Source organism: Phasianus colchicus, chromosome 24, assembly GCF_987193195.1.
Source record: "Phasianus colchicus chromosome 24, bPhaCol1.hap1.1, whole genome shotgun sequence".
NCBI classification, from domain to species: Eukaryota; Metazoa; Chordata; class Aves; order Galliformes; family Phasianidae; genus Phasianus; species Phasianus colchicus.
In genome coordinates, this window is record NC_143459.1 from 1,099,880 (window position 1) to 1,237,425 (window position 137,546).

The following is a 137,546-nucleotide window of genomic DNA, read 5'->3' on the forward strand; positions in this document are numbered from 1 at the left end:
AGCTGTTCCAGCACCTCACCGCTCTCATAGTAAAGAACTTCCCCCTGACATCCAACCTCAATCTGCCCTCCCTCAACTTCAAACCATTTCCCCTTGTCCTGCTGTCACTCACCCTTTCAAAGAGTTGATTCCCCTCCTGTTTCTAGGCTCCCTTTAGGTACTGAAATGTGGTCACCCTGCAGCCTTCTTTTCTCCAGGAAAGCCCAGCTCTCTCAGCCTGTCTTCATAGGGGAGGTGCTCCAGCCCTCTGATCATATGGGAGCTGCAGGCCTGCAGCAGGTGGAAGAATCTGTGGTTTAGAGCTGGGTGGGGATCTGTGGACCACCGTTATGTCTGCTGTTAGCACTGCTTTGGGGGTGAGCTGCTCAACCCATTGTCCACGGGTAAAAGAAAAGAGCCAGCACACAGAACGTCACCAGCAGCCATTGCCCATGGTTTTTGTTTATTTATTTTTTCCAGAAAAGAAAAAAAAAACAACACAACCCCACATTTTACATAGTTGGTACGAAAAAAAAAATCACAAATGAGGAAAGGAGGGGATAATCTGCAGCAACAGGAACTGCAGCCCTGGCTGCGGGGATTCCAGCAGGAAACGTCATTGGGAAGCGCAGCCGAGCAGAGCCACACACACCCCTACATCCCCCCCACTTCATACAATTGAGTTTGTCACAAACAAGCTTTGGTTGCTAGCAGTAAACATGGAGTTACATTCTTCTGTCTCCTTGTAGACGATCGTGTGACTCAAGGCATTCACACCAGTGGAGACACCATCTGGGAAGGGCCATTTCTCCTCATACATTCAAATGCCTGGTTACAGCAGGACCCTGAGTGCAGCCTCGTCCGCCTGCGGTTTGCTGTCCCGCAATGCATAGTGCCCAGCATGAGCCGAGTGTGGGCATGGGTGATGCAGCAAGTTAATTATTGTCAAGACACAGGAAGAACCACAGCAGCAAACACGAGAAGATTCAAATCAATTCCATCTTCTCCAGCGTGGCTTCCCTCTACAGATAAAATCCCTGTTTTCTTGGATCTCGTTGCCACATTGGCCTTGGGGAAAACCTGAGTGATTCTCTAAGTTGCTTGCTCTTTGCTTTAGGGACAGAGATGGCCACAGAACTCATATCCCCACACAGAGTTCCAAGGCAGAGTACACAGAGAAGATCCTGTCTCCCTGGTTCAAAACCTATTAGATGCTTTGGCTATTTTTTTTTTTTCTTTTTTTTTTTTTTTCCCTCTTACTTTTGTAAACAATAATCAAAGAGAATACTGAGAGAAAGAGCAAAGATTTACAGAGATATTTACAGATACTAGGCAGCTAGCAGAAAATCACCAAACTATTCAATGGGGCGGGGGGGAAAGGTCCTACACGACTCTTCAAACAGATACAAGAACCAGGGACTGGCAACCGAGGTGGGCCAGCAGTCCCCACATTGAGACCGAAGCCCAAGGTTAGACACGCAGCCTGGTGTGTTCTATTGCATTTACCCCGTTCAGACAAAAGCAGTTTTCCTGAAGTGGGTTAGTCTAAATCTCATCACTAGTCGAGAACTTGAGGTCCTTCCCCTACCCTCCCAAGAAGAGACCACCACCTCACCATAGGAACTAATGGAGCAGGGCAGATTCAGCTGGAAGCTGCTCTCCAACCCCACAAGCCTCAGGGCAGGGGTAGATCTGGGGCAGAAACAAACCCCGGAGGGGTCACTGGGTGCAGTGGTTGCTGCCGGTGAGGTTGGAGTAGATGCTCTCCATCTGGTCCAGCCTGCTCCACATCTAAAGCTATATTCTAGTAAAGAACATCAGAAACCGTGCACATGTCCTGAGACACCAGCACAGTCAAACCCCCTCATTGGGAAGGCTCCAGGCAGCCCTGGGGTGTGGAGTGTTGATGGCCCAAAAGAAGGGATGCAGAGCATCCCCCAGCCATCCTGAGCCCATGTCTGGGACAAGCCAGGAAGGGAGCAGAGAGGTAGAGCAGTTGCCCTCCTTGACTATGAGTTGGGTCCACCTTGGCACCAGGCCCTTTGTACCAGCAGGTCCCAGCCTGGGGATGAGTGAGGGCTCAGGACAATGCTCAGTCTCTCAGCACCCTCCTTGGCTGCTGTCAGCTCACACTGCATGCCCTGGGATCTCCATTCTGGCTTTTAGGTCACCATCCCCATGGCCTGCTGGGAGTCTGTGTGGCATCCCAGCCCGCAGGTGATGGAGAATCCAGCACAGGGTGGACAAAAGCGTTCCCATGGGGCAGCAGGGAGGGGGCATGTAAACAGGAGAGAGAAAGGGAGGAGAGTCCTCAAAAACCACTGGGCTGAGAGAAAATCTGGAGTTGAGGAGCCAACATGGGCTCTAGCAGCTGTTCCCTGCCCTGCAGCACTGCCTGGCTTCTCCATCCCTGTGCATGGACCCACAGACCCAAATTCCTCCTTAGTCCAGTAGAGAAGGGAAAGAGATTCTATTAATACAGTTAAAAACCCAAACATACCAAAAAACACAACCAAAAAGCTCAACAACATGTCAGTCCACCTAGCAAACATCCAGTGAGGTAGATCTACACTTCCAATACAAACTTTGTCACATCTTTGTGCTGTTAGAAAAAACCCTCCTCTCTGTCCAGCACTGGGCTACAGAGGTATTTTATCCCTGAGATTGCTCGAATACCTGAGAATAAGTTGCAGGAATTAGGTCCTTTCTCTTTCTCTCTTTTTTTTTTCTTCTTTTCTTAAAGATTAAAATATACAAAAATACAAAAACTGAATATTTATATAAAAAAGTAAAAAAAAAAAAAAAAGCAAAAAAAAAAAAAAAAAGCAAAAACAAAAATAAAAACCAAACCAAAGACAACAAACAAACCCAAAGATACGTCATTCACGCACATCCTAGTGCAGCTTTCACTTGGTATTGGCTTTGGCATGGTTAGGGCGTCCCGCCCCAGGAGAAGGGCTGTCACTGGGGCCAATAAATAAAGGCAAGGCTGGGGAGGGATGAGGGCAGCTGCTGCCATCCCGGGTCCCCATTTTCATCTACCTGTGGGAGGTTCAGCCCAGGGTGCTGGTGCAGCATGGGCAGGAGGAGCAGCAGAGTTTGTCCCACGTGCGTTTGATCCACGCAGAAGGTTGAGCTCTAATGAGCCATGTGCTGCTCTGTGGGGGTAAATATCAGCATTTCCAGCCCAATTTCAGAGGTGAGGAGCTGTGGGGGCCATGAGGCCGGCCTGCGGGCATCCCCCCCAGCCCTGCCACTCTGTCCCTCCCTGCTCCAGCCATGGGGTGAGGAGCAAGGAGCCACCAGAGCCTCCCTGAGCTGTGCCTCCCTGCTCCTCCTCCTAGCTTCCTGGAGAATGAAGATCAACCTATTTATTTATTTACTTGTTTTATCTGAGAGAGGTGCTTTGGATGCTCCCCCTCCTATTTTTGGAGCCATCCCAATTAAAGCCGGGCTTTAAGGAGAATAAGGTTCTGCCCTCATCCTTCCCCGTTTGCCTTGCCAAAGCCTCTCCGTCCTGGCGTTAGCCCTCCCCGCCGCCCGCCATCATTCCCGGGTTTCGGGGAGCAGGGCCGAGCTGTGCATGTCCTCCTCCTCGTGGAAGGAGGCAGGCTTTCCCTGAGAGCTGGGGGACTGCTGAGCTTTGGCGGGGCAGTTGGCGACCATGTGGCTGATGCTCTGGCAGAAGTGGCATTTCTTGGGCTGCGGAGGCAGCTTGCACTCTTTGGCATGGTGGTCCAGCCCGCCGCAGTTGTAGCATCTGCGGGGGGAGGAGAGAGATTCGAGGAGGGGAAACAAAAGGAGAGGACTCACTGGGGCCCTGGGTTTGCTCCCCGGTGGTTTTAGATCTGTCCCAGTGGTGCTGCTGGTACCCAGAAGATGGCAGCAAACCCACGTGCTGGAAACAAGCACAAAGGGGTGAAACGGGGGGCTCACAACCCTCTGGCACCACTGTGGTAACAGACCCTGGGTCTGTGGATCCCGCATCACAGGTTACACCATGGTACGAGCAGCCCGTGCGTGGTGCAACAGGAGCAGGCAGAATCCAGTTTATCTCGCTGGGAAACCCAAAGTTGTGAACATCCTCTTTCCTGTCCTTCCCCAGTTCCTTTCCAACAGATTGGAAACCCCAAACTCAGGGTGCAGCCGCAGCCTTGCTGGGGTGCACAGTCTCGCTGGGGACACTGAGATCCATTACCCTGGGCAGCAGGGCTGAGGGGTGGCTGAGAATTGGCTCCAGGGCCCAGAGCCTCCCTGTGGGAGCCGCTGCCAGGACGTCCGGTCATTTCCTCCCCACAAGCAAGGGTTTCTCTCAGAGAAAATTACCCCTGCCCAGTTCAGCCCAGTGTGGCTCCCACACACAAGGGGAGCATCAGCCCGGGGTGTCCCCGACCTCTGCCCTCTTGCTTCTGCCTCTCTGCCCTTTCCCCACCAAGCTGCATCTGCCACTCATTAAGTGCTGGAGGAAGCGGCTTTCTCAGAGGAAGGGTCGCTGCCCACACCGTGCCCTGCAGCCCTTGGCCAAAAGTGGGCAGGACAGGGCAACACGAGGGGTCCCTGACCACGTAGCCCCCACAAAGCCCAGCCCCAGGCAGTTCCTGGCACCCGCAGGGCTCAGAGCCGGCCCTAGATCAGGCCCCATTTGCCCCTTACCGGTCTCCTTTTGATCTGCGTTTCTGCAGGCTCTTGCCCTTGGGTCTCCTTTCGCTGCCAATGCAGAAGACGCCCCCTGGGCCAGTCACCCGGATGGACTCCAAACCTTTGGAGGATTTCTTGAAGGTGAATTCAACAGCTTCGCCCTCCTTCAGGCTGCGGAAGCCCTCCATGTGCAGCTTGCTCTGAGGAGGAGAGGGTGACAGTCAGTGCTCGCACACCACGAGTCCCATCTCATGGTGCCAGGGTGCTGATGTTCCTCCCCCATACCCAGGGGAGTGGGCATCAGGACTGAGCCTGACTGCAGTTTTCATCTGTTTGATAACGCAGAGATGAGATGGGCTCACTAACCCAACAAACAAGGAGCTCTGACCCTAATATCTGCAGGGTTTGCTGCAAAATGCTGGCTCTCCACACTGCAAACCAGCAGCCCCCTTCTCCCCTTCCAAACCTGCACTACTCCCTGCAAGCTCCTGAAGCTGCAGGCTGAGAATGCACAGGGAAATTCAAAACTTCATTTTGAAGAGACAAAGGGTCTCGAGGCTTTGCACATGCACGTGCAGCCCTCCTCTCCTCCCCATTGAAAGGCAGAACAGGAGGGACATGGATGCACGACCAGAAGATTTCGCTCCAAACCACAGCTGAGCTGCAGAGGATGCAGCATGCTGGGGTAGGAATTGGGGCCCTGGGGGCAGCGTCCTCAGATCCCTCCCCATGCATTTGGCAGAACAATGAGGAGCTTTTCTCTGAGGCACAAAGGTTGCTATTGCCTGTTGTGACATAACATGGCTGTTCCCAAAAACGAGTCTCCTCTGTCCTTAGCTCACCCCAACTCTGTGCTGCTTTTGCTTGAGCATCCTTAAAAAGCTGCTGAGCCGGATGCTGGAGCAGGGTAACCCTAGAGCTCCAGCCCTTTAAGTGCCCCAGCAATGAAGCTGCCATTTGGCTGTGGCTACTGGGAGCATCCCCTGTCCCACTGGAATCTCTGCACAGAGCAACACTGAAAGCAAATCTGGGAGTTCAGAAGAACCCAGGGTGGGAGGGGGTGGGAAAATCCACTCTGCTTTTATGACACCCATCAATTTCAGCAGAACAACATCACAGGGAGTGGAGATGCATCCGACATCTCCTGCCAGCCACACCATGAGCATCGCTGCTGGACCAGCACCGCCACACTACAAGCATACATTTGAGCAGAGGTTTTGCTCTGCTTTGTTAGTGAAAGTCTGACGAGCGTAAGCAAAGAGTTAAGAGGGATTTGCTGTTAGAGGGAGGAGCAGCTCTGTGTCGCTGGGCTGGGATTCCTGGCAGAGCTCGGCACTGACGCGCAACCGTAGGACCCTGCTTTTATGAATGGAGCATCTCCCATTCATGGGCTGCAAGTTCTGTCACGTGGCCACCCATGCTTCCCGCAGGGATGCAACACGGGCATGCTGCCCAGCAAGGGCAGCCACACCACTTCCCTCTTCCTTTTCTGCTTCACTCCCAAATCTGCCCAGGACCCAGATGGGACACCCCACAGGAAAGCAGAGAGGGAGGAAATTGAGTTGTTGGTGTTTAGGAGTGATTTTTCTCAGTGCAATCTTGCAGGATGTGCATGTATCTGTGAGCGCACGGAGGAAGTGGAAATGCAACGGAGTTTGAGGAACTGCCCCTTTTCCTGCTGCTTTTTCCCTGCTTCCTCTCCCAAACCTCCCGAGGGGCTTTCTCCACACCAGTCCCTACCACCACATCCTGGAGTCTGGTTCAGGGTGGGACAAACCCCACAGGCAGTGCCACATTACCCACATCTGCTCACCCATGGGGGTTGGGGGACCCTCCAGACGGAACCACCTTTTCTGTCTGAGGGCCTCTGCTGCCAAAAACAGTGCCAAAACCTGCACCACAGGGCCTGCCACCAGTCAGCCCCCTGGTAAGCTCAGTGTAACCATAAACATCGCTACCCAGTCCCAGCTCAGCTTCCCCCAGGCTGTGCATCATGGTGAGGATGCTGAGCATCACCAGGAGGGTGACATGGTTTAGCAGGCATGGTGGTGATGAGCTGATGGTTGGGCTAGATGATCTTAGTGGTCTTTGCCAACCTAATGATTCTATGATTCTGGGGTGCTGGGCATCATCACCCAGAAGTTGCTGAGCACCACCTAAGCAGGAGCCTTGTTCAGGGCATGGAGGCGCTGAGCTCTGCTTGGTGGCACTGCTGGAAGCTGGGGGACATGAGGCAGCTGCCTGTGCAGACCTCCATCTCCCGCAGAGATCTCCATTGGGGTGTTTACAGCCCAGCTGTGTTTACACTGCCAGCAACCAAATCTCACAAAGCACTCTGCTCCATGCAATGGGTCAAAGCTGCACCGTGGCAGGGGGACCCTGGCACCATTCTCTGGGTCCCACTCCTCACCCGTGATCATGATCTCCTTATTCCCCCATCTCTTTCCCCAGCGTTGCTGCATTTTGTCTGACGAGGAAGAGGAGGACTGGAGCCAAAGCTGCCGCAACATGATGGGGAAGCTATTTATTTTCCAGCAGCGGGTGAGGATGACAACAGCCTCCTCAGCCCCCGGCCCCCTCTGCCAAAAGGCCAAAGGAAACGCCCTCTCCCCGGGGAAGGAGGGGGGCAGCGGCCAGGGCACCCCAGCTCTCCCCCCGCTGCGGCCTTTTGAAGTGAGCTGCGAGTGGCTGGTGGTCCCTGCGCATCCCCCTGCCCCCTTCCCAAAACACACACATTGCTGGCATTCCTCTGTTATCAGATAGGTAATCAAACTGCAGCCCATTGAATTAGCTGCATACCTCCTGCATCTGAAAGGAAGGGGCCCAGAGCCCCTGTCCCACACCACACACAAAGCGGGAGCCTTCCCAGGCCTCCACACCCCCCCCCTCCCCAAAAAATAAAGAGAGGAAGGGGGGCCCAGAGTGAGCTGGGGATGCTGGCGAGGAGGAGCGTAGGGGAGGGCCTGGGCTGGGAGCCACCGGGGCTGGCCAGCAAGAACAAAGGGCTGGCCGCGCTCACGCCGGCCAAATTCCAGGAGTTCCAGGCCACGGCGGGGGGAGGAAGGGTGGCCGGCACGGACACAGCCCCACTGACCCTCTTCGCTGGCTATGGGGGCTGGCAGCCCCTCTGCTGTACTGTGGTTGCCTTCCTGAGCTCCACTGTGCCCCATGCACTGGCATGGTACTGAGAGGCCAGGGTTTGGGGTCTGGGGTTGGTCTTGGGGAGATGGTTTTGGTGGGGAGGGTGTGGAGTGACCCCTGCTTCTCGAACAAAAGCGTTTGTAATAAAACTGTGTTTTGAAGTATAAGTACCAGAGGGGCTCTGCTTGTCGTCAGTAGGGTTCAGAGTTAACCAGTAGGACAAGGAGCAGCAGCACCACCACCAATACTGCCTGTCCCCACTCCCTGAAGTGCCAGGCAGCCCCACTGCAGGCCCTCCACCCATCCCAAACCCCACCACCGTTATTTAACACAAAGCCACCACACACGAGCAGCTGAGCACTGCCCACTGCCCCAGTGCACCCCACACCCCAATTCTGCCCATTTCCCCTTCCCCACCCGCACCTCCCACCTCCTCTTCTCATCCCACAAACACCCTGTTGTGTCCCTTTGCGGTAGGAGCATCCCAAACCCAACACTGCTCCCCAGGCAGTGGCAGAGGCTCTGTGGCAGCCCCAGTTTTGCCCCCACTCTGCTGGGCGCTGGAGGGGCTCAGCCGGCCCCAGGGTCACCATTGTCCCCGCGGCCTCCCCAGCGTGACACAAGGGGACGTTTATTCCAGCCAGCCCCGGCCACTCAATCAAACCATCTTTGTGTCCAGAGGGGCCTCGGGCGGAGCAGCCGCTGCACCTCGCCCTTATCTGTGCGGGAATTGCTTTGCTTTAAACTGAAATCTCTGGGCAAACAAGCCTGGTGGGATGCTGCGTTAGGAGCAGCTCTGGTGCTGAGCTGGCCTGGGCAATTGGGGCAGCCTGTTTCCCCGCTTTGGATTTGGCAGAGAGCAGATCCTTCCTCATTCCTGTGCCAGGGGAAGCAGAGGGCTTGCACTCACCCCCTTTGGGCTAGTGCTTGCCCAGTCCGGGCTGGCACACCAGTGAGTCCTGCCTGGAACCCCCTCTTCTCAAATTCCACAGCAAATCTTTTCCTGGTGTTGCAGCTTTGGGGCAGAGCAGGGAGCGCCTGCCGGCAGCCCAGCACTGGTGCCAACACTGGGTAGATGCCGAGCCTGGAAAGAAAGGGTGCTAGAGGGATGGGAGAACCCAGCACAGTGAGCACCAAAACATCACTGAGCTTTCCAGGCTCTGTATTCCTGCCCAACTTCCTCAAAGTAAATCCAAAATAAATCCATTTTCTTGCCAAAGTAATCAGGTGTTCTTTTCATTTTCCACCATAAGCAAGTGAAATTAAACACTAGGTTAATTTGGGGTAAAATAACGCATTCACTAAGGTTCTTTAACAGTCACCTGCCCTAAATCCACGTTTCCACTCACTTTTACCAGCCCCAGGTTGCCAAACCTATGCTCTTCCCATGTGCAGGGAGGGGGCAGCAGCAGTGGCCACTCAGAGGCTAATTAGGATCAGCTGCTGCATATGAATTTCATACTCCCATATTGGAGCACATCCGGGAGCGCGGTACCTTCCCTCGGTTCCATCCAGGTTATTTTTAGGAGTAAATAAATTTGGGGGGGGTTCAGAAATGGTGGAGCTGGGGGGTGGCCAGGGATGGAGCTCAGAGAAAGGGAGAAATCCCATTCATTTGGACCATTTTCTCTCGCAGACCATGTAAGGGTTTTTTTTCTCTCCCAGCCGTCACCCTGGGGGCTCGAGAGCAGCGGATGGGGGAAGGGAGGTGCCTGCAGCCATCAGTTAATCTTTAGACAGAGACAGGAGGCTTTTTTTTGTGTGTGCATCTTGAGGGAGGTTTCAGGGCTGGGATAAAGCCACTCTCTTTCACGATTTGCCGTCAGACAGACACAGCATTCCCAACAATTCCCATTCCCAGGACACGGCAGTGCGTTTTGCGATGTAATTTTATCCCTGCACTTATTTAAAAATAAAAATAAAAATAAAAAAATAATAAAAACAAAAACAAAGGGATTGCTCACTCCTCCCCTCGAAAGCAGAGAGGCCAAAGTGCATCTCTGCCCCATGGAGCCCTTCTGAGGGGACGCGCCCCATCCCACAGCTCCATCCTGCACCCGCAGAAGCATCGCACACCAGACTGGAAAAGATTTTTATGCCCCCCTGCCCTCATAGGCATCGCTGCTCCGATGTGCTGCCTCTTCCCTTTCCCATGGGGCTGCATCCTGCCCCGTAGCTCAGCCCTGCAAAGGCAGAAAACCCCTCACTCCAGGAAGAAGCCTCCTGTGTGTGCCTTTGAGTAACTCTGGGATGGGGCTGCCCTCCAACACGTGCTTTTCTTAAAACCTCCCATCATGCTTGCTTCCCGTCAGCATCAGTCCTGGCTGTGCTCAAAGGCACGGCACCAATCCGGGGTGCCCTCATGGAACCTACAGCAGAGGGGTGGCCAATGTGCCCTCTGTCCTGTTCCCCACACCCCTTGGTGAGGATGGAGCCCTATGCCCACTGCGGGGCCCCCAGGGTTGATGACAGCTGGGGAACCACAGCCCCCTGCCTGGGCAGGACACGATGGCCACGTCCTGGCCACATCTCTGGTATGGCCACTTGGAACCACATCACCAAGATGTCAAAAAATGAACCCTTGCAGCACCCTTGAGTCCCAACTGTGCCCAGCAGCTCTCCATGCCAAAAATCATGAAAAGGAGCAAAACTACCAAATGATCTCACTTTTATCTAGGATTTCAGCTTACTAGGTTGGATAAATACTCTGAGACACAGAGATGAGACGTAGAAAGGCTGGGAGCAGCCCCATCCCCTTTGCTCTCAGCCAGGTCTGTGGGGCAGTGCTTGCTCTACTGCAGGCATTGAGCTCTGGGGATGCTGGAATGGGGCACACAGAGTTCCCCTCTCTCATGCCAGCACCATTGCGAGCCCAGGACCACAGCCCCCAAATGAATCCATCTCCAGTGTTCAGGGGAGGCATTTTAACCCAAATGCCTCATTTTGAGCTCACAATGAGAGGGAAAGGCAGCCCTGGAGGAGCCCTGTTAGTCTCCTGTCCTGCCGAGATTTTAATCTCTTTGTGATCAGATAAAGGGGGAGAGAGATGGAGACGCGCTCCCTGCAGAGCGGGGCCATTCAGACCTGGTTCCTGTAATAAAGTGATTTAATAGATCTAAAGAGGCCAATTCCCTTCTTTCTCCCACAATTACTTCCTGTGGGTCATCATTCACATATGTAAATGAAGAGGGGAGGGCTCTGGGGGGGCTCTGGTTGTTGCACCCTAATGGTTGGGTGGGTGCCGGGTGCAGCACCCTGACCCCATACTGCCTTTTGCCCTTTAGGGTCTGACCTGCTCTCCCTGGGTGCTCAGCAGGGTCGAGGCGATGCTGGCAATGCCCTGCAGTGGGACAGTCCCAGTTGGCTTCACCACGGGAAAGCAGTGACTTTACACCAAAAGCAAATGGAGTGGTGGTGGAAACACTGCATCAACCCCAAATGGCCTTACTGCTGGTGGGGCGCCAGGAGCATCCAGGCTCTGCTGCCTACATCTGGGCAGTGGGAATCACGCACCCACTCTGGGCTCCCCAGTGCCACCCGTACCCTAAATTGCCAAGTTCTTGCTGCCTTCTAAGCACAACAAACCCTGATCTGGTCTCTGTGGCCCCAACAAATGGGGAGTGCCAGGAGGACACCCCACTCATCCTCCTTTCCTGCAGGAATGTGAGCAAGAGCAATCAGGAAACCAGACTGTCTGGGTGCAATAAAGCCTGGGGAGAGGGGCAGGAGGAAGGCTCCCCCCCACTGACACAGAGCTGAAATGCAAAGACCCATTTGCTGCCCCTGGGAAGAACCTGGAGCTCAGCTTTCTCTGGCAGGTTTGGAGACCTCAGCCCGAAATCCAACAGCACTTCTGCACAGGGGCTCCTACAAAGAAGGGGTTCAGTTCTCCCCTTTCCCTTTTATTGCCAAGGCAGGGCTGGGAGCTCCTCAGGACCCATCACCAGCACCATCACTCCGTCCCGATCCTGCACCCAATCAAATGCACAAAACCACCCAAGTTTGCTCCAAAGACATCCTTATCCCCTGCACTCCCATACTGCTGCCCATCCCTGACAGCTGCTGCTCTCTTTGGAGGAGCAGGAGCCCAGGTTCAGTGCACAGCCCCGTTGCCAAGCACCCAGCACTGAACCCATATCTCCGTTCCAGCACTGCCCACGTGGCCCAAGTTCAGGCTCCATCCCCAGTCCCATTTCCCCAACTCCTGCACATGGTCCCCACTGGGGCTGGATCCATTCCCCGCCACTGAAGTGCCTTTAAGCAGCCACAGCCCCAAAGCTGCAGATTCTCTGTGCGCAGGACACCAGCGTGATGCACGCGGGTCAAACCCGGACACGAAACCACAGTTATGGTATGGAATCCATAGGGGCACATGTATGACCCTGTGTGCTTTGTGCCATGCAGGATGAAGCGCAGCCCTGGCTCACTGACAGGGAGCGGGGCACATTGCAGCAGGACTTTGCCCCCCAAAACGCAGCAGAGGGACAGAGTGCATGTCATCATGTTATGGGTGGTTTTGTTTCCCCAATTCCCAGGGTTGAGCATCCCTGGGCTCACGTGGACTGAACCCCCACCGACTGAGGATGAGTTGGGGAAAGCCCCATCCTGCATCCCTGCCGGGGCACTGAGCACCCTGTACCTGGCAGTGGGGGAAACGCAGCTCTTTCCCCTTTCCTTCCACGGGATGAGCAGCATCCCTGCTCCACTGTGCCCTATGTAACCCTTTTTTCCACTGAACAGACACCTGCTTCCCTGCATCCAGCCCTCCAAAGAGCTCCCCAGTGAACCGCGATGAGAAAATTAAACGATCCTAAGGATCAGTTTACGGGGTCGCTCCCTGGAGAGCAATCCAAGGGCTGCACTGCCCTTCTCTGCCCTCCTCTCCCGAACATGGGGGGTCCCATCACCCCCAGGACACCAACTTGGGATGGCAGTAGTAATGGTCCCACTGTGCCGGCGGCACGGAGATCCGCAGGGCAGCATGCTGGGGCTGCACCCCACCACCTCCAGCCCCAAACCCGCCGCAGCATACCTGGTGCACGAAGACATCGACGGGTGAGTCCAGCGTCGCGCCGCCCTTGGCGGTCATGGAGAGGAAGCCGAAGCCCATGCGGACGTTGAACCACTTACAGATGCCGGAGCCATGCAGGGGTTGGGACTCATTCTCGGCTTTGGGTGAATCTCCGGCCGGCTCCTCGCCCGGCTTCTCGCCCGGCTTTGCACCTGGGGAGAGAGCCAGCGAGCACCTGAGTGGGGCTGGGGGGGTCCCATACCCCGCCGCCCCCCAGGGAAGGAACAGAAAGAGCCCGAGGTTGGATCCTGCTGGACGGGAAAGGCAAAATAATGACCGCCGTGACCCAAACGCGGCGATCCGCTGAGCTCGCACGTGTGTGCGTGTGGGATCGCTGTGCGACCGGGAGTGGGAGCGCTGGGGCCGTTCTCCAGCCTGAAGTGTTTAAGCAAAAAAATAATTAAAAAAAAAAAAAAAAGAATAAAAAACAATCAAAATAAAGCAGCCCAAAATGCATCGCTAAAAACAAGCAAACAAAACAAAACAAAAAAAGACGGAGGATTAAAAAAAAAAAAAAAAAAAAAAAAAAAAGGAAAAACGAAAAGACATTGGGGGAAAAAAAAATCCAAAAAGAACAAAAACGGAAAAATTCCCCTAAAACACCGACTCGACCCTCCTACCCCAGCACACCGCGCTGCGATGAGGATTCCCTGCAGCACCGGGAGCTCTGCTCCCACTGACCCCAACCCGACAGCCCTGAGCTCCTGCGCTCAGCCCGGGGCTGGGCTGGAAAAAAATCCCCCCACGCCGGGCCCGGGGCACAGCGGGGCACAGCGGGGCTGAGGGGGTCCCGGACCCCCGTCGGACTCTGCCGCCGTTATTAATAATCGCGGAGCCGAGGAGGGCTGCGACAATAATATAACTTAACCTGCAAACTGCTGGTTGGAAACAGACCCCATCCTGACACTCGCTTGCAAATTCCGAGTTGTGGCTGTTACCGCCTCCTCCTCCCTCCTCCTCCTCGGTCAGCTTTGAGGGTATCAGCCCAAAAAAAAAAAAAAAAAAAAAAAAAGCCAAAAAAAAAAAAAGCAACAAAAAAGCCCGGCTTAGACCCCGACAGGAGGGAGCCGGGAGAGGTTTGACTCCATCTTCACTCCAACAATAGGGGTGGGAGGGAGCGGGAGGGTTTTTTCAAAGGCTCCCAAATTCTCGCAGACAATAGCGGCCCCCGCTGCCCCCCCCCCTCACCCCCAACCCAGGCCGGGACCCACCCGCGGGGCTGGGGGGCGCCGGGCCCCGCTCCGCCATCCCGCCCCCACGTGATCCTAATTAACCCCCCCTTCCCCCCCCCGCTAATAGCGACACATTCCGGGAGGGATTTGGGTGGGGGGCGGTGTGACCCCCCCACTTAGGGGCGAGGCCACCTGTCAAGGGGAAGGCACGGGGAGGAGGTGGGACCCCCCCACACCCATACCCGGACTCGGGGGTTCCCCACGCCGTTTCGCCACCTGCGAGCCGCTCGGGTCGCGCGTGGGGCCGGACTTTGGGGGGGTGGCACTGAGGGAAAACGAGGGCTTTCTGGGGACACCGCGACCTTCGCGCAGCCTCATCCCAATTGCTGCACGCGGGATCACCCCGAGACCCCGACTTCATCCCAGCTCCCCCCCATCCACGCGTGGCTGTGGAGAGAGCGGGCCCGGGGCCGGGCGGGACAAAGAGCCGAGTGACCGCAGCTCCATTTCCGGCGGGAGGACACTGCCCGCGGCCTCCCCGCCCCGCGGGGGCACAGCGCCTCCCGCAGCCTCCGCGGCCCCGCGCGGTCCGGGCAGTGCGTGGGCTGCCCCAGCTGTCCGTGGCCATCCTCTCCCACGCCTCCCACACCCGGACGCTTCCACGGGAGGTCGATGTGGCATCGTCCACGCTGAGAGCCGCCTCCCCACGCGGGACTCCGTCCTGCGTGGCCCCACTGCGTGGGGAAGGAGCCACGTGCGGGGGTCGGGCACACGGAAGGTCGCGAGGGCGACCTCCATTGAGGGAAGGAAAGGCGTTGGGGTCCCCAGGGAGAATCCCGCGTGGGATCCCGCGTGGGGGGCACCGCCGGGCCGGGCGCTATGGAGCTGTCCGTGGTGCTGAAGCGCGCACTGTCCAGGGTTCTGCGCGGCGGTTGCCTTCTTCCTCCTCCTCCTCTTCCCGCTCCTCCTCCCCGTCTCTTTCTCCTTCTCTTCCTCTTACTCTTTTCTCGCCCCGCTCACCTCCGGACCCCTCCATTCCCGGGAGTTCCACGTAGCCCCATCCCTGCTGAGCCACGTAGCTCTTTTGGGTTTAGGAGATGGTGGAAAAGGAGGAGGAGATTGGTTTTCCTCTTTGCAAACGAGGGCAGGGAGGTGGGTGAATTGGGCCTTGGTGGTTGTGAGGACATGGCCCTGGTGCCCGCAGCCATTTGAGTCTCAATGACCTCATGCAGTGGGGATGGGCAGAAAAGGAGGTACTGCTACCAGCACGCAGCGGTGTTAATAATGCAGTGGTGCTCCTAGGTTGTCCATCTTTACAGCAATGACAAGGGGGACAGACGTGGTGGGGGGAATCCACACTAACAAGTCTCTTATCCCAACATCACTCTTGAGTCAAGCCCTCAGAGACAACGAGCAATCTACGTACTAGGAGATAAGAGTCTGGCTGGACACTCTCCCTCCCTCCAACGGAGAGGACAGACGGAGAGTCCTTCTACTCCTTCGCCAAGTGCCATCATAAGAGACCAAGGTCCCTGCCCCCCCCCGCTCTTTGGGGACCTCTCTGTGCCACTTCCATCCCCACTCCCCACCAACACGCAGCGGCCCGGGTGTTTGCTCTGCTCCCCATTCCCTGCTCCTGGGATCGCCGCTCCGGGACCGTCCAATGGAGCGGTAGCGTTTGGCACCCTCTCCTGGCCAACCTGAGGCAGCTCGCTTTGATTCTCGTTTTCGTTTGCAGAATATTTTGGATAGGGATGTGGAGTGAGAAAATAAAAATAAAAAATTGGGATGCTCTTTCTTGTCACTCCTTTCCTCCCCTGATTTCTGGCGGCACCATTTCTTAACAGTCCCCAGTTTCTGCCCATCTTCGGTGACTGCCCAATTACACGACCCCGAGCACAGCACCTCCAGGCAGTGTCCCACTGGGATCTGTTCCATCCACCCCCTGTCCTGGCGTCCTCTTTCTGTGTGTGGTGTATTTGTTTTTGGGGCCTGTTGAATGGCACATGTGAACGGGAAGGGGACTCCTTCCTGTTCTTTCAGAGCCAGTCGCTGCGCCCGGCTCCGCTTCAAGGGAATAGCCAGCAAAGCGTCCGCTTTCACAAATAATGGCTTCATTAGATTGAAAGAAGTGGACAGTGACCTCTCTGAAATGGACTTTCTGACCCCTGCTGACCTCTGGCCCCGGCTCTGACAGACGGTAAATCTTCCCCTATGCACAACGGCTGGGGTGAGGGACAGCAGTGCCCGACCCAGTGCCAGGCACCACTGTGCCACGCAGCCCACTGGATCCCAGCCCCACAGGATGAGGCCCGGGGGCTGTGTGAAACCAGTTGTATGGGGTACAGATGTGGCAAACATGGTATCCTTTTGGTGCTGTGGGTCAGGTTGATGGCTGGCCCAGTGGCTGTCTCTGTGGTATCACCTCCCAGCATTGGCAGCACCGATGTGTGATGATCAGAAAGGTACAGAGCCCGCTTTGGGGTGAATCAAGCTGTCCCCTTGCCCATCCCATTGGGCCTACCCCTACTGGCTGCACATATAGAGCATACTATCACCTCTCTCCCCATCAGCACAGCCCCAGTTGGGTGCTGACAACCATTGTGTGGCCAACTCACCTCAATTCTTCCAGCTTTCTGCTGGGGAAAGCTGGGACAGCAGGGATCCCAAAGCTGGTGCTTGCCACCATGGCATGGTCCCCAGCCACCCTGGTGCCACCCACCTCCCTCCTCCCGGCATTGTGCACATGCCGCTGACCTTTGGCTATGAAGCAATCAATAACAGAGGTTGTGGTGCTGCTCCTCCCCCTTGGCCGGTGCCCCTAATGAGCTCCGCTGTGATTGAGGGACTGTCAGGTACCTCCCATTGGTGGGGACATGGGGATGTATCAACCAGCTCAGTGCACAGGTGGGCTCCCAGGGATGCCCTACATGGGAATCCCAACACTCCAAAAGCACTCCCTTGGCATCAGTATAGTTTGATGGAAGGGTGAGCAGTGCTTGCTCAGGGCGTGCCATGGTGCTACACTTCCCTACTTTTTGTGTAGGGTGAGAGGGGCACAGAGTTATACTACTGGAGTGAGGGGTCCTGGCCAGGTCCATGGGCACCCCAGCTCCCTTTGATAAAAGCCCCAGGGCAGCTCTGATCGATTGGCTGCAGAGCAGGGATTGATCAGGATTTCAGCCCCATACATATTCCTGCTCTCTGATAAAGGGAAATCAATAGTTGAAAGAGATCGTCCTCTGATGTGGCCCCTCCAGAGGCAGCAGCCTCCAACAGGCCAGAGCAAGCCCTGTCCTTGCCTCCTAAATAGCAAAGGGGGTTCTCCTTCTTCTTTTTCTTCTCTTCCTCGTCATCCTCCTCCAGGTGCTACCCCACAGCCCATTCACAGCCCATCAACTCTAAGCCCCATGGCTGCTGCAGACACAGCCCTATGCTCAGCCCCTTCATTAGTGCTGAGAGCTGGAAACTCGCTGCAGACGTGGCTGGGCTTTAGGTCAGCCCAGATGGCCGCTCTTTCTTCCCCTTCTCGTATCCCTTCTCCAGCTGTGCCTCAGCTTCCTTGCCTGTTAAATGTGACTCATGCCCGGGCTTTTCTCCTGGGTGCTTTCATTTCTCACACCCTGAGCTCATGCTGTGCCACCACCATGGTGCCATGGGGACACGGCTCCTCCCGACCCCGCCTGCTGCAGATCTGGAGAAGGCAGCTGGCATTATTCCTGTGGTTTTATTCAATAAAAATTCCTTCCTTTGTAACAATGCTGCCCCTATCCCAGGGCCCTATTTGCTCTCCAAATACTGGAGCTGATCTCTTCCAGAAGCTCCAGCGCAGCACCAACCTTTGCTCCCAGAATCTCCTGTGCTGGGGACCCCAGACCCCATGGTGTGGCTTTCCCAGGGGTTTCACAATCCTGCAATGGGGACAAGTGGGGCAGAGTCCAACTCGAACCAGTAAGGTGTCAGCAGGTGGAGGACAGCAGAACTGTGAGCTCCTCAGATCCCATCCTGAAACTACTGGCCAAGGTGCAGGGTGCCCCAACGTCCCCAGGATGGTGGCTGTGTGCACTGAGCCAGCGGTGACTCGTGGGGCGTCGGCCCGGGACGAGGCTGGGAGCCGAGGGCAGGGCAAGGAGCCAGGGCGGGTGCCGTTGCCCCGAGCTTTTCTAGGACAGTGCAGCCCACACCCCGGGCCATGTCTCCTGTGGTGGCCCAGGGCCACCGCGATCACTGCTCTGTCCCCCTGGGGGGCAGCGGAGTGTTTATGGCACAGGGATAATGGATGACCATCGTGATCATCCTGTCCCTTTGTGTGCCATGTGCTTTGAGTCCTGGCAATGAATTCAGCTGTGACCATAGCCCCGGGACACCCGGTATCAGTGGGGACGGACCCAGCGGTGGGAGGAGGCGGTGGATGGGACAAAGGTCCCACCAAGGTGTTCCGGCAGGGCTCTGGGGGCCTCATCAATCCAGGCGGGCCGGTCCCCCAACCGGCGCTGCTGAGTCTCAGGAAATGGAGGAGCTGGGTTGCTGGGGAACCAGCCCGACCGGCTCCCCGGCTGTCAGCACCTGAGGAATGCCAAACCTCCGCTCGCCAGGGCTGGGTGCTCACCGAGGGCTGGGTGTTCGCCGGGTGACTCTGCCGGTCCGCCCAGCCGCGGCGTGCCGGTGCAGGGAGCAGCACCCCGAGCCCTGCGCAGTGCCTTCGGTGCGGTCGGTCAGCGCGGTGCCCACCCGGCGCGGCGGGACCCTCGGGCGGCAGGTACGTGGGGTGTGGGTTGGGGCTCGTGGATGCTGCGGGGGCCAGGAGCTGTAGGGCACCTGCTGCCACTCGGGGCCGTGCTCAGATTCGTATCTGCCGGTACTGCCGTTTGGTCCCCACTGAGCTGATGTCGGCACGGGTTGGGTTGCAGAGCCCGTTTCTGCCACTCGGCTTCAACTCCTTCAGGCTTTTAACCCTATTCTCAATCCAAAGCACATCCGCACTGAGGATAAAGAAGTGCTCACCCACCCCCAGTGGCCTTGTGGCTAGCAGATAGTGGGGTCCCTGCCCACCCACATCCCCTCCTCACTGCAGGGCACGTGGCTGCAGGAGCACCGGGTAACAAAAGGGGAAATGGAAATTGCCCTGCCCTAATTATTAGTCCTGATCTGTGCAGCAGCCGCTCAAACCAAATTCTTGATTTTCCTGGAGGCAGCAGGTCTGCTCTCACCCACAGACACTGGGAACATCCCAGTGTGTCTGCAGGGCCAGATTTCCCCATGGCCATCAGCTCAAAGCTGGCCACAGGTTGCTACCACTCAGCCCTTGGTCTCTTCATTACATTGCAGGCATCTTAATCGGGTTCTAGGAGCCCTGATCAGGCTACTTAGAGACCCTTATGAATAGCAGGAGCCAACAATTAGCTGAGTGGGTTTGCTTGGGTGGGACAGGTGATTAATTGCTGTGCCAGGTGCCCATTGCAACAATACAGCTGGGTTTCATTGCAGCGTGTCCTGGCGTGTAGGGAAAGCCACATCCTCACCTGCCTCCATCTGGGGTGCCAGTGCCAGGCTGAGCATGGGGGTGATGTGCCCTCTGTACCCCCAGCACCCACTGGGTGCCCAGAGCCAGCTGTGGCCCTATGGATCCAGCTGTGGCTCTGTGGATCCAGATGTAGCTTTGCTGATTGCAGGTGTATGGCCCTGCCTGAGCTCTTCCTACATCCAGCCCTGCTCGCTATCCCAGACATGGTCTCATAGCCTACTGCAAAATGACACCAACCCTTCCTATATAGACCAGAAAGACCTGCCGGGCTGGGGTGCGTGGCGGGCGGGCAGGACCCAATGTTCCCATGCCTTCACTGAAACATTCTGGTGGAGGGCAGAGCAGATGTGATGGGGTTTGGAGGGGTCCAGCCTTCCACAATGGGAAGCATCCAGTGCTGATCCCAGGGATGGGGGAAGTGGCCACATGGGAGAAATCCATTTCTCATCCACAAGGAATCAGCCCATGGAGGGCCTTCCCCATCCCCAGCCAAGAAAGTGCTAAATTTTACCACTCTTTGGGCCATACCCAAGTCCCAACCCCTCCCGCTGCCCCTGCAGCCCATATGCAGCTGGTGTTTGTGTTGGTGGCACCAAACAGCCCCTAACTGGGAGATGCTGAGATGCTGCCACGCTTCCGGCTCATTCACCCCCAGCTGCTTTGTCAGCTGCTTTCCATATCCCAAACACAGCAATAAAACCATTCTGGGGCAGTCACGCAGCCCTGCATGGCGTCACTCTGCCAGCCGCGGCCTCGGGGTGCCCATGTCCTCCCCAGCAGCATCCGGCACCGCCCAGCATGGGGACACGGGCACAGGGTGCTGGGTCCCAGATCTGATCAGGGTGCAAGCAGCGGGTAATTAATGCAGCTCATTCTCTTGTGCCAATGGGGCCTCAGAAGTGGATGGAGCAATCCCATCTTTGCTGAGCAATAATTGTCATGATCAAGGGAAGATGCTGCTGGCCCCAACCTCCTGCAGAACCCCTGGGTGTTGTGGCACGGCCCCACTGAGGCCCTTTCACCTCATGGAGTTGCTTCCCTGTTATTTTTTGGGCTTGTTTGTTTGCTGTCTTTGCTGACTCGGTGCAGTCCTGCGCCCTCCTGACTCATCCTGCAGCTCGGGGCAGAGCGCAGCACAGCCAGATCCTGCCCAGGTGGTGTGGCAGAGCGCTGGGACGTGCAGACATGGCATTGCATTGCATTTTGTTGCGTTGCATTTTGTTGCACTGCATTTCCTTTCAATGCATTGCATTACATCTCATTGCATTTTTTACATTTCATGTAGTTGTATTGCATTTCGTTGCATTTCGTTGCATTGTGCTGCATGTTGTGTCATGTCATTGCATTGCATTTCATGTTGTGTTGTTGCATTGCACTGAATCTCATTGCATTGAATTTTATTTCATTGCAATGAAGGGATGGTGGTACCCTGGGTCATGCATGGGTGAGCATCCCAAAAGGTGCTCTAAGGAGACACAAAGTTACCATCTGTGTGCTTGAGACTCCCGAGAATGTTGTAAGGGACCGTGGAGGGGAGGACCAAAGTCCAAAGGGATGGGCCTAAGGTTTGGGGTCTCAGCTCAGCTGGATTCCCGGTGCCTCTCCCTGCAGCTCCACCAGCCCTGCTGCGTGGTGGCAGGGCCCGCATGGATCTGCCGTTCCAGCACAGTGAGGCGAAGGGCTTCATCTCCAGTGCCGAGCTGAGCATGAAGCAAACAGCAGCACCCGGACCCGAGAACCGGTCCCGATTCCAGAAAGTCTCACTGGTGTCACGACGGCTGGAGCACACGGCAGGAGGGGGGGGCCGGGATGGCAGCCCCTCCCGCGTCTCCCTGCTGCTGCAGGCCTGGGAGAGGGAGATCGTGGAGAAGACGGCGTCGGGGCCGAGCGCGGTGACGCAGCGCAGCTGTTCGTCCTCTGTCAGCATCCTGAAGGACTTTGCAGCGCACGGCCCCATTTTCTCACAGGTCTTCTCGCCACGGCGGCGGGAGGAGAAGCGGGAGGATGACACAGTACCTGCGCCCAGAGATGTCCCGGTGCACCGCGAGAGCTACATGCATGGCGTGCTGCTCCCCACCGTGCCCCGCTGCCAGCGCTCCACCCGCGACCCCAAGCCCAAGGCCAGGCACGTCACTGTGCTGCGGGAGGGCAGGGAGGCAGAGGAGGGCAGGAAAACCCAAAATGGAATATGCAAAGCCACCACTGTGCCCTCATTGCATCAGAGAGGCTGTAAGCCGGATGGTGGTGGCATCACCAAGATCACAGCACGTGGCAAAAGCTCACTGAGTGCTGTGGATACCAGGGAATCCTCCAGGGAGAAATGTTCAAAGCCAGATGAATCCATGCCCAATGCAACACCAAGAGGCAGAGACAAGCTCCAGGACCTGCAAACCAGTACAACCAGTGCCCAGTGTCCTCTGACAGATTGGTCTGGAGCGGGAGAAGGAGGTGCAGTGCATAGGGAGGGCTCTATTTCAGCCATACAGCCCAGGACAGAGAGCTATGATGAAGCTGGCAGCACCTCCAAAAACATCTCCAAGAAAGCAAGCAATGGACCTGAGCTGTTATGTGGAGCACGAGCGTCTCCAAAAGACTCAGAAGTTGAGATGAAGGAGGGTGAGATGATGAAGAATCACAAGGGTGTGGCCCAGGATACCCAGAGCATCCCTGAGCCTCCTATGGAGAGCACTGCAAAGCCCCAGCCTGAGAGCATCTCAAAACCCCAACCTGAGGGTGTCTCAAAACCCCAACCTGAGGGTGTCTCAAAACCCCAACCTGAGAGTGTCCCAAAACTTCAATCTGAGGGTGTCCCAAAACCCCAACCTGAGAGTGCCCCAAAACTTCAATCTGAGGGTGTCCCAAAACTTAAATCTGAGGGTGTCCCAAAACCCCAAGATGAGAGCACCCCAAAACCCCAACCTGAGAGCATCCCAAAACCCCAAGCTGATAGTGTCCTCAAATGCCAACTTGATAGTGTCCGAAAATCTCAACCTGAGGGTGTCCCAAAACCCCAACCTGAGAGTGCCCCAAAACCCCAACCTGAGAGTGCCCCAAAACCTCAATCTGAGGGTGTCCCAAAACTTAAATCTGAGGGTGTCCCAAAACCCCAAGATGAGAGCATCCCAAAACTCCAACCTGAGGGTGTCCCCAAGCCCCTACCTGAGAGCACCCCAAAACCTCAACCTGAGAGTGTCCCAAAACCTCAATCTGAGAGTATCTCAAAACCCCAAATTGAGAGCATCCCAGAGCCCCCCCATGAGTCCCCAGCTCCACCCCAGAGTCTCCCAGATGCATCCGAGGAGGATCCTGAGCTGGTGGTGGACATGGAGATCTTCGTGGACACGCTGCGCAACATGGAGCCCTCAGAGATACGGAAGGCACCCAAGGTTCCGCGCCAGCCCCGGCCTTCAGCACTGGGTCGCTGCCCAGCACTGCCACCCATCCACGAGGACCACGTGGCCCCACGCACCCACATCTCACTGCCTGTTGCCCTGCAGGAGCTGCTGGCATGGGGAGGGGGGGGACAACGAGCTGAGACCCCTCCAGAGGACACTGAGAACCACGATGAGGAGGAGGAGATCGAGAACCCCTACCTGAGCCCTGGGGAGAAGGCGCTGAGGAGGGCTCAGAATGGCAATGGGGAGCTGGGTTCACTCCTGGGGGGGCCAACACAGGGCAGGGCCACGGGTGAGCGCAGTATTCTGTTTCGAGGGAACGTCCTCAAAGGCATGGCACTTCTCTCTGACTTCCTGGAGCACCGTGCAGCTTCAGCAGATGAAGTCAAGCCCTACTCACGCCTGGATAACAGCATGCTTTACAGCCGCTTTGTGTCCTCTGCCAACACCCACAATGGGGTCTCCAATGGTACGGGTGCTGGTGACCACCCCAGCACTGAGCTGGAAGCACTGAATCCTGACCACAACCCTCCTGTTCCTGAAGAGCCAGAGAGTGCCAGAGTCCCGTACCCCACTGACATCCCGGTGAGTGCAGCCCTGGAGCAGTGCCTGAAGGTGCTGGGGCACATAGGGGTGTCAGATCTGAACCCCCTGAGCATCTTCCCCTGCTTCCAGCCTACAGATGGTGCGTTGTATTGGGGGAAGCTGTGCTGTGTAACCCCCAGTGCGATGGGAGGGTGCTGGGATGGGTGATGGGAGGGTACCAGCATAGGCAGTGAGAGAGGGTACTGGGGTGGGAAGGTGTTGAGCTGGAGATGGGAGGGTTCTGGGATGGGTGATGGGAAGGTATCAGAATGAGCACTACGAGGTACCAGTGTAGGTAATGAGAGGGTACTGGGATGGGCAGGTGTAGGGCTGGGGATCGGAGGGTGTGGGGATGGGTGACAGAGGGCAGGGGCTGGGCAGAGGCTGTTCCAGGAATGCTTGAGGTGTGGCTGCTCGGGGCAGTGGGAGGGATTTGCTGGCTGTAGATGCGAGGCTTTGGCTGCTGCTCTGTTGGGCTGAGGCAATGGCTGGTGCGGCTGATGTCTTTCTGCGCTCTTCATGTGCCCTCGGGTGCGCAAAGCAGGATGACAAGGAGGGCTCTGTGAAGATAAACGCCAGACCTGGAAAGGTATGGGGTATGGGGCCGGGGCTGGGCAGGGCTGGCCCTGCGGCCATGGTGCTGAGCACTCTGCTGTCACCCCAACCAGATCATCCTCTTCTCTGAGGCCGGCTTCGCAGGGCAAAGACGGGAGATTTGGGGTGATGTCCCCGATGCTACATCTTGGGAGCTGTCACACAAAATCTCCATCAGGGTCATCCGTGGCGGGTAGGGACCATGCAGGGACAAGGCTGGGGGCAGTTGGGGAGGAGGCTGTGTCACAACCCATGTTCAGTGGGCACCATTCTGCTATGGGCAATGGCTATGGCCATGAGCCAATACTGTGGTGACAGGATGTCCCCACCCAACCCATGCTGCTGGAGGCTCTGTATGGCCATGTCCTGCACCCTGCCATTAGGCAGAGACTGGTAAGCACAGCAATGGGAATTTCCCTGATGGCAGGTGGGTGATGTATGAGAAACCACGGTTCCATGGGCGCAAGTGTGTGCTGGCAGAGGGGGATGTGGAGATTGACAACCCCTGGATAGTGTACGGGCAGAGCGATGAGCCACGTGGCAGTCGGCCCTTCCGCATCGGCTCTTTCAAGAGGGTGGTGAAGGTGAGCAGCTGGAAAATGGGGTGCAGAGCCCTCCCAGATTCAGCCACTATTCATTCTGTGCTCTCCCCACACCAGGATTACCGCACACCTGAGATCAGTCTGTTTGCTGAGGAAAATGGAGAAGGTGCCAGGCTGCAGTTCAGTGACTCGGCTGAGGATACCCGCGTGCAGGGGCAGTCACTCACTGCTTCCTCCATCATTGTGCACTCGGGACTGTGAGCAGGACAGGGTGTGGGTTGCTGCTGGCACAGGACGCTCCCAGTCACCAATGAGCCTTTGGGTATTTCCTCCATAGGTGGCTGGTTTACTCCAAGCCCTTCTTCGATGATGACCCCTATGTCCTGGAGCCAGGCGGGTACCCCAGCCTGAAGGCCTGGGGAGCAAAGGATCCATCCATCTGCTCCATGCATCCCATCAGGCTGGTAAGCACTGGCTGTTGGAGCACTGGGGCTGTATTCTGTGTGAGCACATCACTCTGCCTCTCCTTCCATTTTCCAGGGCTGCCCGGTGGTGGAGCGTCCTGGCGAGCCGCAGGTGCTGATCTATGAGGACACGGGCTTCCAAGGACACAGCTTCATTGTCAGCCGGGATATCTATGACCTGAAGCGCCTGCCCGAACTGCCGCTGCCCACCGTGGGCTCAATGCGTGTCCTGGGTGGCTGGTGAGCATTGGAGTCACCCCCAGAAGAGGGCTTGGGGGCTGCAGGATGGCAGTGAGGTGGCACATCTCAGAGATGCTCAGCTGTGGGGATCTCAGTTCTCGTCTGATGTCAGTGTCTTGCACACAGCTGGGTCGGCTATGAGAAGGAGGGCTTCCGTGGCCACCAGTACCTGTTGGAAGAAGGGGAATACCAGGACTGGCGGCAGTGGGGTGGCTACAGCAAGGAACTGATGTCCTTACGGCTCATACGGACGGTGAGGGTGCTACCATCCCATGTGCCAGAAGGTCATGTAGCATAGAGAGCAGCCATTCTCCAATCCCTTCCTCATAACAAACTGAGGGCTCGGGGTTTGTCCCTGCAGGATTTCTCTGACCCGGCACTGGTGCTCTTCGAGGCCATGGACTTTGAGGAGGGTCCCAGCGTGGAGCTGAGTGAGGCACTGCCCGACACGCAGCTGGCTGGCTATGGCACCGTCACACAGTCCATCCATGTGCTGAGTGGTGTGTGAGTATGGAACATGGGACACGGGGGCAGAAGAGACATAGGGATGGCCAAGCTTGAGCCTGAGCTTGCATCCCCCTGGCAGCTGGGTGGCCTATGAGGGCCCCAACTTTTCGGGTGAGCAATACATTCTGGAGAAGGGAGTGTATCGCAACTTTGAGGACTGGGGGGCCACCAACTGCCGCATTGCCTCGGCACAGCCCATCCTGCAGGTGGGTGCACATGGACCCTCAGAGCCTGGATCCCCCCTGCACACCCATGGGTGCCCCATGGTTGGGTGAGCTGGGAACCAGTCCCACTCTGTTTGCTTGCAGGTTAGGGAACACAACCTGCACTTCGTCTCCAAGGTATGGAGTGGTGTGTGGGGAGGGGGACACACTGATCTTGGTGTCACCACTGTTTGTGGGATGGTGACAGTGCTGCTTTGCCCGCCTCACTGAGCCCCTGCATGCCCCTTCCCCAGATCCTGCTCTTCTCGGAGCCTGACTTCCTGGGGGAACACCTTGCCTTTGAGGACGAGCAGAGTGCCCTGCCCGACAGCTTTGTGCCCCGCTCCTGCAGGGTTCATGGGGGCAGGTAGGGCACTGGGGTCTCAATGGTGGGGGACAGGACGGGGAGTCCTGGGAGACACTCATCCCCCACGATGGCTGCACCAGCTCAAACATGCTCCTCTGCTCCCTGCCAGCTGGATCCTGTTTGACAGCCAGGCCTTCACTGGGGAGCAGCATGTGCTGTCCGAGGGTGAGTACCCCACGCTGGGTGCCATGGGCTGCCTCTCCTCCACCACCATCCGCTCCTTGAAGAAGGTCCCAGTGGTGAGTGTCCATCCAACATTGCTGGGGCAGAAGCCCTCAGGAGCCTCCTTGCTTCCTGCAGCATTTGTTCTCCAGCCCCAGAGCCCATCCATACACATGGATGCTGGCTTCCCCCAGCTTTCCCCCTTTACACCTTCATCTTTGCCCCCTCCTGCAGTTCTTCTCAGAGCCCTCCATCTTCCTGCATGGCCTGGAGTGTTTCGAGGGGAAGGAGATCGAGCTGAACAATGAAGTGCGGAGTCTCCAGGCAGAGGGTTTCAACAACCATGTGCTGTCAGTGCGTGTCAAAGGCGGCATGTAAGTGAGCCCAGCCCTTCTGTCCCCATCCCAGCTGGGGTCTGTCTGCCCACTACCGCACTCTGCCCGTCTCTGCAGCTGGGTGCTGTGTGAGCACGGTGACTTCCGAGGCCGCCAGTGGCTGCTGGAGTGCACTGAGATCACCAACTGGCTGACCTACAGCGGGCTGCAGCACGTGGGGTCCCTCTACCCCATCCGTCAGGTGAGCACCCAGGGAGCCCCAGAACCAGCCCTGGTGCAATGGGACTGGGGAAAGTGGCACGCTGCTGACAGTGCTCACCCATGAAAAGTGCCACCAACCTACTTCAGCTCCCTGCTCCTCCCTGCAATTTGTCGTGGCGAAATGCACCCCACGGGCAAGCACCTTGCACAATGTCTTGGCAGCACGACATGGCGAGCCATGCTGTGCCAGCTGTGAGATGAACCAGGGCCACAGCCATCACCCTGGCGCTGTGGAGACACGCACAACGTGATTCTTGGGTGCTGCAGAGATCCTGAGCAAAAAGAGTTTCTCTCCTTCCAGAGACGGATCTATTTCCGCATCAGGAGCAAGGAGCTGCAGCTCTACCTGTCTGTCCCTGACGATGTGGAGGACATGAAAGCAGGGCGCGTGGTAGTCTCCAGCCTGAGCGAGCAGAGCAGCTCTGTCTGGTACTACGAGGATGGGCTGCTCAAAAACCAGGTCAGAGCTGCAGACTAGGGATGGAGGGGACCTGGGAATGCCCCAGACAGACCTTTTAGGGCTTCCACCTGTTTTTTTCCCAGGATAACTTCAACCTCGTCACCAAAGCCCATTGATTTTCCCTTCTTCCAGTCTCTCCTGGAGCCATGAATGCATTTCTGCCACACCGGAGGATTTTATCACCTTGACCATGCCCGCCCCTCATTGTTTTCATCCCTTCCCCGTGTCTTACCCCAGAACCAGATGCTTATGACATGAAACCTTCAAGCCCAAAGCCCCTGAGCCTCACCAGGTGGAGGCAATTGAGGGGATGGTGCTGACGTGTCCACCACCTCCCACTGCAGGTTGCCCCCGCCATGAGCCTGCAGGTCATCGGGCCAGCTGGGAAGGGAGCAAAGGCCGTGCTGTGGTCTGAAACCCGGATGCCACGTCAGACCTGGAGCATCAATTCTCAGGGACAGATCCACAGCCAGATGTTTGAGGATATGATTCTCGATGTAAAAGGTAAAGCTGTGGGGCCAGCACAGGGGCTGCTGTCCCAGGGACCCCATGGAAATGGGGTGTCAGATAGGGCCACTCTCCTCTTTGCAGGTGGCCGATCATATGACCGGGACCATGCCATCATTTGGGAGGTGGCTGAGGAACGCCCCACACAGATCTGGGAGATACAGGTGCTATGAGCAGGGAACATGTGGCCCTGGTGCCAGCAAGTGTCACGGGGAAAGACAGGAACACCCTGCAGTGGTGGGAGCTGCCTCCTGCCCTGCTGCCTGGCAGCTGCTGCCATGAAGGATGCCATGACCACCTCCATTACCCACCTCCCTCCTGGATCACCATGGGCACATGTGCTGCTGACTGCTGTGGGATGCTCTGAGTGCAACGTGGCAGAGCCTCTTCCCCACCCCATTCCCCTCTCTGAACTGTATTTATGTACGTGTGTAAGATACGGCCCCACTCGAGGGGGCCAGCCCTGCCTGGGTTTGCTCTCCTTGTCCTTCTCACTGAGTTGTGCGGTGCTCCTCGCAGCACAGGACCGAATCCTGCTCCCCAGGCGGGAGCTCCGTGCCTTCTAGTGTCTAAGTGCTGTGAGCAACATCCGAGCCCTTGGTTCTGAAAAGCAAGGCGCACAGGATGCACTTCTGAGATGGCAGTGTGTCTGGCTCTGGATGCTGCTGTAAGGGCAGGGAGCTCTGGGTCCCTTGTTCCTGAGTGCAGCAGGATGAGATGCTGTGGGGATGTATCCTGGCACTGCCAGACTGGGCTGGGCTGTACCAAAGGGATGGAGAACAACACAGCAGAGCACTCAGACCCTTCAGATGGAGGGTGTTTAACCAGGGAAGGCCCTGCCGTGGAGAAACATGAAAGCACATGGGAATCAGAGAGCACTTAGGTGCCACAGGACGTAATGGTTTCAGTCCCACATAGGGATAGCGATGGTCCTGGGCTGACATCAGCACCCCGCTCTGCTGCAGGCTTGGGATTGCCAAAATCCGTCATCGCCAACGTGAGCCCAGCTGCACGTCCCCACCGCAGCTCAGCTCCTTCTCCAGTCTCCAGGACAGAGCTGTCCTCCATCCAAGCAGGGCTCAGAGCAGGGCAGGAGCTGCCTAGAAACGCGGTGCAGAGCTGGAGGAGATGCGGTGGGGGATGTCTGCACACCCAGACACTTCTGTCCTCTCGGCTGGGCAGAGCAGCACTCCTGGTTTGCTCAGCAGGTTGGGCTCAGCTTGGGGACATCGCGTCATGCAGGAAGCAATCAGTTACCAACCCTGCAGCAAAACCGGGCTGTTCTGGTGGCGACAGGCAGCACAACGCCTTCCCTGCAGGTCTCTCCTACAGACAGGGTACACTTAAGTCCTGACATCAGGCAGCTCCAGCCTGCCAGTGATTGCTCTGGCTGTCGGCAGCAGCCGTGCCCAAACAGCCGTGGTTATGGCGAAACATCCCGAGCTGCTGGGAGACTCACTGGGGCAGGAGGTCAGAGAACCACACAGATCGCAGCACAGGGGCTGGAGCCCAACAGGCAGCAGCAGCGGGCGGGGCGGGGGGGCGCACACAGCGCTGCGCCGGGCAGAGCAGAGCTGCGGCCTGGAGGCGATCACCCGGGAGAGGGGCCCGGCCGAGGCCCGAGGCCGCCCGGCCGCTGTGCGGCCGCCACGCGGGGTCCGTGTCTCTGGCAGGGACGCTGCCGGTGCGGCTCAGCCCCCTCGTGTGAGGCGAACGGCAGCGGACGCACACCAGAACCGCACCGCACAGACGGCAGCCCGCCGCAGCGCAACACCACCACCCTCATCCCGCCCTTATATAGACCCCGCCGGGCCGGGATAGGCCAGGACCGGCGATTGGCAGCTCCGGATTGGCGAAGAGCTGGGGGATTTGAACTCGGTGATTGGTTCGCTCGGCGAAGACCGCCTGTGATTGGTTAGCTCTGGGTCGAGGGCCGCGCCTCGGGTCCGCCCGTCCTGCTGGGGGCGCTGTGCCCCTGTGCTGCTCCAGCCCGGCAATTAGGGCGCGGCCGCCCCGGAGGCGTGTGCGGGCCTCGTGTTCCCCTCAGCGGGCCCGTCCGACTGGCGGCCCGCAACAGCACGAGAAATAAACGTGTCGGAGCCTCCGTACTTTATTTCTCAGAGCTTCGCAGCACGACCGTGCTCGGAGCGGATCCTCCCGGAGGCTGCGGCCATAGGGAAGCGCTGTGGGGACACGGGGACGGGAGCTGGCCGGGCTGGGCGGCGGAACGACGGACTGCGGGGATCTTCGGGCCCAGCTCAGCACAGCCGCAGGAGGAAGGCCGCAGCCAGCCCCAGGGCCAGGGACAGGAGGGCCGGGCTGCCGCAGGGCGGGCTCTGGGCGTGTATCCCCTCCGTCATGGTGCTGTTGTCCTCTGCCCGGCCTAAGGGCTGGAAAAGCAAAGAGGGCAGTTGGCGATGGCTGCAAAGTCAGGCAGAGGTGGGATCTCCCTGGCTCGTAGCGTCTCGGTGCCACGCACTCTCCTCAGGCCCCACACACTGAGGACTTGTGGGTTTTCCCACTGCAGGAAGCGAAGCAGGCGCTCCCGCACGCTGCCGCTCTTTCTCAAGGCAGGGCCTTTCAGAAACAGCGAGTGGGAAAGCAGAAGGGAGGGGCTGGCCTCTGAGGAAGTGGCTGGGGATGTGGGGCCTGCCAGCCCAGTGCTGGAGGATGTGGGGTGCAGAGACGGAGCTGGGAAGGTCCCTAGTGGAACCAAGGGGGAGGGTAGCCAACAGCTTCCTGTTGCAAGGGGCACTGCAATCATTACATGAACTGGCAATGCAGCTGGGGTGGAAATTTCAGGGCAGCTTCCTTCCCTCTCTAAAGAGCCCCTTCTGAACTAAGGCACTTGTTGAACACCTCCCGCCATGGCTGTGCAGAACCACTTTCTTTATGTTTCACTGCTCCTTGATCCCACAGGTCCCCTCTGGAGCTGTAGTGGATGATTAGGATGGGCCTTGTTTTGCAGGCACTCTTTCTAGCTGTGAAGGCTTGTTGTCACAGGGTGAAATGCTGAAACATAAATGCATCCCATGGAGCCTGCAATGTGTCACATCTGTGTGGCATTTGAGAGTGACGCCAGCTAATCTGGCCTCATTACCAACATAGAGCAGAAAAGAATAAAATCAACCCAAGAGCTGCTCTGAGGAACATCACCCTCCCCAGAGGTCTTTACCCACTTCTGAGCAGAGGTCCCCACCCAAGAGATAGCTGTTATCTGCCCACATGGTGCTGGGACCCTTGAAGGGGCCTCAAAGCAGTAAAAAGGGAAAAGGGAAGGAGGGACCCTGTTGCTGTGCCCAGTGTCCCTACAGCCATGCTCAGCCTGAACCAGGCAGCAGCTGGGGATAGGGAAGGGGCCAGCATGCAAAGGAAAAGCTGCACAACGGGGGGGAGAGCTAAGAGATGACAAGGTTATGGATATGCGTAAAGCTCTTCAGCAAAAAATAAACCTTCAAACAAAAAGCAACATACAGAAGTGTTTAAACTTTGCAGCCTGCAGTGCAAAGCTCCTTTTACAACAAGCAGGGTTAAAGTAAAATAAATTGCTCTGGCTCCTGGCTGAAGGCAGAAATTCTCCCATCAGTTGGATCCCAGACCCCTAAGCACCGTTGCACCCCAGGGATGGGTCTGGCTGCTCCCCAACTTTTGGGGTGCCCGAGCAGTGGGTTTTCTCTTACCAAGCAGAGGGCGAGCAGGGCAAGCAGGAGGAGCAGGTGGGCACACTGGAGAGGCTGCATGGTCCAAGCTCAGTGCGCAGCTTGCTGCAATGCTTCCTCATCTGCTCACGGTGATTGCTATCAGAGCCTTTAAAGTGCAGCCGTGGCCCCATCTCACCAATCACACTTTCCTTCCTCATGCTGCTTCTGCAGAGCACAACCCATCACCCAGAAGGGACACCATAATTGGATCCATGGAAAGGCATTACTGGCGCTGCTGATGATGCAGGTGGGGGTGATGCTCTGAACAGGACATCCCAGCCACCATCTCCAGCAAAGGCAGTGAGCCCCTTGCCCTCCAGTTTCCAACACCATATAGCACTCCCTACATTGTGCCCCACACCTGTGTAGGGCCAGCACCAGTTACAGGCTCAAACCCTTTGCCTCAGCAGGAGGGTCTGCAAACACTGCACCATGTAATGAACGTCCTGCCCTGCAGTGAAGGATGGGAGCTGGGCCCAAGACACAAGCATGGCAGGTGGTCTGATCCTCATCACTGATGGTGGCAGGGCTCCCTTCAGCCCAGCAGTGTTTGCAGCACATTGCTGAGCTGCACCGCAAAACTGCCAGCAAACAACAGAAAACAGAACGGGCTATTTTAGGGCAGGTTGAAACGAGCAAAGCTACACCTGTTGCTGCGGCTTTCATTTCTGTGAGTGCATCACTGTGAGCCGTGCGCAGGGGCTGGCAGCTCAGAGTGCAGCACACTGAATGCTCTTGGCATTGCACCTCCTATTTCACTCCCAAAAAATCTGGAATGCAGAAAGTCCAATAGCCTTTTTGCCTGAGTACACAACTGAAAGACTGCTGATTTCTCAACCAGCCAGGTTCTGTTCTTGCAGCTTTCTCTGGCAGTCAGTGAATGCATAATAGATAAATTCCAACTTTCCTTCTTGTTTTCTTCATGTTTCCTTATGGAATACATAAGATAAGAAAATATTTGTTCCCATTTGTGATATTTCTGTCCTGGGCACCGCCGGAATTATTTGTTAAGGTAGCACGGTGGCCCGTGGTTATTTCTCCTCCACTCTCTCTTATTTCCCATTTTGTGGAGGTCCCTGAGCTCATTCCCACTTCATTGCGGTCAACTTTCAATAGGTACGAAGTGATGCGCGCTCTTTGCCGCGGTGCACGCCGGGACTTGTAGTCCTCGTCTGTCCGCCTCGCTCCACGTGACCGCGGCTCAGCCAATCACAGCGTCCAGACGTCGCCGTGACAACCCAGGTAAACAAGATGGCGGTGAGGGCGCTGAGAGCGGGGTGAGTGCTGCCTCGGGCCTCCCCGCGGAGCCAACGCCGAGAGGCTGGGGTCGGTTCTGGCCTTTATTTCACGTCCCATTGTGGTGGGAGGCCCTCAGGACGCCGTCATTGGCCTGCGGGAGCATTCGTGGCCATTTCTGCACTGTGCTGACTGAGGGGTGCAGGAACGCCCTGCCCAAAGGCACGCAGTGTGGGCTGGTGAGGAAGAATGCAGAGTTTGGGCCCCTCGGGACAGCCTTTTCCTTTATATTTTAGGAAACTTGCTCATCAAGCAATCCCTCTCCCCACAAAGCTAAGAAACCTATCCTCTTTTTTTATATATTCCCTGCTCACCATTTGTCATAGCAGGGCCCAGCTGAGCTGTTTGCTGGTAAGGCACTGCTCACCATCTGACACCTCTTGTGGTGAGCGCAGCTCTTCTTCCTACACGTCCACGATCAGATAAGTGGTGGAGGGTTTCGACGTCCTTGGCAACCCCCAGAACACATTAGAGCTTCATTTCATTTCACAGTTCTACTTTAGGTCATGTTTAGTCCTCTGCAGGCCTGTTAGATTAACAGCACAAAAGCCGTTCCTCTGCTGTCGGTGAAGTTTCCTGTTTCTGCTACTCCCAGATGTTGTACTTTTCGTTAAGGCAGCTCTGTGGTACTTTCTGTCTCTCTGTGTGGCACAGGATGTTCTGTACCAGCCTCACAGTCTCTTTCTGCCAGCCCCATTTTGTGTTCGTTCCGAGCGAACTGAGATTTTACATTCCTTTGGTTCTGTGCAGTAACAAATGCCCTCACCCACTCATTATTTTGAGAGTGTTTCTGGGAGAGAATAGCTTGGGGCCACTCTGCTTTCTCCTTCCCTCAGTGTAACACCTATATTTCTTTACCTGTTTTTGAAGAAGTCATATGCAAAATACTGACCTGTTTTCTTTCATACACTTTGTGCCTCTTCACAGGTGACACAGCCTGTCCCCTAGGGCAAAGAACCCAGTGCAAGGCAGCCTTCCCTTGCAAGGACAACACTAAAAAAGAATACATGACATCACCAAATGGCTTGGGTTGAAAGAGACCTTAAAGATCATCTAGTTCACCACTTTACAGGGTGAAGTCCCTCAAAGATAAGGGGGTTCTTGCCCATCATAGTCTCTCAGTGACAATCTGGTGTACTCAGTACCCCAGGCCAGGACTATTTTGTGTTGTCTCCCCCTCACGTACACAGCATGCTGCCAGTGACGTAGCCACCTCCCTACCAAGAGCTCTCAAAGATAAGAGCTGAGGGATTTCCACCCCACACCCACCAAAACTACCCTTTTCTTACCTGCTTTGGTAGAACAAGAGCTCATGTGTGGGTTTCCTTATGGTGCAGATAAGCCTTCAGCATGAATTACCTTTCTAGAGGTAACGTTGTATTTGTGCTTTCAGGTACAGTTCCCACTGACATGGAGCTCATGTCATCCATGATGCAAAAAATCAGTTTGTTGGAACAAAAAATAGATAAACAAGCACAAGAAATCCAATTGAAGGTAAAAGTTCTGGCCTTACCAGGCCTGTTCTGTGTCTTGCTTTAACTTTTCAAGCCAGGATAATGATACACTATTTAGACACAGTTTGGGCTAGAACAAGTTAATCCATAGCCTGCTCTGTTAATTAGACAGGTTAGCCTTTGTAAAACAACAGAGCAGTCATATCTGTCCTTGACATGGAAGACTGAACAGCCCTTACTGCTCTGATCCTACTGTGACTTTATAAAGTAATGACTCTCAGCATCCTTTCACTAAAATCTGTTTGGTTTCAGACTCTTTTCTTTCTTTTGCATTCTGAAAACAAAACAAAGCAACCAGTGGTTTAGACAAGAAAAGTATTCTTAGAACATGTCTTTTTGTAATACTTTTGAGAATAAATACTGTTTAGTTTAGAATAAATAGCAATGGGTTGGGGTTTTTTTGTGTGGTTTTGTCTTGTTTTCTAACAGATGGTGACAGAGATCTTGGTCTGCTTTCTAGATCAGCCACTAACAGGCCTAAGTATGAGCTGCATTCTTGTGCAGATGGAAGCGGGAGATAGGTTAGCAATGTCCCCAGTCTAATATTGGAGCAGTGTATTATATCCCACCCCTCTGCTGAGTCACAAATTAAGACATTTGTGAGGCCATTCTGACCCTTATTTTGGCTATCAGAGAGAGAGCATGTGCAGCACTGCCTCACCCAGCAGGACTAATTATGCAAACTGCATCAAGGTCCTGAAAGCAGAGGATCTTAACAACATCATTATTCATTCTGATCTTGAAGGACAGGAAGATTGCGGAGCTTGAGGAGAAGATGAAGACTCTTCAGAAAGGAGAAGGTAAAAATTGTTTGACCCTTGGCACCTTGCTCTTACCCATGGGAGAGTTACAGGTCTCCTGGCACTGCTGCAGATCAGGCTTGGAGACCTTCCCTCTCAGCCATCCCTGCCTCAAAAGCTTATGAGCCTCTTCCATGGGTGGTGTCAGTTACACACACGGTGCTGTTTGCCAAGGTAGATCCTCACTTCATCAGTTGTTCTGCTTTTCTGGTGCAGCACTAGACATTATTTCCTGACCTATTTTCTGTGCCTTAATAAGTTTCCATGAGCACAGAACAACCACAAACCTGAGGATGGTTTGTTGGGAAAAACAAAAACAAACAAACAAAAAAAAAAAACAACAAACAGAGCAACTCAAAGCTAAACAAAACCAAAAATTGACTTGCAGTCTCAAACAGCACTTACAGCTCCAGGCTCACTCGTTTGCAAGGCAACTCAATGCTAAAATAAGCTCAGCTTTAAGTGAGTCACTGAAGCTCTTCTGCTCCTCAATTCCTTGGAATCCAGTAACTCTCCTGCTGATCCCACACATGTTTCCTGTCATGGCTGAACTACCTTCTTAGTGTAAAGCTGTGATGCATCTCTATTTCCTGAGCAGAGAACACAAAGAAGCCTGTCGAACCACAACTGTGTTTTGTACCTCGTCATACACTGTGCCAGCTACGAAGCCTAGGGTTCTGGATCCAGCTTTGGTGGACATCTGCTGATTTTTGAATAGGTCTCTTAGGACCAAGCCAAGCAGCTCTCAGTGTACAACAGTGAACAGCACCACTCACCATCAGCTTCCCATAGCATAAAATTTCAATAGTGTTTTACAGTTTACCGATGGTGCAGGAAGACTGCTGGGGCTTCCACATTCTGTAACATGGGTTACTGGTTAGGTCTTCTTTAAGGCTATGCATAATAAAAGCAGACCTTCCCTCTCAGATGCTCCTGACTCATCCACAGCAGAGGATCTGGAAAGGAGGTGCCTTCAGCTGCAGACTCAGGTCTGGGAGATGGAGGTGAGATGCCTGCTTTACTTGCTCCAAGCCATTTGCACCTTCGGTTTGAGATTGTTGCAGTCCCAGACTGCCTGGTTCTTTTCAAGCTGCCACTGTGATAACCACAAATTCTCTCTTCACTTCTCTGAAAGAAAATAACAAGCTGAGTGTGAACTACAGGGTAGTATATTATTATTATATTATACTCAGATTTTATACACTTGCCTGCTGCAAGTCTCATCATTTTGATTTCCAGGGCTGTGGAAACAACCTACACAGCTACTAGACTCTTGGGAGACTACTGTATCACTCCAGATAGTTTAATCCTTCCTCCCTTTTGCCTGCTTCTAGTAGAGCTGCTACTTCTGCTGCCAGTGAGTTGGCAGCTTGCCAACCCTGATATAAACCTTCTTGTTCACCTCCACTTCTGCTTCTCACTATTGCAGCCAAGCACTGTGAGGCTACTTTGTCTAGTTTCTAGCTCTGGTCTACAACACTGACTTATCCTTTCCTCTTACAGAGGTTTCTAAATGACTATGGTCTGATCTGGGTTGGAGACAGACACAAAGAGCTGGAAGATGTGGAGTCACTCAAAGATGACGAACTGCTGGCAAAGAAGTTCTGGAAGCCAGGTAAGGCATCAGTGCTCTTTGCTAAAGCAGCCTTCCTAGCTCCTGCTGCATGCTTAGGGAAGGTATGATACTCCTTAGAGTAGATAAGCAGGTCATAAGAATCTGTGATCTTGTTCTGAGGTCTTCACTGACGTCCATCTCAGGGTTAGAGACATGGAACAATTTAACAGGAGCTGGGACAGGCAGAGCACTGTATTCTATATACATCTATATTTTATAAACTTCATCTGGGGAGAAAGGAAAGATCTTGATGGCTCAGCCATTTAGAAGAATACCTTCATAGCAGCTGCTTCCTGAACAGTTCACATACCCTGAATGTTTGAAGCTTGATTGCTCTAAAAACACTGACGTAAAATGGGTGGAAAACAGAACCAGATGCTTTGTGTATTTAGTAGCCATAGCAACTTACCCGTATTGTCTGGCTCCATCAGAGTATTGTTTGCCTTTCCTCCCAGCCACCATGTGAGTGGTTTAACTGGGACCTGATTGTGCTGTATGGGGTCCAAGCATATTTGGCAAAGTGGTAACAGAGGAAAAAAAAGAACACTACTTGGGCTATATAACTGTTGCTACTAACTAACAACTGTGCAAATACTAGTTTGTTAATCTAATCCCTTAGATGAAGGAAGGAAGAAGACGTGAAAAGCAGTAGAAATATTTTCATACTTTTCAAACTGCTTACCCTTTTTAAGGGAGATTTCCCCCCCTCTTATTTAAAGCTTTTTTTCCCCGCTCTTAATCAAATCTCAGAAAATCAGAACAGAAATACCAAAGGTCTTACCCTCTGTTTCATTTTCTCTTTTCATTTCATTCTTCTGTCCCACTGTAATGCTTTCACTGCTTCGCCCTATCACCCTCCTCAAACACCCTTTGCAGCGTCCCAGCAAGAGAGAAATAAATCTGCTGTAGTGAGAAGTGCTGGTGGTTCAGAGCATGCAGCCACACTGACATTTCTTCAGCAAATCTGCCCTGGTCCATTTAGCCAATTTAGATTACTCATTCCTCTCTGTGCATTTTGCAGCACCACATTAAGGGTAAACACTTAAGAAATTACAACTGAAACCAAGTTGCTGAACAGTTGGCTGCACCTTAGCTAGTGGCTGCTATGCTCACTTGTAGGTGAAGGCTGTTTTTCTGCTAACATGCCCCTGCAGTTTTGCACACACCCACGTAGATCTGGCAGCCCTGAACCACGGCAAGATTGTTGCACCACGCTTTTCAAAGGAAAGGTGACACATGAAAGGCAGCAATGACAGCTCCAAAATGTTGGGATGAGAGGCTCCTCAGACACATCCACACAGAGGTGAAAGCTGCTCCTTCCCCATAACTGGGGAAAAAAATCTCCTTCCCCCCATAACTCTGCTCTTTCTGCCACAGGTGAGGCAGTTGTTTCCAAACACCAGGTTGATTTTGATTTAATCTTGGAAAACGTGAAGGGTTTGAACAGGCTGGCTGGAGATGGTGTCTCTCACATTGAGCACACACCAGGAGGAGCTCGGCTGAGGCAGCCAGAACCCCTCCCTCTGACACTGTATCAGAATGGGATCGTCATGTTGGATGGACCCTTTCGCTCCTATGAGGAACAGTCTGCTCAGGTACGAAAAACTTTGTGCAGGAGTCAGACATGGAGCCACCCTGCTGTGATTAACTGTGCATCAGCAAAGGGAACTTGGAAGAACAAGGCTGGTGTTCTTGGGGACTGAGATGAGTGAGATCATCTCAGTCCCCAAAACGAGCAGCTAACGAGACCTCCAGTCTTCACATCCCACTGCCCTGCTGGGATGCCTGTGCTGTTCTGCAGCACAGTTGGAGAAATCACAGTGCAAACTGCTGCCATTCACAATAAGTCTCCTCCAACCCTGATGGAGTAGATGGAGTAGCAGCATTAAACACTGGCAGAAAAATCTTGTGGCTTTTTTGTTGTTGTTGTTGTTTTTCCCAATTGGCTGGAAACAGAAATGCTGAGGTGCTAACAGAATGAATCCTGTTCTTAGCCCTGCCATCAGAATGGTCCCAAAGAATGGTTATCAATCAGGTAATAGGTGCTTTATACATAAAAGTATAAATATATATATATATATATATATATATATATATATAAACAAACCTTAAACCTGTTCCCAGCACACCTTTAAAAATCAACTGAGCAGCATTTTTTATTTATTTATTTATTTTTTTAATGAGAGGGAGAGTCTGGGTGCAGACTTCTTCTTTTTGCACAGCAGAAATATTACAAACAGGAGCAGCCCAGGATGTAAATATTAGTCATCAGATAAATAGAAAATCAGAGGTATGACCATGAATGAGCTGTCATTTTTTGTTTCAGCAATGCCTGCAGGATATTATGGATGGTTATTTCCCTTCAGAGTTGCAGGCACGCTACCCAGATGGTGTCCCTCTGCAGGTAAGCAGTGCAAAGCTCTGCTCTCATGGGGTTTTTGGAAGAAATGGCTCTTTTTTTCCCAATAAAGTTGTCCAGATTTCTTTCACCAAACTACATGTTCCCTGTAGCAATCTCTGGTTGAGGTTTCTGAATGCAGCATGCAAGAAGCTAAGTTCTCTGCATGTGTGTATGGAAGTGGTGAGGAACACACCTGCCTGAGCCGTTACAGGATGTAGGTGAGCAGTTGTGCATCAGGGCTGAACAGTTTCTCTGCCTGGCTGCATCTTGGCTTGGATCAAGACTCGTGAGAGCACAGATTGGCTTTGTAGAAGAGGAGTGGTATATGCAGCACCTGAAGAGCTGTGCAACAGCAACATCTCAACTAGTTCTCCTGGAAGAGATTCTAAAAACAGATTGTATAAGTATATCTAGCAGAGTTTGCAGAGTTTAATTTGCAGTAGTTTAAATGGGTTTGGCCACCTGCAGTCCTTTTGGGCCCAATTTCTTTCTAATTTTCCAAGAATGGCAAAAAGCCAAGGCCACATTTTCAGACTGAGGGCCTCAGAGGACTCTGATTTAGGTCTCTAAGTGACTCTGAAATGTAAGCAGGCATAGGCAGAGGGGTGCACCTGCCACCACCAAGAAGAAAGCAGGGCACATCTGTACAAATAGGTCAGCTTGTGGGGGTGGTGGTTGGAAAACCAGATGGAAGGGGAGGGACTGTGCAGGGCTCTTGCATGTGTGGTTGCCTGTAGCCAGCTTATTGCCAACAGGCAACAGCACAGTACTAAAGCCCAGGCAGAAAGAGTGGCCCTCTTTATACAGTTTTTCCCACTGCTGGGGGCCTCAGTCTGGCACTGTCCCTTTGTTGGAGCCATCCATCAGATTCCACTGCAACTTCTGCAGTGCAGTATGAGTGATAGTAAATCCCCCTCCACTTCCAAATAGCTGCTTTCACATCATAGAGAGCATTTTCAAGCATGGAAACAGACAGAAGAAAGGTCAGGCCTGCACACATTTTTTACAACCTAGGGAAAGGGGATGGCTGTCCAGTTCTTGTTGAGACATTGAACTACACTGAGGCCCGGATAGTCCAGGATCTAGCAGGATTTGCTTTGTTATAAAGCCTAGAGGAACTGGAGATGTGTTTCATTGGGTTTGGACAGCTGGAGCAGCTCCCAAGGAAATATCTCAGTTCCATTTGGGATTTACTGCTCGAGGTTGCTTTAGTTTATAATTTTCTGATACAGAGAGCCTTGCTTATAGCAATCGGCCTTAATCCAACAGGTCACTGACAAAAGAGATGTGGTATTTCAGGAGGGAGACCTTCCTGGGAGTTTTCCTGGCCATGGCCAAGTTGTTGGCCATTCAAAACTAAGCAAGGTGGAGGAACCCACCGAGATCCCAGGTAAGTTCCTACACCTATCTTAAAAATGCATCTCCCAGAGAGAAGAACTGAAACCTCACTGGGGCAGTCCAGCTAGCAAGAAGTGAATGGGTGGGGTCTCAAAGAGGAAGGCAACACTTCTGAGTCAAAGCTTCACCTTTTCTTAGCATCAGAGGATGCCAAGGGAATCATGCATTCTTTGAATGAGGTCAGGCCTCATATTTCCTCATTTTGCTTCTGGGTTCTAGCAGTCTGCATAAGCAAAGCTGAGATACTGTGCTTGGCTGGAGAGCCAAACGTGGTCAGCCAGGTAGGCAGAAAACAGTAGAGCTATGGATGCATAACTAAACAACCTGTATACATGCACTGCCCTCAGCAGCATCTTCATATTTATATACATTAATACTCTTGCTTATCTCAGAGACATTCACAAGCAGAGAAGTTCCCTTTATTAGTGGGAAAAAAATAGCTGCCCACTGACACCACACCAAAAGGAACCGACACAACTGCAAGATGAGCAATTTTCCAAGCATGTAAGAACTGCCACAGTATCAGACCTTCCTGTTTGCAGCAGAGATAACAGGGTTTCTGCCTGTTACACATTGCAGGTGTGAGCTGCGCAGTTGCTCACTGGTTACACTGGCAATCACAACATTAGCAGGCCAGAAAGTGGGACAACCTGCAGCTGGGGACCAGGAGCCAGCATCCACATGGCCAGGAGAGGGTAGAGCTCTCTCTGTCAGATGTGTTCTGCTCCCTTTTCACTAAATCAGTTTATTCTGAGGGAGAATTCTGTAGGTGTATGATCTTTTTGACATATTCCCTCTTCTCTGGCAGGTCCCAAACCCTCTCTGAAGCAGTTTTGGAACAAATATTCTAAGTCATCAATGCAAAGCGAAGCAATGGCCACCCAAGACACAGTCAGAGCAACGCAGCAGGTATGAATGTGCCCAAACAACACCCCAAGGAGCAGGCTGGCACGGTTCCTCAGGCTCAGTGCCATGCATGCAACCACACCTCCTCCTCCTAAACTCCTCTTCCCCAAATGCTCCATCAGAGCACACATGCAGCACTTTGGCACCTGCTCCTAGTCTGTTCTGGCTCTGGTTTATCTCTGCATAGAACAGGTGGTGATACTCACCTGGGTTTGGTTGCAGAACTCTGATGGGGTGCGGAGCAGCAAAGAGATCATGGTGGGGACACCCAGGCTGCCTGCCCTGCAGAGGTACAGGTACACACATCGCTGCCCATCAGCAATCCCTCCTATTTCAGGTTGTTTTTGTTTTTTTTTTTTTTTCCAGGGGTTTCTGCCCATTGATTTTAAACCTTGGGAATAATTAGGAAAAAAAAAAAAGCCATATTTGGTTTTTTGGAAAAAAACTGCCAACTTTTACATCTCTAACAAAATTTCTGTTGTTCAGTGTAATTTATGGCAGTGAAATACTTTTTCTGACAGCAAGACAGGGTTTAAGAATTTAAAGCCAACTGAAGCTGTTAACTAAAAGGGAGAATCCCTCCAGGAAACTGATGTGCAAGTGGGAGGTGACATAAACAGTGCATTTTCACTCAGTCTTCTGGGCAAGATAAGACCCAAATAGCTAATGAAAAAATCCCAAGCAGATTATTTTTAATCAAAAAAGTAGGGCAGAGATCTTGCCAGACAACTCTGATCTAAAATAATAAAGCAAAAAAAGGTCAGCAATCCTCTTCTCAAGGCGGCTTTTAAGCAGTGAAAGCAAAGTGGCAGCTGGGTCTGTGGGCCAAGTGAAGCCTTGCTCATCTCAAGCACATTCCCAGATGGAAAGCTCTTCTCCCCGTTCAGATGACCCCAGCACACCAGAGCCCTCACTCCTTAACTGAGACAGCTTTCTGACCTCCAGTTTAGAGAGAGCTGAAGAGACTGGAGCTTCTGCCCCTCAAGTCTGCACTCTCCGCATCAAATCTGAGAGTGGGGAGCAGATGTATGTCATAAAGATGCTGTTCTCAGAGACAATAGGGGACCTGCGCCAACACCTTGCCCATGCCAGGTAGGACTCTTGCCCTCCTTGCTCCCCACCCTGCTCCATCCATCTCCAGGGGAGGTTCTGCTGCTGCTCAGGGCCCTGGAGCCATGTTTGGAGCAGAGCAGCCTGCACTGAGCAGGGCTGGGTCCTGGGCACTCTCTGCTGCTTTGGCTCCTCTTGACACCAGAGCTGCTCTCTAGCTGGCAGGGATTTGCTCAGAGCACCTGATACACATCTTTGACAAAAAGCTGATGCATCACAAGAGATGTCTTTTATCCTCTCAAAACTAACAGTTCCGGATGGCTGGGGGGACCTTTCTGGTCTTCACTCATCATTGGTTGTAGCTCTTGCCTCTATCCAAGCCCATGCTGAGCTCACTTCTGCTGGGATGGAACAGCTTCCTTCCCACTGCAGCTGTGAAGCTTGGAATGGCTGCTCCGTGCCTGGCTACGTGCAGTTTGGGCAGGAAGCCTTTTTTTCTGCTTGGCCTGCACTTGCAAAGCAGCCTCTCCCTCTGCTCTTAAGTAACTGCAATTGGATGAGCCACAGCATCTCTTCAAAATCTTAGGGGATGCTGTGCATAGGAAAAGATTGTGCTGTTCTTTCCTAGGGGTGGAGATTCCGACTCATACGAGATCATCAGTACCTTTCCCCAGAGGGTGTATGCGGACAACTCCAGGAGCCTGCAGGAATGTGGGCTGATCCCCAGTGCCTCCTTGCTGCTGCGGAGAAGAGACCCCTTCCCACCAGAGGGGACGGGGCTGCAAACAGCCTAGCAGCTCCTCTGCAGGAGGAAAGAGCTATCTTGCACTGTTAGCTGAATTACAACATCCCCCTGGCTGGGAAGAGAGCAGAGTTGTCTTTCCAGATCTAGTTTCATTGTGCCGTTACCTGGGATGGAGAGCAAGGTTCCTTCTTCGATCTCTCCCTTTAGCAGAGTGCCGCATGCCAGCCTGTGTTCTGCTGCCCCCCAGGTGGATGGTTGCTCTTCCCCAGATCAGGTGGACTGCTGTCACAGGGATTTCTGTTAGCTCAAGGTAGAGGACTGGTTTCTCACCTCTGCTGGAGGTTATACTAGCTGATCTCTGCTCAGGGAAGGCTGCCAGCTTTGCACTGGTACCAGGGCAGTTGCTTAGCTGGACTCAGGGATTCTCTACAGCAGCAGATATCTGGGCAGGACAGACAAACAGCAAGGGTCAATCTACTTTCCACAGAGTTGCTGCCCAGAGATTTCAACGGCATTTATACCAGAAGTAATACAGGCTCAGTTATATGGTCTTCAGCAATGGCTTTGGGCCGTTCCAATACTGGGACTGAGCCAGCCTCCTTTCAGCCAGGAGATCCTGCTGCTGGGTTTCCTGGACACGAGCAACTCCTTTCCTTGGACAGCCCCCAGCTGCAGAGGGGCTGAGGCTCACAGCCACATGGAGCCAAGCCTGCTGCGGCTTCAAGCTGCTGCCTTCCTCCCTCCCAGCCTGCTGCTCTGCTGCAACAGGACACCGTGTCACTGGAGAAGAGCATAATCCCTTTGCTTCTTCTCTGCTGAACCCTGAGAGTGAAGCATCTTCCTCTCCTGTAGGCTGGGGCCACGCTCTGCAGGCCCCTTTCTGTGCACATTCTTCCCATTTCAGTTCTGACAAGTTCCCACTTGACTCCCAGCTGATAACACTCCCACACGTGCAAGGCAGCACCTTCTGGCAGCTTCCCTTTTAGCAGAAGCCCAACATGTGCCATCACCCAGCCCTCTTTAAAGGCTCCTGATGAAAACATCTCTTTGGTTGCAATTTCCACTTTCATTAAGTTTCAAAGGAGCAGCTAGAAATAGGGCAGGGTGGTCTGATCACTTCCTGGGGCAGTTCTGCTTTCCCAGTCCCCTCTGACCAGGGCTGAGCCACACACATCTCACAGCTGCCTCCACAGCCTCCCTGCAATCAGTGACTCAATGCCTGCAGCTGTCCGCTAATTTCCTCCCTTTTCCACACTCTTGTATTTGCTTTAACAGACCCCTCTTACAGGGCGCTGCCCTTTTGCAGAGAGCTGGTCTATAACCAGCCAGGTAATTCCAGTTCTGTATTTTGCCCCTGGCTCTGGCTGCAGCTGTCCCTTCCTCAGGCTGTTTTTACCACGCATAGCAGTAGGCTGCTTAAGAGAGGAACCTGCCACTGCTGCTCTGTTGGATACTGAGACAAGTCCCAGGAGCCCTTCATTAGCAGCAGCGGTCTGAGGCATTAAGATCTTTGTCAAGCTGCAGTAGCACAATCACCTCAGCTCCTCCAAGATGGAACTGACTTAGAATCATTATGTAGGCTATTTAACCCGTCAAAATAAAAGCAATTTAAAAGGAACCCATGAGTACCAGCACAAAAGATACAGTAACATTTAATAGCATCTCGGAAGACAACGCTGGTTATAAACTCGCTTTTTGGCAGGAAAACAAAATGCACTTGGTCCAGGTTGCAAAAAGCCAACAGAAAACAGGAAGGATAAGATAGCTGGAGCATGAGCTGTTGTGAAGCAGCCCTGAGCCATCAGTGCTCACCAGGGAGCCCTCACACTACAGCAGAGAGCACTGATGGAGCAGTGCAGGTCCCAGCTCCAGGCCCGCCCGCTCCCAGCCTGTCAAAGGACACCTCAGCCCCAGCCTGCTCCCCGGTAGGTGGTCAAACCCAGCTTTGTGCAGTATTTCTGCATTAAATTATTAAAAAACAAAACAAAAAACTTAGTTGCCATGATCTGTGCAGTTGAGATGAAAGTTTTTTTTTTTAAAAAAAAAAGAAAGTGAGGCAGCAAGATTTACAATTTTAACAGCAACTAGGAGGAGTGGGAAGTAACATGCAACCCTAAGCCCTTCCCTCCTAAAGCAGAAGCTCTCCCTGTAGAGGAGAAGGCTGACGGACAGCTGCACTTCACACAGCCCGAGAGGCTTTGCTGTTTACAGAGGCACTGGAAGCTGCAGTGTGAGCCAGGCCCAGCTCTGTTCTAAGGCCATGCGCAGCGAGCGTCGGGCTTTCTTTGGATCCCTCTGAGATGACATCGGGGTTAGGCAGGAAGGAATCGTAGGCAGCTGCAGTGAGTGGTTTTGGTCACGGGTTTCCTGGTGCTGGAATACAAGTCGTGGTGCCAGGACAGCGCTGACAACCTGGAAGTGAAGATGGTCGGAGATGGGGGTGCTCAGGAACGCAGGTAGAGTCCAGGACGGGCGGAGAGCCTGCAGGTCAGGCCAGCTTCAGGAACTCCTGCAGGGTGTTTTGTTCCACCGCTTCCACAAAGAGCTCATAATCCTGCAGGGAAGAAAGAACCCGGTTGCTCACAAGCAAGAGGCACGCAGCCCCAATGCCTGTGTGCTGCACGCTCCCTCCAGGCGGGCAGTGCAGTCCTCCCAGCACCCAACACAAACGTGCGCAGCGCTGCTGCCAGGAGGTCACGTGGAAGATGATGGGGCAAAGCCATGACAGCCCCACACAGCACAGCCCCACTGCCCGTGGGCACACACAGCCACCCCAGCACTGCATTGTGCTCCAAATGCAGATTAACACTGACTGCCTTTTGTCCGTGCACCTCAAGGGGAAACACCTTTCAGAAAGCATCCCGGGGGCATCTGTAGCAAAACCAAGGGGATAACATCATTGCCCTCTAATCCAGCTCTCACAGCACCAACCCCCAGCACAGCCTTACCCCGCAGTACTGGTCTCCATTGACAATCTGGGGTGGGATGGCTTTGGGGTTGCCCGCCTTTGCCCTCATCTCCTCCCGGAGAGCGTTGTCCTGGGAGATGTCCACCAGCTCGTACTTGATGTTCTTCCCATCGAGGATTCTGGTCACTTCGCTCTGCTGGGATTTGATCTGGAAGCCGGGCGGCAAAAGCAACGTTATCGGGATGTGGGGAGGAGCTCCGAAGGGTGAACGCACACTCAGCGCATCAGCCTACACCTGGCCGGGGGGGCCTCTGTCGGGCGGGGGGCACGCAGCACAGAGCTGCGAGCAGAGCAGAGCAGGTGGGGACGGGGACCGGGAGAAACACACGGGAGAGCAGAGGGAACGCCAGGATGGGGCGGGGTGGGGAGGGTCGTATCTCCATCGGAAGGGACGCCCGCCCGCCCGCCCGGGGAAGGGAACCCCGCGGCGCCCAGCCCTGCCCCAGCCGCACCGCGCAGCCCCTCACCTCCCGAGAGCCGGTCACCGACGTGCTGTACACCTTCAGAGCGCTCATGCTGCGGCCGCTCCCTGCGCACAGCCCGGCGGGGGAGGCTCGGAGGGCGGGCGCGCGCCGGCACCGCCCTGCACGTGACTGCAGCGACCAATGGAGCCGGCGGGCGCGGGCATGCGGGGCTGCCGCCAGCAGGGGCCCGGCCCGGAGCGCTCGGAGTCCGGGGGCCCGAAGCGTCACAACCGCCGCACGGTGTCACACGGGACCGCTGTGCACGAGTGGAGCAGAGCAGCTTTATTTTATACTCAAAACATTCGGTACAAACAAGTGGGTAAGACAAACGCTGATATAAATACACCCGTGCTCGACTCGATGAAGGAAAACAACGCGAGGCGGAACGCCAACCGTCGGAATACGAACTGCACAACGAGCAGAGGTGAGGCACGTAGTCCTGCACCCTGCGCAGGGTGCTTTCAAAGAAAGGGCCGACATTCCCCGCCCAGCTGGGATCTGCGTTAAGCCCAGAGGTCGTTTCGCAGGACAAAAGCACAGGGTAACACGCAAAGCAGTGGCACAGAAGCGGGGGCTCACTGTGGGTGCAGGGCTGGGGCAGCCAACCCAGCCTTAGGGCTGCAATGTTCTGCGTGATCCCGTTCGTGCAGCCGGTTTTGGACAGGCAGGAGGCACACGTGTCCCTGCACCCGAGAGTCACATCTCCCACTGCACCCTGAGCAGAACGTGGCTGCTGCTGAACAGTGCATCCCAACCTGCAGCGGCTGTGCGGCTCTGCCTTCCGCGCCAGAGCTCCCGGCAGCCAGCACTGCAATAAGCTTTGGCCCACAGTGAGCTCAGGACGTGGCACCAGCAGCGAGAGGACAGAGCCTGAGATGTAACACAGCAGATGCTGGAAGCTCTACGTGCTGTGCCGGGGCCAGCTGGTATGGCACACTAACCAACTTGTTGCCAGTGGCCCCTGAGGTGGCCAAACTTCAAGAACAAAACAAATTTGGTCTTAAATCTTAACACAGAAAAGTAACAACAGCATTTCTTTCAAAATTAGGGCTCACGGCCCCAGTGCGAACCAAGAGCAATTGAAGGGGCAGAAGTTTCAGCAGTATGTTCCCTGTTTTACCACTGACTTCATAGTTTGTGAGTCAAGATGGAAACCACAAGTTTCACCCTTGGCATCACAACACTGTCACAAGCCAACGCTCAGGACTCTAAAAGTTGCCACTAAGATTAAGGAAGTTGTGACAAAATGAACTGTATCCCACACCAATTTAGATTCCAACTATTTGGCACATGAGTGGGGAGCAACCAGAGAACCAGAGGCAGAACTAGAACAAAACCTGAGTAGTTGCAGCCTTGCTGGCATCAGGAAGAGCTTTCAGATCCAGCTGTACAATCCTGCTGCCATTTCAGGACCAGAACAGCTTTCTCCTCAACAAGGAGCAGGCAGAGCCATGCAGGTGTCTCCTAACAGGCCTGCAGCACGGTTCCCCTGTGCAGAGGGTCCCTACAGCTCAGGCAGGAGTTATGTACATTCAAAGCCCTGCAGGATTGTTTGCAATGGCTCTAAAGGCTGCTACAGTAAATAGTAATTGCTCACCCTGCCAGCAGATGCATTAGGCACAAAGCAGTGTGTGGACAGGAAGCTTCTGTAGCACATTAAGGCACTTCAGCATCAATCCATTTCCTCTGTAGCCTGGATCATACACACACTCAGGGTGCTTTTTCAGGGGGATAAAGATTTAAGGCTTCTAGGATACAGGATCCAGGGACAGCGTTTTGAATCTTCTGTTAGTGTTGTTTTACTTCCCAACTCCTGTTGGCTACCAAAAGACTCTGGTTGCATTTACCTGAGCAAAGCAGGTCCTGGTTCATGAATGGCTACACAAGCATCCAAGCCAGATCTGCACACGTAGCACCTGACAAGCCTGTAGCACGGTGATGTAATTATTGGTAGCATAATCAGCACACCTGCTTGCCTACAAAATCCACAGATATCCCCTGAATGCTCTGATAGTACTCCACTCTTATAAGTTGCACTGGACCTGCGCAGAAAATTTATCAGAAAGACCAGGGCATACATTTTCTTTTAGTGTTGGTTTTAACTGTCACATTTGCACATTCAGTGTCTGACACGCCTGGGAGGCTATTCAGAATTCATCTCCCAGAATGAGAGAGCGCACCAGCTCCAAAGACAACAAAAAACACATTCCGTAAGATTAAAGCTACTGCAAAGCCTGACACTGAAGCGCTTAATGATTCCAGTTAGCCAGTCAGCAGATAAACACTTCTGGCAACAACCCCCAATTTCTCCTGGATAAGCCACACGTTTGTACCCAAGCATTGGGATGGTAAAGTGCTGAATAGGTTTTCAGTTGTAGGAGTTCTAGTCTCCTGAGAGTTTCAAGTCTTCATTTCCTGTCTTACTTTGGGGAGAGAGCTCTCCTCACTGAGTGATGCAGTTGTCTCCCATGTCCTGGGCATATCTGTCAGATATTGCCGTTCTTAAGTCCTCCACTTCTTTGTGAAGCTGTTTTACCTCCACCAGTTTTTTTGCAAGCAAATCAGGGCTCAGCAAATCATCCTTCTCCTTAACTGAGTACTGCACAGCTGTGGAATCAGAGAAAAGAGTTACCTCAGGTATGAACTTCTGACCAACAGTCCCATGCATTTGCAAGTGAGACAGAAAAATCAATGCACATTTGCAATAGACATATTACTAACATGTAGCTGTTACTGTGTCCACTCTTAAAGCTTGCTAACTGCAGTAAGAAGGTTCAGGAAGGTAAGAATCTTCTAAACTATATGTGAGGTATTTAATTCTACTGCAGCACGTGAAACAAAGGGTTTGCTATGCCATCACTCTGCATACTTACAGCGAATGCCCAGAAGCAGGGAGAGATTAGGATCCTTGCCCTGAGCCCTCTGAGTGACAATGCTGTAGACAGACTGCAAATCCTGCAGGCAGCTGGCCAGCTCACAGTGCAACTCCTGAGCAAGGCGGGCAGTCTCAGCAGGCAGGGGCTGAGCTGTCAGCTCTGCCTGACGGAGCCGTTCCTGAAGGGTCAGGTTCTTCTCAATGAGATCCTGGTTCTGCACTGAAAGCTGAACAAGAGGCAGCAGATGAGCGGTCACTTGGTACAGAACAAGAACACTTCAAAGCAGCTTAACACAATTGCTCAATGATGATGGGAGCACCAACGACAGGAGGAGCAGGTCTATATATAAAGCCCTCCATACTCTCTACAAGTGAGTGAGAAAGTGAGCAAGTGTCAGCCCTGCAGGGTATGAGCAGCTTGCTTTCCTGGCTGACAGGAAGCACTCAGTGATGCTGTGCTATCCCTGACAAGGTGTGACAAACAGAAAAGTTTTCAGGAAATATACACCAGCATCTCATCCCCACGCTAGCCATCTCTTCCCTCAAGGACTGTCACTGTGTTTAGGTTCCTTAGGCTTGAGACTGAGGCACCTTAGAATCATCCATACCACAAACGGATGAAAAACTGAGTGAGAGAAGAATGAATCTGTGGTAGGACTGGGATTTGGCTCCCCTTCCCTTTATACCACTCTTCCACTTGAGCCTTTACAATAATTTCCAAAATCCTTTTTTTTCCAAGGACCTAAATACACAATTAGAACTGTTTTTGTTTCTGGGGTAGTTTCTCAGTCCTGCCCTTCAGCCAGGATTGCAGTTGAGTTTGGACTCATGTTCACTGCCTTGCTGCCCCCAACTGGCCAGCTTGGTGTTGTCCAACACAATCCACAGCCTCATTTGAAGTTCCTGAACCAGAAACTGCCTCTCCCCTCCTGTTTTCGAACAGATCTCCTTTCAGAGCACTGAGAGGGCAAGTAACGGGCAGCAAACAGGACAGATTCTGCTGCTGACTGCAAATTAGAAGCCCTGCTGAAAACCACAACCCACCGTTCATTCATTCAACTGTTATGCTCAGGTACTCTATGCTGCTCTGACCTCTTTCACTGCAGTCCGGAGCTGCTGCAGCGCATTTTCTCTTCTCATTGCCTCCTCTTTCAGAGCTTGGCTTGTTCCTTCTTCCTGGGCCACCTGTTCTTCTAGGTTCTGCAGAAGACCATGAGAAAATGGTAAGTCTAGCTTGCTTTATACAAAATTGAATTTCTAGGCACCTCCACAGCCACCTTCTCACCTTCACTTGCAAAGACATCTGCTCCATCTTCTTCTGCTGTTTTTCCACAATCTGGAATCAAAAGCACAGGTGTAACTATGAGCCACAGGGAATTTCAGCAATACTACCAGGACTCCTCCTTCACTAGGACAGCACTCCTTCTCTTCCTTGTTCCTGTCCACTTACTACTTTAATTACTGCCTACATTAGTAGGAGATGAAGATGCCCTGATAAAAGGCACATTAGAAATATCAGCTACGAACAGACCAGCAAAGTTACATTCTTGTGGTTTTCTTCTCTCCTCTACATTCTGGAGCTTTTCTCCAGCAGTACTCTAGGAGTGCATGGTTATCACACCAAGAACAGTTCTTAAAACCTTTTGGTTTAGAATTACAGGAACTGCTGTTTCAGTGCAGTTGTAACTACCTATACATGCAAAAGTCCTTGATTTCATTATGGTTCCCAGTTGGGAGAGTGTTACCTTCCTGAGGCAGTCACATTCTTTCTTCACAGAGTCATTTTCTATTTTCTGTTTCTCCCCATCCTGTACAGGAGGCCCTCTCTCTGCATTCTTTACACACTGCTGCACCTTGTCCTGCAAGCTGAAAATAGCACAACACCATGGGAAAACCAGGTTTATTTGGGGCGTTTCCCTCTAGACAACGTGAGAAGGCAATTGATTTCCATAGCAGATGTCAGTGCTCTCAGTTTGCATCTCAACTTGCAAACTCCAAAGGCTGTGAGAGAAGGAATCCCATTCCCTGGGCACAGCCCTGAGAATACTGGTGGAAGGCCACAAGGATCTATTTTGCAAGGAATTATGGTTAAGGCAAATAATCAGAAGAAACAAAAAACTAAGGGGGACAAGAGAAGCTGTTTTTCTTCCTGCTACTTTGATATTTTTCCACCCTCTACTCTTGGCATACAGAATTTGACCAGTGCTTTGGTGAGTGGTCGCATAGTCTTCACAAGTTCATGGCAACCCAGTTCAGAGGTGGGACAACAGATGTGCTAAATCATCACTGTTCTCATGCAATTATTACTTCAGTCCTAAGGTGAAGATTAGATCTAATCCTTTGTATTTTTACCTGCGCACAGTAGAAAGAAGTTCCAGTTCTTTATGTTTCTGGGTTTCTAGCTGCATCTCTTGCTCTCTGAATGCAGCTCGTACATCTCCAAGCTCTGTTTCCAGTGCCAGCACTGTTTCTTGCAGAGCAGTACTCTTCAGTTCAGATTCCTTTAGCTGTAACAAAGACAGTCACAACACTAGAGATCTCCCAGGAATTTCAATCACACGCACAACATGTTCCAACTAACTACCTTTGCAATGCAGATTTTTATTACCTATGTGTCCCCTTTCAGCTATAGCTCAGAACAGCCCTTTCCAAAAAAGGGAGGGCTGTAACTTTACTTGGGCAGCTGCACAAGGTTTTATTTGCAGCTGCAGAAAAGCCACCTGAGCAACTGTTTGAATCGCTATCATCATTACTCAGAAATTTTACCTTCTGACTCTGCTTCTGGTGGTCCTCAAGAGTTGGAAGATCAGCCAGGTATCGTTCCAGGGTCTCGATTCTCTGCTGCCTCTCTCTGTTTTGTTCAGATTCCTTCTGGCATTTCTTTTTAAGATTATTAATGTGTTTGTCTCTTCCCTTTATCTGCAGGGATAGTTATATAAGAGATTAGTTTATATTATTTCTTGTCCATTCTTCTGTCATCTGTATACCCACTCATTAATCTGTTTGTTCAACACTCAACATGAAAATGCCACCTCAGCTCGGCAGTATTTCTGCTCATTTAGCTAAAGACAGGCTTCTTCTTTGCTTAAAAGTACTCAAATACTTGTAACTGCAGGAGGAAGGATTTTTCCTTATAAAGCCAAAGTACTCTTTAAGGAGATCAGAATATACATATAACGCATAGCTGTGAAAAACTTTCATTCACCTCTCTACACTGACTTTTGACTTTTCAAAGATAAGACATCTTCCCATCTCTAGATCATTGGGATCATACCCTTTCTTCCTGCTTCTTTAAATCCTCTGCATATTTCTGCATATTTTCCTTCAGCGTCTCCTGGATCAGCTTTGCATCCACCTCTGCAGCAGCCAGTTTTCTTTCCAGTTCAACCTTCTCCTTACTGAGAGATTCAGTCTTCTCTGTGAATTGTGCTCGGAGAAACGTGTTCTCCCGTTGCAGCTCCTACAAACACAGACAGCCTGTGAGTTCTGTCCACCAGAGCTAACAGTTATTTACTGGCAGTAAGCAAATGAGTTGTCTCAGAGTTGTGTTCTTTTAATTCCCAACCATTGTTCAGCCCATCTTATACACTGCAGTCTCTGACACTGCACTCGTCAGAGCTGGCAGGCACTTGAATCAAAAGCACAGCTTCTGAGCAAACCCTGCACTTCAGGGCTCTCAAGAGTCAGAAGCTCTCAGAGATGACATAATAAGGACCACACACATGGGATCATTTTACTCTGCACAGCCCCCCTCCTTGGGAAACAACTAATGAGGAGTGGTAGGGCCAGTGGTTTCAATACATATTTCCCACTGGCAGCCTGCAGCACCTGCATTCTCAGCATGTAGACATCTCCATAGGGTGCTGGACAGCCAAGCAGGGCGCTGTGAACCTGCAGTTCACTTTCCCGGACCTTCTGCTCTAACTGGGATATGTGTTGCCTTTGCCTGTAAACAAACAAAAACAAAAACAGGTAAAGCACTGTTCTCCAATATATCCCTTTTTTTAAATGGCAGTGGAGAGCAATACCACAAACAGTGCCACAGCAACTCTAACTAATGCTTGATACAGCAACAAGCACAGTGGAAAGACAACTCTACAACTCAGAACTGGCCTGCACAGAGGTAACGTGAAAGCTGCTCATTTTGACCTTTCCACAATTTGCATAAACTTTTCTTCTCTCTCCTCCCCTCAGAATTTCCCTGCCCCACCCCCACAGCAATGGTTATACAAAGGTTGTGTGTATAAACACACAAGCCTTGCATGTTCTGGAGAATCCAGCTCGACTGCAGAGTTTGAGAGTAAAATAGACATCAGAGGACTCAAGATGAGCAAGCAGAAAGGATATTTACAGCTCAAATGCTGAAGGCGGCTTTCTTTACAACTTCTTCAAAAAGCTTACAGAGCACTAGCATTATCTATTAGAAGTGCTCTTTGTTGGTCTAAACTCACAAAAACAACCAATAAATTTAACAGGAAGACCCCCCAAAGCTTCCAGAAAGTCCTCAAGCACAGAGGGGGTAGTTCTGACATTTTAGATAACTGTGATGTAAACAAAAATATTTTTCCATTACAAAACACAGAAAACTGTAATTGAAGTTGGTTTATTTGAACTCTTTAGGATCATTCTTTCATTTTCACGATGAAGGGGAGGAGAGCATGTTGGAAAAAGCCAACAAAACAAAATGGCTGTTTTCAAAGGTCAGTATGTTCTTCCTTACAGGAACATAAAGAAAGTCCATTCTGGTAAAATGGACTCAGATATGAGCTCTCCTTTGTATTTTCAAAACTGTCCCTTCTCAAAAGGAAATACACTGAAGCCCTTAAAACCAGTGTCAGTACAAAGCCCTTACCTGTCAATGAGGAGCTCTTTCTCCTTGAGTAGGTTTTCATGGGAGTTCAGGATATTGATCCACTGGGCTGGATCGGGTGTAGGTAGTGAAGGAGAATACATAGAGGGATGGTGACAGGCACCTCCATTTTGTAACTGAAAGAGGAGACAAAATAAGGAGGGAGAGGTTTATGCTCCACAGAGATAATTGCAACATTGCTAGAGCTATTTTACACACAGTGTGCTCATCTGCATGCCAGGACACAGCTATTTCAGTCCCTGTTGATGTCCAAGAACAAGCAACTTCACCCAAGAGCAACTGGAGATTAACAAATAATTTTAGATCACAGTGAGTGCTTGCTCACTGGAAACAATCTGTCTCCATCAGGGTAGAGCTAGCAAAAGGCAATAAGCAGTTCCCCTCCTAAAAATGAATTGCAGTTTAACACATCTTCTGAGAAGATCTGTTTTCTAACAGATACAGAATAGAATTGTTGTCTAAACTGCTTAAGTGTCTCATTTAGCCTCTCTCAGGATACTGCTAAGAACTGATACTGCTAAGAACTGACAACTGACATGTTTTGGCCAATTGGACATTTCACCTCTGCATCTGAACTGAACTATTGTGCAGTATTTTAACACAATGCAATGCTGCTCAGAGTAAGCAGCAAATGATACCTGTGACACCACATTGTAAAAACAAGTCATTAAGAAAATTACTTTTTGTGTAAGATAGGGAAAAGCAGAAGATATTCCTTCCCTCACTTCACAAGTCCAAAACAATAATTCGTGAATAAAAAGAAAGGATGGGTTTTAAACTCACACACATAATGCCTTACCTGCATCTGCTCTATTTGCAGTCGCACATTGTCCAGCTGTTGTTTCCAAGCACTGAGCTCACAGACTCTCTCGTGCGGATGCAGCGTGCAGGTCTCTTGCATCCATGCTAGAGATGGGGGTGTTACAGGTTTTGGAAGGAAATTGTTGGTCTGGAGTGCTGCTGGCATCAGCCTGCTGCCACTTGGCCACGTTCCATCCTGGGATTCACAGGCTCCATTAGCCCCTGCAGATTGCTTGATCTCCGGCAGCACCTTATAATGGTCTCCTCCTGCCTCAGCCACCCCAGAGTTTGGATTGAATTTCTGGAACCTTTGGAGAGGGTCAGCACACAAACTATCCAGAAAGAGAGACTGGTTAAGGGTGCGTTCAATGGCAGGGGTGTCAAACTTCCAAGTATCTTCTGTTCTCACGTGATCAGAAACAGGACGCCAGGATTGCTCAAATCCATTTTCCCCTGAAGTCCCATAGAGACGTAACAGATCCCTGTGTGGCAGCTGAGATGACTTCCCAGCATTAAAGTCTCCGTTTCTCAGGAGTCCTGCGTGTTCTGAAGCAGATCCTGGCACAGCGGTTTTGGAAGTACTCTGCAAACAGCTCTGCTCTCCTGCCGAGCACAGCTTGGAGGGTGAGGCACCCAATGTGGATGGCATAACATGGGCTGTTGGGATGGTCACTTGGGTTTTAATGGGCTGGAATGAGGAACCGTTACTGGAACTGCAGAAGTCTGGGGAAAAAATAAGCCGTACTTTAATTACAATCTTGGAAATATTCTGACATGAACAGCCATTCCTCTGCTGAACGTTTTTCCTCAAGAATCTAAAAAAGCAATTATTTGCCCCCACCCCAAACAGCAGCACGATGAAGGCATACCAGTGCTCCCCCTCACTACAAGTTTACCACAGTAAACTACAGGGAGAATCCAAGTTTAGTTCAGTACACATTTTTAACTGACTCTAGCTAGCTAGTATACTAGCTATTCCAGTATAAGCTTAAATAAACAACGTTATCTTCCAATAATTTTTGAAATCAAACCCTTTAAATCAAATAAAAAGGCTGAAACTTACTCAGCTGAACACTGAGACCTTGATCCTGCTCTGCCCATCCCACAGCTAGTGACTTTGAACCATACCCAAACCTAACCGGAGCCTTCACTAAGCCCATCACGAGCTTCACACACAGCAGAGCACTACATCACCAAGCAGTGGATCTTCGAACTCCTCCAGGTCACAGCAGCAAAGGAACTTTTTCCAGAGGCTACAGTAATGGCTGTCGCCTTACTGCTACAGGAAATGATACAGCACAAGCACCCCAACGTGAGCCTGTCCTGTCAGATGGGCACCAAACCTGGCTACATGGAAATACAGGGTTATTCTTAGCAACTCTCAGATTTCAATGCAGCAACAGCATGAGCTGAGAAGGGCAAACACCAAAATGCCTGTTCCCACTCCTCCTCCCAACACATCGCATATCACATTAATGCCAGGTTGCTTACAGATACACAAACTTGTTTTCTTGTTTCTTAGCCAAACTTGTTTGGCTAAAGGCCCATCTCCATAGGATGTTCCTTTAATCCAAGGTCAGAACGGCAAGGTCACATTCTCACATGCTTGTAACCTCAAAGCATTGCAACAAGCAGTTATAAAAGGTAACACTTTGAATATGACTGAAACCAGGTTCTGAAAAGACCATCATAAAAACACTGGAAAACTATCACATGAAAGGACAAGATCGTGTTTGAGGGAAGAAATCTCTTCAGACATTCCTTGGCTGTCAAGGAATCCCGGAAAACAGTGTGCTACCAAGCAGTCACAAGAACACTTTGGCAAACAGAAAAGGGACAGTGCAATTTCCTTTTACAGTTTCTGAATTTATACCCCAGCATCATTGTCAGGAACTTGAGCCCTCTGACCAGCATGCCACGCATGGATGCTGAAATCAGTTCCTTGAATGCACTGAAGATCATCACAACAACATTTCTACGTAATTGATGAGCTGATTTGAAAGTCAGCATGGCACAGCCAGTTGTCAGTGTGGCAATTCAGCCTCAGCTCTCAGAAAGACTACGGCACTACAAACATTCAGAAGGGCAATTTCCTAAAGAAACATCATTGTTATCTCTCCTGCCCTCAGCAAACAATTGGATGTTTTATTATCCTGAGAGAGGCTAAATGAGACACTTAAACATATGCTCTAGTAATATCTCCAGCAATCATAGAATCACCAGGTTGGAAAAGACTTTCAAAATCATCCAGTCCAACCATCCACTTATCACCAATACTTCCCAACTAAACCATGTCCCTTAGTAGCACATCTAAATGTTTCTGGAACACCTCCAGGGATGTTGACTCCTGCTCTCTGGGCAGTCCTTTCCAGCAGCTGACCACTCTTTCAGAAAAGTATTTCCTAATGTCCAACTTGAACCTCCTCTGTACAACTTGAGGCCATTCCCTCTAGTTCTATTGCTAATTATGTGGGAGAAGTTGATCCCCATCTCACCACAACATCCCTTCAGGCAGTTGTAGAGAGCAATGAGGTCTCTGCTGAGCCTCCTCCAGACTGAACAATCCCAGTTTCCTCAACTGCTCCTCAATGTCTTTCTTGTAATGAGGGGCCCAATGCTGAACAAATACTCGAGGTGCAGCCTCAGCAGTGCTGAGTACAGAGGGATGATTGCTTCCCTGCTCCTGCTGGCTGCATTATTGCTGATACAAGCCAGGATGCCATTGGCCTTCTTGACCACCTGGGCACACTGCTGGCTCATGTTCAGCCAAGTGTAAATGAAGATCCCCAGGTCCATTTCTGCCACAAAGTATTCCAGCCACTCTGCCCCAAGCCTGTAGCATTGCCTGGAGTTGTTGTGGCCGAAGTGCAGGACCTGGAACTCTGCTGAACTTCATCCCAGCAGCCTCAGCCCAGTGATAAGCCTGCCAGATCCCCCTGTAGGGTCTTCCTATCCTCAGACAGATCAACACTTCCTACCAACTTCGGTGCCATCCCAAATATTTCTACAGCCATTTAAAAAAGCCTTAATTTCAACTCACACATTAGGATCTATAGCTCGCTCAAAAGGGACAGACATACAAGGCTGGTGAGATGTACAAATGCATGAAATGTAATGTTTTAAAGAACAACACAAACTTCCTCTCTGCTGGAACAGGCATCAGTGAATCAACAATGATTTGTGTCACTTTTGTGAATGAAAACACAAGTAGAAAAGGTCTATGGGACAAGAAATTTCACCTTCAGGGCTTCAGCTGAGTGCAAGCCACTGTCGTTGTCCAGTGAGAAGCACACAGCTTTCACACTGATAAGACTTATACACAAAGGTACACTGATTTTAAATCTCTAGAATCATAGAATGGCCTGGGTTGAAAAGAACCACAATGATCATCTCGTTTCAGCCCCCCTGCTATGTGTGCAGGGTCACCAACCACCAGACCAGACTGTCCAGAGCCGCATCCAGCCTGGCCTTGAATGCCTCCAGGGATGGGGCATCCACAACCTCCCTGGGCAACAAAGCACACAAGACTTGCTGGTAGATCACTTGTATATATAGACATCAAACATCAAATCACCAAGATAGTTCTTTCAATCTGCTAAAACGCTTATTAGTCAAAAGTCAACAATTTATTAGAGAAACAGCAATTTCCCTAATTACTAGTTTATGTTTTAGGCAGTATATCTGTGTAATGAGGCACTGCTTTTGAAATAGTTACTAGATTTCATTATAGATTCTCCTTTCCCCAACATGCACATTCTAGGGTTCAATTATATTGGGCTATTTAATGCTTGTGGGTCTTTTAAGAACACCTTAGACAGTTATTGTGTGATCCCATGCTGACAATCACCTTCTGTGCTGTCGGAGCAGGAGGTCCCTATGCCCACGTCACCGCTGTCGGCCACACTGGAGCAGCGACTGGTGCGGCTCTGGAACTTCACAGACAGCATTGGTGTTTTCCAGTCAGTCTCTGAGAAATGACTCTTCTGAGCAGCACTGGGATCTGGAGAGAGAAAGCCAGTGATGTTTGTATTTAGGCAGCAGACTGAAAAGCCTTTTATATATCTCACTAGTGACAGGACAAGGGGAAATGGCCTCAAGTTGCACCAGAGTAAGTTTAGGTTGGATATCAGGAAACTCTTCTTTACAGAAAGCGTTGTTAGGCACTGGAATAGGCTGCCCAGGGAGGTGGTTGAGTCAGCATCCCTGGACGTGTTTAAAAACCGTTTGGATGTGGTGCTCAGGGACATGATTTAGTGGAGGGCTGGAGTTAGGGCAGTAGGTTGTGGTTGGACTTGATGATCTTTAACGTCTTTTCCAACCTGAGCAATTCTATGACTCTGATTCTATATGTATCTTATTGAGCCATACCTACTTGTCCTTTGTAGCAGAAAACAAACTGGTGCTTGCTCAACTTCTCACATTGCTTCTAAAGAAATTCCTTTTGTAATTACAAGGAATTGAAATACATTTACGTGATTTAAAATCAATCCTTTATAGAAGTCAGAATGCAGAAGCAACAAACACTTCCAGCAATACAGCTGGCGGTGCTGCAATACTTATTAAAAAGGAGCAGCAGCAATGCCACAGCAATATGTTTTTATATATTAACCGTTAAGAAGCGATTATCCAAGAGGTGGGCCCGCCATCAAGCCATGGCTGAGCCACAGATCCGCGCCATAGGAAGCAGCGCGGTGTTTCAGTAAGGCTCGGCGCCAGAACTCCTCTCAGGGTCGCGTTTCCCCCAGAGAAACGAAACGGGATCCCGCCGCAGCGGGGCAGCCCTTACCCGACGGATCGCCGCGCTGCAGCCTCAGGTCCGGCTGTCTGTGGAGAGCAGCCATCTTACCGCCGCACGGCTGCGGGGCGACGGCAGAGACGGCGCTTCAATCAGCGCGAAGCAAACCGCGGTCCCACCGGCCGGGCCCTGAGGCGAGGAGGAGGGACAACAGCCCAGGATGGAGGAAGAGAAGGCGGAGGGAACCGTAAGGAAGGGAGCAGTAAGGCAAGGAGCCGAGCGCACCGCGCGGAGCGATGCAGAGCACAGCGCTGCGCCAACCGCCCGCCCCGCTCACCTGCCCGCCGCGCCGACCGCGCGCCCCGACCGTTACGGCCCCTGGCGGGGGGCGGAGCCAGCACGGGCGCACCTCCCCGCCGCTCTCTCGCAGCCTATCGGAAGAGGGGACTTCACCTCCGACTCGCGCCGATTGGCTGAGCGAAAAGCTGGCCCCGCCCCGCGGCGTTTGGTGGAGGAAAAGTGCCGGCAGCCGGCAGCGCGGGGCGGGGTTTGCTGCTTTCTTGCGCGTGCGCAGTGCGCTCAGGTGTGCCGAGGTGGGGGAGCTCCGGCCCGAAGCGTGGGGCTCTGCGCCGCTCCCTCGGCCGTGCGGCCGTCAGCAGAGAGCAGAGCCCCGCGCTGCCCCTCCGCTCCGGGCCCAGCAGCCGGATCCTGCCGTGCTGGCTGTGTGGGTGCTCCGCGCTGCTGGAGGGCTCTGTCAGCTCCTCCCCTCCCCGGGAGCACGGCAGCACGTGGTGTGGGGGCCGCATGTCACCGCAGGGACACTTCAGCACGTGGCACAGCTGTCAGCGATTTATTAGCGGCAGAAGAGAGCCCGGCTGGAGGCAATGCATTGGGGACGCGTTCCTCCAGGAGAAAATCCCCGTTCTCAATGTGAAGTGTCCTCAGAAAAAAAGCAGGACTGGTCCTGCGGTGTCCCACCCTTGTGGGCGATGCAGCAAAAGCCACTGAGGGGGGCTGAACCTTCTGAAATGTCACCAAACCCCCACGCACCGATCCAGGACGGGCAGAGCACCTGCAGTGCTGCGAGTTCAATGGAGAATGATTCCTGCTGGGCTCCGGGGGGTGTCAGGGTTCAGCTGCCCCTGCTGGAGGTCTCTGCTCAGCCTCGTGACCCCCGCCGCTGTCCTGGCCCTGCTGCTGTGCCCACCACTCCTGCAGCTCCTGGTACAGGTCCTGGTGCTCTTCTTTCCAGTGCTGGAACTTCTCGGAGGTCAGCGCGGCATCGTCCAGCAGCTGTTCAAGGGCCTGCAGCTCCGCCAGCTTCGCCTGCAGAGGGGCAGGACACATTTTGGGGGTGTTTTGGGGCAGGGGCTGGGGAAGGGCTGTGGGATCCTACCTTGAGCGTGCTCTGCAGGGCCCGCACCGCGTGCACCTTCTCGTTGATGCGGGGGTTCTTGTTGCGCCGGATGAAGGACTTGCGGCACTGCTCCTGTGTCAGGAAGCGCTGCCGCCCGATGAGGGACACCCCGCCCTGCCTCAGGCACCACATCAGGCTCTCGAGGTCCTCCTCGCAGGGCTCTGAGCATGGAGATGGACGCCATGACATAGGGCAACCCCAGAACCCCACTGGGCCTCCCACATTCTAAGGGGAGTTTGGGTGAAAGATCAGCGTGGGCAAAGACACTAAAACACAACCCCTTAGAACTGCAAAGACAAAGATTAGCCTCTGCACTTCAAAACAGGGCAGCTGTGAATTTGGTTAAAGGATGCACCCAGTATGACAGGGGATGTGCCCCTTTTAGCACAGGGCACAGAGTCCCTCGTGCTGACCAGCACCTACCTACAGGCGAATGGGGCTGAGGGCTGTTCTGTGGGCTGCTGGATTCACCGCTGGTCTGGAAGAGCTGGGCTTTCTCTGGGGTGTTCTGCAGCCTTTTCTTTGGCTGGAGAAGAGATGGGATGGGGATGAGATAAGGAATTGCTGTCCCACCCTGGGATCTCCCTTAGGACCGCTCACCGAGTCAAAGCCAGGTCGGGGAGATTCATCATCAGGGTCCTCAGCTTCTGTCTCGCTGTAGCAGTCTGGAGGCCATGGGGGAGGATGGAAGCAGAGATCCTGGGCCAGTCCCAGCAGCAGCACCGAGCATCACCCCCACGCACCTCCTCTCCATTTCTCACACTTTCCCCAAATCATGGGCAAAATTCCCAACATGCCCACCCGCTCCCCATCTCTTTCCTTCATGTTACCTTCCTCCCTGTGCGGGACGGGCTGGTGGGCCAGTGCATGCTTTGTCTTAGCTGTGATCAGGTGGCTGACCCACCTAGGGAAAAAAGGGCAGACGAACAGAGGGTCACAGACAGCCCACTGCAGCAGGACCACTGCAAGCTGCCACGTCACTCACATGCTCAAATCTGCCAGCGTTTCCGCAGCGAAGACAAAGGGCTTGTACTTCTCGTGGGAGAGCTGGAAGACACTGTGAGGAACACAAGCTGCCCTGAGCCCACGTCCTGCCTTTCCCATGTCACAGCACCCGCTGCACTCCAGGGACCCCACCGGCACCGCAGTGCCCACTCACTATTTCTTCTTCTGCTCCCTCGTGCTCTCCAGGTTGTAAGTGGCTACATTGATGAGACCTGCAGCCTTGTCATCCTGTGGGGGACACACAGCCGTGTCCACTGCCTGCCTTGGCACAGAGCCTGGTGGCAGGGTGTGAGGGCATCCCCACTCACGTTGGGATGGTTATACCAGTAGAGCGTGTGGCCCTTCAGCACAAACCAGCAGCGCTTCCACTTCTGGGCCATGAAGCCCACGTGGTCCTTCTTCTTCAGGAGCCAGCCATCGCAGTCCACCCGGCCCAGGTCCCGGCATGAGACCCGCCGGCGGCTCAGCCTGGTCGCCACTCCTGCAGCATTTCGGGGTGCTTCAGGTTTGGGGCGGCAGGACGAGCCCCCAGCCCACCTCACCACAGCCTGGTGTCACTGGTGTCCCACTCACCTTTAGGTCTGCGTCCCGTCTCAGGGCTGCCCTGGAAGGAGACAAATTAAGGGTGAAGCAGCACAGCACCCACAGCCCCGTGGGACCCCCACCTCACCCACCCTTCAGCAGCAAGCTCAGCAGGCAGCCCCCCAACACAATCCTCATGCCCCCCATGGGTGCCCCCCAAAGCTCCATGCTCTCACCTCCCTGGGGGTCTGGCTGGGCTCTGCACTTTGTGCCCTGGGGGCTGCTGTGAGACTGAACTCTGCAGTGCAGGCTTGGAGGGCACACGGTGAGCTTGGGGTGCCTGGTGGGGTGCCGGCCTCCCACACCACGTCCTTCCCAGCACCTGTAAACAGTGAGCGAGGCTGCACCTCTGTCCCAAGGGGAGGAATGAATCCTTCCCCTCGGCTTCCTCCATACCGAGACTGAGTGCTGCCGGCCGGAGCTCACCCGTGTCCTCCCTGCGCAGGCTTGTGCTGTGTTCGTCCTCGTCAGTGGTGGGGTCCAGCCCTGAGTCCACGTCGGCAGTGGTGCTGGGGGGAGAAGGGCCCCCTGAGCCACACAGGGCCCCCTGCCCGGCTGTGGGGCTCCCAGTATTGCTCCCACCCGGAAAAGCTCCCAGCGGCAGTGAGCTCAGCCCGTGGAGCCAACGGCTCGGCGCGCTTCTTTCCATTCCGGGAGAGGAGAAGGGTCATTTCTAAATATAGTTTCCTCCCCATTAAAACGTTACCAAGTGAATTAATTACAAACAGAGGCACTTCTCTTTGTGTATACGTGTTGCTTAAGACTCCTGGCAGCCGCCCGGGCTGCTCGCATGAAGGCTCTGCTCTGCGGGGATGGGACGGAGGTTGGGGCTCACCTGGATGCCGGGGACGAGGGGCTGCTGGGGCACTCGCTGCTTTTGGGGAGATCCACAGCATCCAGAAGGGCACCTGGCACCTGTAGATGGAGCCTCAGTGCTTCACCTTGCATCGCCACATTTTGGGATGACCTCCCATGGGGCTGTAGACCCATGGGCATGTAGACCTGGCTGTCTCCCAGCACAGCCCTGTCTGACACTGGGAGCACTGGGAATGCTCACCTGCTGCCTGATGCTCAGGGGAGAACCAGGCAGGCTGAGGGGCACCTTCTTCAGCACAAGTGACACTCTGCTCGCCTTCTCCAGCAGCTTCTTCACGAGGTTGATGCGTGTCCAACCCACCTGCCATGAGCACCTGGTGAGTAGGAGCAAAGCCCGGTCCCCTGCGCCCTCCTGGTCTGAGTTCCTGCATTCCCCAAATCCTTCCCAGCCAGACACAAGCACCCCTCAGCTCCACCTGTACTGGGGTCCCTCCCAGCCAAACCAATATCCCTGCGTGTCCCCGTCCCCAACTCACCACCACTTGCTCATTGACCTGCACGATCTCGTCCCCGGGCAGGATGCGACCCCCGTGCACAGCCAGGGCCTGGAGCAAATACAGGCAGCAGGGAGCTTTATGGAGCTTTCCTGGCTGGAGGACTTGGGGGCGGGGTGGCTCAGAGAGAGTGGGGTTAACCATTAATCCAGGGACTGATCCCAGTGTCGGGCAGCTGCAAGGGTCCAGGTGGGGGGGATGGTGGGATGAGCCGCAGCCACTCATGGCATGAGTTACCCAGACTCAGCCGCATGCAGCCATCCTACAGTCTGGGGACGGGAGAGTGGCACAAGGCCCTAAGAAGCTCCCAGGACCCAGCCTGACAGGCTGCAGTGTCCCAGATGGCCAAGGGTAAAAGGGGGGACAAGGTGGCACCAGGGCACAGTGACAGACAAGAAGGGGACAGGCCTCAGCTCACCTCCGAGTTGGTCATGGACACAAAGTGCAGGCAGGAGCTGGTGGAGGTGATCTCCAGACCCTGCAGGGCAGTGGGGGAGGTGTGAGTGAGGGGGGATGAGGGAGGGTGAGGGGCACTGGGGCAGTGGATATCTCACCAGTGGGTTGTAGGGCAGCATCAGGGTTCTGGGGGATGCTGGAGGGCTCCCTGTTGGCTCAGGAGGCAGCATTGAGGTGCTGGGGGATGCTGGGGGGCTGGCCCACAGTACAGGGGGCAGCGTGGGGGTGCTGGGGGAATCTGGAGGGCCATCACATGATGTGAGGGGCAGTGCCAGCTCCATGTGCTGCAGCATGGCCCTGCGGTCCAGCAGTGCTGGGGGACTGCAGTCCACGATGCTCTTGCAGATGCCTGTGATGTGCTGGCACTGTAGGTAAAAACAGGGAGATGGAGTGTGTCCAGCACTGCTGGGACCCCAATGCTGACATCCCCCTCCTTGTCTAGCACTCACTATAAACAGAATCTGGCTGTTCTTCTCTGCAGTAGAGCAGTCCTGGGAGGAAAAATAGCAGGGACAAGTGACACAGATCAGCATCCTTCTTCCAGCCCTCCCCACCACCTCCTCCCTCACCCCATCTTTCCCCCCTCTCCAGCACAGAAGGGGCTTTGGGGGTGGGAGATCGCCTGGCTGCCTTCCCCACACCGTGCCCATCACCATGGCCATGTGGCTGTGTGTCCACCCACCGTCTGCAGCACCTCCACCAGGCGGGCACAGAGCAGGACGATGTCCCGAGTGGATGAAAAGTCATTTAGGGTGGAGAAGAGGTACCTGGAGGGGAGGTTTGAGAGCTCAGCACCAGGGCAATGTGTGCACAGCACCTATGGGTGCCTCTTGCCTGCCCCAGACCTGTTGAGCCAGGAGAAGAGCTTCTTGGCAGCTCCAATCAGATCAACGACGCAGGCCAGCAGGGCGATGGGGGGTGGCTGTGGGGTGGCCCCCCCGGGTGACCCCTCAAGTACCACGGTCTCAGTGCACTGTGCCAGCTCCCGCAGCCTCTCTGTCAGTGTCCGCAGGCTGGTGCTCGCCAGCTCTGTGTCCTGCAGTGAGGACAGTGGCCAGGGGTGGCCAGGATTCCTCCACAACCTTTTCTGTTCAGCTCAGGGCAATCTCAGTGTTCCTCCCCTCTATCCAACCCAGAGTGTCTCCTTGCTCCTTACTCCATCCAGCCCTAGGTAACCCCCCATGTCCTGTCCAGTCCAGGTATCGCTGTATCCCTCCTCCAACCAGTCCACTGTGTCCCCATGTCACCTCCTCGACATCCATGCAGTGCAGGGTGTCCCAGTATCCCCCTCTTCATGCAGCCAGCGTACCCCAATATCCTATTTCATCCAGCCCATGCTATCTCCATGTCCCCCTTCAACCTCCGTCCATCCCAGAGTGTACCCACGTCGTCTCAACTCTATTGAGATCCAGGTGTCCCCTTTTCCCCTCCTCAAACTCCAACAAGCCCAGGATGTCCCCATGTCCCCCTGCTCTATCCAGCCCTGGATAACCCTCCATGTACCACCCAGTCCAGTTGTCTCCATGTCCCCCTTCCATCCATCAATCCCAGGGTGTCCCCATGTCCCCTCTCCCTGCAGCCCACAGTAACCTGATGTCCCAATTCCATCCAGCCCACGCTGTCTCTGTGTGCCCCTCCATCCATCCCAGACCCCACCACCCATTGCACCGTTGCTCACCAGGGCTCGGAGCTGCTCCACCGCCTCCAGCAGCAGCTCCTGGTGTCCCACACGCCATACTCCCAGCGCCTCCAGAGCTCCCTCTGACAGCCTCAGCAGCTCACTGCCTGCCAGACCCCACTCCTCAAAGGGATACCCCTGCACGGCTGCATCCAGCCCTGCTGAGAGCCAGGCACATGGTGAGGGGGAGACCCTGCCACCCACCCCCTGTCCCTGGCTCGGACGGCCCCACGGTGGAGGGTGACACCTGGTTCCATCCATGCACTGAGCACACCAGACCTCAGCCAGCACCGTGCTCAAAGCCCCCACCTCTTTCCCTTTGAAATCCCTCAGGGTTTTGGGAAAAGGAAGAGTAAAGGTTGGGGAACGGGCTCCCACCACCACCACAGCGTTACTCCCAAAGCAGGGACACAACCCTCCCACCTGAGGGCTGAAGTCCTCCCTCGGTGGGGGTCTCGGGGCGGGGGGCTCTCACCTCGCAGCCAGGCCGCAGTCTGCGCAGGGCCCCAAGCGCCCACAGGCTCCATGGCGGCGGGGCTGGAACCGCCCTCGTCGCTGCTCACCTGCGCCAGGTGAGGGCAGCCCCATTGGCGCACCTGAGTGCTGCTCAGCACAGCTTCCTGCCTGCTCTCCTCCCTCCCTCCCGGTGCGGCTCTGTGGGGTGAGGCACTGCGACGCACCCCAGTGACTCACACTGCAGACAGTGACATGCAGCCATCAAAACTCCTCACGGGGACAGCGCTCACTGCGGGGAAGTCCATCCTCCGCTCCCCTCTGCTGAGCTGTGACTCCCCCTGCACCAGAGCTGAGGCCTGGCACAACTCACAACACCGATGCAGCCACACTGATGGGGATTTTGGAGTCCCCCTTTGAACTCAGTTCCATTGCAATGGGGAAATTGAGGTCAGACGCTGGCCTCACCTCCAGCCATGTCTTTTCCAAGCCACAAACCCGCCCCGGTTCCCCCCCGAAACGCCTCCGTGCCGCCCCGCCGCGCTGTGTGCGCTTGGGGGAGCAGCGGGCGCTGATCGCTGCTGACAGCCGCGCCGCGCCGCGCCGGCCGTGTGCGGAGGGGCCGTGGGTCCGACCCTGCCGCCTCCCTCCGCACCATGATCATCCGCCCCCGCCGCCTGACCCCGGGCTACTTCCGCCTGCTCCAGGTAAGGGGCTCGCGGGGCTGGGAGGGGGCTCAAGGGGACCCCAAGGTCCTGCCCACACGGCTCGAAGGCCACACAGCTGTGCTCGGCCCTATCCTGGCTCACGGGAGCACAGAGCCCTGCCTGCGAGGCCTGCAGGCTGTGGAGCTCAGGAGGACCCCGCAATCCCGTCCACGCGGCCGGCAGGCCTTGGGGCTGCACTCGGCCCTATCAAGTAGGCCGTGAGGGCGCTGGGGGGCACCCCAATAGCACATCGGGTGCCAGCTGGGTGCAATGGCGGTGCTCAGGCCACACAACCCCACTGCTGGGGTTTTGGGGCTGGGGTCTGCCATTGCCGCCTTCTTTATCTCCTCCAGATGCAGCTGGCGGCAGGGCGGGGGTCTGAGCCCAGGGAGCGGGCGCTGCCCCCCACGGCCCTGCTGCTGGCGGCCGCTGGGCTCTGCCTCTCCCTCTACAGCGCCCGGAGGATGGCTGGGACCCCCAAGGTCCCCCCACAGCCCTGATGGGCCATGGGGATGGTCCCCAGGTCCCCATCTAGGCCTTGGGATGGTGCCATGGCTCCCCCCTGCCAACCTACGCCACTGCCCCATCCTGCCCGTCCATGCCTTGGAGCTGGGGAACATACACCTATCCCTGTCTTGGGAGCCAGGATGCCACAGGATAAGTTACAAAGTTGACTCAAGCCCCCAACAACATGAAGGGATGCAGTGAACAGGGCCCAGGGCTACCAGCACAGCCCCAGGCCTCACCAAAGCCCCAGGATTGGGCACAAGACCAGAAGATGGAAGAGCGGATGGAGGAGCCGAGTGCCACGTCCACCCCCCCCTTAGAGGCAGAAAGGAGGTCAGCTCTGAGCGGCATTAGGTAATAAAGCACTGGGACCAGGAACAGCCTCTGAAATGTGTGGACATGGGGCTGCCTCCTTCCCAAGGGTAAAGAGCACAGCCAGTGCTTCTCCCTGTGCAACCACAGCCTTCCCCTTCCCCATGCTCACTGACCCTGAGCGGAAAGTGGGGCTGCTCCCCCCCAGCAGAGGGCTGGATGCTGACAGCTGGATTTGGTTGCTTTGATCTCTGAAGGCAGGGGGGAACAAATCCAGGCAGTGTGCATGGAAATAAATCCCTTCCTTCTGAACAAAGCTGTGTTGTTGTCATGCTGCTAAGCAGCAGGGAGGAAAAACCCCTGATGAGTGGCTCAGTGCAGTATTGGTACTGCCACCAGCAGCAGCACAGAGACACAATGCCATGTGATCAGCAGAACCAGGTGGGGGGGATGCAATGAGGTGACCACATCACACCCCATGCACGGCCTCAGCCCCTCACTTGCAGAGTTCCAGCAGACCAAAATGCAATGACAGCAGTGACAGCCTAGAAGTGTACCTGCTGAGGGAGGGGGGGAGGAGGGAACACTAGCATGTCTTCTTCAAGGCCCAAAAGAGCAAGGCCAGCCCCACAGTGAGCTGCTTACAAGAAACCCAAGTGCTTGATGAAGACTTCATTCAGGAGCGTAACCCCCCAGCAGGTGGGGATCCTTCCCCCCTAGAAGGGCTGAACAAAGGGGCTTTGCCATCCTGCCCCCAGAGAGCTCCAACATCAGCATTTGATTGACATATTTTAATGGTAACTCAACCTCTGACTCCAGCAGAGGCACCTAATACCTCTCTGAAAGCAAAGAGCACAACACTGCACAGCATGGAGCTACCCACTCTTGCCCCCAGGAATGGGGACGTGGCCAGGGCACCCAGGAGCATGCTGGCTGCTTCTCATCATTAGCGCCTGGCAAAGAGCTGAACAAAGAGTCCTTTCAGCAGCACGGTAGCAAAGGGGCCCTCAGCTGGATGCTTCCATCTCAACGACTTCATCCACGGGCTGGGTTTGCACATGGACCTTCTTTGGAGGGATGTAGGAGCCCATCCCAGCAGCACGCTCAGCCTCCTCTTGTGTATAGGGCTCCTCGCTCAACTGCTTCAGCCTGTGGGGAAAGAGATGTGTTGGAAGGGAATGGAAGTGCATCACCACTGCCCTTCTTATAATGGTTAGGGGCTGGGCACAGCTTTTCTCAGCAGCCCCCTATTACCTCTTCTTGTGCACCTTGGATCTGAAGTGCTCCTTCATGCTTGTCAGGTCCACAAAGTAGCGCCTGGGGGAGAGAAGGGCAAGAGTCCACGGTCAGGGGAAGTATGGATTTGGAGCCTGTGTGGATTTGGGAATCTCTCACCTGCAGAACCAGCACCCCCAGGGTTGGTGTCCCACTACAGCCAAGGATCGCTGCTCAGAATGCAGAGCTTCCCCAGACCCAGACCCCTCTCCAGCCATAACCCACACCAGGAATCCCTCCTTCCCCATCAGGTCTCCGACAAGACCCCTCCCCCGCAGGCCAGGACCCTCCCCCAAAGAACTCCTCCCCAGGACCCCCAGCCACCAGGGCGCGCCTTCCAAAAACCACTCCCAAGACAAGCGTTTCCCCTCCCCCCCAGGGACCCCAGCCCCTCCGCTGACCACCACTCTCTTCCCAAAAGAACCTTACAGACCAGGACCCCCCCCAACAGGACCCCCCGCCCACGCACGCGCAGTGCAGGCAGTAGAACTGGGCACAGCCCGGCAGGTCGGGGTCGGGTTCCTGGCGCAGCAGCCGGGCAGCCCGCCCGGGCTCCAGATCCGCGTGGATCTCATCCAAGTCCCGGCGCCGCCGCTTTGTTTTCGCCTGCCGGGCCAGCGAGTGCGCCCGGTGCGCGCCCGTGCGGCGACTGCCGCGCGGCGCCATGGCGGCTGACTGAAAGAAGCACTGCGCAGGCGCGGGAGGAAAGAGCTCCGCCCCGCGCCTCTAGGCCACGCCTCCAGTGCCCTCGTGTACAGCTGATTGGTGCTACGCCGAAGTAGATTTGCATGTCCCCGCCCCATCGCCGCGCCCTCTCTTCCTGGTCGCGCGGAAGTCGCCTTTCTCCTGCCTTGGCCGCCGTGTGCTGCTAGACTCTATGGTCAGAGGTCCTCCGCGCCGTACTACGCATGCGCAAGGCAAGCGGAAATCGGAAGGAGCTGAAAGCTGCAGTAGCGCGTTATGCTCAGCGAGGTGGCGCATCTTAGCGCTCCTGGCTGTACCGGATTCTTACCAGTGTGCCTTAGAGGACTTCAGTAATCACCCATTGTAACCTATGGGCCACCATGTGGTGCTCGCACAGCCCCTCTTCGTGCTCCAGGGTTCGCAGTGTGCCCTAGTGGGCTCCCAAGGCCCCCAGTGTGCTCTAGGCTGTGCTGGAGTCCTCTCAGTACTCCTCACTGTCATCTGGGGAGCTTCAGTGTCTGCCCAGTACGCCCTTGAGCCTTCCAGGTGCCACCCGCGTGTTCTGGAGGCACCCTAGAATCCTCCCAGAGCTGCTTAGTTTGCTCTAGGATGTATGAGAGTCTTCGCAGTGTATCTCAGCAGGTTCCCTAGACCCCCTGGTGTGCTGCAGTGTACCCCGTGTATTCCCAGAGCTCCTCGGAGTGCTCTGCAGTGCCCTCAGTGCAGGGTCCCAGTGACCCTTAGAGGACTCCCAGAACACCCCACTTTAACTTAGGGCACCCAGTGTGCTCCCAGAGCTCCTCAGCTCAAGGGTGTATTCCATATACACTCATGAATAATTTATGTTGCACTCATACTTTGTGTTCTTTGAGGAAGGTTTTACTGTGTGAGGTGGGTCTGCTGTTACCAAAAGGTTAGCTTGGATTGAGTTTTTCCGTGAATGAGAACTGTAGGAGAAAGAAATATGAAGACTACTTGGTTGGTTGTCTACTTGGATGCATGGATGGACAGTAAAATTTTGGAAAGGTATACAGTGATACACTTTTCACAATACTGAAAACAAGAACTGCCATGCCTGCATATAGGAGCAGTCCTTTGCAGCATCCAGGACTGCTGCTCTGAAACAAGGAACTTGGTGACTTTGGAAGACATTATGTCTCCTGAGGCCTTCCACAGTGTGGCTTGCAGAGGCTGGAAGGAGCAATGCTTGGTATCTTTGCCCTTCATGTTCCACTCTGAGGTGGTCGTTCCTGGGCATGGTCCTACCTAGAAAGAACTTTGGGTTCAACCTCCAAATACATGTGCAGTACTGAGTTTTACGATGCAAGTTGTTGGGTTAAACTGGCAGTGAGAAATGTAGACTGACTGGACGCAGTTTCTGTGAAGATGAGGATCCATCCTTCACATTATATACCTTTATCACATTACCAAGTCAGCCAAATGGATTAAAAAGTAGCAGAATGACAACAGTAGTACTTTTTTTTTCACACAGACATTTCCGTGGGTGCCAAGACAGGGGCTAAAATCAAATCCATCTTTTAGTTCCTGGTTTACCCACCTCTTATCCCAGGACATACAGTGCTGGGATTTTTGAGCCCATGCAATTTCCCATTGAAGCCAGTAGGGGTCATGGTAAGAACTGTTAAATCTTGTTCTTATTTTCTGGTCTATATTCGACCCCTAGTTTCAAACAGAAGAGAAAGTAAATAAGCAGTGGAGTTGCTAGAAGTTATTCTGGGATCTAGGCTATACGAGATTGGATTGAGACTGCTAGGTTTTGCTGTCAAATCCCGACTGTGGTCCTTGGTATAATGCTTGGAAATGTGTGGACTTTTATTCTTTCAAGTTGTTAAAGAAGATTTTTGTTTAGAGAGAAAGGTCTCAGTATCTCTACAGACCTGTTTCTTCTCTAGTGCTGAAATAAAAGGTTGTGACTTGAAATTGAGGCTTTCCTGTCTGCTGCTGAGATTACGGAGAGGTGTTGGTGTCAGGAATGGAATCAAACTTTATGCAAATAAATAAATTTAAAATCATTTTAAAAGTTTTTAGCAAACTTTTAATATTTACCCAGAAAACATCTGCAATGGCATAATTTCTGAACAGGCCAGGTCATCCTGAAAAGCTTTTCACATAGTCTCAAGTATAAATATTTTGATACAACCCCAATGCCCCCCCCCAAAAAAAACCCAAACAAAAACAAACCCCTCCAAACTCAACCCCTTGTGCTCACATTCAGTGGCGCAGCATCGTGTCGTGTAATCATCCTCTCTCTGCTCCCAGCCATGCTACATCTCTAGCAGACAGGCAGCAGGATGCTTCTGGCCCACACTGTGCTTTTATTTTTTATTTTTTTTCTTGCCAGCGCTGGGAATCCACATCCAGGAAAGGATGTCTGAAGGATGCTGAAATAGGCTGACTGGCTGTTGAGGTGTGAAGAGGGCTGAGGAAGGAGCTGGCGGTCACCGCAGTGATGAAGGCACCGCTTCCATCGGCAGCAACTTCAGCAGCAGTTCCCTGGGTTCTCCATAGGAGCTCGAGTTGTGGGTGTGGAGGGCAGAGAGCTGAGGAGCACATCGGGCTGGTGCTAACAGTGCTGCCTTGTCCTGCAGAGCCACGACTGCAGGCTCATTGTACGTCATCTCAGGACGTCACCAGAACGGGTCTTGCTCAGACAGGAGCTGCTTCACTCAAACATCATGAGAACAGCTGCTAGCTAGGAAGGCTGAGCTTTTTGTCTTTCTGTATTTTACAGTAGCTATGAATAAACCCAATGAGCAGCAGCATCCTAATCTATCTTATCTATGATGCTGATCATTACTATATTTCACCTACTAACTGACAAATGGTTCATGTTTACAATAATAAGCCCATCAGCCGTTCCGGTTCACTTTTTACACAGCATCTGAATTGATTTTAAGTCACTTTGACTTTTAAATTAAATTACCTCATGCGTACAAACAGAAGATGCAGAAGAACTCAGCAAGGATTCACAGTAATCAAGTACTTTTTAACACACACATATATATTAAGCTTTAAATCAAAAACAAATCTTCCCAATTTTTTTGTATATGCACTCTATACGATGCAGTGAACATGAGCATGGTCTAGCTCTCAGCCACGCGGTGCTCTGCCTGTTATACAATGTCTGCTCTACTGCTCTACTTTTTCCTTTTTAAACAAATGCAGGTAGACTAGACTCTTTAAAAGAAATACAAGCTGGCCATAGCGCTGTGGCTGAGCTGCCCTCCGTACAAAGGAAGGAATTCTAGTTTTGTTACATCAGTAAAGAAGGAAATAGAACTTTTTTGTGGTCTTAGATGATCTTATTCTCCAGGGCTTCAATCCTTTTAGCCACAGCTTCCAGTGAGTGAGAGTTAAGGGGAAAAATGACAGTGCGCATCAGTGATTCATTGCTCAAATCTTCCCTGCACAGACAGTGAATGGAGCTGCCTTGCTGGGAGCAGGTAGCAGAGGAGTGCTGCCATCATCTACCCTGGCAATTCTATAGATGTTCAGGTTGATGAACTTTTATTGAAGGTAGAAAATGTTTATACATGCACACACACTCACACGTACCTATAAATTTACTTTAAATATAAGAATGGTTGGTGTGTGTTTTGACCGGTTGAGAGAATTCCTGACCTTGAGCAGTATGGGTTGCATGAAGAGCAGAGCACATTGCTTTTCTTAGAGTTACACTGTCTTGCAATTTTCTGCTCTTTTCACTAATTGCTTTTCATGATGTGCCTGCGAGCGGCAACCCACTGGGTGAGAACTACTGATTTACTCTGACCTTTTGCTTAATATAAGTCATGGATTTCACTCAATTTGATGTAAAGAGGAGAAAACATACTGTGGAACTGAAAGAGCAAGCCACAGAAATGCGTGTATAAATTAAAACGTTCCTAAAATGATATTCTCTCCTAATTTTCAGTAATGAAGTCTCTCCCTAACCATTTTGTGAGCTGCTCCAATGTTTCACTAATTCCTCTCTGCATGAGACATTTGAAGCTTATTCACATTTCTTTTTCTTATTTCTCTTCCAAGAATTCCCAGTCTTTGTGCAATATCATAGACTCACTAAGGTTGGAAACAACCTCTAAGATCATTTAGTTCAACTGTCCACCAGTAGTGCCTGCTAAAGCACATCCCTAAGTGCTGCACCTACCCTTTCCTTCAGCACCTTCACCACTTTGCTGGGCAGCATGTTCCAATACCTCACCACACTTTCTGAGGAGAAATTCTTCCTATACCTCATGTCCTATTGCTGTTACCTGGGAGAAGAGTAACCCCTCCCTCGCCACAGCAATGAGGTTTCCCCTGAGCCTCCTCTTCCCCAGATGGAACCACCCCATATCCCTCAGCCACTTCCCATGGCACCAGAGCCCTCACAGCTCCGTTCCTTTCTCTGGATGCACTCCAGGGCCTCAATGTCTTTCTTGTAGTGAACGGCCCAGCACTGAGCACAGCACTGAGGTGCAGCCAGTGCCATACAGAGGGATGGGCACCTCCTGTTCCTGCTGGCTGTGCTGCTGCTGACACAGCCAGGATGTCGTTGGGCTCCTCATCCCCCTGGGCACCCTGCTGGCTCATGTTCAGCAGTGTTACCAGGATCCTGCTTCTCCACACAGCTCTCAGCTGCTCTGCCCCACACCTGCAGCACTGTGTGGGGCTGTTGTGGCCAAAGTGCAGGACCTGACACTTGGTCTCACTGAACCTCATCCCACTGGCCTCAGCCTAGCAACTGGCCTGTCCAGGTCCTTCTGTAGGGCCTTCCTACTCTCAGGCAGATCAACACTTCCCCCCAACTTGGTGTCATCTGCAAACTGACTGAAATGCACTCAATTCCTTCATTCAAGTCATCAATAAAGATATCAAACAGGGCCAGCCCCAGCACAGACCCCTGTGGAACACCACCTGTGACCAGTTGCCAGTCGGACGTAATACCATTCTCTGGGCCTGGAACCCAGCAAAGAATGTACCTGCCCAAGCCAAGGGCTGCCAGCTTCCCCAGGTTCTGGCTGGACCTGATCCCTTGGTTGTCCCTCATATGGCATGTGATCACACTCAAAGATGATCTGATCCATAACCTTCCCTGGCACTGAGGTCTGGCTGACAGGCCTGCAGTTCCCTGGATTCTCCTTGCAACCCTTCTTACAGATGGGTGTCACACTGGCAAGTCTACAATCATCTGAGACCTCTCCAGTTGACCAGGAATGCTGATAGATGGTGGAAATCACCTCTGCCAGCTCCCTCACAGCTCAGGTGAATGCAACACCTGAATGCAACACCTGAATATGACAGAATCCAGAAGGAAACAGGTGGTCCTAGCCCAGCAAATTCCCTATAGACACATCCTTTATGGTTTAGTGAGCATGATGGTGGTGGGTTAATGATTGCACTTGATGATCTTAGAGGTCTTTTCCGACCTTATTGATTCTATGATTCTGTGACAAAAAACAATCCCACAGACACATGGGATCAAACTCAGCTCACTGAAGATATTTGCAGTGAGGAGTTACATGAGACAGTGAGCAATTTCTCAGTACTGGAATTTGACCACTGGAGAGAAATTGGACCTCAGTAGTGCAATTCCCCTGACTTTACCAAGATCACCAACTATATGGCCAGAAGTGCTGTGCTGTAGAAGACCCTCTTTTTCGACAGTTCTGTGGGGAGTTTAGGCAGCCAGATCAGGTATTTGTATTGTAGATATCTACTGTTGTATAAAAAGCATTTCATCCACAGATCTTTAATGACTTATCAGTTGCACGCAGGCACCAGTATTTTTGTTTCTTTCTGCTCACAGGTCAGTGATAGCCACTGCTGCTCTCAGCCCTTACATTCTGGCTGCATCACAGGACCTGCAGCACACAGAGGCAGCAGCAATATCCCGTACAGGAACCTTGCGTCCACACTTCTGGCATTGGCATCGTTTAAGCATCTTCCTAAAAGCTGACTTAGGATCTGATGTCTTCATCTTGCTACTGCCTCCAATGATTTAGCATATTCTACCTTGGCTCTATTGCTTTCAGTCTTTTTCTTATTTTGTGCCAGGCCAGTATCTTGAGCTCTAGTACAGGAATTCTTCCTCTTGGACACATTCAGAATCTAACTGCCTAGTTTCCCAGCTTTCTGACTGTTATCTAAACTGTTTTCTCCATGGATAGACTTTCTCAGGTAGTCCCTCCCGAAACCCCAAGCCAGCCCACTGGGTGCTGAACACAGAGCTTCCAAAGGATATATTTCCGTTGCAATGTATTGATGAGTTCTTCTACTTTTGTCTGGAACTTCACAATAGATTTACATTCACATGGATCTTCCTCTGTGGAACAGAGTATCAAGAAGATGTGTTAAGTGACACAAAAAAGAATTAAAATCACTGAGATGTGAAGTAAAGCAAGTCATATTCTTTGTCATAAACAGGAAGGAAATAAAAGTACCATTCATCCTAATTACTGACTGATCACTTCTGCCTTTAACCTCAAATGACTAGGGACTCTTACACTTCATTGCATTCAGGACAGGCTCAAGTCTTTCCTGGGCTTCCAGTTCCCTGAATACCTACTGAGATCTATTACTAATGCTTACAGCCCTAAAAATTTGAATCTGATCAAATACAGTGCTCAAAACAATCTTTGTTTGTCAGTTCATTTCCCAATAACATCACCATGGTAGGTCATACTCTTTGCTGCTCATAAGTTTATGCAAAATAAAAATTTGGAGGTACTCTTTGCAATCTGAGAGTCAAGAAGTGTTGGAGCTTTGCTTCGGGGCTCCATTTCTTGAATAGACAGGGCAATGTGCATTCATCAGTTCTGCAAATGCTGTGAGTAAACCTTCCCCTCCACCCAGTCCCCCACTCTCACCAACGCAGATTTTCATTTGCAGCTTCTTCCCAATGTTGCTGATGGTTCTGAAGTCGGCTGTGTAGAAGTAGTGCTCAGCTACTGGTTCGGAAGCAATTTCCCTCAGCTCATCCTCCACCGCGTTACCAACTCCCACAGCAAACATCCTAAAGCCTGTAAGCAATAAGAACCTGTCAGTTGGCACCAATCCCCCATCAACTTCTAAATTCCTGTCTGCCTTCTGCACCTCCATGCAGTTCTACAGTTGTTAAGCTGAAAACTCCCCTACTCTCTACTATTATTGACTTATTTCAGGCCATCTGGGGTTCCAACATATTTTGCAGGCGAAGTTTTACTAGACTTATCTAGGTAATGACCACTGTCACCACAAGAACGATGATTTGGAGATACAAGAAACAAAAGATCATTACAACACCTTGACAGGATAATGCATCCAACTAATAGGAAAGCAATGATACAGCAAAAGGAAACAGTGGAATTTTTCAAAATAGCCTGCAGCCACCATTCATCAGCCTCTCTCGTAGCAAAGTCCCCTCTGCAATGGAGACCTACATGTTCAGTAAAACTGTGCTTGGATTGCTTTCCAATATTGCGACTCACATTGTCTATCAAGACTAATCCATTCTATGAGTTAAGAGCATGGGCCCAGTTACTATGCTTCACTACCAGAGATTGATTGCTGCTTTTGTCTTAAATCCTGCTTCTCTTGAACCCAACTGCAGTTTTTCCCTTGACTTGAATGATGATATTAGGTCAAGACTTCAGTAATGCTTTTCCTCCCTCCCCTTTTTGCTTTGTCTTTCTTCTTCTGGATCTTTTCAGCTTTTTTTTTCTTTCTTTCTTTTTTTTTTTTCTTTTTTCCCACCGTTCAACTCAAGGAACCTGTTTGGAATCTAGTTATAAGTATTTTGTTATTTATCTCTGTGAAATCACTCACCAACTGATGTTGGGGATATCTGTGTAGGGAGAAGAGAGGAGGAGAAAATAAAGCCTGAAGTCTTGTTTCTATGCATACAATTTGTAAGGACCTTTTGTCTTCTAAGGGCTGAACATCCACACATCCTGTCAACTTGTTTAGTAAGCATCAGCATTTCATGACCTTGTACTTGACCTGCTATTATGTGCTAGCCCTTAGTCCCATCTAGTTGTTGAGACTGAATCTAAAAGGAAATGAAGGATTTAGCAATTCATGAACTTATTCACATGGGCTGCATCCATTTAACGCAGCGATGGCAGAAGACTGGGAAATGACCCTCAGCAGGAGGTCAGCAAAGGGGCAGATCTCAATATATTTGCACTTTGTACAAGTGATAGTAGATGCAGTGCCTGGTCCAAAGGAGAAACGGGCCACTGAAAATTCAGTAGACTTACCTAAATCTTTGGCTTTCTTAGCAGCATCAGTGATGTAATCTTGTGACCGTCCATCTGTGAAGACTATGCCCACCTTGGGAACCCCAGGCCTGGCTCCGTTAGCGATGGAAAAGGAACTGTCCACGAGGTACTTCAGAGCCTGGCCTGTCATGGTGCCTTTCTCCATGTAGGCCATTTTCTTGACTGCTGCTTTGATGTCCTTCTTGTTCTTGAACTGTCCCAGAGGAAACTCCTGCCTGACAGAGCTGGAGTACTGAACCAGGCCAACCTGGGCCTGTTTCTCTGACACCTCCAAGGATTCCACAATTTGGTTGATGAATTTCTTCACCAGCTCGAAGTTCTCTGGCCGAACGCTCTTGGAGCCATCGATCAGGAAAACGAGATCCAGGGCAGATCCTGACCCACCACTGCAAGCTGAAGCAAAATAAGAGAAGGAAGAGACTAAGCAAAATAAGAGAAGGGGAAGACAGCAACTAAGATTCTGCTTAATTGTGTGAGGAGATGTAATCCTAATGCCATTTCATTGCTAATGAAATATGCTAAACCAATCAAAAATCAACAACACCTCACACTCATGTTTTCAAAATAACCCTTCGTTATACGTTCATGGTTTCTTTTTCTTCCTTTTCTGAACAGAAAGTGCAATTCTCTGTCTCAACCTCACCCTTATCATACCGTGGCAGATCACAGCACAGCTCAGTGCAAATGGAAATCATGACGTACCACCGCAGGTCTTCCCATCGTTGTTCAGCGTGAAGCCCTCTTTACAAGCACACCTGTACGATCCCGGAGTGCTGATACAGATCTGCTCGCAGTCGTGGTCGCCAGTGGCACATAGGTCGGACACCACTGCAAGAAAAAGTGCAGGCTGAAACCAAACACCACGCCAAGGCTTCTCAACCTGAGCACACACCGCCCACAAAGAAAGCATCATATTTGTTCTACACACTCAGTGATAACTAAACCCATCCTGCAGCAATACAAAGCAGCAGGAAGTCATTACTCTGTGATAGTAATCGAGGTAGAAAAAGCAAAGAGAAATAGTGACAAGTCTCCAGACTGCAAGGCACAGCTAGGGCTAGATGTAGTTCCTACAGTGAGGGCAAAAACCATCTGTCTGTCAAGCATATCACAATGTACTTCCCTCTCCAAATATACGAGGTGAGATTTGGTTTCCAAACTACCATCTGGTCTGGCCAATACCCATTTTTTTTCCAGCTATGTGGTGCAATTATGATTCGTGAGTGCCATGTGCAGCTGCCATTCCTGGATGGGATTCATGCCCAAACACACTTGGATTTCACTTCAGAGCTATCCTTGCACATGCAACTCTCAGAATTGCTCTCTACAAATATTTCTGCAACCATGCAGTTGGCTCTAACACTGGGCTCTCAGGCTGAGTTCTTTGAAGGCTGCAGAGATTTGATGAGCCTAACTAGTAGCTGATCAACAAGGGTCTCCCTTTTCCTGGGCCCACTGAACACTATGGGAAGCAGCTGGACAGTGCTGCACAGTTCTTCCTGCTACTGGTGGCCACAAAGTGCTTGTCAGTAGCAGGTGGTGTTTGGGTACATCTCCAAGGACAGCTCTGTGCAGCTGCTTGCATAGCATGATAACAACTCACTTGGCAGTTAATGCGGTGCTGCTCTCCCTTAGCTGTAATAATCCCTCGCACAGTGCTTCCCTCGGATGCATCTCTGAAGGTTTTTACCACGGGGAGAACTTTGTCATCTGCATTTACACATTTGAAAAGCAAGGCACAGAAAGGGCTTTTTATTTTCCCCTGTCTTTTTGAATGACACCAATGCCAGAGCTTCAGAACATACTGTCAGGCCTCTCTGTCTCCAGCTGACTGCTGACTCCAGGGCAGCCAACACAAACTCCCACGAATATTCATGCCCTGCCTTCTGCCTTCTTGAATTTTGTCTCTCCTCCTCTTAGTACGCAGTGTTTGTTACTTTCTTTCATGAGCTTCTGCTGCGGTGGCACCTGATTATAATGTATGACTCACTTTGTATTCAAATTTTTCCTCCTTCCTACAAGAGAACAAAGTTTTCCTTGACAGAAAGCCGCTCCCCCCATTATTTTCAAGCTGAAAGTTGATCACGAACCTTTACACCTCTTGAAGAAATTGTTCTCAGATAGTTTTACACGTCCATCTGTGTGCACTGGTTTGCAATACCTTGCTGCAAGCACTGTGGTGCATCACAGCTTTAAGAAGCGTTGCCACACTGTGCTGTGGCAGGATGGCTGTGCGAAGCCCTCAGGCCCCTTCCCAACACATGGTGCTTATTTATAGACCACTTCCTACACATTTGAAAGCAATAAAGCTCTCTCATTGCATTCACTGGTTTGTGTAGGAGAGTGTTCAACGTGTAGATCTGGTACTTAGGGACGTGGGTTAGTGAGCAATATTGGTGGTGGGTGGACAGTTGGATTAGATGATCTTAGAGGGCTTTTCCAACCTTGGTGATTCTATAAGTGACTGTAAAATAGTGAGGCTCTTTCTACATATTATGCAGAAATTATCCGACTAGGAGAGTTTCCCACCCCACAGGGCTTCCAAAAATAACAGCAGTCGGGGAGAGGTGGCAGGGGAGTGAAACCAGCCCTTGTTTGAATAGGAACTCAGAAGATGATACCGGCAGGGGAAGCTGCAAGGCAGATTGTCAGCAGTGCCCTGCTACGTTAAACCTGAGGGCAGTGATTTCAGCTATTTAAAGATTGTGTTTTCAAGGTTCTTTTTCTCTAGAAGTACATGGATCATGTTTATACAAACAAAGCCTTCTTTAAAGAGGCTTCTTTAACCAAAACCTGAAATTCCCTAAACAAAGCCTCAAATTCCTGAAAGGCCACTTTGAAGAGCATCCATCTTCCATATTTTGTTCTTCTGCACACTCAAATCCTTGGCAGAAGGAAGCAGATGGATGAAGGATGATCACATGTGAAACTTCCACGTGAAAAGCTTGCTGGCAGCCACTTGTACTTCTTGGCTGCGTGGCAAGGACTTACCACAGAACGCTTCTTGAAACTTGTGGGTCAGCTTCTCTATGACGCTGTAGCTCTCCACGTAGTCCACGTGGTCGTCCAGGGGCTCGCTTGCGATTTGCCGCAGTGTGTGCATGTCCACCCGGCCAACCCCGATGGCAAAGATCTCAATGCCAGCCTGCCTGGCCCTCGCTGACACGTCCTGCACTCCGTCCTGGGGGCGTCCGTCAGTCACAACAATCGCCACCTACACAGAGGAGGGCACAGACCAGGCCTGGATGAGCACTCGTACCGCTATCGCTTGTGGTTACTTCTTTACTAAAGGAGGTTTCGTATTTCTAAAGTTAAAGAAGAAGGAAACGGCACCTCCTCCTCCTCTTCCTGTTCTTCCTGAGATCACAGAAGCCGTTCTCTTAATGTGTGGCTTGTGTCCTTCTGAGCTGCAAAGGTTAAACTGCTATGCTTTCATTATGGGACATCTGGTGCATCTTGGCCCTAAGAAAAAGGTTACACTCTCCATAAGCAAACTAACACCCAACCCAAACTTCAGCTCTCTTTGTGAAACCTCAGACAACAGTAAGGACAACTCTGGGTCTTTTATAGTGCCTTTGTCCATCTAAAAATCTCAAGAGATGGTATGGAAACGTGAGGAGATTAAGGCTGCCCAGAGAGGTGGTGGTGTCCATCCCTGCAGACACCCATTGTCAGCTGAGCACTGATGGAGCTGTGGGTGTCCCTGCTCAGTGCTGGGAGTTGGACCAGATGGCCTTTAAGGGTCCCTTCCAATGACTATTCATCTAAGGCTTCTTTTTAAAGACAGAGAAACTGAAGCTGAGAGAGGGGAAGTGGTCTGCCTGAGGTCAGGACGTGTCGGTGCCAGCCGTGATCTCTGATTCCTTATTCCACCACAAATAGCGGTGTGAGATCCTGCACTGACTGACATCATCATGAAAATCCCAGCTGGTACAGGTGGGGACTGGATTCTGCCCTGGGTGGTGGAACCCTAAACTGCAGGAAAGCCTATAGGAGCGCTGCTGCTGCTGCTAGGCTTTCTATTTTCCTCTTTCTTCTTTTGCTAAGTGACATTGTCACAAAATCTTCATGCTCTTTTTTTTTTTTTTTTTAGCAATTCAGTTGCTCCTGCCAGTTTTCCTTGCAATTGTTTCATTGTGACACCACTGTCAATACAATCAGCAGGAGCAGCTAGCTGCAAGCAGAGAACAAAAATCCACAGTGCAAGCAAATAGCAGGATGTAGAAAACATCATCTGCAGATGCAACTGGGGAGACTCTCCAGCTGCTCAGTGAGGACAGTATGACAGCAGTTTTGCACCTTTAGCAGGGAGAAGTCATCTTTTAAGGTCAGAAGTGGAGTTCTCTGCCTCATGTCTCCAAGGGGCCCAGTTGGACTGGATGATCTTAGTGATCTTTTCCAAACCTTATTGATTCTGTGATTCCGTGAAGCATCTCCTTCCCCTCTCTGCCCGCCCTCCTGCAGTGGGGTGGCTGAACGCTGCACTCTGGGCATTTCCAGTACTCAAGCAACCTGCTGCCCTGTCCAGAGCTTTTCTTCTGAATGAGAGATGGGTGAAACTGGAAAAACGTGGAGCTTTCAGTCGGGTAAAGCAGCAGCCAGTCGTGCAGCCATACCTTCTGCCAGGAGAGAGAGCCCTCGGCTCAGCAGCAGCGCTGGGATGCGCTGCCAATTAGAGCTTATCAGGAGCCAGAAGCCTGTCAGGAAACAAGATGTTCTATCAAGTGGCTTCTGCGAGGAGCACTACCCATGAGCAGGTTTCTGCCAGCACTGCGTGTCTTTCTTGCAGCATTTGTCATAGGACAGAGGTGTTCTGCGTCCTCCTGGCATTTCTCTGTCTAAAGAAAGTGATTCTTCCAGTTTGATCAATTCCTTAGGTTCATATTGGAGTGGCTGAGCCCCAGATACAGCCCAGGAGACATCTGGCGGCAGCATCCACATCTGAATCTGATGGGAAAGGTCTTCGTAATAAAACAGCGTGCTCAGAAGTTGTACTGCTTTCTGAGCTGCTGTTGGAACTGGGGCAGAAGAACATTTGGAGGCACAAAGAATCTGGACCAGGCACTGGGAATGTATCAGCGAGCCCACGGCTAAAATGAACGTAACGTCCTCATTTGCTAAGACACACAAGTATTCATGGGCATCCCTGGGAGGTCATAATTCATGTGCCATGTGCAGGCAATCCAGCAGCTAATGAGGCAGCAGCATCTCTTGATGCAGTGTATTACATGAATGTTGTAACAGCACTGGCAGGGGATTGGGAAGAAAGTTGAATAGCCCCCTGATTTGCTCAGCAATTTGACAATCTATTTGTTGTTCTTCCTGAAGAAAGATAAAAGTAATTGGGCACCCCTGTAGTTTTGATAGAGGTATAAAGGGACGTTACTTGGAGCTCCTGCAGAAACAAATAGTTTTTTTCCCTGTCCTGTGGTGATATTTGCTGCATAGAGCACAGCAAGACTGAATGAATGATCCGGTTGTGCTTTGACCAATCCCACGTGGTTGGAAATCCTAGTGCTGATTTCCATGAGGTCATGCTGGATTTCTGCTGTGTAAAGGAGCAAGAAATGTATGCAGCTGAAATTACTGTGTCCTATTCATCATCCAAGGCAAATTAGGGGCTCGTCCTGGGGAGGGAGAGTTTACTGGGCTTATTTTGTTTTACACTGGGATACCTTGGGCTGGAGGTACTGGCCAAGAATTAGTGCAGTGAGAAAGGAAATGAGCTTTTCTGCAAGGGTGTATTGGAAGAATAGAGAAGTAAATGGCCTTTTTGCCTTTTGATATTCAACAACAGTGGTCTGGCACTCAAACTGCTGGGATTTTTTTTGTGCGGAAGGCAAAACGTCTATTTTGTTCATATTAGGGTTTTTTTCCTTTTCATTTCAAGCAGGGTAAGAATTTCTGAGAAGCAGAAACAGATAATATCATTCACATACTTGTTGTTTCAGTTAAGTTGCCTGTTCTTGGGCTAAGCAATGCCCAACAAGACAAATGTTTCCTAGAACTTTTTTCTTCCAGATGGAAAGTCACTGAATATGGCCATGGGTGATTCTTCTCGGGGGTCACCGGCATCTTCTGCTCTGCCCATGCATTCCCAGCACTGGCCAAGCTATCCCCTTCCCACTGGCTGCCTGAAATGGTTTCAGTGGAAGAAATGTCTCTTGCTGTTGGATTTTCAGCTGGTGGCTCCTGTGCTTGAGGAGTGATGTGATGGTGATGGCTGATCAGAGGAGCAAACTGCCAGCAAAACTGCATGAAAGTTTCTTGGAGTGTGATTTTCCCAACTTAACACTCTTGGCTTTCTTCTTATTGTGTCAAGCCAGGCTTAGGCTTAAAATATAGACAATTAGGTTAAAATACAGAGAATCTCATGATAAAAGACAATATGAAGTCAGATTCATTAACATTTGCAAGTTCCTTGTAGCTCACCAGGGTGAAGGAGCACAAAAGACAATCAATGGGATCTTATTTTTAGGAGTTGGACTCATTTTTCATATTTTTTTGTTAATTCCAGTCCAGTCCAGCCTTCAGGTTGCTGATTTTTGGAATTGGAGGACCTTTAGCAGTTTTTCTTTTTTTGGTAATATTTTTGACTTGCCATCCCCAAGCATCTTTTCCATGTACTGTTCTGCCTTCCTTAGAGCTTTACTATCAGTGAGGAAAACTGAAAGTATCTGATGTTCCAAAAATGTTGTAGTCAGGAGAAAAATCCCAGGCTTCCTCGCTCCATCAACTGGGCTCTTGTCCAGCTGCTGGAAAGCCTTCATTGCTTGCTAAAGCCTTTGCTTATTTTTCTGGTCTGATCTCATAGCAGACAGCCAGTGGAGCTGGCACAGGACAAAAAGTCCTGAGAAGCTCAGGATGTTTAGCTAAAACACATACTGTCAATAATAAACATTTTCAACTTGCTCAGATTAGAGTTTTCCTGATGACCATCACTGGGCTGAGGTCTGGTTGCCTTCAGGGACAAATCCAGAGGGTTGGATGAGGTGTCTGGGGAATATTTCTTTAAAGGCTGAGTTTCCTGGAGGGGGAATCTGGGTCAGGAGTGGTGATGCCTGTTGCAGCCAAGTGTGGAATTAATCTGATTTTATACCACAGTCTGAAATGTTAAATAGTCATTAAAGTCTGTGTACATGAAGAAAATACTCAGAATGGAAGACACAGCTGTTAGCCAGCCTATGAAAAACTAGTAGAGCACTGGAGGATACTGAAACAGCACTTTGCTTTGTACATAGAACCGAAAGGGCTCATTTCAAAGGAAACTTTCAGAAGATTGTCTCACATTTCACTACGGTGGATTTGGAAGCATTTTTGTTACCACTTGTTGGGGAAGATGGCCGTGAGTATGCTCATGCCTAGCAGACCTGGCTGAATCAATGTCTCGGGGCGGTGTGTTGCTCTCAGTGAGCATAAGCCAATACTGCCCTACACAAAGAAAATCACTTTTTCTCCTTTTCTGATTGTCCTAACCATTCCACAGTGTGTCATGTGAAATAGGGCTTCCAATAAAGGGATAACACGCTTGATCTAGCGATTGGCAACCCTGCCCACGGCAGGGGATTGGAACTAGATGGTCTTTGAGGTCCCATCCAACCCAAGCCGTTCCACGATTCCATGATTCTTACCTTATTGATATTGGGAGATCTGAGCCTGGCCCCTTCTGAGTCACTGAAGGCCCGGCTGATGGCAAACTGGATGGCCAAGCCGGTCATGGTCCCCGTGGAGAGTGGCTCTATCCTCCGGACCGCCTGCAGGAGCCCGGCCTTGGTTTGGTGAGTCTTGAGGGAGAACTCGTTCTTGACTGCACTGGCATAATTGATGACCCCGACCCGCGTGGAGTTGGGACCCACATCCAGCCCCTCGATCACCCGCGACAGGAAGACTTTGACTTTCTCGAACTCTTGCGGGCGCACGCTCCGAGAGCTGTCAATGATGAACACCAGGTCTGTGGGTTTGGTTCTGCACAGGGTGCCTGGGGAAGATTAGGAGGGAGAGGAAAAAGAAGAGAAAAATATGCAAGGAGGGACAAAATAATTCCTCTTACAGCAGGCAGCTGAGGCTAGATGACCTGTGAGCTGCAATCCTTTCTCTCCCTGTCTCAGAGAGGCCCAGTGAGCCCAGTTTAACCTAATACTTCCAAATGTTCTTTTCCCTTTCATAAAAATTTCTGTAAGAAAAACACATTTAGCTGTTGACAATATGTACTCCTACAGCAGCTCTGCACTTGTGGGAGCGGGTTACCCACTTGTCACACCGGGCTATTGCTAATGGCTATAGGAAACTTAATGGAAGGAGGAATTTAGCTGAACTAAAGCCTGTTATATACGCTCCCGTATCAAAGAAGGTCTCAAAAGAACTCACTGTGGTGTATAAGCAAGCTACATGGGTATTAATTAATGAGCTTGTGTCTTCGTCATGCATGACCAGAAGCAGGAATGAAACTCAGCAGTTCAGATTCAGTCGCGAATCACGACTCCCAGACTAACTAACCAACAGAACACAATCCAGTCTTGTGTTTTTCAGCTAGTGGCACTAATAATGAAATAGAGCAAAGACCAGCACGGCTTTATGTCTGTGAGCTGGTGAGGGAGAACACAATAGAGAGATGTAGAACCATGCAATTGATAGTTAATCTCTGCAAGCCAGTAGTAAGGCATGAATATCCACTCTAAAAGATAAATAGTATAAATGGGAAACATTAGCAATGCAAACAGCTGACTAATATTTTTCTTTCCAATTTCTCATTTTCATGCTGTTTTCCATCCTAATGTTCAGCTGTGACAAAACATAAAAAGGACTGACATTTTTTATGAATTTCGGAATGAATTGACCCATTTTCCCCACCAGATCTATAGCATTCTGGTCTTTATCTTTTCCTATCATTTAACCTGCCTCTGTAGGGTCATCAAGTGCTCTGTTAAGATTTGATTTCCGCAGAGAGGGATGATATAGGTTATATCATAAAAGAGATTTCTGTGGACAGATTTTTAAATGTGAGCTTTTGGGCCAACAAATCTGTTCTAAATTATGACATAAACATTACAGCTAGTCCTCAGTGTGAAACCTAATGTGGCTCTCAGTCTTTCAGACACATGAAAATAAATACCCTGTGATATATCCATAAAGAATATAATCAGGTTAGTTTCCTGGGAGACATGAATGCTGAATCTGCTCCTGGCTCCCACAAATGTCTGGGCGATGCGGTGTGCAGAAGAGAAGAGGGCAGTTGTTACTCTATCAGGTGCTCTAGCTCCCACTAAAACATAATATTACCTTTTCCCATGGGGGTGGCTTTCACTTTGCCACTGTAATTCATTTCAGAGGAAGGAAAAACTCACTTGGCAGTCCACATTGCAAATCCCTTCAGCAGGGGTTGGTTGTGCCCATTTTACAGGAGATGCAAAGAAAAATGCAAGGTCTTGCAATCGGCTCCTCTACAAATAAAGCATGGATTCCCCTTTGCTGCTGTGGCTAATTTGTCACATCTGCTTTGAGTGACAAACCAACCAACCAAACAAAAAGCTTATTTTTTTCCTTTAGGAACAGTCAGATCGAATAGGAGTTTTGCAGCGTGTTTTCTTTTTGTGTAGAAGCTCTGTGATAACATTTTAAATCTCCTTTTTTTTCTTTTTTTTTTTTTTTTCCTATGAAAGTGCAGTATATTCCAGGGAAATAGAACGTATCAGATGGAAGCTCTGGGCTTTAGCACACGTCAGGCTCTGCAGGACAGACAGATCCCCAGGAGGAGACAGCTCTGGGTGACATCCTGACTCAGCATAGTTTATTTCAAAGAGGAATGAAACCAGAATTGAAATGCTCTGGTTTTAAAAGCATCCACACCTGAAGCTATTCAGGACCAGCTGAACTTCATGCATCAATTTAGCAGAAAATCTCTCTCAGGGCATCCTTGCCACATTAATTAAAAGAACAGGAAACCTACCTAGTAATTCAGAATGAAATGCTGTTTATTTTAGAAACAGTGATTGCTCACGGTAGGGCTGGGTTGAATGAGCACTCTGTTCAGTCTCCTGGCTTCATAGAATCATCGAATCACTAAGGTTGAAAAGATCACTAAGATCATCAAGTCCAACCGTCAACCCATGCCAACTGCAGCAGTGCTTAGCGGCCCTGCAGCGAATATAGCTCTCCCTTTGTTCATCAGAAGAGATGGTCAGTGCATCAGGGAAGTGCCCTTCGTACACAGCAGCTAATGCCAGAGTCACTGGCACATCTATTTTACCTATTGTGGGCCCAGAGCTGCTGCCGTGGGGCTGGCGCCAACCCAGTGCTCCCTTTGCTGTGCTCTGCTCAACCTCCCAGCTTTGCTTTAAAGCAATAAAACAGGCAGAAGGAGTCCATCTCTATGTCTGTCTGCCTGGTGGAAAACAGTGGAGGAAGCTGTCTGCTTTTTGGTCAGAAGTTGGGTGTTGCTTCCTCCTTCAGCGCCCTGCAGTTCCCAGCAGGTTGGTGACCAGAATTTGGGGACGGAGCCCACAGCATTTAGCTCCCACTTACCTCTGGGCTGAGGAGGTGCCCCCCAGACTCCACAGCTCTGGAGGAGAAGCAGCAAAGAGAGTGGCAAGGCGGAGGAAATCCCGTCCATGGCTGCGGAGGAGCTGCCGGAGGTTGGATGCGGAATGGCACACGGGAGCCTTGCCCTGAGGTATTAACCTGCCCTTCCTTGGGGAGGCAAGGGGCCAGCCCCTGACACGTGTGAGGGGCCGGGGGGGCACTGAGGGGCGAGCGAGAAGGGCTGGGAGAAAATATTGCACGAAGGTGGGGAGGAGGTGGACGTCCAGCCCTGCCGGCCCCTCCACAATGGCTCCATTGCTCGGAGAAGGGGATGGGAAGCTATAAAGGGACCCGCAGCCACGCGGTATGTGGGGAATCTGGGATGGGAACAGTGGGAGCAGTGAGGGCAGCCCTGGGGAGCTGGGGTTAGCCTGTCGACCTCCAGCTCCCATCTGCATATCTTTGCTTCCTTTGCTTAATTTGTGGGCTGGAGCTCTGTCACAGGAGGAAGGGAGAGGAAGAGGAGAGCAGGCGCAGGGGCAGTGCGTGGGATACAGAGCAAATTCCTTCCTGCGGGGAACAGTCGCTGCTCTATGAGGCTGTGAGCAGAGGCAGAGGGAGAAAGAACGCAACAGTCTGAGTTAGATAAATAGACAAGCAGCCGGGACGGACGGGCAGATTGCAAGTTTGATTTATTTTTAACAGAGGAGCAATCAGGTCCATACAGCTCCAGCCACAAGAAGCCAATAATCTGAGTCCACAAATAAGACCGATGATGCTGCAAGAGAGCAGAAATCCAGTGTCTCCTTTCTGGAAGAGCAGCAGGGAGATTTCCTACTAGAGTAAGATGAATTTAATGATGGGTCCATTGCAAAGCAGTGCATCTATTTTCTTTTAATTAACTGCTGTACTACACAGATTAAAGCCCTGGATGTTGATGGATTGGTCTTTGCCCACTTTTCAACTGCACCCTCGGAGTGCTCATGCATTGCATTTGCATTGTGTTGGTGCAGCACTGTGGCAAACCACCTGTGATCCAACGGGCTGTTCTTCCCTCATTCAAATCCGTGTTACTCCAGAAGTGCTTTGACAGACTGAGAGCTCCTGGAGAGAAGGGCTGCTTGATTATGCAGAAGGGGACCTGCCCTTACTGGTGCTGCCAGGCTGTTCTTTGCTCATTCAACATTAAAAGCGTTGATCAAAATATTTAAAGATATTGCAGAATGTGAGGAGGGATTAGGATAGAAAACACAAGCAGACCTTTGTGTGCATGCACAAGGACATTTGTATAAAAACTTTATAAAAGCTTAAGGCTGTGAGTAGGTGCATGAATATGTACGTGTAAATGAAAATACACGCTTGCAAATATGGTTGCACATACGTGCTTACATGTCCATTTGTACGTGTGCACATATATGCAGACATAACTCTCCTTCTTGCATGATGTGTTCATGCATGCATGGATTTCTGTGAGTTCAAACATGTACAAATCCGGTGTGTGCTTATAGGATATAATTTGTCCCACAGATATGTAGAACAGATACAGACACACTGACCATTAATGGGGAACAAAGTGAAATGCAAGCGTAGAATCCTGCAGATTTAGCCTCCAGCCCTGTCTGTGATGGGGTTTCTCCTCTTGCTCTGCCATACATACAAAGGCCCATTGGTGCAGACAGTGCTTGCCATGAATAGGATCATTCAGAGCCCTCTGTAAATGAAGTCTCTATGGCTGTTCTTGCTGAAGAAAATATAAAGTTTCTCTGTGTCATTTTGCTGCTAATTAGTAAAGAAGGATAAATACATTTCAGGTGAATATTTTCACTTGCAGAGGTTGGGGCACACGGGCAACATTAAAGCTTTGAAAATAAGGCGAGAAGCAAAGGTGTGCTGGATACTGTAGGTCTGCATTTATACCTCTGTAAAAGCCGTGTTTATTTTTAAAATATGAAACATAATTTTCCCCCAGGCCTCCAAAAATGAAAACACTGGACTCAATATTCCAAGAGAAAAATATGCATTTAAAGCTCTTCCCAAGCCCACTTGCAACGTAAACACACAAACCATTAATGGGCTCTTGTGCTCTCTGGTACCCATCATCAGATGAGATGGTTTGGATGCAGAGGGCTTGGCTGCGGTGTGTGGATGTCAGGGCCTGGAGGGGACAATCCTCCAACAGCCCACTGCCTTCGTTCTTTGGGTTGCCACATCTGCCAGGGAGTGATGGGGCTGGAAAGTGTATGACCCAGTTTAAGAGTAAGAAATACAGTGAAGCAAACACAGACAAGGGATGTGGTCAGCTAGGAAAGTTGCTGGCTTCTCATTTGGCATAAAACAAGCATGTCTGATAGCGTGGGCTGTGTAAATGTAGATTCTTTATCAATATACACATAATATTTCACAGGAAAGTAGATTGGATGGAAAAGGACATGAAAAATGACATTTTAGTTCTGATAATGTAGAAATGCCTTGATTTGATGTGGCATTTGACTTTTTCCAATTTCTTTTGCTCACATTTTCTCTTTAAAAAAACTTTTTAGTTTTATATCTATGTTTCCAATAAACACATTTGTTATGTTAGTATAAATGTTACACTGCAATGAGCTGAAATGACCAAGTCAAAATGAATCAGACCCTGAGTCATATCCATGTCAGTGAGCCAGAAGAAGGCAGTGGAGTCCTGTGAGAAAAAGGAAATCAGACCATGATGTCAGGACGCTTCCAAATTTCTGCTAGAGCTCAGTCAGATGGCATTTTAAATATTGGGTTTTCCATAGGAAGAAAGCACAGTGTTTGTGGTCCTGGACCGTCAATGGTTCCTAGAGAGAGTCTGGCGATGCGGTTGAGTTGCGCCAGTTGGCCATGGAGGCAGCGAGCAAGGAGAGGGCCTGGGGAGGGACGAGCTGCCAAATCCTGAGTAGTTTACTGTTGAGTTGTATTTCATTCTAAACAAACCTGGTAGCTGTAGTAAACACAGCTTTCTTGCCCTCGAGCAACCAGGAAACTCCTACGTTTAGTAAAATACTCAGTTTTGTCTTTTATTTTATTTTATTTTATTTTTCTTTTTCAGGCTTGCTCTGATGTTCCCATGTGTTTCCAGGCCTCCATTTTTCAAATATTCAGAGAAATACTGACCAAAGCAGCCTTTTAGTCAAAACTCCAATTCTCATGTTTCATCCCTATGATGTTTCTATATCAGTTATGGGGAGCGGAGGAGCTCTTCCTGGCCTGCTTCCTTATCAGAAAGGATATTTATTGCACCACTATTGTATTGCAGAAGTGATATTTGCAGTGAAGGAATTGGTGCAAAGCACAAAACAGATTATGGAAATGGTGAAAGAGACGAATGGCTTTAAATACAACCCTTTTGACAACTCAAGATCAAAAGGAGTACTGTTTATCCTTTAAGCTGCAAATGGCTGGCAAACATCCTTCTGCTCTGATGCTGTAAATAGCAAATGCTGTTTATGACTACTCAGTGTTTATGTATTTTATGGGTCACGTTTATTTCAGGGGGATCATTTTTTATTTGCTGTGTTAACCTTGCCCACATCCCCCTGGGGCCAAGTTGCCTCCTGGGCGCTATTCCCAGCTCTGATGTTGGCCACCTGGAAGGGTTGGGCAGTTTGTTCCCTGCCTCCATGCCTCAAATTCTGCACCAGCGGTGTTGGCCTGGCCCAGAGGGTCATAGCTGTTCTGCTAAATTGCCTGGATGAAGCAGCAATGTAAGACTTGTAAAAGTTGAAGGTCACTGTGAACGCAGCCCATTTTCTCCAGCGAATGAGCGAACATACCAAGGCAAACTGTACAAAAGGACCATGGCACAAAGGCACAGTGGTAAAGACCGCGGGCTGGTCTAAGAAGAGCTATGTGACATGGTTCTCAGTAGCAGTGGTGTTACAAACACTGGCAGACAGAGGGATGAGGGAGATTCTTGGCTGCAGTCCATGAGGTGTCTGGCCTGATGGATGGGCACCTAGACAGAAAGCCAAAGGCAATGAAAGGCTTTGGGCTGATGCATGACCACACTTGTCATCTTCCCTCATTCTGGGCCAACCGCTGGGGACAGCAGTTGCAGTGACTTCGTTCGACTGATGCGAATAATTACTTTAATGAACTGTCTGCAGGAAAGCTAAAGAAAAACACGTCTTGTAATGATGTTTGATTAATGCAATTATCATGGCAGCTGTCCCAGGCTCTAAGTCTGAACCTGGATGGTTTGTAGGTGCCACTCAAAGCAGCAGGAATGAAGGCAGCAAGACAGCCAGGCAGGGCAGTGCGGTCCCTGCGCTGTGCAAGGCGGTCTGTGGTGACAGAGTCCTGGAGAGCTGCCACGCGTCCATCACCCAGGGTTCCCTCAGCTGCTCCGGAGCAGCTCAGCACATGGGATTGAACCAGCTTGAGGATGTGCCAGGGAATTCTGCCAAGTTGCTGTCTTTGCCCTCTTCAAGGTCTATTTATGCTCTCTTATGGACATCAGAAGACAGAGGAGACCTTTCTGTCATGGTGGATGCTACAACTGGATCTGCCTGATTTTGAGTGCTGTCGTTCCTGTTGCATTATGCATGGTTTTTGCCAAGTTTACCTTCTATGACTATTTGTAGAACCAGAGTTTCTTTGTCAAAGTCTCTGACAAAATTTCTGGATTTCTGGGGCAATCCATACTGCCAGAAAACATTCCTGATCACTGGACAGGTCTGTCACACGTGTGCCTACAAGGCTGTGAGTAGTGCATGGGAGGGCTTCCAGCACCTCTCTTGGGTTTGCAGCATTGATTCAGCAAGACCAGCTCAAGGCTGAGGGAAAGAGCCTCAAGAAAAGACAAAGAGAAGCCAATAAAACAAATACTGTCACAATGAAGGAGGCTCAAAAATAACTACATTTCATCAATAAAACGGATACTTCTGCAGTGACAGTGAGCACAAACTTGTCTCTTCCAGCCATGAGGACTACCTGCAGGCAGTCTTTATAGACATAGGTATGGGCTGATGGCTGGACTAGATGACCTAGTGGTCTTTCCAGCCTTATTCTATGATTCTATGATTCTATGATTTGCTTGGACCTTTAGAGGCATTTCTTGCAGCCTTGAGTACTGAGCCTGGTTTTGAAGCAGACCAGGATCACACTCAACCATTTTGCAGTTTCTCTCCCTTCTCTATGTCCATGATTATTGCAGAAGTTGTTTCCTTTTTATTTACACCTCAGTTTCCCTTTTTGTGGCATAGGGTGAGCAGTGGCATATGTTTGGTTTAGTTTCTTCTTATAGAGCAGACTGAGACACATCACCAACTGAAGGCAATGGCATGAGGACGCCTACAAAAGAACAATAAATTGAACCAAGAGAAGTGTCCAAAGCGATGTGAAAGACAATACAGACATATTTCTACTCATGTGAAACACTTTTCCAGCAAGTTTCTTAATTTCCTCTCTGCAAAAGGGGAAGTGGGAGTGGTGTAAACAAAACCAAAACAAAAAAAGTCCTGTTTTAGGTCAAATGAGGGAAATCACAATCAGATGGGGAATCTGATGGACATCTTAGCTCCTAAAGCACATCTGCCTCCATGAGATGCTGCTTCTAGAGGAGGTCCTGTCCTCTCACACCTAACCTGTCAGCGCTGACATCGTCTGCCCAATCTTCTGTCTGTATCAAAGAACTGCTGCTCATTTTTCCTCTGCACTGAAAAAAAAATTAAAGAAAAAAGGAAGTGTGGAGCAGCATTAAGCATATGAATGTGAATCGGTTCTCAACCTATTTTGGAGACTCACATCAGTAAATCAATTTAAAGGAGAGAAAACTGTATAAGAGTAACATATTAAAAAGAGTCTTTTATCAGACTCAGAACCAGCATTGATAGTGCCATCAGCTGACTTAGAAAGCTTGTGACAGCTCACGTTTGGTTTGTGTTGGCAGAATCTTCTAACATTTCAGAAAACCCAAACGATTTCCCGTCTAGAACTCAGATCCTAACCTGGCTGGAAACTCACAATAAATCTATACATTTTATCAGATTTCAGGGTTTTCTGAGTCAGGCTTTCACAGGGAACTATTCTGAGCCCCACAGAGGAAATAGTGAATGAAGCAGAGAGATTGTTTAGCTTGCTAAGAGCCATGAAACATCAGGTTCATTTCAAAGATCAGGTGTGTACCTGAGGGCTCACCTCCTCCACATTCTCTTTGTAACCAACCCCATCTCTGCAGGTGGTGTGTTGAGCCTATTGGACTTGATGATCTTAGCGGTCTTTTCCAATCTTAATTATTCTATGATTCTCTTTTAGCTACTTTGGTTAAAATACAGAACAGAATTTGAACCACTTAAAGAGATTAAGAAAAGGATTTTTAACACTGTTCAGTTAGATATGAGGGATAGGATGCCATCCACTGGGATCTAGGCTGACTTGAGCAGTGGGTGCAGGAGAACCTCATAAGGTTCAACAAATCCAAGTGCAAGGTCTGCACCTAGGTTGAGGAAACCCATACTACCAGTGTGGACTGGGGAAGGAAGGGATTGAGTGCAGTACTGGTGGATGGGAAGCTGGACATGAACCAGCAACGAGTCCAGCCCAGAAAGCCAACCATACCCTGGGCTGCATCCAAAGCAGCGTGGCCAGCAGGTCAGGGAGGTGATGCTGCCCTTCTACTCTGTGCTGGTGAGGTCTCACCTGGAGCACTGCATCCAGATGTGGAGTCTTAAGTACAGGAGAGACAGGGAGCTGTTGGAGTGCGACCAGAGGAGGGCAGCAAAAAGGATGCAAGAGGTGGAACACCTCTCCTGTGAGGACAGGCTGAGAGAGCTGGGGCTGTGCAGGTGGAGAAGAGAAGGCTCTGAGGAGACCTGAGAGCAACCTTCAGTATCTAAAGGGAGCGACAGGAAAGAAGGGGAGAGCAGAGCTGTGGTGATAGAAGAAGGGGAAATGGTTTCAAGCTCAAAGATTTGAATTAGATATGAGGAAAAAGCCCTTTTACAGTGAGGGCGGTGAGGCAGTGGCACAGGTTGCCCAGAGATGTGGTGGGTGCCCCATCCATGGGGGCTTTCAAGGCAAGGTTGCATCAGGCCCTGGGCAACCTGATGGAGCTGTGCCTGTCCCTGCTCGTTGTGGGGCAGTTGGACTAGATGGTCTGTAAAGGTCCCTTCCAACTCTTAGCTTCTATCCAACTTCTATGATTCTATGATCACACTGATCACATTGATGTTCAGCCTTGTTTTCAGGAGTACAACAGGAAAATCACTGCTTTTCAACAATGAAAAGCAGCTCAAGTATATGGTCAACATCATTATCATTACCATCTCTTTTAGTCATCAAATGAAAAGAACATTGGCAAATCATTCATTGAAGTTTCAGAGCTGAACAAGAATCCTAGGCTTTTTCTTACAATGTAGATGATGTTGGAATAGTTATTTCTGAGCAGATTACACTTTTAAAAAGCAGGGGTCCATCCAAAAAAGTAAGCAGATGCTGAATTCCAGCTACCAGTCATCAGCAACATCATTCACCATCTTTTACACAGACTAACCTGTGTCACCATGGGTCATGAATGTGCCAACCCTTCAGAAATCAGACAGTAAAAGATTAAAGCGGTTAACAGTTTTTTTATTATTGAAACTCATTTGTCAAGTCACAGTCAAAGCCAAAAAAGAAAAAATAATTAAAAAAAAGCAAACTCTTGGGTATAACATGGAAGAGCAACACTGTCATAATTCCAGCATGCTGGAGTACAAACTCAATCATGATCATAAGCAGACAGAATGAGAGTGTGCTGTTGAAAACTTCATTCTTTTGCTAACTCCTTTCCCTTAGGTCCTCATTAAAAGATGCTAGTATGTATAGTATACTTCAGGGTTGGGCTACCTCAGAAAGCAGAAAAAAAGATTATTGCTTGTTTTTCCCCTCATTCTACTTCTTAAATGCCTCAGCTGCTGGGTTAGAGAAGTAAGACAGATAAGAAACAGCATTCTACTGGGGTAAATAAGCCTACCAAGGGATCCAGGCCAAATGACTGGCAGATGTCAGAGCCCAGTGATGGGAACCTCTAAGATGCCTGGTGCCAAGTTTATTAAAATCAGCACTGTAACTCAGTAGTACCAGCTCAAAACTGCCAGTGTGGAATGAGACACCAGCTCCAGTGGTTCGTCACTGCTCTTCATAGGCTCATAAAGTGAGCTAGAGTGCAACAAGCTTGATGCTGCTGTAAAGTAAGGGCTTCTCAGTGAGGCGGAGTATCTGACACAAGGGGTAGGAGCTCCAACAGCAGAACTCTGTCTTCTCTCCATGAGTAGAGCTTAGACTGCTACGTAAGGTGGTGGGCATTCCTTGGAAGGCAACTCCAAGGCTTCCTCATAAGATGGCAGCACAGCCTGCAAGAGAAGACCATTAGTCATGCTTTGGATAAATGAAAGGGTTCCAAATGGCCTTGATCTTGGATATGTTTCTCTTTCTCAAGTATCTCACGTTTTTGGAAGGTCTTAAATATCCCTTCATTTTATCAGAGCGGTTGGATGCTACTACTGGAGATCATCAATAATCTACATAAGAACATTCATTAAAATGAAGAGTGATGCACCAAATCTCTCAGACATTGATCCAGCAAAGGGTGAAGACGAACTTAATTTGAAACATGAATGACACTATCAGGCACAGAAACAAAAGTGATCTGAAATTAAAAACAAATCTTCAAGCCAGAGATTAAGAGTGATATATTCCCATTTATTTACTTCGTCCAAAGTCTGAGTATCAGCTTCCTTGCAAATACAATTGTCTTTGTAAGGTTTTACAGAAAAGTAAATTTACAGTAATTTTATGTAGTTGGGAACTGACTATTAATACCTGTTAATGCACACTTGAAGTGTTGAAGTGTCTCTCATACCACCAAAGGAGCAAACACAAGGATCATCAAGCATCTCACCATCTAAACCACAACCTTTCATGACATAAACCTAGAGCAACCTTTACTCACCTTCTCAACTGCCTTGGGGTCAACTTTCACCTCCTCTCTCTTGCTGGCTTTAATATATTTAAAGCAGCTCAGGACGCATTTGAACATATAGGCCTGGAAAGGAAAGGGAAAGGGAAAGGGAAGTCTGCCTTGGCACTGCAAGTCAACAAGAGCATTTCTATGTTTGCCATCATCCTACCACAACCCTTCTCCTCAGATGAAAGCCTGAGGGAAGCCTGACACCACACATTCCAAGGCCTTAAATCAGACTGTCCTATTGGAAGGGTGGCAACTCCAGGACTACAGGCACACGCTTGAGGCTGCTGAGTGCCCAACGTCATCATGCAGGAAAGGAAAACGTCAATTTTCATTGATTTTTCTGAGCAGGCTGCGAAGTCTGGGTGTCTCAGAAACACATGGATGGGTACAACATCCATCTCCCAGAGATCCAAGGCCTCCTTGTCGACTAGGACTGACCTCAAAGGATGGCTCATTCAAGAAAACCCCGTGTTTCCATTCATTTCACTTTTCTGACAGGCCTGCCTTGCGCCTCCTTACACAGTGTGGTAAACAGAGAGATTTTCTGAGAAAAATGGATCGATTGACAGATTGTGGTGCAAGAAAATAAGCAAGGCCTGTGAAACATACCATATGAAATAAATATTTTCCCTGTGCTGTGCACTGAGGCGAAGTCATGTGCCTCTTGTTTTTATTGGCGTAGGGCTGTACTTTAAAAACAGTTGGCATTTTCTAGGGAACACAGGGAGTTGTATGTCCCAAGAACAAGCCCTGTAGCTTAGGATTTCCCAGAACAATGAGGACTGTTTGCCTTGACACAAAGCCAAGGCAAAGAATGAGAACAAGGAATGGAGTATCTGAGTTGAGGGAATGTGTCTCTCAAATAGACTTATGAAGATGAGGAGGTAAAGGCACGCTTTGACCACCTTCAGGGAGCACTGCAAAGGCCTTCCCATTCCAAATGCCTCTTCATATAGAAGAGCAAACATGCAATACACTGAAGCTATCATACTAACTGTACAAAAAAACCCCACTCAACTCCTAAATAACCCCCGAATAAATTTTTAAAAATTACAATAATTATATATATATATATATTTATGTATATTTGCTTTGATTTTGTTATAGCTAGCCCTGTAGGAAATTCAAACCAACTGATCTGCCAGGTCACACTGCCAGCTGGGTTGCAGAGTTACCTCCACTCTTATTGCTCAGTTTATGCAAACATTAAGATATGCTGGAGTCACATCTGCAGAGCATCATACAGGACTCTCCATTCCACACTGTTTTTTCAGGCCACCTGGGAAGAGTCTAGATTAAAAAAAATGCTTTCCAGCTAACAAGTAGCAATTGTCACTGTGCAGAATCTGCTCTCTACCTGAAGAGATGCAGTTTTCCTTTTGAAACCCCTGGATGAAAAATCTGTTCTCTGATCCATTGAAGCAAGAAGAAGAGAAACCATCTCACTGTGCAGAAAGTCTCATATGATGCAGTTTTCTAAGACGTACGCAGAACCCAGTAACTCATTGCTTTTAATTAAGTTTCAGGACATCTGACTGCATAACTCTGTTTGCATCAGTGCAGACACAGCAACTTACCCAAGTGGAAGATCCAACCTGCTGCTTAACAATCTCATTGATTTTGTCGTACAATAGCAGAAGAGTTTCCTATAATTCGTTTTCAAACATCTTATCCTTTTAGAGATGAATGACCAGTCATAGTTCTTGAACACAGGGAGAGATTTCTTTGTAACTCACACCCCCAGAATCATAAGAGTGATCTGATTATCAGACCCTCACTGAGGCATAGCTCCTATTGCACCCAAGGGGAGAGCCAAACAGCTTTCTGTGGTTCTGGCAGATTTGAGAGAGAAGTACCAATCACTTCCTCCTATCCCTCGGGCAGCAAAGCTTTCTTTCTTCCCTCACGTCGCACCACACCCTGCAGCCATTTACCTTCAAGAAGAGGACAGCAATGAACGCAACAGTGAAGGTGACCATCACTTTGGCATATTCCTCTGTTGGTAACTTCTCCAGGGCTGGCATAAAGCCCTGTGAAAACAGGGAGAGGGTCTCAGTCAAACATTTGTCCCCTCTGCCAGGGTCACGCAATGTGCTCATCACCTACCCTGTTGTCTGCAGACTTGAGGCTGAGGTATGTGGGCACCTCCATGTAGGAGCTGCAGAGGGTCAGGATGCTCAGGCAGAAGTCCAGCAGCTGCAGAGCCAGGAAAGGGGTCTTCAAGTGTTCCTGCTGTGCAGACAAATAGCAGGGGACAGGGTTTTGGTTATGACTACAAGACCTTATAGATTTTCCCTATTTACATGGGCCTGTGCTTCATCATCATTTACAGCCTATCTGGGGGTTGGGGCTCGATGTTATTTAAGGTTCCTTCCAACCTCAGTCATTCTATGATTTAATTCATTTATACAAACCATAGTATTGGGCAAACCATCTTGCTGGGTTGGTTTCTACCAGCTCCTCTGGAAAAATCTCTAGCTGTTGCAGTGATGTTCCTGACTTATCTCACAAATATCTCCCCAAAGCCCTGAGACAGAAAATAAAACCAACAGGAAAAGTCCCAGATGTGGGAAACCCAATTTTGTCCCAGCTATCCCCAGTAGCCATTGTGGACCTTCTAACTCCCGAGGATTGCAGCCACTGTAGGAACAGCTTCATCATGAAAAGCCATCCATAAAGAGCATTCTGACACGAGCTGTTACCTACTGTGTGTCTGAAGGATGACACTGAAACCATGGCTGGGACTTGGATGTAGGAACTGAACATTGTGAGGAGGCTGAGGAGAAAGTCCATGACTTGTAGAGCAAGGAATGGGATCAGGAGGCGTTCCCTCTTCTGTGAGAAAAATCAATGTGAGTTATTTCTGTTCTGAATGGGAGGATGAGCCCAGCCATCAATACCTAAAATTACATGTGTTAAGGTACTACAAGAACAAAACCTCTCCTGGAATTTCTGCATCTGATTCTAGATATTGTGATGACCATGGTAGCTTCAGCAACACTGAAGGGCATCAACATTGATTTTAATTCTTTTTCCCACTCCACACTTAAAGTTTCTGTGAACTTTCACTACATGACCTTGATGTTTGATCCCATCAAATCAGTTTCCATTAGTTGTTCAGCATTTCCAAGCTTTCTGCTTCAAAGAAAGTTGGGTTCCCAGATCAGCACATGGTCATTTCTCCCCCAGAAATAGGAACCATAATTCCCCCCATATAATAGGGGAGTTATGGTTCCCCTCCAAGGTCTGACCTGTACAAGAGTATGGAAATGAGGCAATAGAGGAACATTTCCAAATAAGAGTATTTCCATCCCACAGCACAACAAATAACCTTGTTTTAAATGTCACTCAGTCTTGGTGAGGCTGGCATCACTGTGGTCATACGTCAGCACTCAGTGAGCATCCTCTAGTCCCCAGTACCAGAGAGCCCCCAGCAAGCAGCTTAATGACATCTGTGGAGGACGTACCTTCACCACCCCAAAGAGGAGGTTGAAGCTGATGACAAACAGCATGATGATCAACAGGAAACTGGTGGTGACATCAGCTAAAAGCGACAACATTAATTTCATGTTACTAAAAGCTGGAGCCTAATGTCCACCTCCCACATTCAGGCACATGGGATTGAAGTTTTAAATATCCCGGGCTACAATATTAAAGTAAAACAAAATGAAAAGAAGCAGTGAAGTTTTACGCAGTGATCAACAACTCTGGTCAGGAAATTATTTTGAGACTCAGATAAGTGAATCAACAGTAAAAGCTGTGGAGAGATCTACGAGATACTCAAGCAAGGAAGAAGATTCAACCACCCAGCAGTGGCATGGACCACAGAGCTGCCTCCATCCACTCTCTGTAGTTGCAGAATGCAACACACTCCTTATAAAAAGTAGATGCATGAAGAGAAACAAGGAACTTTGCTTTTACTTATATCTTGTTAAATAAATACTGAATTTATTTCCTTTTTTAGCCACAACATAATGAGAACTGAAACATGGAAGGAGACTTAGGAAGCAGCAAAGAAAGGCACCCAAGCCCAAAAAGAGAACAGAGGAGAATGTATAGAGGGCTGCACTAAAGGAGGTGCTGCTCATAGTTTGCACGGGGGAGAGCTCAAAAAAACCAAACCCACCTCAGGAACAGGAGGACAAGGCTGAGATCTGATGTACAGAAAACCAAAGGCCATAATAAACTCCAGATAAAGAGGAGCTTGATGAAGATCTCAACCTTTGCAGACAGTCCTAGTTCCACTAAGCCCCAGTTGCCTGAAGCCACTTTCCCTGATTCTCCTTCCAAAACCACCCATCAGAGAGAGTTTATCCCTTTAGCAGGATGTTTCCTCAGATTCAGTCAAGGCAGCTGCATTTTTCTGCCTCTTTCAGTCTGGCTTCATGCTTCAGGATTGCTAATTAATTGGACTACTGGCCACTGCCTCTGCAGGCTAATTGCCCAGATGAACTTTCAAATTAATCTACAGAGTGCCTATGGGAGCACAGGGCCTGTTGGGGAGGTAAAGTGCCACCTGAAATATCCCACCAGGGCTGGCAGAGGGCTGAGGTGCCTTCCAGGACCAGAATTAATGGAGTTCGTGAGGCTGGAGCCTCTCAAAACCATGGTAGACTGCAGCTGGGATCGATGTGACTTACAGGCCCTTTCCATGCCCAGTGTCCATGGCTGAAAAATGTAAGAAAGTATTTTTTAAGTTCCCTTAGTACTTATCTCCATGCCTAGTTGGTTTTTGTATGATGAATGTTTGACTGTTGTACTTAAGGGGCCTCAGAAAATGGCTCAATATAGGACTAAACTGTAATTTAGGACAAAGTTGTAAGTTAATCTTTATTAGAGAAAGGATCCAGTACCTTCTGTGAGAACAAAATTTAGTTTTTGCTCAAGTTGGTAATACCTGAGTTTGGGGGAAGGAGAGCTCAGATACCTTAGTAGGCTTTGCACTGTGTGTCCATTGGCAGTTTTTATACGTTAGCTTTTCCAGTTTTCAGCTCTAGGGGGAATAGACCCAAGACTGAGCTCTGGAACAGGTTGCCCACATTGGTGGTGGAGTCTCCTTTTCTGGGGATATTCAAACCCCCTTGGATGTGATTGTGGGTAATGTGCTTTAGGTGACCCTGCTTGAAGCAAGGGAGTTGTACTGGGAGATCCCAAGTCATCCCTTCTAGTCTCAACCCTTCTGTGATTTTATAATTCTTGTACCAAGCCTGAGATGAGCTGTGTCCCAGAGATCCCAGGGAATTTCATGAGAAGGAGCTCATATGTGCTGTGAAGTAAATGCCATTTCCCTTGGTGATATGACCAGAATGGAGCCATATGGTAGAGCCGTAGAGCTGTGCTGGACATCTGCACTGCCAGCAAGAAATGCCAAATACTTAATGTCAACCAAATAAGCCCTCCCAGCTAACAGAGGATTTATTTACCAAATGTCTATATCTGGTTAACTTCACATCAGGATTTATGTCCTATCCGTAGCCAGGAGGGACTTTGAGTGACTTGTAATATTTTGATGAATGCCAAGAAACTCCTTTCTGTTTTATGGCCCAATAAACTGGTATGGGAAATGCGAGCAGGGCCAGTAATGCTCTGGTTTAACAGAGCACGGAGATGTGAATCTGGTTCTTCCAAATTGCAACTGAATGTCCCAAAATGCCACAAGGCCATTTGTCTCATGTTCCTTTTGCTTGGCCAGATTAATCTTGTTCTATTCTTAAACATCAAGTGGTAAAGTGAAGCTTGCTTTAGACCAGTTAACATCCTGAATCCTGACACTGACCCCACTATGAGTCATCTTCAAAGGTTCAGAATGAATAGAGAAGATACTGGATATTCTTCCTGTTTTAATGTTATATTTTTAGTAGATCTACTAATCTCTTGATCAACTTCTACTGAAAAGCAGCTTTCAGAGGGTGCTCTTGGTGCTACCCTGCCTGCAGCATCTTATAAACCAAGGCAGCAAGGAAAGGCTGCTAGGAAGAGGCTTCATTTCTCCTAAAGACTGCTGATCCTGTCACTCTTCCCATTGTCCCAGCAGTGACAAAAACAATCCCAATTCTCCTTCCTACAGGTCGGTGAGCCTCACCTCTGTGCCTGGGAAGATTATGGAACAGATTCTCCTGGAAGACATGTTAAGGCACATGGGGGATGCGCGGGTAATCTGAGACAGCCAGCATGGCTTGACCAGGGGAAGGTCGTGTCTGACAATCTGGTGGTCTTCTATGGTGGAATGATGACAATGGTGGACAAAGGAAGGGCAACTGATGCCATCCACCTGGACTTCTCCAAGGCCTTTGACAAGGTCCCCCACTACATCCTTATTTCCAAATTGAAGAGCTCTGGATTTGAAGGGTGGAGTATTTGGTGAATAAGGAATTGGTTGAATGGTCCCAGGCAGAGGATGGTGGTCAATGACCCTATGTCCAGCTGGAGGTGGTGACCAGTGATGTCCCCCAGGGGTCTGACTTGGGGCTGGTGCTCTTTAATATTGTTACCAGTGACATAGATGATGGAGTCAAGTGTATCTTCAGCAGATGGCTGATTTCAGCAAGCTGAGTGGTGCAGTTGATACAGCAGAAGGAAGAGATGCCATCCAGAGGCACCTTGATAGGTAGGCCCACATGAAGCCAATGAGGTTCAACAAAGCAAAGTGCAAGGTTTTGCAGCTGGGTTGGGGTAATCCCAAGTATGTATACAGACTGGGAGAAGAAGAACTTGCCAGCATCCCTGCTGAGAAGGACTTAGGTTTCCTGGTAGATGAAAAACTTAATGAGCCAGCAGTGTGCAGCCCAGAAGGCCCATGGTATCCTGGGCTGCATGAGAAGAGGAGTGGCAGCAGGGCAGGGAGAGGATTGTTCCCCTCTACTCTGCCCTTGTGAGGCCTCATCTGGAGTACAGCATCCAAGTCTGGGGCCTCCAACACAGGAAGGAAGTGGAGCTGTTGCAGAGGGTTCAGAGGAGGGCCACAGATACGATCAGAGGGCTGGAGCCCCCATCCTACGAAGACAGGCTGAGGGAGGTGGGTTAACTCAGTCTGGAGAAGAGAAGGCTGTTGGGAAACTTCATTATGGCCTGCTAGTGTTTAAAGGGAGATTATAAACAGGAGGGAAATCAACTTTTTACAAGGACAGATAGTGATAGGAGAAGGGGGAATGGTTTTAAACTTGAGGTCCTTTCCAACCCAAGCCATTCTGTGATTCTGTCATCTACAAATAGAGCAGCATATGCTGAGGACATCCACAGAACCTCTCCCACATTGTTCTCCAGCTCTTCCATCTGGGTTCTGAAGTCAAATTGAACTTTTTATACAGCTTAGCTGCCTTGTTTCCCTGCTTGTTTCTGGAAATAGAAGAGTTGCACTGCGTTTATTCCAAATACAATCAGAAAGTGCTCTCCATCTCCCAGGCAGAGCCCTTTGAAACACTTGGAAGGAGGAGCCAAGTGGAAGGGGGAAGCTCTGCAGAAAGCATTATCAAAAGCATTCATTGTGCAAGTTAGATATTGAGTTCCCTCCAACCCACCCAGACTTTCCTCCACTTTCTGTGCACTTCTGCAGCTTGGGGAAGGAAACACTGGAAAAGCAGGGGACGGGCAAATCCTGGCTGCTGTGGGCTTTTTTTCCTGTGTAATTCCTCATGACTTTGTAGGGTGAAACACCACAGGGCAGAGGACTCTGATTTCCGCCTTTCTGAGCACAGTGCAGAAGGGTTATCTCAGCCTGTGGTTTTACAGCAGAAAGTGACTAAGAAAAGGAAAAAGCACCCTGCATCTATTGTCCCCAACACCTTCATGCAAATTTTTTTCTGGCTAAGTAAATTTTGAGGTTTGGGGAGCTGTTTTCTTTTAAATTTTTAAATTTTCTTTTAAATTTTTAAATTTTCTTTTTCTCACGCCACATGAGTAGGAATTCAATCAGTTGTGACAAATGTAATGCTTGGAACTGCATGTGCGATAGGGAACAGCCTGGATGCTTCTTGCAGACAACTCATGTTGTGCCAAAACCACCAGGGGACAAAGGGGCTGGAGTTGGAAAGGCATTGGCATAGCTGCCCAGGAAAGTTGTGGAGTCACCATCCCTGGAGGTGCTCAAGAAATGTGGAGATTTGGCACTGAGAGATGTGGTCAGTGGCCATGCTGGGGCTGGGTTGGGGTTGGACGCGATGATCTCAGTGGTCATTAAAAGCCTTAATGAAAGAGGAACTTAAAAGAAAGAGGAACCATTGGACGACCCCAATGTCCCCTGCTCCCTTCCAGCATCCTGATCACCTACCAATTCTGTAGTAATCCTTGCCCAGGTCTTTGCAGTAGCCCTTCCCACTCGCCACCTCCAGGGAATACTCGATCAGCAGCAAGATGCTCATCACCTAGGAGAACAAAGGCAAAAGGCACAATGCAGCCCACAGCAGGCCAACTTACTTTTGACAAATCTGTTTCCAAGGAGCATGCAGTGGCTGCAGCCCGAAGTGCAGGGTGGTGCTCCAATAGCATTTTGAAGTGCTAAAAGAAATGCAGTAAAAATTAAGACCCTTCTGTAAGTCCAGCTATACTGTTTCAGTGACAAAAAAATCATTTTCCTTCTTTTATTTATTTGAGAAAATCTTCCAAACGTGCTTTTTTTTCCTTTTTTTTTTTCTTTTTTTTCCCCACATTGAACATAACTGGTTCAATTTTCTCTCATTTCATCCCCAAGAAAATAAAAAATGGTGCAAAAATGATTCTATCACTCCACTGAATCCAGCACTGGGAGCACACATTCTTCATGCTTGAGGCACTGACAAAAGGACCATCAGTGAAGAAGTCATTGGGAAGAGGTGAGTGAGGGAAAGTATTTGTCTGCTCAGCACAGAGGTTGCCTGGAACCCCACGATGATGCAGGAAGGAAGTCTGTATCTGACACCACAATCAGCACAAGCATGGTACTGTGTAGCTGAAACAAGTTGTTCACAATAGCTGCCAGAGCCTCTGTGTTATGGCTTGCTTAAAGAAGTGACGCAGGCAAGGAGGAAACTGAACTGTTGTGGTTGTGCTCCTGCTTGCAAACTTTGTGTATGGGCAGCAGTGCAAAACAAGCAACTGCAGGAGATGAGAAAAAGCTTAACGGTTAGGCAAGCAGAAGAGATGATTTGTTCTTTCCACAGAGAGCTCAGGCTGCAGTAATGCATGGTCATCTGCCTCCTGCACTACAGCAGGTATTGCAGACAAAAGAAAGAGGCACAGAGAGAAAGGCTTTGCACTGGGCCAGAAATGAGGAAGCAAAGCTAGGAGGGCACTGCTATGTGGCAAAGACAGGAACCACATGCAGCCTCTCCCACGACAGTGTTAGCTGGAGAAGACCAGAAACTGTCCCCAGAACCAAATCCATCAACTTTCTTTGCCACGAGCTGCAAGTTCTGTTTCCAGAAGAGCTGGAGGTGGTCCTTGGAATCCTTCATTTCTGATGAGCACATGCTCCCCAAGAGATTTTTCTTATTGCTGCTACTGGTCAAACTCCTCAAATGGCAGCATGGGAAACTGAGAAAGAAACTGCTTTTTCATGTTTCTGTTAAATGGAGAAAAACAGAAGATCTGAGCCCAAAGCATCCGCATGTTTCCTGAAAGTCAAGTGAGTGAGAGCAGGAGATGGAATCCTAGACGAATTTACAGACAGAGCCAAAGTTTCAGCACAAAAGACCATCCCCATTGCCGATCAGGGGAACAATAATAAAAAAAGACACTCTGAGATCCCTGCAAGTGTTGAAAAAACAACCAAACGAATGGCAGTCCCATATCAGAGAGCCAAACCAAGCATAAGCAGAAGACATTTTAAGTGAAACTCGGCTTTAAGTTTCCATTTATAAGAGATTTTGCATAGAAAGAATGAGCCACTGAACTGCAACGAGGTAAGAGACAATGCTCTGGGGGTCATTTCTGAGCTCTCAGTCCCATGGCCAAGAGATCCCTCCATCACCCACCTCTGCGTTTGGCATCCCACTGCCTGGTCCGTGACAAGCCCATTTATTCTTGCAGAGAACAGAAGGTAATTGAAGCCCCACAGTGGAGCTGAGAAGTTGGAGGAAGGTTGGTGACACTGGTTGGCCAAACACTGAAGGACAGAGGCATAGCGAGCCGCTAACCCAAGGCAGATAATCTGAGCAAGCAACAGGGCATCTTGTAAGGCAGAAACTTAACAGCCCCGTTCCCTGGGGGGGTATTTGCTGCAGCCATGGTAGGGTTAAGCTACTGCCAGAAGTTGTGTCAGGTACTTTTTCTTTGCTGAAATCTGTGCAGCTTGACTAATCTCCAAATTATTTATATGTGTGCACATGGCCTTGGTGTGACACATGCTTACTTTTCTCACACCCAGGCTTTGCAAAGAGCCTGAAATTGCAATGAGCAGGGGTCAGTGGGGACACAGATGTGCTTTGAGGGTTCCTGACTTCTGTGCATGCAGGGTGGTGACACCTGGCACTGTGAGGTCGAATGGTGCCTCATGTAAGTGCTTTACTTTCAGTGCTTCACCTCTTCTTACTTTAATTTAAAAGTGGCTGCTGTGTTTCAGAGCATTTTATCTTTTCCTTCCTGCTGCCTCTTTTTTCCTCTCTGTTCATGTGATAGAGATGCTCTGGGAGGATGAGGGCAGTCACAGCCTGCTGACAGCACAGTTCCATGCCAACAGAAACCATAGTCACAGTGAAGGCTGGGCCTGGGTGGAGATGGAGCTCTGCTCATGAAGTACCAGTGCTCAGCTATGACAGGTCAACCCAACGAGATGCCACTTTCCAAGACCTTTGTCTCTAATTAAGGATGAGTAGCAAATGAACTGTAGCTTTTCTGCTTATGCACAGAAGCAATAGCCAGGCTTTGCTCTTGAAGCTAACACCAAATAACTTGGAGTCTCTTGTCAATGAGCAGGAGAAGAAATTCTTCCATGCTTCCTTTCGAAGTCACCACCCGACGCCTCTTGAAGCTTTGCTAATCACACGACTGTCCCCTCCTCATCCCCCTCCTTCTCCTTCCCCATTTGTTTGAGAACATCCACATTTATTTCAGCTGTCTATGGAGAGATCAGCAGTAAGACAGGTCTAATTTATAGGAGTACAAGATATCACCAGGAAGCCCGAGAGCTTGTGTTTGATGGTGTTGCTATCACCCAGCATCACTATGATTCATCATTGGGAACCATAGCAATAATTTATATTGATACAAACAAACAGTATTGATGTGGCAAATCATCCATGTCACCACTGAGTTATAAATTCCCTTTCCCTTTTCCCTCCCGCTGCCAAGCTGCAGCAACATCATAAAAAGACAGAGAAAAGGTAGGAAATATAAAAGGTTGCTGCTATTCTTCTGTATTATCTCTTAAAGCAGTATGACAAGACCATCTACTGCAAAATCCAATGGCAATCTCCTTCCTGAGAACACCGTGAAGCCTCACCCCAAGGCTCTGCCTTTTGCTGTTCAAAACTCAACTACAAATCTTCAACAGACTGACAATGATTTTTGCAGCAACACGTCTTCCACATTACTGGAAATGAAGGTTTCGCTGTTGGCCATCAGCACCGTGAGCTGATCTCATTCTCTTCCAGTAAAGGCTGGTGCAAATTAGGAATATCTACTGGCACCACAGTGAAACAATGGTTAGAAAATGTGTTTTGTTTCGAAGCATTTGGAGGAACACAAAGGAGGCTTTATGATTGACCCTCCCAGCTAGGAAAGATTACTTCCCTTTCTCTCTGTGCCTCTGATTCTCCACTGGCAGCAAGCAGCTTGCATCACATGCCATGCCTGTAGCTCTTTGTCATGCATTTCCTCCCTTTAATTTTGCCACTTCCTCTTCAAACCTTGGGAGTTCTTTCTATGAGGGTCCCATTTCCAAGCAGGTCATGACCATCCCTCCACGATGGCTCTGTGTTTAATTGGTCATCAGAAATTGCTTCTGCTCTGCTGCAAACTCTCCGCTCTCATATGGTTCAGTTTTTGTCACTTGGGGTCATAAGACTGCACAAGAGATACAGCAATTTCCGTTTCTTCAAAACAGTGAGATTATGAGCTTTGAGTCTGTGCTGAGAAGATGAGAAGTCTGCCTAGGCTGTAATCTAGATGCTCAAAAAGCAGAAGGCAAAGGAGGATATAAAATTGCAATCTCATCACATTTTGAGGCCCCCAAATGATTAAAATTTGACATTGGAAATGGCATTGCAGCACCTGGATTCCACATAGTGCCAGGGGCAAGCTCTGCTCTTCTGAGCTGGTGTGGGGCTATCTTCTGTGGTCATTAATGGCACGGTCTGCACAGGGAGTGGTGGAATCAATGTCCCTGGGGGTATTCCAGAGCCGTGGGGATGTGACACTGTGGGATGTGGTCAGGAGGTATGCTGGGGATGGGTTGAGGTTGGACTTGATGATCTATGATCATCCTTTGCTGAATGCTTTCACTTTATCCCACTATCCAAATCAGCAACTAAACCCATCTCCAGTTTTTGTTGCCTTTCATTGCATGAGTTCAGTGCTCCATCAACGGATGCAGGGATGGCATGATGGGAGTCAAAGCTGTTATGTCACTTCATGCTGGACCCCAATCTCAGCTTTGTGTGAGCAAGAAGAGGGCTGTGGCATAGTGAGGGCATGCCTGGCCTGCTCCAGCTGCTCCAGAAACGCGGTGGGGATCATGACATGTCCATGCCCAGCACATTCTTGCAGGTGACAGTTCCCCTCACTCCACTTCTTTGCACAGAGGAGGGTCAGTTCCCTGTTAGATGTTATCACACTGTGTGCTCCCAATGTGTGAGTGCACACACCCAGTGCAGCAGAAGGGATTATTTTAAGTGTGCTCTGCTGTGCAAGAAACCACATCCTCAGTATGACGTGAGGCCACCTGAAAGCACATCTCTGCAGCCCGAATGGGGGGAGAAACATCTCTGAATAGGGGAAGAAACGTCCCCGAATGTTCCCTGTGCTGCCCAGCTGCAGCCAGCAGCTCCAGGCAGCTGCACCAAGTGCCTCCCTGCACGAGCAAGAGCTCCTGAATTGAGCTGCAAGGGAAAGATCAGGAAGCAGAGATGGTTTCCATGAGCTCCAATGGATAGAGAGAGGGAATAACAGTTTTAAAAAAATACAACTGTAATAAATTTCTTCCTGCCTACTCCTCCCCTCCCACCTAACCTCCCACTTTGTTCATTCCCCTCAAACCATTTGTCTTTTGTTTTTGGCAAAACGTGAAAGTCAATAGTCAGGGAACTCCATGATCTGCAGTGCTTGTACCTTCTGCAAGCATTTCCCCCTTGCTTCTTTCTTGTCTCCCTCCATCCCCCGCTGTGTCACTTACCATGTGGAAGATCCCCAGAGCCAGAGTTGCCGTCTTGATGTTGAAGAAGCAGCATTTTGGGGGCTTGGTTTGGGCAGTCATGTTGGGATCCCTCTGCTCTGCTGGGAGTTACAGCGGTTCCGTCTGCAGCAGCCACCTCACTGGAGAGCAGAGCGAGCAGTGCAGTTCAACTTCCTTCCTGGTCTATAAGTGTGTTTAGTCATCCACATGGTCACATGAGATCTTTGATTTCTCAATAAGAAAGAAAGCAAAAAAATAATGTTGCTTTTCTAACAGATCTTTAACTGCTTTCACATCCCTGAGCAATCCCTGGCAAATGTGAGCACAAAACTGCTTCGGGCAGGTAGTGAGCAGGGTGTAGGGGAGCAGTGGGCTTTATCCTAGAAAAACCATCAGAAATAAGAGCAGGGGGCCAAGAATGTCACCTTAAACTTGACCCACTGTTTTTGCAGTGAAACATCCAAATTCCTGAGCATGAAGCAGCTGGTTCCTTGCCAGCAAAGACACCGCTCCCTGCAAGCACCGATCCCGAGCAGCACTGTTCTGTGGGGCTGCAGCAGTGGGGTCACCACGGATGGGGTTCTTGGCCACCAGGCTGATGGATCTGTTCCTGGTTTGGGTATGAAACATGAAGCAGCAATGGGACCTGAGCACAGGTGACAGCCATTGTGCAGTTTGTCCAGTGGAGGTGGAATCGTATTTTTATAGAATAAGAATCATTTGAGTTGGAAGGAACTTTCGAAGGCCATCCAGTCCGGCGCCCCTGCAATGAACAGAGACATCTATGGCTTATCAAGGTGCTCAGAGCCTGGTCCAGCCTGACCTTGAATGTCTTAAGGAATGGAGTTTTGGCAATATTAAAGGTCTAATTTAAAGCTGGCAATATGAACATCTGCACAGGCTTCCAGAGAACTTCTTCTGCCTGGAAGAGATGGACTGGAAGACTTCAGTATGGTTGAGTGGATGCTCATGGAGGTTCTACAGTGATGAGCTCCTAGCCATAGCTTTGTGCTGCAGTGGATCACAGAATCAAAGAATGATTTGGGTTGGAAGAGACCTTAAAGATCATCTAGTTCCAGCCCCCTACTGGCTGCCACCATTCAAGCATAAATCATTTTATAACTTTTCAGATGGCGTGACATGGCATAGTACTGGATAGAACAGAAATCATAGAATCATAGAATTGTAGAACATCCCAAATTAGAAGGGACCCAGTAAGGATCGCAGAGTCCAACTGTTGGCTCCACATGAGAATTTAAGAAAACAGACACTATTTATATCTTCATATTCATAGGAATAAGGAGAACACCACTGATTGGAGGTTGTGTCCAGACATTGTTCTGTCCCTGTAATTTTCAATGCTAGCATCCAGGCCAACATTTTTTTTTACTAACCTGTTCCAACCACTTCTATTCTGGTTTTCTCACCACAAACAGCACATATTCATAGTAGTATTTCATCATGGAGAGCACATTCACAGTGTAAGCTGACAGCACAGATTCTTTCTCTGCTTCTGTACGGAATCCATACTGCAGTATAACATTTTTTATATCCTCATAGCCTGATTCTATAGAAAGTTCTCCATCATCCCATCCCTCTGACAGAAGAGCTCAGAGCCTCCAAGCCTCCCCACTGCTTGTTCACCAGCCAGGTGGGATGTTGCTGGGTCAGGACCCCAGGAGGGCTGCAGAAAGCTCAGGAAACACAGGCAGGATGGAGCCTACTGCAATTAACTCCCACATTTGCTGCTTTTCTGACTCCCAGCTGGCAGGTGGGAAAGTGAGTGAATGGAGAAATACCCCAGTTTGTGGCTGCACCACTGGATAGAAGAGAGCTAGCAGGTAGCTGGTGCCTGTGGATTCCCAGGCTGCTCAGTTTTCATTGCAAGGAAAACATGAAATTTATAGACTCTGAAATTACAGGGTTAGCAAAAGATGCCATCAGTGTAAGCTATATTTCTGCAACCCACTCCAAACCTGCCTAGCTCTGGATTTCAAGGATACATTTTTTCATACAGAGTAAATTTGAAATATGTTTGGTCTCACTCCTTCCTGGAATGTGCTTTTACAGATTCTGCCTTTTTCTTTCAGGATGGGAAATAAAGTGTCTTCTACAGAGAATGGCTATGGGTATCCTGCTACAAGAGACCTCTTGCATCTTCCTGCCTTCATATGCAAAGGCAAAGCCAGGCAGCAGCTGGGAAACGTGCCTACCAAGTCCCCAAGCCTAAAAATTGTCTTCCACCATGAGACACTGCTTTGTCTTCTGTGTCTCCATTGGGAGAACTTGCACTGAGCCCAACACCAAATGGCCACCATTCCTCCAGGGCTCCATGGACAGCAGCAGGCACCTACAACACCTATCACTTCAATCATAAAATCATAAAGGCTGGAAAAGGTCTCCAAGACCATGTAGTCCAACTGTCAACCCATGCCCACCATGCCCACTGACCACAGTGCCACATCTGTATGGTTCTTAACACCTCCACCTCCCCCCCGGGCAGACTTTTCCAATGCCTCATCACTCTTTAGGAGAATAAATTTTTTTTCTACTTCCCAATCTAATCCTCTCCTGGTTCACCTTGAGGCCATCACATCACTGCCCTTCTCTCCAGGTCTTTCTTGTAGAGAGCAGCCCAAAACTGAACTCAGCTCTTGAGGTGCAGCATCACCAACACCGAAAACAGAGTGATGATCACTTCCCTGATATTACAAATATGGAATTCACTCCAGTGTTTTGGTGCTATTTTGGAGTCTCCAACCTCCTGGAAACCATTGGGTGGAGAGAGGAAGCAATGGGAGATGGATGGTGAACAGTTGCTGTGTGTTTTAATGGACCCCAGAGTAGGTTTTGGTTAAATCCTACTTCCTTGAGGTCTTTCGTGACAACAATCTTGTGTATCCTGACACCACTTTTGGTTGTCTCCATTTGGGGGGCGATCTTTGGGCTAAAAATGTGATTGCTTTAATGCATTTCAGAATGGCCTCTGACAAATTAAAATCCAGCTGCCAACATTTACTGGTGGGCCCAATGTAGAGAATGAAAATGAAATATTTTCAGACTACTCAGGGAAAGCACAAAGCTGTAGCTGGGGACCAGAGGCACCACGAGCTTTGATCCCTGCATCTCTCAGCATCCCTTGGGAACTGAATGCTGCGTCAAACCGCAATGATGTCTGGAGCATCCTTGGAGGAATACGGTTAAAAACGATAGTGGGTTTTAAAAACAGGTCTGCTTAAACATCTTTCATTTACACATCAGTTGCAAAAACAGACTTTGCTTTACCTTCTCCACATGAAATGTATTTTCTTTGGGGGTTGCCTCCCCCCAGACCAGTTTGTGGGCCCAGCTGAAGGAAGGTGCAGGAGGATCAAGTATTTCCTGCTAATATGAAAAGCTGGTTCATAATCTGAACCTGACTTTCCTTGAAAAGTGTACTTTCCTTTTGCAATCCCCCATCCTTTTAGAGGCAGACAGAGGCTTGCTTGTGCCTTTGAGCATACCATACCCAAACTTAGCTCGCGATGTGTAAAAACAAATAGAAAGTGTGGCCCAGGCTGGGCCATTGGCTTCAAATAGCCCTGCACTGCCTGAATGCCAGTGCATTATGCTGAGTGGCCCCTTTCAGCAGTCTGCATACCACGTCCTTCAGACACCCAGCACCGCTGAAAGATTGGCCTTGTAGGAAGTCGGTTGAGTGAGGAACACAGCCCTACTTCTTCCATGCTGCCATGGACCCGTATCTGATGTGCTCCTTGAGCCCTGCACCAGCTCCTTCCTGGAAGCAATCCCAGGTGGGAGATCTCATTTGAGGGGTCTTTACAACACCTGGACATCAGCTCCTTTCTCACAAACACCTATCAGCCTCCTGTAACCATTTCCCAGTTTCCATGCAGCCCTGATCCTGGCCCCAGGCAGTAGGAAATGTTCTCTCCTTCCTAATTGGCTTGCTCCAAAGCATGCTTAATGTATTTGCACTCTACAAGAAGCCAAACAACAATGTGAGAGCCTTAATGAGAGAGGGGCTGAATTGCCAGCAGAGCAATAAATCTCTGGCAGAGGCTGGCATGGGGTCTGCTACCACAAATTCCCATTGCAAACCAGTTGGGCTCAGGCATCTGCTGCTGCCAGGAAAAAAAAATGGAGCATTCAGTTAACTCTTGTGACTTTCATCCATCAGTTCATTATGCTTTATGTCTATGCTGATGCGTGTTTTGCCATTTGCTGCTTTTTATCGACATTATGTGCCACGCTGTATTCATTGCACCAGGATTTATATCTGCCCTGTTACCTGCTTTATTCTTTCATTATATTTTATATCAGTTTTGCTATGCTTGGTGACTGCACAGCCTCCTTCTAGATGCACCTTACCATATTTTACACATTACTTTACATGTCTTCTGCTTTATTCTGACATAAAAAATAATAATCTTGGAGTATATTTAAGTGCTTACAGAGGTAAGAGGCCATTGTTTTGGTTCAGCTGGATGCAGGAAGCAGCTGTGTTGGCTTTTACTCACAAACCTACACAAGAAAATTGCCATATTTGGGTTTAAATAAGGCAGCAATTCTGTCTAAGTCATGGGTTAAAAAGGAAAAATGAAGGAGCCAACATTTCTGTTTGTTATTTGTATATCTGATAATGAAGATATCCCCCCTACCCTGAGCTAGCCCAGATTATGATTCTAGAACCATTCATAGACCCATTCTGTGGTTCTGATGCTGACATTCAGGTGCTTCCACATCTGCCAGTGTCTAAATTCCCAACACACCTGGTGAAGATGGTGTGAGTTATTCAGGTCCCCTACCCAGCACACAGAGGTATCCCCAAAGTGCTGCTCCTTCCCCTGGAGCTCAGTCCCACCTCAGCTGTCCCACAGAAGTCTGTCTGTGAGATGATTCCCTATCCCAAACATAGGAACCTGGGTAGAAGGGTAGAAGTGGTGCTGAGGGATGTGTTCAGTGGGCATGGTGGGGATGGGTTGGTGGTTGGACTTGGGGATCTTAGTGGCCTTTTCCAACCTTAATGATTCTATGATTTTGTAAACCCGGATGAGCAATTAGCACTGTTAAATTGCTCATTAGGAGAGAGATCTTCTTCTGCAATGGCAGCTGGACCAGTTTCCAGATAATGGAGGAAAACATAACATAGGAAAACTCCAAAATGAACACGGCAATGTGGGTACAGAAGGACCTGGAGATGCGTCCATGTGACACACAGACAAATCTCTGCTTGTGAGATGGCAGAGCCATGGGGGATGCACCCACGTGCAGGCACAGCCTCAGGAACACGATGTCCCCATAACTCTGCAGCATCAGCACACGGACGTGAGGACACCCATAGGACTGTGAGGGCTGCGGGTGCTGTCCTCTTCCAGCAGGATCAGGTCAGGCCATGAGTGAGGCATGCTCCACAACAGCGGTTCACATCCAGAGCCAAGCTCACCTTATTCAAGGGCAAAGGAGAGCCCTGTTCCACCATTCCTGGAGTCTGCCCATTGCAAACTACAGAAGGTGTGCCTGGTTAGTGGCTTTCTGCTTGCCACAACAGGAAAACAACATATTTCTAGAACGTACTCACCATGTACAAACTTTACCTCTTTTGCATTTTCCATCCCCAGGTTTGTTCAGAACCTGCCCTCATTGCTCACTGTGAGCATCTGCAGCCACCTCCTATTAATGATATTTTTGTCCCTGTGCCCTGATTTGCTCAGGAAACAAACAAACAAGCAAACAATGGATTATTTAGCTGCAAAAAGGAACAACACGTCTGCCTGCCGCTACATTTGCAAACCCCCAAAGATTTATTAGGAGACACCAGAAAAGGTGTTTTCAGCACAAAGCTGGCAGAACACACTGTATGAATAACTGCGCGGCCTTTCCAATATTTATATGTACATAAGAGCCTGCGTGGAGGCTGCTTCTGTTCCTGCACCCACTTTCAGGCTTTCCATCCAATCTCAGATAGAGAAGCACTGAATAGGTGTTTTCAGGAAGCCAAGAACAATATCTGAACAATGCAGACAATTTGCACTGTGGAGCTGAGCCTCTTCAGAGCTGTGAATGGCAGCTGCTGAGCCCAGAGAGCTTTTAGGAGATGGTCATATTGATCAAGGAGTGGTGGGGAAGAAGGGAAATGTGGGCCACAAGGCTCCTGCTGGCCTGGTTAGAAAGAAATCCTTGCTCTGTTCATGATGATGATTAAATTGACCTGATTGCACTTCCAGTGTGAAAAATGTTTCGTTCAGTGGGCTGTGTGCATTGGAAGTCAGCAGGAAGGCAGGGAATGGAACTTGCTCAGCCCTGCACACCCCAAACCCACGGACACAAAGGGAGCATCCTCCCGGGGAGCTGAACCACAGTGCTGCTTCAGGAGAGCTATAGAAAAGAGCAGGTCTCATTCCACTTCAGCTCCTCATTAATTTCTGAGCACTTTAGGCTGCTGCATATGGGAAGTAATTGTTGTAATTATAATACTGTTCGAGTTCTGCTGGAGAATCGAGAGGTTCAGCAGCTCTATAACTAAAAAGGATGTCTGCAGAGTGCAGGTAGAGCTGCGGGAGACAGTGGGCAGGGAGCGAGCATCACTCTCAGCTCCCAAGAAACAGAAAGAACAATTCAGCAGCTGTTGAGCAATTCCCCAGAGCAACACCTTCCTGTTTTCCTTAGAAGCCCCACATGAGAACATTTCTGTGCCTCACCTGGATGCTCCATGTTCCTGCTCAGCCCAGGGCACAGCGTCCTTTGCAGGCTGCTGCTCCCTGATGTGTCCCCAGCTGCAGGACAGGGGTATCCATCTGGAGTACCCAGGAAAAACAAGCTTCTGGGTGATTTTTTTTTCCTGGAAATAGCACTTCAGGTTCCTTTTTAGCCTTGAAAGCCTCAGATGCAGCATATGCTGGGCAGCTGGGTGCTGGGATGGCTCCATGCAGTTGCACCTCGATCCCTGGCAGCTCCTGCTCCCCTCCCGCTCCATGCTCTGCACAGCAGCTGTGTCCCCAGAAGTGGCCTCTTGATGTCACTGTGGTTACACCGATGGGTTCGGTGGCTTTGGATTGGGCCAGGAGCATTTTGAAGGCTGCAGAGAGGGATCATCCACTCGTCCATGTTTTTCACCCATTCCTGGAAGGAAGCATCAATCTTATGGGGCTGTGAAATGGTATTTTCTTGTGACTGTCCTCAGTACCATTGATCTTAAAATATTGCTGCAGTTTGTGTGTATAGATTTCCAAACATTCATATTTTCTGCCAAAATGAGAACAATCCATTTCCCCTTACACGGCCCCATATCTGCCTGCATCCCGACAGCCCATCCTGTGCTCAGCACCAGCAGTGGCACAGCAAAAGGTCCAAGGAGGGTCTGAACCAAACTTTTCCAGCCCAGAACTCAGACAAGGATCAGCTCACAACCTACACAGACGTATTCCAGAGATGGGGAGCTTTAAAAAAACAACAAAACTCCACCTCCAAATTGTAACATGGAAATGGGAACATTCTGTTTTGCCATTTTCAAGAATCAAACACTTCACTTTTCCTCAAAATACGCTTCAGTGTTATTTATGGAAAAAAATGTGTTGCAATGAAAGCAAAACGTTTCACTTGGTCAGAGTTTGGCAGTCTCATTTTGCAAGACGCCACATTTTTGGGGATACTTTCAGGCTGATTTTTCTTTCCCTTTTCTTCAAAATTTCAGAACTGCCTAAGGACCATAACTGCAGTTGTTCACAGATGCTCTGTAATTAGCTCGAGCTTCTCCGTATCTCTGAAGAACCCAATCAATGATTACTCAAGTGAACTACAGAGGCCATGCAGGAATTAAAGTAGGGTAGAGTCCTTAAGCTGATTTTCTGCATAGAGATTAATTTCATCCTGGTTTGAAACAAATGGAATACATCCTGCTGTCACTGTCCCCTTGTGACTGTCCTTATTAAGGGCCTGAGCTTAAAACTCCGGATCAGAACAGACTCCCACTGGGCTAATGAGGTCTTTGAATGGGATTTTGGGTTGGTTTTGAATGGAGTGGTCGGAGCTCGGTGGTGTGCGCACAGCTCTCCTTTCTTCTCTTTGCTACGAGGTCTGCACCACCCACCTGTTGTCCAGCAGCTCCACCATCAAAGTCCATCAACGTGGTGGTGAATCGTGGGACAGATCAGCAATTCCCAAACCATTCTTCTCAAGCAGCACAGACTGAGAACAGAATGAAATACAGTGACCATATCCCTCTGCATTCCGCACTCCAAGAAAAATGGTCTAAGCAGCGTTTTGTGCAGCCCAGTAGGGGAAGAGAGCAGAGATTCCATTCAATTCACTGGCAACTTCATCTCTTCTGTATGGATGCCATTTGGAGGGCCGAGTGATAGCTCTCAGTGGGAAACGTCTACTGAAACAAAAAGATAACAATTTACATATTAATTTGCTGTTCTCATGGAGTTTAAGAGTACTACATGGGTAGCAGCTGAACGTCCGATAGTAGCTATGGAGGAACCTCAGCAGCTGGGATGTTCTTTTGATCCTGGTAACGATCCAAAATGCCACATTTCTCTGTTATGCCTTTGAAATCCAAGCCAGGAGTCCCTGAAGAGCAGTGATATGGTAGAACATAGAATCATAGAATCATTGAATCATAGAATCATGGAATCATTGAATCACAGAATCATAGAATGCCCTGGGTTGCAAAGGAGCACAATGCTCATCCAGTTCCAACCCCCTGCTGTGTGCAGGTCACCGACCAGCAGCCCAGGCTGCCCAGAGCCACATCCAGCCTGGCCTCGAATGCCTGCAGGGATGGGGCATCCACAGCCTCCTTGGGCAACCTGTTCCAGCGTTTGTGTGTGAAAAACTTCCTCTTTAGGGTCCCCTTTGGAGCGGAGGAGGGATATGAGATTATCAACACTTGGCATCACCACCCAACCTTCACACCTGCTGTCAAATAGATTGAAAAGTTTAGAAAACTTTTTAAAATTTTTAATAACAAAATTACTCTGCAAGAAAAGCTTTTTTTTTCCTCTGCGCCATGTCTAGATGGGATATTCCCTCTCCCCCCCTCCATTATGTCTATATGGGATTTTTTTCTCCTCCATGATATCCAGATGGGATCTTTTTGGGTTCCCCATAATCCTTCGGACTATTCAACTTCAGGACACGAAGAACTCCTTAAAATACTTCTTCCACTGCTATATATGTGTCTGCATTGGGTTTGGGGAGAGTTCTCAGCCTCCCTAGATGATGGATTTGCTTGTGTATGGGGATCAACCCTCCAAGGTCCAAGCCTAGCAGATGTCTCTCTGGCAGCACCATGGTCTGGATGCTCACTCATCCTACAACATGGGAAACATCTGCTGCAAACATGTCCCATCCTTACAAGTGCTTTACTGTGTACGAGTTGTAGAAAGGGTAAGGGCATGGTCTGTGTGGGCAGTGGTTGGGTCATGGAGCCAAATTTTCCCAGCATGAATCAGCAATCCAGCAGGACAGATGGGTGTACAGACAGCTTTCCTTGGAGGAAATTCTTGTTGGAGGAAATCCTTATTTACACCTGCGTGAGTCAGAGGAGCATCTGCTCAGTGAGCTGCCTCTTTGCCAAGCCTGAAATCATTGCCTGAGCATGGGAAGCCTCAGACTCACCACCACCCATCCCAGAGCCATGCTCCAAAACCCCATAAGAGGACACTCCTGGGTCTCCCCACAGACACCTCGGGGTTGGAAACCACATCACAGCTCTCATAGAGGAGGTCTGGGCAAAGTGGTTTCCCACTGGGGCATACCCCCAAGCTCCCAGACAGGAGGACACTGCTGCGTTTGCTCCCTGCACACTGGGCTGCAACCCATCAAACGGGTACATCTAAAGGGCCAAATCCTGCTATTTTTTTATTGATGATGTTGTAGTGCTTTTATTGGAGATATTCCATCTCCATCGAATTCAGTGCTGTGAACACAAAGAAACCCTACTTAATTCGATGGGGAAAATCCTTTGATGAAGATGGTTTTGCTCCAGTTTTATGGCAGAATAACTGCAAACTCAGTATGAATGAAAGGAAAAGTAATTTATATTCCTGGCCAGCTTTTCTTCCCCAGTTCCTGCCCAGCACAATTTCATATCTATAATGCTCTTCTGCAGCTGTGGGAAATAACAGAGAAACCTACTCCAAGGTAACAATGATACTGGCTGCACAGAGCTAGATTTTAAAATGAAGAAATTAGACTGATACTCTTTTGTAGCTCAATATAAGGAAACAGCCTGAACTTTCTCCAAAAATAAATTAGCCTGTTAAAGTGTTGAGAAATAAACATAACTCATTTGGCCATGGAAAGAATAATGAAACAGGGTTTGTTCCCAGTCAGACTTCCTGATTTCAGGTTGCATTCCAAAAAGAAAACCCAAAATAAAGCAACAAAGAATAACATTGCCATGCCAAGTCCTTCATGTTTTACAGAGTGTTATCTTGCTTTCTTGAAGGGTGCACTGGGAAAAAGGTACACTTAAAACAGATTTTGGAGAGGATTTGTGATGCTCTAGAAGCCCAAAGAGATCTTCATTAGAGGAGGTCTTAATTACAGCTGCAAAGGACAGGATTCATCTGTCCTACCTAGCTATTAAAAACAGCCTGCATTTAATTAATCCTAATAGTGCCTAAGCTCTGGGAAAAGACATACAAGAGACAAATACTGCCAGGGGTTGATCTGTCCCACTCACCCCACGCCAGGGATGGGGTGACCACCAGACTGGGCCTCTCATTGGATGAAAAGGGTCCATTTTATCAAAAGAAAACTCTTCTCAGCTTCTTTGCTCTTTCATTTTCATCCTTAATTTGCCTTTTTGTTGCTAAGTTCTAACCATAGCCAGTAACAGAAACAAAGGCAAAATGAAATTACTGAGGAAGAGGTGCTGAATAGGTTCCCTGCCTTAAGTCACTCTATGTAGAATCGTAGATTCATAGAATGGCTCAGGTTGGAATAGACTTCAAAGATTGTCTAGCTCAATGTAGGAATGCAGACAAGCATCTGGGATTCGTTCTCCGCAAGGCTGTGCTGCCTCTCCTCTTTTCCCCATCTCCTGGGCCCTTTGATTGCACAAAGCTGGAAATCTCATCGCTGTGTTTGGACAATGTGTTGTATGGGGCCGAAGGACATGATGAGTGCACAAGGAGAGGTCAGGTTCTGATTGTTACCCTTACTGCATTTTTTTGACTAAGGAAATGGGACTTTGTGAAAATCCCTACATATGAGTGTGTGGTTCAATTTACTCAGCCTATAGTTGGCTGGTAGAAAACATAGGCCAGTTAAATACTGATTTCTCTATATAGTCATGAGGGGATTATTAAGTCTGTTGAAATAAAAGCAATAAAGAGGAGAAGGCAGGACCTGGGCTCAGCACCTTTGTACTCTGAAGCAATGAAGTAATTCTAAAATAGTGAAACTTCTGCTGATCCCTGTTGCAGGCTGATCTGAGCGGAAGAGGACCGTGACAGATGTTAATGACCTTATCTCAGGAGAACAGCTCTCAGATCACACCCCTCCAATATGCCCTTTTATCTCCTGAAACTGTCCCAGTTTACATATTAATTTACTACTGATGCAGCATACCATTCCATAAGATGCACTGAGTGAGAACTCATCCTACTGGTCAGATGACATCCGTATCACTTCCACCTTGGCAGTGGCATTAAGACCACCTAATGCATCAATTGCAGAATTTGCAAACGTATTAGGAATGCTCATTTCATCGCAGCCTCACTTTGCTGGTGGCTCACAAAAGCACTTGATGCTACAATCGCATATTATCTCCTCCATGCACACTCTAGATTTAATAGCTAGTAGAACGCAAGATTAATTGCTTTCATTACTCCACCATATTAATTTTATTGTGTTACAGTAAACTTTATACACATATTTCTATCATACATATGTTGCTACCTTTGCTAAAAAATTTAGCAAATTCAATGAGCACACAGTGAGAAGCTGTTGTTTCCATGTGGCAGTGCCAATTCTCAGCTTACAAGGGCCATGGTCAGCCCAGCATTGTGAGCCAAAGCAAACCTCCCACCAATCCATGCATGTGAAGCAGCCCATAATTGTCCCATTCCGTAAGTATTTCCTAGCCTGGATATGTCCAGGAATTGGACTTAGTGATCCTTATGAGTCCCTTCCAGCTTGGGATGTTCAGTGCTTGATTGTAAGATAGAAATATTGGGCTTTGCTAGCACTACTCTATTGCATACCTCACACTTTCATTCTCTTCGTTGGGCTGAGGTTCCTACATGTCTCCCGTTCCCAGATCTCAAGATTTGCACTTGGATCACTGGCAGAAGGTATCCAGCTGGAGAATCCAGGCACTTTTGCTTTGAATGAAAAAAAAAAACAAAACAAAACCCCACAAAGCTTTTTCAAGAAAGCTGAGAGTGTCCAGAAAAATATATGTATTTCATTGAAAAAAGACTCTCCTTTGAAAAAGCTGTGATGGATCATTTGCAACAAGCTGTAGCCAAGAGCCAGGGTAATTCAAAGGGTAATGTTTCTTTAATTATTATTGACATTTTATATCCTTTTCTCCCAAGTACTCCTCCTCCTCCTCCTACTCTTCAATAGACCAATTCCCACTGTTACTTTTAATCCTATTAAATGTGCATATGCATCGTGGCATCACTGCATTCCAAATGCTGTTGTAGCACCTGAGCACAGAACCAGAGGGTTGGAACAAGGACCTGGGGAACGCTGTGTGCATTTCCCACCCCTGTAACACATAATGGCTTTTATCCTCCATCGTTAAATACAACAATCACCGTATTTCTTTTTCCACAAACGAAATTTGCAGCAATCTCCATGAACGCAGGTTCTGTCGCTCTCAGCCTACAGCCCTCCTCTGTGACTGCAGCTGTAGAAAAACAAGACCTGTTTCATAGCAGACGAAATGCTGAAGGTCATAAATCCCACCACACACCTTTTTAACACTGGTGCTGTTTTTCAGGCTGGGTAACACAGACCCTGGCATTGTGCTGGGGACCATTGTGAGATCCACGGCAGACTCCCCAGTGAATTCTTCTTCCTAAAAGTGATTCTAGCCCATCTGCTTACATAAAGACACCTTTACACAGTGTGTTTGTGTGCTGGCTTCAAGGCTCTTCATTCATTTTTTTCCCCTTTGCCTTTATGACTGGATGTTTTTTCTCCAGCAGGGGAAGGGGAGAGAAATGTTTTGAGGATGGGAGCAATTCAGAAAGTCCTACTGATCTGAGGCAGTGATTTGTTCTGATCCTCTATAACAGAGATCACTTTTATCCAGAATCATAGAGTCATTAAGGTTGGAAAGACCAATAAGATTGGCTAGTCCAACCATCAGGCTCTGAACCATGCCTTTCAGTGCCACATATCCACGTTTCCTGAATACCTCCAAGGTCGATGACTCCACCACCTCTCTGGGCAGCCTGTTACAATGCATTGCCACTTTTTTGGAGAAGAAATTCTCCCTAAAATCCAGTCTGAACCTTCCCTGCCATAACTTAAGGCCATCTTGTCCTGTTGAAGAACATTTTTGCCTTGGACCTCCTCCTGATGGTGTTCCTCAAACCCTGATTGATGTCTCACCTCTGGGTGAGGAGTGTTGGGTTTCCTCTCCAACCTCATTTCCCAGTTTCCAGCCTTTTGCAGAAGTCTTTGCCAGGCATGAAACTTCCACGAGGTGATGAAGTGATATAACAGAGGAAGCCAAGAAGATTTTTTAATCTTCTTTGGATTTTGCCAAAACCCTTAAATTCCAGCTAAGAGAGGTATTCCCAAAGAAATCTTCCCTAGGAAACTTCAGCTCCACTTTCCTCCCACCCTCATTTCTCCATTGAGAACAGATCTTCTCTGCATGTTTGCATCAAACATCCATATATCCTTGGCTGTACGTCCACTGTAAGACCAGAGAGTTCTAGCTGTGGATGTCCCTGTACACTACAAGGGAGTTGGAGTAGATGACCTTCAAGGGTCCCTTCCAACTCAAATGATTCTGTGATTCTATGATTTGAATTTATGTGTTTCTTCCCTTGGCTGTGTCCCCTTACTGAACCCCCTATTACACCTCTATTCAAGACGTTCTTTGAAGATGTTGTCTTAAGTATGCGTAAATATATAACTATATATATATTTGTGTGTATGTACATACATTCCCACCACAGCCAACTGCAACCACGGCAATTTGGCTGTAGAAAAAATAAGACCCATTAAACATTTTCCAAATAACTGTGGCAAGAAGGTGGGTTGGACCATGCTCCTTTTTCCCCCCACAGGGACTAGATGCTGGAAAATGCATTTGGTGGTTTGGGCAATATCCCAGGCAGATGTTTGTGCATCCTACAATAACACCACACAGAGTCATCTGTGTGCAGGGTAATGGCAGGTCAGTGGAGATGCTTGCCACCTGGATCCATGTCACACCTTCCCTGTCCCTGCCTCTCAATGTCCCCTAGCAGGACGAGGCACCTTTGGTGCTATTCCCACCTGCAGAATGGAACAGAACAGAACTCTTCAGGAAGAGGTCATCACTTCCACCATCAGAGCTAACTAATTTCCAAAGGAGGCCAGATCTTGGGCTCTCACTTATGAAAAAAACAAAGACATCATATTTTCCCCCAAGATTCCCTATTTTTTTTAATTGGTTAATTGAAAGGTGAAAACTTGTCAGGTATTTTAGATCATTACCCCATCCAAAATCACTCATCTCAGATTTTTATCAGAATGAAGCATCCCATTCATCTTGAAACAAATGACTTTATATCTGTTTCTAGCTATTTCATGTTTTTGCTTGCTTGGAAATTGGTACAGAACTTAAGAGACAAAAGCAAGTTTTAATTTGAAAATGTTGCCCAACTTCTAGAAACAGATTTCTCAGACTGTTCTCACTGAGACTGTCATGGAGCAATTTAAAAAATCTGCTTCTGAAATTCAGAGGTCCTGACTCTTTTTTTCAATTAAAAAACAAAAGATGGGAAAAAAAAAAGACAAAACACAACCTTTTGTTCTTGTGTATCCTTTCATGCTTTGCAGCAGAATCCAGGTGAGTCACAACCCAAGGGTCTGACTTTGTCTTTTCTTTCTTTCTTTCTTTCTTTCTTTCTTTCTTTCTTTCTTTCTTTCTTTCTTTCTTTCTTTCTTTCTTTCTTTCTTTCTTTCTTTCTTTCTTTTTTTGAATTAACTATCTTGATTTATGGCAGCATAAAAGAATAGATTTTCACCTTAAAACTCGTCCTTTTGTGCGAAGTGAGCTGAAAGAAGTGGCATTAAAGACCAGTGCTTTTAAATAAGTCACTTCATATATATTCATGCAATTTGCACTCTGAGAAGTTGCTGTGTCTGGATATAGCTTTCATGACTATTCAGTAGATTCTAATCACTTACACATTCACATCCCTCCATGTGGATATGTGTTTCTTTAAAATCAAATGAAGCAATATTAAAAATATCCAAGGAAGCTGTAGCTCTTTAGATTAGGGACTCTGTGCCGTAAACAGGGGCAGTGCACAGCATAGAAGGGCTTTTGTCTGCTCAGAAAACCAAACTGCAACAGCTCTATAAATAGCAACTCAATAATGCTGTCTGTGTCCAGGTCTTCGTGCTGTGCTTATTGCACAAAAAAACCCAAAAAAAAACAAAAACAAAAAAAACCCAAAAAAACCCCAAACAAACAAAAAAAAACCCAACCAAACAAAAAAACACAAAAAACCAAACATTTTTGAACAAAGGCTTTGTGGGTTGGATTGCAAAAATATCCCCACCCACAAATCCTGCACTCCTAAACCTGTCCAGTGCTAGAAGGAAAACAAGGCTAAACATCTCTATAAACTGTGAAATGAGCCTTGAAGAGCTGGAATGGAATGGAATCAGAAGCAGAATCAAGTCTTGGATTTTTACCAACTATGAAAAGGCTTTGGATTCCCAGATTATGCATTGATACCTGTTTTCAAGGGTCTTAATCCACAGCTGAATCTTGAGGTGTCTTTGTTAGTTGTAAAAGTCTGAGCTCTGTTGTCTCTCTTAATCACCACTGGAGAGGAATGGATACCTCCTGGCAACTGGCCCCATCTATCCCAGTGTCTGATTTAGGAAGAGATGAGTCAAGTTTCAAAGGCTGTCTGTCTGCTTCTTAGGAACCAGAGGATGGATTCTCTCCCCGTTTCATTTGGTGACTACTAATCATTCAATAATTCCAAATCTGGCATGCATAGAGATGATAGCCATCTTCCATTCTACATCTGCAGAACACTACATCCTCTCCTTGAACACCAAACCACAAGAAACAAAACTTTATTCCAGATAAATGCCTTTTAATCATACATGCCTTCTGGGGTAGAGACTATTGAATGAAGTAGGGAGCAATAAAATAAGAAACAGGTGGATGCTCTGATGATGATGGCCAACAGCCTCACATGGAGGTTTACTGTGCTGTGGTTGTACCTGCAAAGATCCATTGTCAGCTGCTGGAAGGAAAAAGTAGGATTCAGATCTGTACCTCAGTCATTAAACTTTTGGCCCAGCAGGGAGGTTTTGGTATAAGAGGATGTCTTTCTTATCCTATGTCACAGTTCTATGATCCCAAAACAGTTGTTTGTATGTGTCAGTACTTATTTAATTATGATTTTCTGTGATTGAGGAGGGTGGATGGAGTACAGTGAAAAGGCATCACAACCCCAAACCAGTCAAGTAGATGAGATATTTTAGGGAGAACTGGGGGTACTGGGAGGCTGGAGGCAGTGGGAAGGTACTCAGGGGCTGCAGGCAATACTGGAAGGCACTGGGAGATTATTGAGGAGTTCTACACAATACTGGGAGGGTACTTGGGGCACTGTCTCTAGCCGACTAATAAAAACCCAATGACACCAGTGTAGTGGAGAGGTACCCCCAGTGTCCCTGATTGCTTTCTAGAGCCTTCTGAATCACTCCCAGTGACACCCAGTGCTGTCCAGACCCTTACAAAACACTCACAATGCCCCCCAGTGCTCTCTGGATAACCCCAGTTCCTTCTCAGTGACACCCAGTGCTGTCCTGATCCATTTAAAACACTGCCAGTATAATTCAGAGCTACTCAGAAAACTTCGAAACACAGCACTCCTTCACCCCTTGATGTCCAGACCAATTTAAAAGACTCCCAAGCCCTCACACTATGGTCCAGAGCCATTTAAAACACTGTCAGTGATCCCCAGTGCTACCCAACAATCTCAGTGCCCTCCAATGCTGTTCAGCGGTAGTTAAAAGGCCCCCCAAATACCCCCACAGTGCTTTCTATAGACACTGAAAAGACTCCCAGCGCCCTCTAGTGCTATCCATAACCGTAGAGAAGATTCCCAGTGGCCCCTATTGCCGGTCCAGAGCAATTTAAAGCAAAGCCAATGCTCCATCAGTGCTCCCACTACACCCCAGTGCTCCCCAGGTGCAGCCTGGAGCTCCATGCGTAGCTATGCTGGTCAAAATGAGGCCCTCAAAATGGGCACTTGGTCTGAAAAAGGAGGTTTTGCACCCTGATTTTTGCTTTTGGACCCTCAAAATCAGGCTTTGAGCCCTCAGAATGGGGTTTTGATTGAAAATGAGGCTTTGGATGGTAAAAATGAGGTTTTGGATTGAACAAGTCTCTATCTCTGTAATGAGGCTTTGCATCTATAAAAAAGCCTGAATCATGGGGATTTAGAACATAAAAATGAGGCTCTGGACCCACAGATGATGTTTGGGGCCCTAAAAAAAAGGGGGATGCCTTCCAGAAGTACATTTTGGATCTGCAAAAAGGGAAATCTGGACTCTGAAAAGCGAGTCTGTGTCCTAAAAAATGATTATTTATACCTTAAAAATTTGGGCCCCCAAAAAGGATATTTGACCTCTCCAAGGAGGTTTTAGACCATGAACGTGGTTTTGGCCCACAAATCCAGTTTTCAACACTAAAAAGGAACTGCTGGTCATCTACAAGTATGTTCTTGTAACTCTGAAATTAAATTTTGGATCCTGAAATTATGCTGTGGGATGTAAGGATTAAGATTTTGGCCCTGGAACTGAAAGTGTGGGCTCAATAATGAAGCTTTGCTGTCTGAAGACAAGGCCTGGGCCCCCAAAAGGAGCTGCTGGGCCCTAAAAAGAGGCTTTACCAAGAGCTGACACACACCAATAACGACCTCACACTATTTTTTGCTTCACAGAAGGACATTTCCCCTTCCCTTTGGCTGACTGGGCACGTGAAGTGCTCCAAGGCATGCAGGGAGATGTAGTCCACAAGAGAAAGCAGCTGTTGCTTAATAATGGTGGACTTTGACCCTTAAAATGGGGGTTTTGTTTATTCAGTGAACCCTAGAACTGAGAGTCTGGGGCCAAAAATGGCAAACGAGGACCCTAAAATGAAACCTTTGTCACATGAAATGAAAATTTGCTCTCCTTCAAATGAGGCTTTGAGCCCCCACCTGAGGCTTTGGACCATGCAGTGAGGCACTGAGCCTTCTCAAGAGGGTTTTGAGCCCTCTAAACAGGGGCTTGGACTAACAAGGTGGTGTTGGAGCCATAAATTAAGTTTTGGGCCCACTAAGTGTGAGTCTGAGCACTCAACATGAGAGTTTGAGTGGAAATGAGAGGCACTGGGCCATGGAATGAGGCTTTCAACCCTGAAATTGAGCTGGTCAAGAGACAAGACTGTTCAGAATGTAGGATTAAAAACTGGCAGATGGTCAAATCTCCCGACTCCAAGCAAAGTGTTAAAGGTGCTAGGGGAGCAGCTAGTACTAGCAAGACAGTGTATCAGAAAATTCCTTGGATAATGGAAAACTGACAGTGGACAGAAGTGATGCGTACACACCACCTGCCAAAGGAAAATGCTGGAGGGAACAGCAAAGCAAGACTACAGGCCTGTAAAGCTTGACATTGCCAAAGGGGAAGGTTCTAGGGAACACAGATGAGGGACAGATGAGAAAAAAAAAAAAAGGAAAAAAAGTTTTGATTTAATTAAAGAGAACAGGCCTAGATTCACAAATGAGAGATCACTTATAGCAATCCAGGTGAAGCATTTTTGGCAGGGAGAACCATGAAGATAGCATAATGAAATTTTAATACTGTGTTGCATTGGAAGCAAACTTTCAAAGTCACCTCAACATTGGAGCAAGGAGAAACGTGAGGGGTGAGCATTGGCCTGGCACAGTGATTTGGAGGAGGGTTGGAAATTGAAGGAAAATTTGGTACCCCGCATTCAGATTCATACTTTTTGAAACTTCTTATACAACAGCCTAAGATACTGGACCTTTCTCTAAGCTGGAAATATGCCATATCCTGGTGTAAAATTGTACTGGATCAGGGTGATGAGGCAAAAGGAATAATGTACCCACTTTATCATGGTCTAGATTGCGTTGCCTAGACTTTCTCAGTGTTGGAGATAGGACAGGAAAGGTGGACGTTTGTAGTGTTGCTCTGCCTATGGACACAAGCAAAGATGTCATGGTGGCACTTTTGGTGAGATCTTTGCCTCTCTGATTTTCCTGGCTATCGATCCCAACAACTGTGCTATCCCCATCCCTCTCCACAACATCTTTGAGACTTTTGTCAGTAACGATGGACACTTTTTCTCCTCTATTCCATTTTTTTTTGATGCTGGCTACAAATTTTTCCTATTCACTCAAGCAGAGATTTAAGATCTATTGAGATTTTTCCCAGGGACTTTTTCCTCCTATTTGTAGAAATCTTAAATTTAAATACTGTCTTTGAGAAGGCTGCTAGGTTTATTCTCCTCCTTGTTCTTAGTGTTTTCTTCATTGAGCCTTTAATCACCCTTGCTTGTATGACTCGGTATCCCATGGACATGCTACACTCCCACGTTGGAAAAAATGTATGAAAAATACACCAGAGAGAGCAGCAAAACACTTCATTTGTGGTGCAGTCTGCAGGTTTATAGGCACACTTAGACATTTCACCAAAAACCTTGAATTTGAACACCTAAGTGATGTTTTGCAAGTGCTTGAGGTGAGAGCCCTGGCTGCAGACTCTCCTGATTTGCTTTGAACAACTGACAAGAGCTCAAGTAATGAGGTTTGGAAATCAGCTCTTGGGTTTGCTGTGAATTCTCACAGCTTTTATTACTTCTGCACCTCCAGCTGAAAATTCATCTTGCATACCCAGCACATAACAAAGGTATGAAAACATGAGAGCTACCTCTGCGTGCGTAGATGCATCACAGACTGAACAACGATTGTCCTCCAAGAGTCTGTCTGTGGACAGAACATGGTCAGAAATGAGGCAGATTGTCCTGAACTGACTCAAGCGTGTGTATTTACTTCACTTCTTACTTCTGATCTCACTCACTCTGGCTCATATCACAATTCCTTCCATTGACATCAGCACTACTGCTCAAAACAAGACTCTGTGTAACCAAAATTTAGGCTCACACAGCAGCATTCAGATTTTATTTGTACTGGAGTCATCCCACTGATTTAACTGCCAGATTCACGGCAGTCCTTACGGCAGGTTCAAGTACAAGAAATGGTCTATTATTATTAGGCACTCCATGGGCTCCTGTGATGCAATACAGAGAGTTTCTGATTCAGTAATTTATGCACAGGGGACTCATATCTTTTCAATGTGATGTATTAAAGATGCATTTTGAGTCAGTGTTTCTTCTGTGCTTTTCATGAGCCCACTGTGGCCACAAAGAGATCTCTCTGTAACTTCAGAAAGACGTTGGGTTTTTTCTTTTGATTCTTTGAAATAAACTATGGTTCACTTGTAACACTTCATAACTTTGTTTTAAAAACCTCTGGGGTTAAAAAGCAATCTCTTGTGAATTGTGTTTTCTTACAGGATGTAGCCTTACTGTAATGGGGATGGAGAGAGTGTTTAAAAATAATAAATAAATAAATTAACGATTTAAATAATTAATATAAATAATATAAAAACAATAAATAATATAAAATAATAAACATAATATAATAAATATAATAATAATGATAATGATAATGATAATGATAATAATTATATAATAAATAATATAAAATAATAATATAATAAGTAATATAAGAATAATATCCAATTATGTTCTATTATTTCTTTCCTCATGAAAATTACACATTAAAAAGTATAATTCAGAAATAGTGGAGATAGCTGGATAGTGATGTAAACAAGTAGATTAAATAGACAGGCAGACCAAAAAAGTATAAAGCTGTCAGAGAAAAGCTTTAGTGTCAGTCAGGGACTCATCCTCAAATGAAAGACTTGGTCAATGTGTAAATTAGGTATAGTTTTATCCTACCAGCATCTTGATTAAGTGGACCAGATTGACTCATTTTAGTGCCAGACAGAATGACATGCTGTTACTGGAGTGGAGGCTGGCAGGTATGATAATTATACAGAGAAAGCAATTAGAATCATAGAATCATAGAATCACCAAGGTTGGAAAACACCTCCAAGGTCATGCAGTCCAACTGTCTACCTACCACCAGCCATGTCTCTTAGTACCACATCGAAACATTTCTTGTACAGCTCCAGGGTCGGTGACGCCAGCATGTTCCTGGGCAGCCCATTCCAGTGCCTGACCACTCTTTTGGAGAATGAGTTTTTCCTAACCTCAGTCTCCCCTGCTGCAACTTGAGGCCTTTCACTCTAATCCTATCCCTTGTTATGTGGGAGAAGATGTAGACCCCTCCTCACTGCAATCTCCTCTAAGGGAGTTTTAGAGAGCAATGAGGTCCCTCCTGAGACTCTTCTTCTCCAGTCCCAGCTCCCTCAGCTGCTCCCCATCACACTTGTGCTCCAGATGCTGTACCAGCTTTGCTACCTTTCTATGAACTCCGGGGCCTCAATGTCTTTCTTGTAATGAGGGGCCCAATGCTGAACAAATACTCGAGGTGCAGCCTCAGCAGTGCTGAGTACAGAGGGATGATTGCTTCCCTGCTCCTGCTGGCTGCATTATTGCTGATACAAGCCAGGATGCCATTGGCCTTCTTGACCACCTGGGCACACTGCTGGCTCATGTTCAGCCAAGTGTAAATGAAGACCCCCAGGTCCATTTCTGCCACAGAGTCTTCCAGCCACTCTGCCCCAAGCCTGTAGCATTGCCTGGGGTTGGCAGAACTGGCACTTGCTCTTGTTGAACTCCATCCCATCGGCCTCAGCCCACTGATCAGCCTGCCAGATCCCTCTGTAGGGCCTTCCTACCCACAGGCAAATCGACACTCCCTCCCAGCTTGGTGTCATCTGCAAACTTACTGAGGGTGCACTCAGTCTCGTAATGATTAGACCTGTGCTGCACAGCGTGTGGCTTGATTGGAAAGTCTATATCCAACATTCCAGCACCTGGTGTTGGTCTCCAGGCTATCATTCCCCACGCCCAATGCTTTTATCCTCCACTTTCAGAGGAAGAACGCAGAGCAGTCCTGGCTCTCATTTGAACAGTGAATTCCCAAAGTGGCCACAGGCTTGGACTGGGATGCTCCTGGCAATGCTTGGTCTGCTACATCTGCAGACAGCACATCTCTGAAGATTATTCAACTCCTGCCTGAGATATGAGCTTTGTGGCACATTCTGAGAAGTGCTACTTGACTTGCAGAGAGAAAAGTTTGCTGGATTACGCATTTGACCTGGCAAAAATACAAAGATACATTCTCAGTGGAAGACAGTAGACAGATTTGCAAGTGATGGACAGCTTTGCAAGTGCTGTTTAACCTGCGGTGCAGCCAGATACGCTTTAGAGACTTCTTCTTCCCTTCTCCGTGTCATGGCCCTTTAAGCTAAAGTGCAGCTCTTCAGTCATTTTACATATCCTGAGCATTGCTAGTAAAGGCTATTGCCAGAGTAATAAATAATGTTGCTCCAGTACTTTTCTGAAGAGGTTTTTATGTTCAAAATCATTGTTTCTGAAAGGTTTAAAATCTTGGTTTTTAGATTTAGAGTTTTTCTTCCAGGCTATCTACATTTTAGTGAACAAACAAATCATGCCTTCCTGCTTTGCACTGAATCTAGAGACTTTGTTATAAAGCACTGCCTGCTGCATTTTTCCTTTCCTTTTGGTATGATGAAAAAAAAAATCAAACATAGCAATCAAAAATAAATCTATAACTATTGAGATTATGGGACACTTCTCCTAAAAGGAATATATAAATCAATGATATAATGAATACATTTTCTCTGCTGTGTCTTTTTGCATTAGTGTTTACGGCTTAGAAATACCTCTGTTTTAACACACAGTAGACATGAAGTGACACTAAGTCTTACATCTAGGCTCCTTTCATTAGGGAGAATACTGCATAAATGCAAATATATGGAAGTGGCAGCAGTTGCACATCACCTACAGTCAGGAACATGTCAGCAGTGAGAGCGGTGTGAGACAAAGTTCCCAGGATCATTCATTCATCGACTGCTTTCTGGGTTATGCAGAAAAAGTGATTCAAATTAGGTATACTGAATGGTAGGTTTTGATAGATTTAAATAAATATGAAGATGAATCTCCTTCCGGAGGCACATCCATTGACAATAAATGTCTGGCTTTGATACGGAGCTTAATGTCAAAAATATAAGATTAAGGAAAATCATTTCCTACCCAGGATATCCACACCAGAGAAGAAGGGTTCTACTCCTTTGCTCTGTGGCATGCTTCTCTTCTCTTGCACAACCTTCGTTGTGCTGACAGAGTTGACTTGACCAAGCAAAGGGCTCCTATGGCTTTGCAATTAAATGACTGAGAAGCAATGGCACAGCCACCTCCATCAGTTCATCTACTGAAGAGATGACCTCCAGGAGAGCTGTCACCAATGTCCATCAGGGTGACAGCTTCTTAAACTGCCCCATCACCCTTACAGACTCTGTGTCTTCCAGAGTTAACTCACACTGTGCTCATATGAAGTCATTAAGCATGTCGTGTTTGTTCCTGTCTACTCCTTGCATTAAAAAGCTCATTATGTGATTCAAACCCAAAGCAACAAGAAACGGAACCCCGAAATCTCCCAGGCAAACACTGCAATGTCCTGGGATTCCTGCCCTCATTCACCAAAGTGAACATGGCTTGGAAGTCACACTGGTTTCTAAGCAACTGAGGAAGGGTGCTGTGCTTTCCTGTAAGCCTTCTCCTTCCAGTCCCAAAGATTTGATGCATCATGACCATAGGTACAGACTGTTTGCTGGCTCTGACCTGAGGAGGAGCTGCCAATGTTTATCAGCAGCCTCTCTGGGGGCACTCAAAGGAAAACAACAGCCCTTCCCTCAAAGCTGCTTGCACATTCACAGGCATTTGGAGAAGGATGAATGAAACCTCAGAGAGGGGCTGTTTATTTTTTCCTATACGGGACTGGTGTCTCTAATGCTTGAGGCTGTAGGGATCCCAACAGATCACATCTGCATTCTCTGAGGGATTTGTGGGAAGAAAAAAATGTCCTACAAATGCAAACTCTGGTCCAAGAATGCTCATCTCCTGGGGATATAGTCTCCTTATGTGCATGAGAAAGATGTTTTTGAAAACCAACTCACACAAAGGAGAATCTGTATCAGTCACTGTGTTTGCTTGGAAGGGGCTCTGGACACCTTGTTACCATACTAAATCTGCTTACAGAAAGAATTAACACCTCACACCTGCCTGTGCATGAGAGGAACGCATTCCTGCTGGTCTGTCCTCAACTCCATGCGTTATGTAATGTCTCATGGACTCTTCAGTGAAATCCCCAAACCCTCACAGAACTGTCTAGCATTGCCCATAGACAGACCATGTTCACGTTGCTGGGACAGGTCAGAACCCCTTACATCAAGGGTGACGTAGGTATAGGTATGTCTGTTTGCCTGTCTGCTCAGTATGAAATCATGAGACATCATGTGAGCGATGGGCTGGGGTTGCACAAGGGGCTGGAGGGGACACAGCCAACACAGCTGGCCCAGGCTGACCAAAGGGACATCCCCTATCACATGGCATCATGCTCATCGATATAAGCTGGGGGGGGAAAGAAGGAAGGAAGCCATTCAGAATGGCTGAACATTGGAAAATGCCATTATTATTCTTCTCTTGTGTTTTTTCCTAGGGAGATTGTTTTGGCTACTGTCAGAGACACAGCTGAATAGACAAACTTGTTCTTACACTCCAGTGGGCTGTTTGACAGGACAAATCTCCTTAGGAGCCCATGAGCACACGCAGTGTATCAGTCCAAACATGGTGGCTTTGTGCATCCTCATCTGCTCACATGCACATGAGCATAGATCCTTTTACTCTCAGTGGACCACAGCATAACACCTCTACCTATATCTATAGCTTTCCCGTAGCACCTTGCTATTTCCCATGTGCAGCTACTCAGCACCCCTGGAGATACCCATTTCTCAGCAACACAAAGTGCTTCCCTAGTTAAAATGTCCTTGGAGACTTCATGAACTGGAAGTATGAACTCCTGTGAAGCAAAGACAGGGTCCAAGTTCTGGGATGAAGTCCACATGATGAAATTTTGACTAGGCATAAGACAATTCATTTGACTTCATTAACGTGGAAGAGACAATTTCAATACACAGGTAAAACTCTTTCCTTGAGCTATCCTTGGATAGAGGTTTCTTTTTCTTTTTTTTTGGGGGGGCCATGTTTCTCTATAATACACTTGGGTGGAAAGAAAAACTGCGACAAAGAGCAGGCAAGGTATTTTAAGCACTCTGCTGTGCTTTAATTCTGTCCTCAGATGAAGTTGTAATCAAGAACGTGAGTAACCTGATGGCTTCTTTTCCCAAGAGCTTACATTAATATTTTTGTACCTGTTTTTACCTCAGCTCTGTCTCTCCTCCTCACATTAGTCTCAGTGTGTCTCCTGA

The 137,546-nt window shown here is 49.4% G+C and overlaps 9 protein-coding genes and 1 long non-coding RNA gene across 15 annotated transcripts; 3 read left to right on the top strand and 7 right to left on the bottom strand.

Annotated features, from left to right (window-relative positions):
* Nucleotides 1-2,886: 2,886 nt before the first annotated feature.
* On the bottom strand, nucleotides 2,887-14,077 carry LIN28A (lin-28 RNA binding posttranscriptional regulator A). Its single transcript, XM_090124329.1, has 4 exons — nucleotides 14,041-14,077; nucleotides 12,791-12,981; nucleotides 4,633-4,817; nucleotides 2,887-3,739 (listed from the first exon to the last, which is right to left on the bottom strand). Exons 1-4 carry the CDS (start codon nucleotides 14,075-14,077, stop codon nucleotides 3,526-3,528), a joined length of 627 nt encoding a protein of 208 aa, XP_089980455.1. The 3' UTR covers nucleotides 2,887-3,525.
* A 6,574-nt stretch (nucleotides 14,078-20,651) lies between these two features.
* CRYBG2 (crystallin beta-gamma domain containing 2) lies at nucleotides 20,652-28,587 on the top strand. Of its 2 annotated transcripts, none has more exons than XM_090124240.1 (18): nucleotides 20,652-23,535; nucleotides 24,050-24,094; nucleotides 24,174-24,292; nucleotides 24,527-24,683; nucleotides 24,759-24,898; nucleotides 24,979-25,105; nucleotides 25,182-25,345; nucleotides 25,472-25,598; nucleotides 25,707-25,849; nucleotides 25,932-26,058; nucleotides 26,161-26,193; nucleotides 26,310-26,422; nucleotides 26,532-26,661; nucleotides 26,819-26,958; nucleotides 27,037-27,160; nucleotides 27,482-27,640; nucleotides 27,985-28,144; nucleotides 28,232-28,587. In XM_090124240.1, exons 1-18 carry the CDS (start codon nucleotides 21,172-21,174, stop codon nucleotides 28,318-28,320), a joined length of 4,461 nt encoding a protein of 1,486 aa, XP_089980366.1. In that variant the 5' UTR covers nucleotides 20,652-21,171; the 3' UTR covers nucleotides 28,321-28,587. The 2 variants fall into 2 exon arrangements, with proteins under 2 accessions (XP_089980366.1, XP_089980365.1); XM_090124239.1 differs by having other exon boundaries at nucleotides 20,652-23,505; nucleotides 24,047-24,094.
* Nucleotides 28,588-33,008: 4,421 nt separating this feature from the next.
* On the top strand, nucleotides 33,009-43,699 carry UBXN11 (UBX domain protein 11). Its single transcript, XM_090124238.1, has 12 exons — nucleotides 33,009-33,090; nucleotides 34,538-34,638; nucleotides 35,404-35,458; nucleotides 36,386-36,462; nucleotides 36,962-37,073; nucleotides 38,451-38,668; nucleotides 39,400-39,477; nucleotides 40,744-40,864; nucleotides 41,681-41,781; nucleotides 42,001-42,074; nucleotides 42,724-42,870; nucleotides 43,457-43,699. Exons 2-12 carry the CDS (start codon nucleotides 34,555-34,557, stop codon nucleotides 43,620-43,622), a joined length of 1,233 nt encoding a protein of 410 aa, XP_089980364.1. The 5' UTR covers nucleotides 33,009-33,090; nucleotides 34,538-34,554; the 3' UTR covers nucleotides 43,623-43,699.
* Nucleotides 43,700-45,614: 1,915 nt separating this feature from the next.
* On the bottom strand, nucleotides 45,615-47,164 carry SH3BGRL3 (SH3 domain binding glutamate rich protein like 3). The gene is made up of 3 exons (XM_031595119.2): nucleotides 47,009-47,164; nucleotides 46,522-46,689; nucleotides 45,615-46,127 (listed from the first exon to the last, which is right to left on the bottom strand). Exons 1-3 carry the CDS (start codon nucleotides 47,054-47,056, stop codon nucleotides 46,062-46,064), a joined length of 282 nt encoding a protein of 93 aa, XP_031450979.1. The 5' UTR covers nucleotides 47,057-47,164; the 3' UTR covers nucleotides 45,615-46,061.
* Nucleotides 47,165-47,272: 108 nt separating this feature from the next.
* On the bottom strand, nucleotides 47,273-60,706 carry CEP85 (centrosomal protein 85). Of its 4 annotated transcripts, XM_031595112.2 has the most exons (14): nucleotides 60,624-60,706; nucleotides 60,338-60,475; nucleotides 59,399-59,551; nucleotides 55,550-56,274; nucleotides 54,733-54,866; nucleotides 53,709-53,826; nucleotides 53,155-53,340; nucleotides 52,647-52,799; nucleotides 52,233-52,387; nucleotides 51,626-51,746; nucleotides 51,166-51,216; nucleotides 50,973-51,080; nucleotides 49,879-50,107; nucleotides 47,273-49,612 (listed from the first exon to the last, which is right to left on the bottom strand). In XM_031595112.2, the coding sequence occupies exons 2-14, from the start codon at nucleotides 60,390-60,392 to the stop codon at nucleotides 49,449-49,451; spliced, it is 2,352 nt and encodes a 783-aa protein (XP_031450972.2). In that variant the 5' UTR covers nucleotides 60,393-60,475; nucleotides 60,624-60,706; the 3' UTR covers nucleotides 47,273-49,448. The 4 variants fall into 4 exon arrangements, with proteins under 4 accessions (XP_031450972.2, XP_031450971.2, XP_089980363.1 ...); XM_031595111.2 differs by having other exon boundaries at nucleotides 60,338-60,660; XM_090124237.1 differs by lacking the exons at nucleotides 59,399-59,551; nucleotides 60,338-60,475; nucleotides 60,624-60,706 and adding an exon at nucleotides 56,746-59,392.
* Nucleotides 60,707-60,746: 40 nt separating this feature from the next.
* On the bottom strand, nucleotides 60,747-67,338 carry CNKSR1 (connector enhancer of kinase suppressor of Ras 1). The gene is made up of 21 exons (XM_090124241.1): nucleotides 67,270-67,338; nucleotides 66,795-66,955; nucleotides 65,962-66,152; nucleotides 65,799-65,883; nucleotides 65,566-65,607; nucleotides 65,215-65,481; nucleotides 65,079-65,138; nucleotides 64,643-64,711; nucleotides 64,348-64,467; nucleotides 64,126-64,205; nucleotides 63,687-63,799; nucleotides 63,467-63,612; nucleotides 63,282-63,312; nucleotides 63,017-63,189; nucleotides 62,863-62,936; nucleotides 62,689-62,760; nucleotides 62,534-62,607; nucleotides 62,304-62,368; nucleotides 62,127-62,229; nucleotides 61,683-61,864; nucleotides 60,747-61,612 (listed from the first exon to the last, which is right to left on the bottom strand). The coding sequence occupies exons 1-21, from the start codon at nucleotides 67,319-67,321 to the stop codon at nucleotides 61,412-61,414; spliced, it is 2,361 nt and encodes a 786-aa protein (XP_089980367.1). The 5' UTR covers nucleotides 67,322-67,338; the 3' UTR covers nucleotides 60,747-61,411.
* Nucleotides 67,339-69,549: 2,211 nt separating this feature from the next.
* ZNF593 (zinc finger protein 593) lies at nucleotides 69,550-70,735 on the bottom strand. Its single transcript, XM_031594681.2, has 3 exons — nucleotides 70,518-70,735; nucleotides 70,028-70,090; nucleotides 69,550-69,922 (listed from the first exon to the last, which is right to left on the bottom strand). Exons 1-3 carry the CDS (start codon nucleotides 70,712-70,714, stop codon nucleotides 69,781-69,783), a joined length of 402 nt encoding a protein of 133 aa, XP_031450541.1. The 5' UTR covers nucleotides 70,715-70,735; the 3' UTR covers nucleotides 69,550-69,780.
* Nucleotides 70,736-72,724: 1,989 nt separating this feature from the next.
* MATN1 (matrilin 1) lies at nucleotides 72,725-89,631 on the bottom strand. Its single transcript, XM_031595109.2, has 8 exons — nucleotides 89,515-89,631; nucleotides 86,625-86,971; nucleotides 81,985-82,207; nucleotides 79,696-79,821; nucleotides 78,973-79,386; nucleotides 77,602-77,754; nucleotides 76,977-77,057; nucleotides 72,725-74,095 (listed from the first exon to the last, which is right to left on the bottom strand). The coding sequence occupies exons 1-8, from the start codon at nucleotides 89,600-89,602 to the stop codon at nucleotides 74,046-74,048; spliced, it is 1,482 nt and encodes a 493-aa protein (XP_031450969.1). The 5' UTR covers nucleotides 89,603-89,631; the 3' UTR covers nucleotides 72,725-74,045.
* On the top strand, nucleotides 89,526-94,148 carry LOC149915112 (uncharacterized). The gene is made up of 3 exons (XR_016459726.1): nucleotides 89,526-89,662; nucleotides 90,217-90,353; nucleotides 92,582-94,148. It is a non-coding gene; the product is annotated as an uncharacterized LOC149915112 (long non-coding RNA).
* Nucleotides 94,149-97,080: 2,932 nt separating this feature from the next.
* LAPTM5 (lysosomal protein transmembrane 5) lies at nucleotides 97,081-111,971 on the bottom strand. Of its 2 annotated transcripts, none has more exons than XM_031595108.2 (8): nucleotides 111,786-111,971; nucleotides 106,749-106,842; nucleotides 101,950-102,026; nucleotides 101,189-101,317; nucleotides 100,589-100,711; nucleotides 100,417-100,512; nucleotides 98,465-98,557; nucleotides 97,081-97,865 (listed from the first exon to the last, which is right to left on the bottom strand). In XM_031595108.2, exons 1-8 carry the CDS (start codon nucleotides 111,864-111,866, stop codon nucleotides 97,791-97,793), a joined length of 768 nt encoding a protein of 255 aa, XP_031450968.2. In that variant the 5' UTR covers nucleotides 111,867-111,971; the 3' UTR covers nucleotides 97,081-97,790. The 2 variants fall into 2 exon arrangements, with proteins under 2 accessions (XP_031450968.2, XP_031450966.2); XM_031595106.2 differs by having other exon boundaries at nucleotides 100,589-100,714; nucleotides 111,786-111,970.
* Nucleotides 111,972-137,546: the final 25,575 nt, after the last annotated feature.

Coding starts and splice junctions, on each gene's coding strand:
- UBXN11 (XM_090124238.1), top strand. CDS start 34,555: ATGGAGCTCATGTCATCCATGATGCAAAAAATCAGTTTGTTGGAACAA. Junction 36,463..36,961: donor CTCAGGTCTGGGAGATGGAG/GTGAGATGCCTG, acceptor TTCCTCTTACAG/AGGTTTCTAAATGACTATGG. Junction 41,782..42,000: donor CAGTCAGAGCAACGCAGCAG/GTATGAATGTGC, acceptor GTTTGGTTGCAG/AACTCTGATGGGGTGCGGAG.
- CRYBG2 (XM_090124240.1), top strand. CDS start 21,172: ATGGATCTGCCGTTCCAGCACAGTGAGGCGAAGGGCTTCATCTCCAGT. Junction 24,684..24,758: donor CTTTCAAGAGGGTGGTGAAG/GTGAGCAGCTGG, acceptor TCCCCACACCAG/GATTACCGCACACCTGAGAT. Junction 25,106..25,181: donor CCATGCATCCCATCAGGCTG/GTAAGCACTGGC, acceptor TCCATTTTCCAG/GGCTGCCCGGTGGTGGAGCG.
- MATN1 (XM_031595109.2), bottom strand. CDS start 89,602: ATGGACGGGATTTCCTCCGCCTTGCCACTCTCTTTGCTGCTTCTCCTC. Junction 82,208..86,624: donor GATCTCCCAATATCAATAAG/GTAAGAATCATG, acceptor TCCTCTGTGTAG/GTGGCGATTGTTGTGACTGA. Junction 77,058..77,601: donor GCAAATGAAAATCTGCGTTG/GTGAGAGTGGGG, acceptor TCTGTTCCACAG/AGGAAGATCCATGTGAATGT.
- LAPTM5 (XM_031595106.2), bottom strand. CDS start 111,866: ATGACTGCCCAAACCAAGCCCCCAAAATGCTGCTTCTTCAACATCAAG. Junction 102,027..106,748: donor CAAGGATTACTACAGAATTG/GTAGGTGATCAG, acceptor TGTCGCTTTTAG/CTGATGTCACCACCAGTTTC. Junction 101,318..101,949: donor TCCTCTTTGGGGTGGTGAAG/GTACGTCCTCCA, acceptor TTTTTCTCACAG/AAGAGGGAACGCCTCCTGAT.
- SH3BGRL3 (XM_031595119.2), bottom strand. CDS start 47,056: ATGAGCGCTCTGAAGGTGTACAGCACGTCGGTGACCGGCTCTCGGGAG. Junction 46,690..47,008: donor CGGTGACCGGCTCTCGGGAG/GTGAGGGGCTGC, acceptor CCCGGCTTCCAG/ATCAAATCCCAGCAGAGCGA. Junction 46,128..46,521: donor ATGGAGACCAGTACTGCGGG/GTAAGGCTGTGC, acceptor TCTTCCCTGCAG/GATTATGAGCTCTTTGTGGA.
- LIN28A (XM_090124329.1), bottom strand. CDS start 14,077: ATGGCGGAGCGGGGCCCGGCGCCCCCCAGCCCCGCGG. Junction 12,982..14,040: donor GGCGCCCCCCAGCCCCGCGG/GTGGGTCCCGGC, acceptor CTCTCTCCCCAG/GTGCAAAGCCGGGCGAGAAG. Junction 4,818..12,790: donor TCGATGTCTTCGTGCACCAG/GTATGCTGCGGC, acceptor TCTCCTCCTCAG/AGCAAGCTGCACATGGAGGG.
- ZNF593 (XM_031594681.2), bottom strand. CDS start 70,714: ATGGCGCCGCGCGGCAGTCGCCGCACGGGCGCGCACCGGGCGCACTCG. Junction 70,091..70,517: donor TTCTACTGCCTGCACTGCGC/GTGCGTGGGCGG, acceptor TCTCTCCCCCAG/GCGCTACTTTGTGGACCTGA. Junction 69,923..70,027: donor TCCAAGGTGCACAAGAAGAG/GTAATAGGGGGC, acceptor CTTTCCCCACAG/GCTGAAGCAGTTGAGCGAGG.
- CNKSR1 (XM_090124241.1), bottom strand. CDS start 67,321: ATGGAGCCTGTGGGCGCTTGGGGCCCTGCGCAGACTGCGGCCTGGCTG. Junction 63,800..64,125: donor CCCTCGTCCCCGGCATCCAG/GTGAGCCCCAAC, acceptor TTCTCCCCCCAG/CACCACTGCCGACGTGGACT. Junction 63,190..63,281: donor GACGGGACGCAGACCTAAAG/GTGAGTGGGACA, acceptor GAAATGCTGCAG/GAGTGGCGACCAGGCTGAGC.
- CEP85 (XM_031595112.2), bottom strand. CDS start 60,392: ATGGCTGCTCTCCACAGACAGCCGGACCTGAGGCTGCAGCGCGGCGAT. Junction 54,867..55,549: donor TGCAAATAGAGCAGATGCAG/GTAAGGCATTAT, acceptor CTCCTCTTTCAG/TTACAAAATGGAGGTGCCTG. Junction 50,108..50,972: donor TCCGGACTGCAGTGAAAGAG/GTCAGAGCAGCA, acceptor CCTCTTGTTCAG/CTTTCAGTGCAGAACCAGGA.